We start from the raw sequence: 105,777 nt of genomic DNA, 5'->3' as shown, positions 1-105,777 counted from the left end.
AACAACAAATATATATGGTTACAATAATAAATCTGAAAATGATAAATTACTTGACTCCTTAGAAGAAATAAAGAATAACTCCTTACTAAAAGATAAAATGGTTAGAACGCAGATTAATAAATTAATGGCTCATTATGGAATAAAGCTAACACAGAGAAGTCCTTTTGTACCAATTGGGAACTTTTTAAATTTGAAGCATGCAAATTCTTGAGAAGATATGGGAGTCAAATTATTAAATCAAGGAAAGCTGAAGAGGAAGAAGTGATCAGCAAAATTGCCTCTTATTACCAGAAATCCCCAGAAGAAATCTCAGAGGAAGATAAATTAACTTTACTAGACCTTCAAAATAAATTGGACGGTTTATATCGATGCGAGGCTGAGGGTGCTTTTGTAAGATCCAGGAAGATTCACCAACGAGCTGAATCGGTTCTACGCCCGTTTCGAGGTTAGCCAGGCGGCTAATGCTATCTACCGCCTGACTACCGAGGACAGTGACGGCATCAGCGTGAGACCGGTGACCAGCATCGCGGAGCATGACGTCCGAGCGGCACTGAGGAGAGTGAACACAAGGAAAGCGGCGGGGCCAGACGGCATCACCGGCCGTCTGCTGCGCTGCTGTGCTGACCAGCTAGCAGGTGTGTTCACTTACATCTTCAACGAGTCCCTGGCGAAGTCTGTGGTCCCCACATGCTTCAAAAGATCCACCATCATCCCTGTGCCCAAGAACAGCAAACCCTCATCCCTGAACGATTACCGGCCAGTTGCACTGACCTCGGTAGTAATGAAGGTGTTTGAGAGGCTGCTGAAGAACATCATCTCCTCCTCCATCCCAGACACCACAGATCCGCTGCAGTTCGCCTACAGATCCAACAGATCCACAGAGGATGCCATCGCCCACGTCCTACACACCACTCTCAGCCACGTGGACAAGAAACAGGGTAACTATGTGCGAATGCTGTTTGTTGATTACAGTTCAGCGTTTAACACAATAGTGCCCTGCAGACTGTTCACAAAGCTGAGGGATCTGGGACTTAACAGCCGTCTGTGTGCATGGGTGTTGGACTTCCTCACTGGCAGAACTCAGGTGGTGAGGGTGGGCAGGTGCTTCTCCAACAGCATCACCATCAACACAGGAGCACCTCAGGGATGTGTCCTCTCGCCACTGCTCTACTCCCTCTACACTTCAGACTGTGTGGCCACCCACGGCTCCAACACCATTGTGAAGTTTGCTGACGACACAGTGGTGTTGGGTGCCATCTCCAACAACGATGAGGCGGCCTACATGGATGAAGTGAAGAATCTGGCATCGTGGTGCCAGGACAACCACCTCCAGCTGAACGTCAGCAAGACCAAGGAGCTGGTGGTGGACTTCAGAAGGGGTCAGCACAGAGACTACAAGCCCATCATCATCAATGGAGCTCCAGTGGAGAGGGTGCAGTCCTTCAAGTATCTCGGTGTTCACATCTCCTCAGACCTGACATGGGCTGCCCACATTCAGGTCCAGACCAAAAAGGCTAGGCAGCGCCTGTATCACCTACGACAACTGAGGAAGTTCAGGGTCTCTCCAAAGATCCTCAGGATTTTCTATACAGGCGCTGTGGAGAGCATCCTCACACAGGACATGACATCGTGTTTCGGGAACAGCTGTGTGAAGGACCAAAAAGCTCTCCAGAGAGTGATCCGTACAGCAGAACGCTGCTGCAGGATTGCTCTCCCCCCGCTTCAGGACACCTACACCAGGAGATGCCAGACTAGAGTAGCGCAGATACTGAAGGACCCGTCCCATCCAGGCAACAAACTGTTCCAACTTCTGCAATCTGGTAGAAGGTTCCGCATCTTCCGGGCAAGGACAGAGAGACTCAAGAGGAGCTTCTATCCCCAAGCCATCCGTGCCCTAAACACACACACCCGCCCTCTCACATCATCTATAATTGACTGAGACAGGACTCTTCCAGACACTCTAAACCAAGGCACAATGTAAAATAGTCAGATGTCTATTCATATTAATGTACAGAATTCCCCTGCTTGCTGCTACTACTGCACATTCACCCAGTGTATATACTATATGTGTGTATATATATATATATATATATATATATATATATATATATATATAATGTTCTTCCTCTACACCCCCCCCCCCCCCCCCCCCCATTTTTGCACACGTCGAGGAGCGTGTCAGACTACATTTCACTGTGTGTTATACTTGTATAACTATGCATGTGACAAATAATAAAGAACCTTGAACCTTGAACCTTGAAGAGGTGGCTGGAGGAGGGAGAACAAAATTCTGCTTTTTCAGGCTTGACAAATACAGATCCAAAACCAACTAAATATTAATGGCACTGTTTCTGACAATCCTAGAGAAATTTCACATTTCTGTGCCAAATTCTATACTAAACTGTACAACTCAAACTATAATGAGGATGTCTCAACACTGTTTCTCAATAATATTAAAAACCTAAAAACTATTGTTGTGGAAGATAGAAGTCTCTGTGACAGCCCTCTGACTGTGGAGGGAGTTTGTAATTCTATTTCTGCACTTAAGGCCAACAAATCTCCTGGCACAGATGGTTTAACTGCAGAGTTTTATAAATCATTTTCTAATCTCCTGGCTGCGTTCTTACTGCAGGTTTTCATAGAAAGTATAGAGAATAACACCCTCCCTCCTACTCTTACTCAGGGTCTCATAACACTTATTCCAAAGCCAAACAAAGACTTACTTCTTATTGATAATTGGAGACCCGTCTGTCTGCTCAATAATGACTATGAGATTATGGCTTTAGTACTTACTAACAGAATTAAAGAGTTCTTGGACACAATTATCGATGAGACACAATCAGGCTTTATGAGAAATAGACACATTTCTAATAACATTAGACTGGTTTTGGATCTACTTGATTACTCTGATTTGGTATCTGACAATAGCTTCATTCTCTTCCTGGAGTTTTAAAAGGCTTTTGATACAATTGAACATCCATTTATTTTCCAGTCTTTGGAAAAATTCAGCATTTTTCTGTAAAGCTTCAAAACCTTGCACACAAATGGCAATAGCTCAATTAAAATGACTAACGGCTCCACCCCGAGATTTGACCTGTTATACAAGGAATCACCATAGCTGATAAGGAGCTCATCATCAGCCAGCAAGCTGATGACACCACTCTTCTTGAAGAATGCAAATCAAATCCGTCCAGCCCATGGTGATCGATGCAGCAATTCTGTTCTGTACAGGAGAGACGTCACGGAGGAGATCGTCTGCAGTGATCAGGACACAGGACACAATGTGACGTAAAAAAACGTGCAAACTTGCACTAAAAAAATCTGTGAAACAGCGAGGTGGAAGATGAACCGCGTTATAGCGAGGGACCACTGTAATTTTGAAGGTCAGTCACAACATACCCTTCGTAAATACTTATGTACAGAAACCCTTACCGGCAATCATTCGTTTTTTGTGTGGCTTTTTTTCACGGTTTGTTAACATGCTGTGTAGGTGTGTACTTGACTAGCTGATATCAACATAACGTGGGAAACATCTGGCTTTGACTATTGTTCACCTGTAGTTTGAATGCTGAACATTTGCCTGTTTAAATCATAAGACCAGTCACTATACAGAGATGTGATTCTGAATGTGGACGATGTGTCTTCTGCTGTAGTGATCCAGTTCTTCTTGTGTTGAGTGATGTAAACAACTGATCGATCTAAACTCTTTAAACGTCAAAATTGATCATTAGATTTTTTTATGACACAACAGTGGCGAGTGTTCCCACTTTCTGCTCTTTGTAACTTAATGTGATCTTTCCGTTTTCGAGCTTTGGACATGATTTTGGAGTATATCTTCGCAGTAGCGATTGACCACAAGGTAAAGCTACCGGAAATGTACAACCCCACATCCGGTCTCAAACCAGGAAGTTAGCATTTTCTCGTGCACAGGGTCAATTGGTGGCTCAGCTGGTTAATAAAGAGGGAGTACGACTTACTTACAATGAATTCCTTACACCATATAATTTCCCATCAGTGTTTGGGAATTCTCAATGGTGCTTGGTGCCATACCCTCAGGTACTTTAATGTTATATAAAAACATTGACAGTTCAATATCTACCTCAGTCACTCTCCCTGATCCAGCTGAGTCAGCAGTGGGAAAAATCTGCTTTTCACAGGAACTTGGTAACAGCAATAAGAGAATACGTAGTTTATTCCAAGAAGATATCGTGTCTCTCCCATATATATAATATCTTACTGGAACCAACATGTTCCAGATATCACCTGAAAGACAGTCTGGATGATTCCATAAATATCTAATTGTAAACAAGGTGAAGGAAATCTCATATAAAATTCTTCATAAATGTTACCCAGCCAGTCACTATATGGTAACATTTAAAAGAGACATAAATACTAATTGAACTTTCTGTGGGGATCATCTAGAAACTGTGGCACATCTTTTTTGGTACTGTTCCTCTACACAGAGATTCTGGAAGAATTTAGCAGTTTTGTTATTGTCCATATTTTAAGGGAGTTTTCTTAATGATGGGAAAATGTTTTTATTCTGTTTCTTTAAGTTCACCAGGAAGAATGATAAATGTTTTTTATTATACATTTCTTAATACGTTTAGCTAAATGTTCTATCCATAAATGTAAGTTTATTAATAAAACACCACATTTCTGCTTTTTTATAAGGATATGGAATAGTACATACAATCAATATCAGACTCAACCAACAAAAAGGAGCAATATTTATATATGTTGATTTTTGCGCGTACTCATATAATTATTTTTTTTACCCCTGGTTTTGTATGTTCATGTTCTGTTCTTTCTTAAACTTCATCTGTTTGTATGTTGTATACTTATTGTGTTTCAATAAAGTTCAGTAAAAAAGTACGTTCTAAATGAAGCTTCAGACGTCACTAATCACGTGACTCTGGCCAAACGAATCAAGCCTCGACACAGTGCTTCTGAAGCAGTATGTTGATCTTTTTCACACACGCACCGGAGCGTCAGCTTCAAGCGGACCATCGCTACCTCTCACATCTAAAGGTAAGTGTCAAGGTAACTTTGAACTGAGTTCAGTCAATCTCGAGTTTTTCGAAGTTTTCTGTTGCTCTCTGTGAGAGGAGACCGTTAAAAGCGAGGCTCTCCAGAGTGTAGCAAAACAGGAAACCACAGCTGTGTGTGTGTAAGTGTGCAAACGAATATATTAGAAGTGCAAGTGAGCCACGAGTAAAGAAAGGTCAAGTTTCGTGAGTTGTTTTTCTCAACACTGATCACGCGCTCAACACTCTACACATACTTGCATCACACGCGCGCTCTCAAGCATCAGTATGTACAATTCTGGGCGTCACGTGAGTTGCAGGCTTTACCATATAACGGAAACCTCCATTGTTCTGTAGCTGAAGGCTTTTCAGTGAGTTTTTTGGACATCCTGATAATAATGAATTACAGTAGTGCAGCCTGGAAGTAATAAATGCATGAACTAGTTTTTCAGCGTCACTCTGAGACAGGATATTTCTAATTTTAGAGATGTTGCGCAAATGGAAGAAAGCAGTCTTACATATTTGTTTAATATGTGCGTTGAAGGACATGTCCTGGTCAAAAATGACTCCAAGGTTCCTCACAGCGTTACTGGAGGCCAAGGTAATGCCATCCAGAGTAAGAATCTGGTTAGATACCATATTTCTAAGCTTTTCAGGGCCGAGTACAATAACCTCAGTTTTATCTGAATTAAGAAGCAGAAAGTTAGCGGCCATCCAGGTCTTTATGTCTTTAAGACATTCCTGCAGTTAATCGACCTCTGTTGGGGGTAGCGTTCAGATAGCTGCTCTGCTCTATGTTGGTACAGGGCATTGAAGATGATAACAGTGGGTGGATTATATTCTTAAACTTAGTTACAGCGCTTTCAGAAAGACATCTACTTTGATAAAGTCTACTCTCCACCGCTGTGTAATCAATTATTGTAAATGTAAATGTTATCAGGAAATGATCAGACAGGAGAGGGTTTTCAGGAAACACTGTTAAATGTTCAGTTTCTATGCCATATGTTAAAACAAGATCTAGAGTGTGATTAAAGTGGTGGGTGGCTTCTTTTACATTTTGAGAGAAGCCAATTGAGTCTAATAACAGATTAAATGCCATGCTGAGGCTGTAATTTTTAGCATCTACATGGATGTTAAAATCACCCACAATAAATATTTTTATCTGAACTCAGAACTAAATTAGATGTAAAGTCTGAGAAATCAGACAAACTCTGTGTAAGGCCCAGGTGGACGATAGATGATAACAAGTAAGACTGGTTTCTGAGTTTCACAGCTGGGGTGGACAATGTTAAGCATCAGGCTTTCAAATGAATTAAAAGTCTGTCTTGGTCTTTCATTAATTAATAGGCTAGTGTGAAAAATTGCTGCCACACCGCCCCCTCGGCCTGTGCTTCGAGATTTCTGGTAGTTAGAATGACTCGGGGGTGTTGATTCATTTAAACTAACATAATCATCCTGCTGCAACCAGGTTTCTGTAAGGCAGAGTAAATCAATTTGTTGATCAATTATTAAGTCATGTACTAACAGAGACTTGGAGGAGAGAGACCTAATATTTAATAATCCACATTTCACTGTTTTACTCTTTGGTTCAGAGGTGGATACTGTATTGTTCTTTCTTTGTAATTGTTTATGTTTAAGTTGTTTGTTGCTGGTTTTTAGTTTGTTTTTTGTCTTTTTGGAAGCTGACACAGTCTCTATGGAGATAGGTTTTGGGGGGGGTAGCAGGAGGAGAGAAGCTGCAGAGAGGCGTGTAAGACTGCAACTCTGCTTCCTGGTCCCAACTCTGGATAGTCATATTTTGGGGGGTTTAATAAATTTGTCCATATTTCTAGAAATGAGAGCTGCTCCATCCAAAGTGGGATGGATGCCGTCTCTCCTAACAAGACCAGGTTTCCTCCAGAAGGTTTGCCAATTATCTATGAAGCCCACATCATTTCTGGGACACCACTCAGACAGCCAGCAATTTAAGGAGAACATGCGGCTAAACATGTCACTCCTGGTCTGATTGGGGAGGGGACCAGAGAAAACGACAGAGTCCGACATTGTTTTGGCAAAGTTGCACACCAATTCAATATTGATTGTAGTGACCTCCAATTGGTGTAACCGGGTGTCATTACTGCCGATGTGAATTATGATCTTACTGAATTTATGTTTACCCTTAGCCAGCAGTTTTAAATTTCCTTCAATGTCGCCTGCTCTGGCCCCTGGAAGACAATTGACTATGGTTGCCGGTGTCTCTAGCTTCACATGTCTGAGAACAGAATCACCAATTACCAGAGTTCGACCCCCGGCGGGTGTGTCGCCGAGTGGGGGAAAACGGTTAGTTTAGGACTATGCTTCCTCCTCACCGTGACCCAGCCGCCCTCTTTCCCCAGCTGCTTGGGGTCTGCCGGGGAACAGCTAGCGGGGCCTACGCTATCTTCGGCTGCACCAGCTACAGGGGCCTGGCTAGCTATGGGTGAATGAAGGGTGCGAAGCCTCCTGAGTCTCCAATTCAGTAATCCTGGCCTCCAGCGCTGCAAATATGCTACATTTGTTACAGATATCATTACTGCTAAAGGAGGCCGAGGAGTAACTAAACATCTGACATAATGAGCAAGAAAGTGCAGGAGGGACAGGTGAAGTAGCCATGGTGCTAACGAGTCGGCTACGAGCTAAGCTAGCGAAACAGTACAGAGAAAGTGAGTGAATACTTTGGCTATGAATTAGGTAGTGAGTACACAGAAAGTGTGCTTCGCATGAAGCACGTGAAGATTATACTATGAAAAAGAATGTATTTAAAAGTTGTTAATTAAATTGCTAAGCAAATAAGCTACTCAGAAACACCACTGTGTTTGAGCAGGAACAGGAAGTGATACTCTACCGCAGAGCGAGCGAACACCAAGTGACAGCGCCACCAAGAGTCTTATCGTTGCAAATCAGTGTGTCGGCCCACTGGGCATTTGATTCCAATAACAGGCCTCAGTCTCTCCTGCTACTGGTCTGCCATACTGCTAAATTTGGTATCGGTGCTCAAACCTTTTGTGTCTGTTTGCCCACTTGGGGAAGCAAAATTCTTTTGTTTTTTGTGGTCAGATGAACATATGAGACACTTTGACTCTTCAGTGCAGTGTGGAGCCTAACAAAGATCTGTTTTGTGTCCCAGCTGATCAGCAGGAGGAGAAGAGTCTGACGGAGCAGCAGAGGAACATTTTCAGCTACTTGGACTCAGCTCAGCCACTACAGAGGAAACAATGAGCTCAACACAGAAGGTGACAGACAGAGCTGGGCGATATGACCAAAAATATTTATCACGATATACATTTGAAAATTTGCGATAACAATATAACTGACGATATAATTGATGCAAGACAAAATACTTTACAACTCCACAACTTTATTAGTGCAAAAAAAACCCCATCAATGTATTTGCACTTAAACAAGTATGGGCTGAAAATGTGGTCATAAATATTTTGTACTTGTAAAAAAGATTTGTATGTGTAAAAAGAATTTGTGTGTGCGTAAAAAAGATTTGTGTGCGGACTTAGAAAAAAAAACCCTGCAAGTTACAAATGCGGATTTTGACCCTATTTTTCTTCCTTTCATCTGATTGGTCAATCAGATTTCCTTCGTGGTGATGAAGGAAAACGCTGGGTTGGCATGTAAAAGGGCATTTATTCCCTTCAAAGACCTGCAGTTCAAAAAAAGCGCCCCTCCGACAGCCAAACCCATCTGTTCTCTGATTGGATTGTTACATTTGTGATTGACCAATCAGATGAAAGGAAGAAAAATAGGGTCAAAATCCGCACTTGTAACTTGCAGGGTTTTTTTTTTCTAAGTCCGCACACAAATCTTTTTTTACGCACGCACAAATCTTTTTTACGCACACACAATTTCTTTTTTACAAGTACAAAATATTTATGACCACATTTTGAGCCCGTAAACAAGCAGCTTTTTTTTTTTAATGTGTATTAAAATTTAACAGTGCAAATGCAAATGTCAGCCAATTTCCTCTGGAAAATCCTTTTGGTTAAACTGTCAGCAAGCAATTTGCATTTGCACTGTTAAATTTTTATATAACTTTAATGCACATAAAAAACAGCTGCTTGTTTAAGTGAAAATATATTGATGGATTTTTTTGCACTAATAAAGTTGTGGAGTTGTAAAGTATTTTGTCTCGCCTCAATTATATCGTCAGTTATATTGTTATCGCAAATTTTCAAATGTATATCGTGATAAATATTTTTGGTTATATCGCCCTGCTCTACTTTCATGTGTTACTGTTTAGGCTTAAATTGGTTTGATGTTTGGTGCCTTTTTCTTAATGTAAAAAAAACCCCTTAGGTTACAATCAGACATTTTTCTTGCATTTGATTTGATAAATTTTGATCTTTTGATTGATAAACTAAAATGTTATGGATTTTCACCAGCTGCTTTGTGCTGGAAAAAAATTATTTGGACAGAAGATAGCAGAAGGTTTATTGTAATGGTTGATAGGTTTGTAGCTTGAACCTATCCGCTGGAACGTTGAGGACAATATAATTACACTGCAAAGCAAGACACAAGTAGGCAAAGTTCTTCATGGTACTCGTGCACGGGAGAGACCGGACAAACGCCGTTCCTTCGCTTGACCCCAGTTGCTCTCGCCCGCTCTCCCGTACCACTGTTCTTTTATTGAGGTTACATGAATATGCATCGGTTCATTAACATATGACGTCTACATACACACAAAGAGTACCGTGTGTGTGTGTGTGTGTGTGTGTGTGTGTGAGAGATCCAGATGTGACCCTGTGAAGACTCCCCAAAGCTGGTGCCAGGAGTCTAGCGGTCCATCTGAACAAAAGGCTCTTATACTTAAACAGATATACGTGTGCTTGCTATACCATAAATCAATAAGAAAAGATACGACCTCTCCTAGGAGGTGTGATCTACGCCGGAACACTCTGTAGAGGGAGTGAACGCACTCCCCCTTCATGCTACACAGAGCTGTTACAGACCTCCTAGGATGAGACATTCTTTCAATCTACAAATGATTATACACCTCTAAGCATATATGGTTAAATATTTCTAAGCATAAATGACAATCAACAATACAAATCTAACAATGGTTATTTCTCAGTTATGAACTGCGGTTTACCCCAAGGCAGCTGGCTCGCTCCACTTCTCTATTCAGTTTTCACTGATGATCTGCAATATGTCTTGGCTTAATCTTGGGTATGCCAATGATTCCACCTTGTTTTATTCAGCCAGTGACAATTCTGAATTGACCAACGTGTCACAACAAAATTTGCTGAATGTGTTTGACTGGATAAGTGAAAACAACATGATTTTAAATGTATCTAAATCCAAATCTGTTAATTAGAAGCAGATTAGTCAACAGCCCACAACTGAGTCTTTCCATAGCCAGTGTTAGAACACGTCACCCAGATGAAACTACTCGGCGTTACCATAAATCACCACCTTTCATGGTCTCAGCACATCGATTGTTTTTAAGAAAATGGGACAAGGCATAGCTATGGCTATGAAATGCTCTTTCTGTATCACTTCTTCAATTATGAAAGTTGTCATTAATGCACTAGTAATGTCTCATCTGGAGTATTGTTCAATCATTTGGTCAGCAGCTAATAAGACAGATCTTAACAGACTTCAGTTAGTCCAGAATAAAGCGTCCAGATTAGTGTTAAGATGTTCATACTATAATAATATTGATAAAATGTATTATCAACTTTCTTGGCTTCCTGTACAGACTAAAATATTCTATGGCTTACTTGTATTTATAAAGAAAGCAATTCTCTTAAACACACCACATTTATTTCTGCTCAGCTGCAGTATCCAGATGAAATACATAATCATATTACACAGTTTTCAACAAACTGCAATTTAGTAAATGCTTGAGTTAAAAGTAACTTTTTGTAAAACTGTTACATTTAGAGCAACTTTTAAGTGGAATAAATTGCCTTATAAAATTAGAGAATTATTCAAACTATTCAAAACTTCAATGAACATTTAAAAGCTGATTTACAGAACTTTTAGTTGTTGTAAATATTGTAAGAGATGGTTTGTTTTTTAAAATTGTGTAATGTGCCTCAATGTTATTGATATTATTATTATTATTGATTGCTTATATTTTAACAATTGTGAAACTTCACTGTGGATGTAAGACCCAAATCATGTTGATATTTTGAATCCACTTTATTGTATAATATTTTATGTGATTGTATTTGACGGAAGACGAGCAACATGGAAGCTAATGGGGTTCTTTTTGAATAAACAAACATAAGATTTATTATCGCTGAATAATTATGTATAAATCTATACAAATTATAGAAATATGTAATAGGAAACAACACTATAAAATAAATTATAAAATAATATAAAAGTTTGCGTGTGTGTGTGTGTGTGTGTGTGTGTGTGTGTGTACAATCAGGAGGGATGGGCATGATTTTAGTGTTTGAACAGTCATGAATTATTTTTAACAGCAGGTTGGATGTAATGTGTTAGAACTACCAGCAGGTGGGGATAAGAGACCTTTAAGGTGTTTGGTGCCACACTCCACCTTCAGGTTTAAAACTAGTGTTAATGGAGGGAGTTTGAAGGTTGAGTTTGTTCCACGACTGCATTTCACTCACTGCCTCTGTTTGTATCTCTGTCACTGCAGGACCAACATGGAGCGAGAAGTCAGCGCTCTCAGGAGGCCGACAAACCTCACAGAAGAAAGGGAGAGAAAAAACACACCTGTGACGAGTGTGGGAAGGATTTTACTTTGAAGGCTAATCTAAAACGTCATCAGGTCATCCACACTGGAGAGAGACCGTTCAGCTGTGATCAGTGTGGCAGAGCTTTTACTCACAGTTGGAACTTACAGAAGCATCTACTTACCCACTCTGGAATTAAGCCATACAGCTGTGACGAGTGTGGGAAGGAGTTTGCTAGGAAGGGTCATCTAAAACAGCATCAGGTCATCCACACTGGAGAGAGACCGTTCAGCTGTGACTTGTGTGGAAAGTCTTTTTCCTTGAAGCGTTACCTAAAAAGACACCAACTCATCCACAGTGGAGTTAAAGCGTACAGCTGTGATCAGTGTGGCAGAGCTTTTAATTGCAGTAGCAGCTTACAGAGGCATCTAGTTACCCACTCTGGAATTAAGGCATACAGCTGTGACATCTGTGGAAAAACTTTCAGCCAGAGAGGGTTCCTAAATAGACACCTACGCATTCACACCAGACATGATGTGTACTGCTGTGAACAGTGTGGCAAATACTTTGCTACAGACACACAGTTAAAACGACACATGTTTATCCACACTGAGGGACGACCTTATAAATGTGACCTGTGTGAGAAGACTTTTAAAGCTCCACATTACCTGAGACTACACCAACAGATCCACACCAGAAAGAGACTCAACAAGTGCAGTTACTGTGAGGTATGTATTTATATTGTTATCTTGTCATTTTAGCCTGACTGTTTGGAACAACTCTGCTCATTAAACTGTGTTAGCATGTTAGCAATTCTACTGCATGGAAAAGCAGCTCTGAGTGATTATTCAGATTTTCATGTCAGTTATGATTTTAGTATTACTGTAGTATTATGGTGGTAGTATTGTAGTTATTGCAGCCCAGTAAACTGAGTGTGTTAACTGAAACAGTCAAATGTAATTGGACGTCTGCAGAGATGCTCTTTATTTCAGGCGACGTTCAGGATAAAAGTGTTGAAGGACTGACTTACACTGTCTTTGTGTCTTTGTTTAGAAGCAGAGCGACACAGATGGATCCAGTTCTCAACCCTGTCATCACTGTGGTGGTGGGAAAGACTTTCATTGTGACCTCTGTGGAAAAACTTTCAGTTGCCAAGCTGACCTAAAAACACATCAACGTAGACACACTGGAGACAAACTGAAATACTGCAAAGAATGTGGGAGAAGCTTCCCCACATCAGGTGGATTAAAAACACATGAACTGATTCACAGTGGGGTTAAAAAGCACCTCTGTGATCAGTGTGGGTCATCCTTCACCTCTCCATGTAAGCTTAAAAGACACAAACGAGTCCACACAGGAGAGAAACCATACAAGTGCAGACACTGTGACAGAAGCTTCTCAGATTCAGGTAATCGTAACAATCATGAACGTACACACGTGGAAGGAAACTACAGCTGTGACCAGTGTGACAAGAGCTTCAGGAATCTCAGTTCATACTCCGAACACAAACGATCCCACGTTACTAATAAACTGTTTCACTGTTACCAATGTGCCAAAACATTCACTAAATTATCTGCTCTGTGCAAACATCAGCGTGATCACTCAGGGCTGAAATCACTCCCATCACTGGATCACAGTGAATCTGAAGAGACAGAAAGATCCTCTGGTTTCAGTGTCAGACTCAAAAAGCTTGAGATCAGGCTCCACAGAGTTCAGATAGAATCATTTAAACTTGTGTTGAACTGAACTGGTTGCTGGGCTGAACTTCTACATAATACAGATTTACATGGGATCTTATTTTCTGTCGTTTTACTGAGTCAGTTTTGTCCTTTTTTCTCTGTCCTGGTTTTGCTCGTCTGTAAATAATTGAAACTCAGTCAAATAGTTCATTGTTCTCCAGCAAAACGTTTTGGAAACTCATGTTTAACCTTTAAACTCTGACATGTTTTAGCACACAAGGCTTCATCGGGGAGTTCACTCATGATTGGACCATGAGAATAAAGGTTTTTAGTTCTTTCAAAGAGAGTCTTGGAGGTGTTTGATGTTTCTGTTTTTTCTGAAACCACCTGAAAGAAAAACTATTTTTCTTGCTTTATGTAGTGTGGAAGTTTTTAATGTTTCTTTCATCTGTGATGTTCTTGAATGTGTTGACATGAAGATGGTACAAATAAACTGTCCTTTTAGCTTCAGCTCCTAATTTATTCATTATTTATGGATGTAGCACAGCAGCAGTGTCTTGATTAACACATGGAGGGCTCGGGATCTGATGGTGTCATCTCCCTAATTTGCCCACTGCGTAAATCTCACTCTTTGCCCAAGAAATTGAAATAAATCTTGTTTCCCTGCTGGATAGTGATCCACTGTAACTCTGCTCCTCCTTCCTATTTAGGATTTCTGTGACTGAAGTAAAATTCCCTCCATCCATCACTCATCCCATCTAACCCAAAGTAAAATAAAGTTTTGCTCATCTTAAAAAAGTAACATACAAACAATAACTATAATACAGAAAAGGGCCATTAGATTAATAAATAATGTAGGGTACAGGGACCATACAAATGCACTCTTTGTCAAAATGCAAGCTATCAAATTCCAAGACTTGGTGAAGCTTAAAACAGCGCAGATAATGTATAAAGTAAGAAATAAATTGCTTCCCAAAGAAATCTGTAAATTGTTCATAGAAAGAGAAGGTGGGTATAACTTAAGAGGGAAATGGAATTTAAGAATACAAAGTGCTAGAACAACTTTAAGAACTATGTCTATCTCAATTGCAGGAGTTAAATTATGGAACAGTCTAACAGAAGAAATAAAAGACAGTCAAAACATAAAACAGTTTAAAGTAAAATATAAAAACCTAATTTTAAATAAGTATAAGAATGAAGAAAACGGGGTTAACCCAGGACGGTAATGTTGCTGGTAATGGTGTTGCGGTTCTTTTTTGTTATTTTGTTTTGTTTTCGTTTGTTGTTTTTCCATAACTTGTGTATCTGCAAATATACACATTCTGTATTTTTCATATGAAAGAAACTATACTGTGGTGGGGCTTGCTAATTTCTTGTTTTGATTTATGTATGTTATGTTTTGTTTTACTTCATATGTTTCATATGTTGTTTGTTTAATTTAAGACAAAAAAAATTAAATGAATGAATGGTAAAACTTGAGGGGGTAGGGACAAATAAGTAAATACTTCAGCCTACTCCTTTTCAAACAAATAATGGAATGATATTTTGTAATGATTGTGAAGGCACATGTTTGAAATGTTTGAAATAAAAATGAACTGAACTGAACTGAACTGAATATTGTTTGGAAAGGTAAAACCTACAGCTTCAGAATCAGCGCAAAAAGGGCGTAAAACACAAGGCCCGCCGACAGATCAGAACCAGCGAGCTGTCGGATTTCGGCCCTAACCGTGTCCGTGCCGTCGGGTGAGAAAGGCCACATCTCACTGATTCTGATGTGTCGGCGGGTCCGCGCTTTGTGTTTACGTCTTTGTGCATAATAGCCTACGTGTATCTGCTGTCATTTACTGTTTTAGCTGTTTGGTGGTTGTTGAAATTTAGTGAGGTTTAACCTGAGATTCTGGCGTTTGGGGCAAAATAAATTTATATTAAAAATCGATTCAGGATTTTAATGAATCAATATCACGTTATCCAAGCTAGAATCGATTTTAATCGATAATCAAAACCCACCCCTAGTAACTGTGTAATCATGCTTATGTACATCTGGATAATGACACAAACTGTGTGGCGCTCCACTTTTTAATAAACTAAAAGACATTATAGGATCTGTAGTGTTGTTTATTTATATTATGGTACTTATCAGTTGTGATATTTATTACTGTGTGCATACTTTATTAGAAGAGAAAAAAAAATCTCTTCCTTGCTGGTTCCATCGAAGAAGAAATGCTCAAGTGACTGTGTAGCACGTAGGTAATCCAATTCCACAACACAGCGTGATGAGGGAATCAGCTGTGTTTTGCTGCCCATTTTATTTCGAATCTGGCGCGAACCGGCGAGCCAGTTCCTGAATCAGTCACGTGGTACGGACTGCCCACGAGGCCTCGAACGTCACTGCATACGTAATCAAAGCGAGCCTCGATACGCGCTTCACAAAAATTCCCCCGAGATTACTCGACACGCTTCGAAGCTTCGACACATCACTACCTCTCACATCTAAAGGTAAGTGTCAAGGTAACTTTGAACTGTTCAGTCAATCTTGAGTTTATCGAAGTTTTCTGAAGGACGCTTTCTGTTGCTCTCTGTGAGAGAAGACCGTTAAAGGCGAGGCTCTCCAGAGTGTAGCAAAACAGGAAACCACAGCTGGGTGTGTGTAATGCTGGGCTTATGCTGGGCTTACACTGTGCGATTTTTGGCCCATTTTGAGCCGATTTTTGAGTCGTGCGACCGTTTTGGCGATCGGCCCGATTTTGGCCTTCATCGTGCGTCGTGCATCGCGTAGTATACGTGGGCTAATGCTGGGCAGACACTGCGATTTTTTTCAGTCGCGCGATTCAGCTCCTACTCAAACTGTACGTTGACTCGCAGGGGTTAGAAGTTCATAGGTCACGGTGCAGGGTCTCACACTATACGGCCCGATGCTCTGATGCGACCTGAGTGCTCACACTGTGCGTCCATAAAATGAAGGTTATAACGGAAATTCTGTCGCTCGCTCTCCCTCTCTGTCTTTCACTCACACAGACACACCACCACCATCAACTTTGCTAAATTGCTAATGAAAAACATTGATCAGGCAGCTGTGATTGAGCAGCAGTGTAGATCCAACTATTTTCACGGTTGTTGTGGTCGTGATAATTTTGTGAGGCCACATCGAAAAGGCTCGGATGAGCTTTCCAAAGTTCTACAAGTTGTGCTCCCATCGCTTGTGTCCAGATCACACATGTGCTGTGCCGTCTTTTTCGCTGACATTTGTGTTTGCGCGTGCGCAGTGTGACAAACTGCAGTGACACCCTGGTCAGTTCTTCTTTCATTGACTACCCTTCAGAAGGGTACCAACAATTTTGTCCACGTCTACGGCGCTACTCCCTCGGACCGAGAAACTCCTCTCTTTCGGGCCTGGGTGACGGTATTGCTCTTGAGCTCATGTAGAGCACACTGTCCTTGCTAGAGACAGATGAAGGCGGATTCCTCTTCACTCAAGTCTTCCTCCGACAGCTGGCTTTACCAATTCACTGTTGCTGGCTGCAAAGGGTTACTACTCACTTGCAGGAGTGGCCGCAACCACTGGCAATAAGCTGCTCTTTATAGAGGACTCATGCTCGGGGAGACGTTTTCTGGTCCACCCTCTCTCCCAGAAGAGCCCCAGGAACGCTTGTGTCATCTTTGCATACCTCCACAATTACATATTGTTTAGTCTTTAAAAAAGAAATTGAGGTTTTCCGTGTACCACCAGAGAGAGACTAAGTACTACTAGTGGTATGTGTACCACAGTTTGAGAACCACTGTTCTAAACCATGCTGTGAAACTCCTGGGGACCACCCCTTAAGGGTGAGATTAAAAGTATATGTGTATGACTGAGGGGCTGCTCCTCAGATCTGCTCTGGGAGAAACATAAGAATGTAGAAGAGGTGAAGGGAGTGTGTTTTTAAAAAAACAAATACGTTCGATAAAGTGCTTTCGGTTCGGTATGCATATGTATCGAACAATACAAAATCTTTTATTTGTTTTATCAACTTTTCTTCCAACGATGCTGTCTGTGTTGAGTGCTCAGTAGATCTGTGTTCGATTACCCCGCCTAGGCTGCACTGTCGAGTGCAGATCCACTGAGCGCAGCGCAAGCTAGCAAGACAGAAGCCAAGCTCGTTGCAATATGGCAACTGCCTCAACGCTACCCGAAATTGAACCTCCCCCACCTTCATTCAGATCTGGCGTTTGAAACTATCGTGATGTTCATGTGAAGCATGACCCTGATGGTAAGCGCGTCATGGACAAAAGTAAAACAGTATGTCCGATGTGCCACGCAATGCTCAATTGGTGGGAACTAGTGCGTTAGCGCAGTTAGCTCGTTAACGTGTTGATGCCGTCCAGCCCCACGCACACGATCCATGGTAACTCGTTAAGGGAGATTTGCAGCGTTATGGCGTTAACGTCATTTTAACGAGTTTAACGCTGACAGCACTAGTGGGAACACAACGAATATGACTCCACATTTATGCCGACATCATCCTAGTGCAAAGACAAGTGGAAGCAGACAAAAACAACAAGCACACATGCCACAAACGTTACCAGAGTCATTTAGGCAGCCGTTAGCACATGATTCTCCTTATGGGGACCTGATATGTTTAATATGCTGCTGAGAGTATAGCCCAGAAGAAGCGTATAGAATAGCTTTTATTTTGGAAAGAGCCATTTCTCTGTAATAAACTCTCTTTTCCAAAGATGAGCGATTCCTCAATCAGATTTATTTATTTATTTATTTTTGTTGTTTCAACATTAAATTTAAAAACTGTACTTTTGAGTTAAAATATATATTTATAATGTTAATAAATGACAAATTAAAAAGGCATGAACTTTTTTTTTTTGTATCGAAAAAATATCGAACCGTGACACCAAAGTATCGAACTGAACTGTGAATTTTGTGTATCGTTGCACCCCTAGTTGGAGGTAAAAGTGCTATAATGAAAAACATTTCAAGAAAATGTAAAATAAATGTATTCCAGGATAAAACACAGCTGTCTTTGTCTTAACGCTGCAAATCGGTGTGTCGGCCCACTGGGCATTTGATTCTAATAACAGGCCTCAGTCTCTCCTGCTACTGGTCTGCATACTGCTAAATTTGGTATCGGTGCTCAAACCTTTTGTGTCTGTTTGCACACCTCGGGAAGCAAAAATTTGTTGAACATATGAGACACTTTGACTCTTCAGTGCAGTGTGGAGCCTAACAAAGATCTGTTTTGTGTCCCAGCTGATCAGCAGGAGAAGAGTCTGACGGAGCAGCAGAGGAACATTTTCAGCTACTTGGACTCAGCTTAGCCACTACAGAGGAAACAATGAGCTCAACACAGAAGGTGACAGACAGAGCAGGGCGATATGACCAAAAATATTTATCACGATATACATTTGAAAATTTGCGATAACAATATAGCTGACGATAAAATTGACACTAGACAAAATACTTTACAACTCCACGACTTTATCAGTGCAAAAAAACCCCATCAATGTATTTTCACTTAAACAAGCAGCTGTTTTTTATGTGCATTAAAGTTATATAAAAATTTAACAGTGCAAATACAAATGCCTTGGAGCAAATGTCGGCCAATTTCCTCTGGAAAATCCTTTTGGTTAAACTCTCAGCAAGCAATTTGCATTTGCACTGTTAAAAATTTATATAACTTTAATACACATAAAAAACAGCTGCTTGTTTAAGTGAAAATATATTGATGGGTGTTTTGCACTAATAAAGTTGTGGAGTTGTAAAGTATTTTGTCTCGCGTCAATTACATCGTCAGTTATATTATTATCACAAATTTTCAAATGTATATCGTGATAAATATTTTTGGTCATATCGCCCTGCTCTACTTTCATGTGTTACTGTTTAGGCTTAAATAGGTTTGATGTTTGGTGCCTTTTTCTTAATGTAAAATAAAACAGTATTGTTCAATCATTTTGTCAGCAGCTAATAAGACAAACATAGGATTTATTATCACTGAATGGTTATGTATAAATCTAGAAAAAGTGTGTGTGTGTGTGTGTGTGTGTGTGTGTGTGTGTGTGTGTGTGTGTGTGTGTGTGTGTGTGTGTGTGTGTGTGTGTGTGTACACAATCAGGAGGGATGGGCATGATTTTAGTGTTTGAACAGTCATGAATTATTTTTAACAGCAGGTTGGATGTAATGTGTTAGAACTACCAGCAGGTGGGGATAAGAGACCTTTAAGGTGTTTGGTGCCACACTCCACCTTCAGGTTTAAAACTAGTGTTAATGGAGGGAGTTTGAAGGTTGAGTTTGTTCCACGACTGCATTTCACTCACTGCCTCTGTTTGTATCTCTGTCACTGCAGGACCAACATGGAGCGAGAAGTCAGCGCTCTCAGGAGGCCGACAAACCTCACAGAAGAAAGAGAGAGAAAAAACACACCTGTGACGAGTGTGGGAAGGATTTTACTTTGAAGGCTAATCTAAAACAGCATCAGGTCATCCACACTGGAGAGAGACCGTTCAGCTGCGACTTGTGTGGAAAGTCTTTTTCCTTGAAGAGTTCCCTAAAACAACACCATCTCATCCACAGTGGAGTTAAAGCGTACAGCTGTGACGATTGTGGGAAGGAGTTTACTGAGAAGGCTGAACTAAAACGTCATCAGGTCATCCACACTGGAGAGAGACCGTTCAGCTGTGACTTGTGTGGAAAGTCTTTTTCCAGGAAGGATTCCCTAAAACAACACCAACTTATCCACAGTGGAGTTAAAGCGTACAGCTGTGATCAGTGTGGCAGAGCTTTTAATTGCAGTAGCAGCTTACAGAGGCATCTAGTTACCCATTCTGGAATTAAGGCGTACAGCTGTGACATCTGTGGAAAAACTTTCAGCCGGCAAGAGCACAGAAATACACACCTACGCATTCACACCAGACATGATGTGTACTGCTGTGAACAGTGTGGCAAAGAGTTTACAACAGATGCACAGTTACAACAACACATGTTTACCCACACTGAGGGACGACCTTATAAATGTGACCTGTGTGAGAAGACTTTTAAAGCTCCACGTTACCTGAGAGGACACCAACAGATCCACACCAGAAAGAGACTCAACAAGTGCAGTTACTGTGAGGTATGTATTTATATTGTTGTCTTGTCATTTTAGCCTGACTGTTTGGAACAACTCTGCTCATTAAACTGTGTTAGCATGTTAGCAATTCTACTGCATGGAAAAGCAGCTCTGAGTGATTATTCAGATTTTCATGTCAGTTATGATTTTAGTATTACTGTAGTATTATGGTGGTAGTATTGTAGTTATTGCAGCCCAGTAAACTGAGTGTGTTAACTGAAACAGTCAAATGTAATTGGACGTCTGCAGAGATGCTCTTTATTTCAGGCGACGTTCAGGATAAAAATGTTGAAGGACTGACTTACACTGTCTTTGTGTCTTTGTTTAGAAGCAGAGCGACACAGATGGATCCAGTTCTCAACCCTGTCATCACTGTGGTGGTGGGAAAGACTTTCGTTGTGACCTTTGTGGAAAAACTTTCAGTCAGCAAGCCACCCTTAAAACACATCAACGTAGACACACTGGAGACAAACTGCAATACTGCAAAGAATGTGGGAGAAGCTTCACCACACCAAGTGAGTTAAAAAAACATGAACTGATTCACAGTGGGGTTAAAAAGCACCTCTGTGATCAGTGTGGGTCATCCTTCACCACTGCAGGTCAGCTTAAAACACACAAACGAGTCCACACAGGAGAGAAACCATACAAGTGCAGACACTGTGACAAAAGCTTCTCACATTCATGTAGTCGTAACAGGCACGAACGTACACACATGGAAGGAAACTACAGCTGTGACCAGTGTGACAAGAGCTTCAGGAATCTCAGTTCATACTCCGAACACAAACGATCCCACGTTACTAATAAACTGTTTCACTGTTATCAATGTGCCCAAACATTCACCTCATTGTCTGCTCTGTGCAAACATCAGCGTGATCACTCAGGGCTGAAATCACTCCCATCACTGGATCACAGTGAATCTGAAGAGACAGAAAGATCCTCTGGTTTCAGTGTCAGACTCAAAAAGCTTGAGATCAGGCTCCACAGAGTTCAGATAGAATCATTTGAACTTGTGTTGAACTGAACTGGTTGCTGGGCTGAACTTCTACATAATACAGATTTACATGGGATCTTATTTTCTGTTGTTTTACTGAGTCAGTTTTGTCCTTTTTTCTCTGTCCAGGGGCCCGTTCTTCGTAGGTTTTTAGTTCTTTCAAAGAGAGTCTTGGGGGTGTTCGATGTTTCTGTTTTTTCTACATATAGGAAGAAACTATTTTTCTAGCTTTGTGTAGTGTGGAAGTTTTTAATGTTTCTTTCATCTGTGATGTTCTTGAATGTGTTGACATGAAGATGGTACAAATAAACTGTCCTTTTAGCTTCTGCTCCTAATTTATTCATTATTTATGGATGTAGCACAGCAGCAGTGTCTTGATTAACACACGGAGGGCTCGGGATCTGATGGTGTCATCGCTCTAATTTGCCCACTGCGTAAATCTCACTCTTTGCCAAGAAATTGAAATAAATCTTGTTTCCCTGCTGGATAGTGATCCACTGTAACTCTGCTCCTCCTTCCTGTTTAGGATTTCTGTGGCTGAAGTAAAATTCCCTCCATCCATCACTTATCCCAGCTAACCCAAAGTAAAATAAAGTTTTGCTCATCGTAAAAAAGCATTACAATAATGGGCATTACCAATGCAAACTGAATAATACAGAAGATGAAAGAAGAGACTTGGATCAGTTAATAAAGCTCATGATCTCGATTCATTGTGGCTGCTACACAGATACTTCTGGGTCACTTCTCTCAGTTAGGAACCTTCCTCACCAGTGGCGTCGTTAGGCCTATTTTAGGGGTGCTGAAGCCTCCCTAAAATATTCTTAAGCCCCCCTAAATAATTTGGCGGGGTTTTTTTTGTTTTTTTTTTAAACTTATTCGATTTTTGTTTTTTTACAGAACTTGCAGACAAATTCAATATAAAGATGCAGGAATATGAGTCTAAAGAAATAATAATATAAACCTGTCGCTATTCACACAAATATGATCATAACTCGGTTGGTCCCTTTCGCTTTACATTGTTAAGGTAGCGTCAGTGCTTCGTTATCCAATCCGTTCCAGTTGTTCACAGGGGACATCCACATGACTGAAAATCCAGTCCTCGTTTTCACTGCTACTTTACACTCCGCTCGTATACACCTGCGGACACACTAGCGTACATGTGGCAAACGGCAAGAAATCATGGATATACGCAAGTTTTTCAAGAAAGTAAGTCTTCATCACTGGCTGGTAGTAACAATTAGTTAGCTCCAGCTAACAGCGGAGTCCCATGTAAATAATGAACCAGGTGCTCCCCATTTTGATAAATAAAAACCTGGCTAGCGCACTAAGTTAAATTCTTAGCATAATGTTAATTTCTGTCACTCGTTTTAGCTCTGAAAAATCGAGCTGTGGTATGGTTATCATCAGTGGAAATAATAATAATCACTCCATCCCCATTAACCTGTAGGAGTCAGGGCAGAGGAGCACAGAGGCAGAGGGGAGAGACGTCTGCTGGAGAGGTGAGTCAAAGGATGGAGTCATTTGTGATGCAGACAGTCTGATTAGAATTTTATGGGACTCAATATGGATATGAAATATGAAACATTTCAGTCACGGTACAACATATAAGACCTGTTTAACTTGAGCTTTTATTTAGGAGAGTCAAGGTTAGAAAGTGGAGAGAGCAAAGAGAGATATATATATATAAGTCAAATTAGCCTGACTCACATATTTTTGAGGGTTCTATTTTAATATTACTTCAATTCAAGTAATTTAGTAATATTTTTCAGGGCTTTAAATTGCAACCATTTTAGTCACATGCGTGCTCAAAATATAATGTTTGTAACTTCAAAATATTTGGGAGCAACAAATTACTGTGGAGCGGGAGCAGAAGTCATGATATTAGCAATTTACATTACAATTCAGTATGTTTTAATGTATCTTGAAGGGTGAGGCAGAAGGAGTGGCTGAGGGAGAAAAAGGTCAACAGGCAAGTTCAAGTCAGAGAGAGCAAGGAGAGACAGAGGAGCTGCAGCAAATGGATCGAGAGGCAGAGGAAGATCAAGTTATTACAGAGAGAGGAGAGCAAACAGGCCAAGAGAGGGAAAATGATGAAGCAGCTGCAGCAACTCATTCTACTACAGGGTTTGATTTAGGTGACAAAGACACAAGGCCCAGACAGGTGAAGCTGAAGAGCTATCCAGCTGATACTTTTGGTACACAGAAGCGGGCATTTAACCACAGCTGGTTTGAAAAGCACAACTGGTTAGAATATTCAGTCAACCAGAATGCAGCTTTCTGCTTCCCATGTAGAGTGTTTGGCAAAAACATCAAACATGATAGTTTGGTCAGTAGCGGTTGCAAGAACTGGAAGAAAGCTTTAGTCATCTTTGGCAAGCATGAGATGGCACAAACACATAAGGACAGTGTTGTTACATGGAAAAGCTACCAGGGAACTAGCAAACAGGGAAACGTTGCACAGGTGATAGCAACTGCAAATGTGAGTGAGATAGTCGAAAGAAGAGAGTATCTCAGACGAATTGTTGCAGTCACCTCTATGTTAGGGAGACAGGGACTCCCTTTTCGTGGCCATGATGAAGGTGAAGACAGCCCAAACAGAGGGAATTTTCTTGCGTGCATGGAGCTTTTGAAGGAGTTTGATGCTTTTCTTCAAAAACATAATCCCCCATCAAATGCACAGTATATCTCACCAACATCCCAGAATGACATGATTGGAGGTGTACAAGCACATTTTAGAAGGCTTCATCCTGAGGCTATCTATGTGCATTGTTATGCTCATCAACTCAACCTGGTTTTGTGCAATACTTGCAAGGCTGTCCCAGAGGCTGTGGAGCTTTTCAGCTTGTTGGAGTGTGTGTATTCTTTCTTCAGCACCTCCCTAGTCAATCATCATAAGTTCATGGAGACTCAGGCAAAGCTTGGATTGACAAAAACTGAGCTTGTGCAACTTTCAAACACTCGCTGGGCATGTCAGTTGCGATCAATCAGTGCAGTTCTTGAGACATTGCCTGCCATTTTGGAGTGCCTATCTGCAATTGGATCCCCCATAGCTGTTGGTCTCAGAGCAAAGCTCTACAAGTTCTCAGCAGTCTATGCACTACTGATGTTTCAGTCGATTCTGTCTGTAACCGAAGGACTCCACAAATTCCTGCAGAAAGAGACTTTAGACCTGGCAGAAGCTTTTATCTGCAAACAAGCTGTGTGTGACACAATTAAGGGAAAACACTCAGATGCATTTGCTACAGAGCTGTATGAGAAAACCAAGGCCCTGTGTAACACCCACAGTATCCCTGAACCAGGTGCCAAGACAAGGCACAAACAGAGGAAAATGGAGGATTTTGTCCTGGAGGCAACTGTGGGTTCACGCACTGAATTGAACAACTCAGACACATTGAAAAGAGAGTTACTTTTCCCTTGTGTGGATCGGATGGTTGGCGAGCTTGATCAAAGATTTTGCAGTGTAGATGCAGGGCTGCTAAAAGGTGTCCAGGCATGTAGTCCTGAATCTGAGAACTTCTTGAGTGAACCACACTTGAATGAACTTGCAAAGCACTACAGACTTGACCTGAAAAAAGAGGAGGTTCTGGTGGCCAGAAACTTTCTTACCCGGAAAACAGAGGCTGGATGTCCACCCAAAAATATGTTGTCTGTGTACAACCTCCTTGATTCAGACATGTTTCCCTCTCTGAAGGCAACCATCCAAGTTGCCCTAACAGTGCCTGTCAGCAGCTGCTCGTGCGAACGGTCCTTTAGTGCACTGCGTCGGCTGCACTCCTGGCTGCGTCAAACAATGGGTCAGAAAAGACTTCACAGTCTTGCAGTCATGTCTATTGAAAAAGACACGATTCAGCATCTGAGTCACAACAGAGTGATTGACCGATTTGCCACTCTTAAAAACAGACGTCATTCTTTGATGCTTCCACCCACCAAGTAACTGGTGATTGCAGCCAGAAAAATGTACTTTTTTATTTTCAGTTTTTTTTCTTGTTATTGATGCGGCAAACACATTTCCTCTGTTTTTTTGTTGTACTGTATTATAAAGCAGACTGAAATAAAACAATAGATCTATTGGTGGCCTAGGATGTTTAATCTGTCCAAAAAAGTAGGAAAACAATTTCTCAGTCTTTGTTTTCTGTTTGTGAAATTTTGTGCTCATTCACTACGTTCGTTCATGTCGTGTACATCTCTTGGGGGTTAAGCCCCCCCTGTCCTTAAAACCTAGTGACGCCCCTGTTCCTCACCAAAACTGACTGTTGGACCACACCCCTGGTTTCATGAGAAGTTGTTTCAGCCATGATTTCTCTTCCTGTATTTCAGAGTAAAGACTGAAGTGACAAATGGAAACATGTTTAAAAAACGCAATGTGAGAGAGACGTTGAGGTCCTTGGAAGTTACCCTGGGTTTTTCTGTCACCCTGCTAGATGTTACACACCTTGTCATTGGACTGATTTCTACTGCTGGACTACTCCTGGGGAGAGTAACAATATTCTTACTAATTAGCTCCCTTTCACACCTTTGGGGATATTTATTTTTGTGCTTGCAGCGCTGTGAGCCAGAACAGCGAGAGAAAAACCTGCAACAGCGACGAGCCGAATGCTTAAGTGAATCCCAGCAGCTGCACATGTGCTACGCTGATTTAGAGGATATCTTTGCTCTTCATAATTCATAACTTCATAATTACACAGGGTGTAATTATGAAGTTATTGAGCAGCACATACTTTACGACCTGCTTAAGTTCGAGGTCACAGCGTCTGTAGAGCAGCTGGAACATAATGAAGTCTACAAGGTTAAAGTTTTATCTTCACTTGTTGTTCTCTCTGCTGCTTGGTTTGATGGATCTGAGAGCTTTTGTTTTTATTACTGTTATTATAATTATCATTAATATTTTACTCTTTAAAAGCTTTAAAATAGTGTTTGTGTTTTGAAAAGTTGATTTAAGAATTGAACAGAAACATCTGTCATAAAAATCGCCCAAAGGCACGGAGACAAACTCAAAGGATGCAACCTGTAACTTTCTCTTCCTTCATGTCAGCACCATCATCGAGCCAACAGGTCTGTAGATGACGCCATCAACATGGCCCTACACTTCATCCTGCAGCATCTGGACTCCCCAGGAACCTACGCCAGGATCCTGTTTGTGGACTTCAGCTCTGCCTTCAACACCATCCTTCCAGACCATCTCCGAGGCAAGCTTTCCCAGATGAATGTGCCTGATCCCATCTGCCGGTGGATCACCGACTTCCTGACGGACAGGAAGCAGCATGTGAGGCTGGGGAAGAATGTCTCGGACTCCCGGACCATCAGCACCGGCTCCCCTCAGGGCTGTGTTCTTTCTCCTCTGCTCTTCTCCCTGTATACTAACTGCTGCACCTCCACCCACCAGTCTGTCAAGCTAATCAAGTTTGCAGATGACACCACCGTTATTGGACTCATCTCTGACGGGGATGAGTCTGCCTACAGGAGGGAGGTTGAACGTCTGGTGTCCTGGTGCAGCCACAACAACCTGGTGCTGAATGCCCAGAAGACAGTGGAGATTATTGTGGACTTCAGGAAGCACACAGCCCCACTCCCCCCCCTCATCCTGACTGACACCCCCATCACCTCTGTGGACTCGTTCCGCTTCCTGGGTACCACCATCACCCAGGACCTGAAGTGGGAGCCCACCATCACTTCCGTCATCAAGAAAGCCCAGCAGAGGATGTACTTCCTGAGGCAGCTGAAGAAATTCAACCTGCCAACACGGACGATGATGCAGTTCTACACTGCAATCATCGAGTCCATCCTCACCTCCTCCATCACCGTGTGGTACGCTGGAGCCACTATCAGGGACAAACAGAGACTGCAGCGTGTTGTGCGCTCTGCTGAGAAGGTGATTGGCTGCAGACTCCCATCTCTGCAGGACCTGTACACCTCCAGGACACTGCGGCGTGCAGCTCGGATCTCAGCTGACCCTTCTCACCCTGGACACAGTCTGTTTGACCTGCTCCCCTCAGGCAGGAGGCTCCGGTCCATTCGCACCAGAACCTCTCGCCATAAGAACAGTTTCTTCCCCTTTGCTGTCGGACACATGAACAATAAACGTACGACTGTTCCCACCACTAACACATGACCCTACGCTGTGTTCACTGCATCATTCCATGTTTGGCACTGATCACCACCTGCACTCATGTATATATCATGTATATATCTATCCACTTAGCACTTTTAATTCTTATTCTTATTTTTATATTTTTATGACAGTATGTTTGCACTGAAGCACCGCAGCAATTTCCTAATGTTGTAAACCTGCTCAACATTTGGCAATAAAACCCTTTCTGATTCTGATTCTGATTCTGATTATTTATAGTAAATGCATATAGCAACAGTAACACTTTAGTTTGGATTTCATAATTTCTGTAACTGGAAAATATTATTTTGTTTAAAGACAGAAGTGAGTGCGTAGTTGCAACATTAAAGTGAAATATTTAATAGTCTAATAACAGATTATGTGTTGAAGCTGTCGTTTCAGGAGGAGAGAAGCTGCAGAGAGGCGTGTAAGACTGCAACTCTGCTTCCTGGTCCCAGCTCTGGATAGTCATATTTTAGGGGGTTTAATAAATGTGTCCATATTTCTAGAAATGAGAGCTGCTCCATCCAAAGTGGGATGGATGCCGTCTCTCCTAACAAGACCAGGTTTCCTCCAGAAGATTTGCCAATTATCTATGAAGCCCACATCGTTTCTTGGACACCACTCAGACAGCCAGCAACTTAAGGAGAACATGTGGCTAAACATGTCACTCCTGGTCTGTATCCCAATTCAGGGTCTGCAGCCTTAAAGGCCGCGTTTTAAGGCCGATTACGTCACAGCAACGCGACGAAGGCTGTCCCAATTCGAAGGCTGCTCGAAATGCGGCCCTCAAATGTGTCCTTCATTTCCCTGAATTCTAAGGATGTGTCGGTGTAGACTTCGTGGCCCAACATATCCCAGATTGCATAGCACGGCGGTGGGTGTGGATAATTTTGCCGAAAAAAACGGTGGAAGCGGAGCAGCCAAAGTGTAAACGTTTAAAAGTAAGTACTGTTATGATGTCTCAACAGGACCTGGAAAAACTAGTCCATGCATTCATCTTTAGTAGGCTTGATTATTGTAACAGCATCTTTACAGGTCTACCTAAAAAAATCAGTCAGACAACTGCAGCTCATTCAGAACTCTGCTGCTCGAGTCCTCACTAAGACCAAACAAGTGGACCACCCCAGTCCAGCTCTGAGGTCTTTACTCTGGCTGCCTGTCCGTCAGAGGATAGACTTTGAAGTTCTGATGCTGGTCTATAAAGCTCTGAATGGTTTAGGACCAAGATACATCAGTGACCTCCTGACCCAGTATGAACCTTCCAGATCCCTCAGGTCACCTGAATCCGTTTTTTTTATCAGTTCCCAGAGTCAGAACCAGACACGGAGAAGCTGCATTCAGATTTTATGCTCCATATATCTGGAACAAACTCCCAGAAACCTCAGATCAGCTGAAACACTCAGTTTATTTAAATCCAGGTTGAAGACTCACCTGTTCTCAGCTGCATTTGAATTACATTTTGAATTGCATTTGAATTGCATTTGAACTACACCTCTTATAAGGTGTAGTTACACACCTTATAAGAGAAGCACATGAGAAGAGAGGCGACCTAGCTGTATTGTGGCTGGACCTAACTAATGCGTATGGGTCGATCCCACACAAACTGGTTGAGCATGCTTTGCACCTCCACCATGTCCCCAGCAAGATCAAGGACCTAATCCTGGACTATTACGCCAATTTCAGGCTTAGGGTCACTTCTAGGGCAGTTACTTCAGACTGGCACCGACTCCAAAAAGGTATAATAACAGGCTGTACCATCTCAGTTACGCTCTTTGCCCTGGCAATGAACATGGTGGTAAAGGCTGCGGAGGTGGAGTGCAGAGGGCCGTTAACAAGGTCAGATGTTCGTCAGCCCCCTATCAGAGCCTATATGGATGACCTCACCATTACAACATCATCAGTTCCCGGGTGTAGGTGGATCTTGCAAGGTCTTGAGAGACTCATCTCATGGGCAAGGATGAGTTTTAAACCTTCCAAGTCAAGATCGATGGTACTGAAGAAGGGCAAGGTGACGGACAAGTTCCGGTTCTCAATTTCAGGAACCATTATTCCATCCATAACGGAACAACCAGTTAAGAGCTTGGGGAAACGCTTTGACTCCAGCCTGAAAGACTCTACTGCTATTCAGAAGGCAAATGAGGAGCTGGGAGCGTGGCTTATTAAGGTGGATAAGTCCGGCTTGCCTGGAAGATTTAAAGCCTGGATCTACCAGCATTCCATCCTGCCCCGAATCCTGTGGCCCTTGCTTGTCTATACAGTTCCAATAACTACTGTGGAATCCCTTGAAAGAAAGATCAGTGGCTTTCTTCGTAAGTGGCTGGGACTTCCCCGCAGTCTCACCAGCGCTGCCTTGTATGGGACAAGCAACAGCGTGCAGTTACCCTTCAGTGGTCTCACAGAAGAGTTCAAGGTGGCTCGCACACGAGAAGCCCTACAGTACAGAGATTCTAAAGACTGCAAGGTGGCATCAGCAGGCATTGAGGTAAGGACAGGAAGAAAGTGGAAGGCTGAGAAGGCAGTTGAGGTGGCGGAGTCACGCCTAAGGCAGAAAACACTAATGGGGGTCTTAGCAACAGGGGGAGCAGGCTTGGGGTACGTCCCAAAGGCCCAGGTCAGCAGGGCACAGGGAAAGGAGAGACACCAGCTACTCCAGGAAGAGGTCCGAGCAGGTGTGGAGGAGGAGCGAGTAAGCAGAGCTGTAGGCCTTGAGCGGCAGGGAGCATGGACAAGGTGGGAGGGCACCTTGCAGCGCAAGGTCACCTGGGCAAACATCATGCAGGCAGACTTCCACCGGATCCGATTCCTAGTGCAGGCAGTATACGACACTCTGCCAAGCCCAGCAAACCTCCATCTGTGGGGAAAGCGCGAGACACCTGCCTGTCCCCTGTGCTCTGGAAGAGGGACCCTAGAACACCTCCTTAGCAGCTGCCCAAGGGCCCTGGCCGATGGTCGGTATCGTTGGCGGCACGACCAGGTGCTCAGAGTAGTTGCTGAAAAGATTGCCTCAGCAATCAGCACCAGCAAGCATCATCATGCTCCGAGGAAGGCAATCTCTTTTATTAAGGCTGGAGAGAAACCCCAGGTGCGCCCACATTTGACAACTGGCCTTCTCAACACAGCCTCTGATTGGCAGCTACAGGCTGACCTGGGTAAACAACTAAAGTTCCCTCAGAACATTGCAAAAACATCACTCCGGCCAGACTTGATAATTATTTCTGAGGCCTCAAAACAGCTGATCATGCTGGAACTCACAGTGCCCTGGGAAGAGCGGATTGAGGAGGCTAATGAAAGGAAACGAGGAAAGTACCAGGAACTAGTGCAAGAGTGCAGGGGAAGGGGCTGGAAGACTTTCTATGAGCCCATAGAAGTGGGTTGTAGGGGCTTTGCAGGACGATCACTCTGCAAAGTTCTAGGCCGGCTGGGCGTGGCTGGGGCAGCCAAGAAGAGGGCCATCCAGGCTGTGAGTGAAGCGGCAGAGAAAGCCACAAGGTGGCTGTGGATTAAGAGGGCTGATCCGTGGGTAGCTACTGGTACGCAAGTCGGGGCCTGATCACCCCCGGCTGGGTCGCCTGGGCGAGGGTGTATGATGTTGTGAGACCCGAAACACCTGATGACCCTAGGATACATCACTGAAGATGCATACCAGTGCATCCAGGAGATGTGTCTTTATAGTTAAACTCTGGCTGAGCCAGTGACGCCTAGGAAGAGTCTAGGTGACAACCAAGAAAGTTTGGTGACGACTGGAGAGACAGATGACAGCTCGGAAAGACGGCTCCAGGGGCAGGGTGGGCTAGCATCCCGGTCTGCAGTTTTCGCGAGAAAGCACCCAAAAAGCTATGGAAAGCCCTAAAGAAAGATACCCCCAGGAGACCCCGAGAGGGGGGGAGGATGAGGTCTCCAATCGGACGGACTTAAGGTTAACGACTAATGCAATGGAAAGGACTACGAGTAAGACATGTATCTGCGGCAAGCTGTGCAAGAACCAGCGTGGCCTAAATGTCCATCAGGCTAGAATGAAATGTTTGGAGCGGGAGAGTGAGGTGCAACGCACAGGTCCTGAACCTGGTGAGACGCAGGAGGAGCCCGGCCAGGAGGCACCCCACAGAGCCCAGTCCCTCCATGCACAGGACTCTTCCAATCCAAGCAGTGTAATTCCACAACAGCGGATTAAGTGGCCCCCAGCCAGCAGCCAGAGCGAGTGGCAGAAGTTTGATGAGGATGTCTCCAACATCATACAAGCTGTGGCCAAAAGAGAGAGACCCGAAACACCTGATGACCCTAGGATACATCACTGAAGATGCGTACCAGTGCATCCAGGAGATGTGTCTTTATAGAATAAAGCACCAAATCCACACTTTTAAGCTTAAATTCTTTTTAATCAATTTTAAATCATGCTTTTTATTTTTGTTTTTTAATGTCTCTGTAAAGCACTTTGAATGACCTTGTTGTTGAATTGTGCTATATAAATAAACTCGCCTTACTGAATACTATGTCACTTATTTATGTGCAAATGTTTAATAATGAAGAACATTAAAGCATTACTGTTGGCCACATGTCGGCAAAGTTATGTGACATTAGTGATGTTTGTACTAACTTGGTTTTAAAGCCTTTAAAATATTCGCTGTTCAATAGTCGACCTTAATCTTACAGAGAATGTGATGATTTTATGGATAATTAAAGTCAGTCATATATCCACAAACACAACAAGCTGAAAGTCAGTGATGCTGCTCGGTTTGCAGTCCTGAATATCACGGCACAAGCAGGATTCACTGCACTGTTAATGTTAGCTATGTTATATTGCTGCTTCTGTTCGGTGGTGTCGAGCCAAACGGACTTTAACGTGTGTTTGAACGAGCTGACGGTTCACTCGTTAAGCTGAAAGAAAGATGCCTCCGTGCAAGCTTGAACATGTTGCGTGTGCCGTCGGAACTGGATTTCAGTCTAAACTGGTGTCCGTGTTGGTCCTGCAGAGAATCAGAGTTGGAAAAGTTGTTAATGTAGCAAAAAACAAAATGTAATGCATTTTGTTCATAATCTCTTTAAAGTCATGATCTTTTTTTTTATCGCTGTCACTGGAGTGGGTAAATGAGTCTGCAAAGTTAAAAAAACAGATTTACATTTATTGTTTATTACTTTTATCGTCATCATCCCATTTATACACATTTAAGAAATAACGTGTAAAATAACCTTTTGTTTGCATTTGGAGACTCGGCGTTTGAACCATCCCAGATATCTGCACCAGGGAACCAACTTCTCAAGCCGGTAAAAAGGTCAAGGACACAGTTACACGATCGCTAAACTAACCTGTTTTTGAATAAAAGAAAACCATATAAGCATGATCCCTGGAATCTCGGTTTAAAAAAAGAGAAGCACTACAAATTACTTTTCTTATGTTTAGTATACAGGAGTTGCTGCTCACACTCTGAGTTGCACTAGTGTGTCTGTCAGACGCCCGCACGCGCAGTCACGCCGGACACTTCCTGACCTTATTTCCACGAGCCCTCGACTCAGCTGCAAAGTTCTTACGGGGTCAGTTTCATCAGAATTATCTGCCATCATTCAGACATAAGTTGAGCAATGGTTTAACCAATTTTTTCCATCAAGCCATGAAGGGATGCCGGAATTAAACAGAACATAGGATGTAAGTTAAGGAAATATAAGTTTGACCTTGGAGCACATCTCCTTCAGCGTTCACAATAATGGATTGCATTTCTCTCAGTCAACTGACTGTTTAGGGGGGAAAGCGGCTAATAGTTAGTGGGCTCTGTGTTTGTTGTTTTTTAATCACACTAGGAGTGAACAAAAGCAGAAAACAACCCTGTAAAGATGCAGACTGTGATAGTCTGGTATATACCACAAATCTTACCAGCTGTAACTGAGTTTTTTGTGGTTTAAGTTATAAGTACGTGTCAAGACTTCTGTCTCGCAGCAACATTGCCGATGTGATCCTTCTTTTTTGTTCCCTATTAATGATCTACGGTAATATGTGATATTGCCCCCATAAAATAATAAGGCTTTAATGAAATCATTGTGATACAGAGATTTGGATTCTTGTGCGTGCAATGTGCATGAAGTAGATAAACAAGAAATTTAGTCAAGATTGGATGTACTTCTGTGTTTACCAACTGCTCCAAACTGACTTTATGCTTCATACGTGTCAACTCAGGGAACTCCTGTTGTGACCTCCCCTCTGTGAGCACACACGCACACACGCACGCACGCACGCACACACACACATGCACACACACACACATGCACACACACACATGCACACACAGAAAGAGAGAAACAGAGATCATTAATGCAGAGGATTGCAGCAGCTCTTGTATTTTCACTCTCTGCTGGATTTTAGATGAACAGTCACATAAATCTCGCTCCAAATTATTTGAAAAAAACATCAAAGTATCACAGTATCGTGTTTTTTTGTTAGGGTCAAACTTCTCTTTGGGTAAAAATTAAGCCAACATCCAAGTGTCAAAGGTCGGTTCCAGGATGAAGGTCAAAGGGAAAGTCCCTGGGACGCTTCCGGTTATGTTTCCATCCGGCGTAGTCATCTGACGGGTCCGTGCTATATCGCCCTTCCTGACCCGGACTGGTATAACGTTTTGTAGAAAAGTTTGATCGATTCGCATGTCTGTCTGTGCTGTGCTTTACAAACACTCTTAAAGAAAAACAAACATCAGCCAAACACACGGTTCATCCTGATTGTCAGGTGTCGGCCATCCAGATTCCAGAGGTGCTGTGAAAGGTCATAAAGTTAACACTGTGCTGTAAAAAGAAGGCTGGAGTGCACCGAAACTGGTAGAGATGCAGGTATCTGGTCGTCCTGGGTTCCACAGACTATAAGCTAAAAAGAATAAACACATTAAATTGCTGCACATTTGTAGAATAACATTTAAGATTACTTTAAAAATATTTTTTTATTACATTAAATGTAAACAGTCAAATGGAAGTCTTTGTAAAGTTATATCATGATATTTATATTATGAAAAGCAGAGTTTTGACAATTTAAGGTTTTTACATTTTTAGATAAAATAAACACAAAAAAACAAATAACAAGAACACAAAACTGGCAAACCCAACCAAAACTGACCAAAATCTACTGAAAATACTCCCACACGACAGAACCTCTCCTCTGCCTCTCTGGCTCCATATCTCTCAATAGAACGATCTGTGGTTTGCTATCTCTCACCATCAGAACGCTCCACAAATCCTGCGAATGACTCACTTCCTTATAAACAGTGTTGGCAAGTTATTTTGAAAAAGTAATTAATTATAGTTACTAGATACTTCTTCAAATAAGTCACTTAGTTAGTAACTGAGTTACAAGATTCTGAAAGTAATGAATTACTTGAAAAGTAACTATTGTGTTACTTTAAAATACGTTTAACCCTCTGGGCTCCAGGGGATAATTGGCCAATTTTAACTACTTTTGATTTTACCTCCATATTTCACCTTTACAAATGATTTACTTTGCCTTGTTTGGCATCATTCTTTTCAGCACAACCTCACATGTCTGAATTTACAGTCATGTTCTCATTTTGACATACTGTACTGACACAATTGATCTAAAATCAGACAAAAACATAAAATCCGAGTAGAAAAAGTTATATATTTTACTGTAACAACCACAAACATGTTTAATGAATCACATTTCATAATTTTACATGCAAATATTAATTGACAATTTTAAAATCATATGCAAAAGTTTTGCAAACAACAAAGTTTTTGCAGCCATTTACCTTTTACCCCTTTTTTATAACCATTTCAAACAATTTACAGAACAATCAGCTGTTCTGCATTCAATAAGATGCCACACAAATTATTTGTGCCACTCCAAATATTTCTGTCCACTATAAAGGAAAACATCACAGCCTGATACCTGCAGGTCTGACAGCAGCAGGTGTATCACTGCTGTTTCTACCTGGAGACAGCAGTCGCTACTACTAGACACTACCTTTGTTCAATAATTAGACACAATAACAGTACTTTCATTACAGCAAATATATATGGTTACAATAATAAATCTGAAAATGATAAATTACTTGACTCCTTAGAAGAAATAATGAATAACTCCTTACTAAAAGATAAAATGGTTAGAATGCAGATTAATAAATTAATGGCTCATTATGGAATAAAGCTAACACAGAGAAGTCCTTTTGTACCAATTGGGAACTTTTTAAATTTGAAGCATGCAAATTCTTGAGAAGATATGGGAGTCAAATTATTAAATCAAGGAAAGCTGAAGAGGAAGAAGTGATCAGCAAAATTGCCTCTTATTACCAGAAATCCCCAGAAGAAATCTCAGAGGAAGATAAATTAACTTTACTAGACCTTCAAAATAAATTGGACGGTTTATATCAGAATCAGAATCAGAATCAGAATCAGAATACTTTATTGATCCCTGGGGGAAATTATTTTTTGTTACAGTGCTCCATTTTAAACCAATATTAAAACAATATATACGCTAATATATATCGATGCAAGGCTGAGGGTGCTTTTGTAAGATCCAGGAAGAGGTGGCTGGAGGAGGGAGAACAAAATTCTGCTTTTTCAGGCTTGAAAAATACAGATCCAAAACCAACTAAATATTAATGGCACTGTCTCTGACAATCCTAGAGAAATTTCACATTTCTGTGCCAAATTCTATACTAAACTGTACAACTCAAACTATGATGAGGATGTCTCAACACTGTTTCTCAATAATATTAAAAACCTAAAAACTATTGTTGTGGAAGATAGAAGTCTCTGTGACAGCCCTCTGACTGTGGAGGAAGTTTGTAATTCTATTTCTGCACTTAAGGCCAACAAATCTCCTGGCACAGATGGTTTAACTGCAGAGTTTTATAAATCATTTTCTAATCTCCTGGCTGCGTTCTTACTGCAGGTTTTCATAGAAAGTATGGAGAATAACACCCTCCCTCCTACTCTTACTCAGGGTCTCATAACACTTATTTCAAAGCCAAACAAAGACTTACTTCTTATTGATAGTTGGAGACCCATCTGTCTGCTCAATAATGACTATGAGATTATGGCTTTAGTACTTGCTAACAGAATTAAAGAGTTTTTGGATACAATTATCGATGAGACACAATCAGGCTTTATGAGAAACAGACACATTTCTAATAACATTAGACTGGTTTTGGATCTACACTCAACAAAAATATAAACGCAACACCTTTGTTACTGCTCCCATTCCCCATGGGATGGACGTAGAGACCTAAAATTCATTCCAGATACACAATATAACCATCCCTCCCAAACAGTGGTCACAAATCAGTCCAAATGTGTGGTAGTGGGCACATCTGCTATATTGAGATAATCCATCCCACCTCACAGGTGTGCCACATCAGGATGCTGATCTGACATCATGAGTAGTGCACAGGTGTACCTCAGACTGCCCACAACAAAAGGCCACCCTGGAATGTGCAGTTTTTTGCGCTATTGGGGGTCTGGGGACCCAGAACCGGTCAGTATCTGGTGTGACCACCATTTGCCTCATGCAGTGCAACATATCGTCGCATGGAGTCTATCAGATTGTCAATTGTGGCCTGTGGAATGTTGGTCCACTCCACTTCAATGGCTGTGCGAGGTTGTTGGATATTCGTGGGAACTGGTACACGCTGTCGTGAAAATTAGTGAAGACATCGACCGCATGCTCTTTAATTTTATATGGAAAAACCATAAGCAGGTCCTCTTAGCGTGGACCCTCATTTATAAACACAACTTCTCACCACACATATAACTCATCTGGAACAACAGAGATATTTTATTTCAAAACAAATCACTTTTCCTGGAAACTTGGGTCCAAAATGGGATCCTATTGGTGGCTCAGCTGGTTAATAAAGAGGGAGTACGACTTACTTACAATGAATTCCTTACACTATATAATTTTCCCATCAGTGTTTGGGAATTCTCAATGGTGCTTGGTGCCATACCCTCAGGTACTTTAATGTTATATAAAAACACTGACAGTTCAATATCTACCTCAGTCACTCTCTCTGATCCAGCTGAGTCAGCAGTGGGAAAAATCTGCTTTTCACAGGAACTTGGTAACAGCAATAAGAGAATACGTAGTTTATTCCAAGAATATATCGTGTCTCTCCCATATATATAATATCTTACTGGAACCAACATGTTCCAGATATCACCTGGAAGACAGTCTGGATGATCCTATAAATATCTAATTGTAAACAAGGTGAAGGAGATCTCATGTAAAATTCTTCATAAATGTTACCCAGCCAGTCACTATATGGTAACATTTAAAAGAGACTCACGTACTCATATAATTATTTTTTTTACCCCCGGTTTTGTATGTTCATGTTCTGTTCTTTCTTAAACTTCATCTATTTGTATGTTGTATACTTATTGTGTGTTCAATAAAGTTCAGTAAAAAAGTACGTTCTAAATGACGCTTCAGACGTCACTAATCACGTGACTCTGGCCAAACGAATCAAGCCTCGACACAGTGCTTCTGAAGCAGTATGTTGATCTTTTTCACACACGCACCGGAGCGTCAGCTTCAAGCGGACCATCGCTACCTCTCACATCTAAAGGTAAGTGTCAAGGTAACTTTGAACTGAGTTCAGTCAATCTCGAGTTTTTCGAAGTTTTCTGAATGAAGTTTTCTGTTGCTCTCTGTGAGAGGAGACCGTTAAAGGCGGGGCTCTCCAGAGTGTAGCAAAACAGGAAACCACAGCTGTGTGTGTGTAAGTGTGCAAACGAATAGATTAGAAGTGCAAGTGAGCCACGAGTAAAGAAAGGTCACGTTTCGTGATTTGTTTTTCTCACCACTGATCACGCGCTCAACACTCTACACATACTTGCATCACACGCGCGCTCTCAAGCATCGGTATAGGGCTTTGAAGCTGACGTCACGCCGCAATGCATTGTGGGAGCGGATCTAGAAGGGTGGCAAGTGCCACCCTAAAATGATCCCTTGCCACCCCAAGTGCCACCCCAGTTTTGCATATGAAAGTGTTGTTTATTAAAATAAGATAGCATTAACAGTTTGAGCGTAGTTACAGTCAGCTGTGAATATAAATGTTAAAACTGAATATATTGCATAGCGTCCCCCCCCCCCCCCCCCGCCCCCCTCCATCAGTAACAAATGGTTCAGCCCATAGCAGGACCATACTCCAGGATGCGGATGGATGATGTGTGTCCTGCGCCACCCATACGATCTGGGGCGTATCGGAGCCATTTTTGGACTGCTTGTGCAAAGACAAACTCGGACATAGAGTTTGCCCCTAACTGCTGCGTCAGGCCATCTAGGACAAAAATACACACACAAACAAAAAAAGTGAATTAGAGCACATGAATAAGCTCTTGTTAACTGTCTTCAGCGGGGAGAAAGTATGTAAACTCCTAGGCTGATAAACATGAAAGTTACCAGGCGTAAATCTGCAAACTGCCGCATTTGATTCCCAAAGAGCTATGAGCGGAAAAAGTGATAAGTCTTAGCATGGTGTGTCGTGTATCCTTTAAAACAAAATAAACATGGGGGTCCTCGGGCTGTACAAACTACAACCTGAGGACTAAACAAGCTGAAGACCAAAGACTCCATCTCCAGATTAACCGGACATGAAAGTCTTGTTATTAAGAAAGACAAAGTAATATAGCAAAAACTGGACAGGAAATGTGAAACACACCCAGCAGATCAATTGATCCCTTTATTGTTCACTTTAGGCTCATAAAACTACAATAAACGGTAAAACTTACAGCGCTGTGCAGATGCATGTTTGGTATCTTTAAATGCCCTTTTTTGCTTTGTCTGGTCCTTGGTTTTTTTCCCTGCCCAGTTGAGTACCGAGGCTCGTTTGTAATGGCATAAGCCATTACACAGCGGACTCGCACCTCCAGTGTGGTCCCTCCAATCAAGGCAAAGCGTCTCACCTATAGACACATTTTAAGAGATGTAATTAGCGTGTCTCGTGTCTTAAATGTGTATGCAAGTGCTTGTGTGTATAATCAACATGCCGTCGTTATGTATTTAAATCACATCTGACAGCTATTACACTTTATAGTTACAAAGTGTACATAACCTTTATATACTTACCATTGCCTTATTTGCCTCTTGTGATCTAAGAGCTGCCTCTGCATTGTTTAGCTCCTCAATGTTGTGCAAGGGCAAATCCAGAGGCAGTACCCCAGCATCTACCGATTCATTGCAGCAGGGATGGCGGATGGCTCTGACCTCCTCACGGAGTTCATTAACTGCTCTGGTCCGGTCTGACAGCATAGTTAACATCTTTTGTGAGGTCGCATCTGTTTCAAAGAACAATTCTAGAAAGATTAATGGCTTAAGCAGTGAGAGGCGAAAAACTAATATATCCATAAATGATGGTGTAACATTCTGCATTCAAGTATAAGTTGTTCTAACTGCTAAAAGTGTTTGCTAGTTTTTGCCTGTCACATATATTTGTATATGTAGCTGCCATCACCAGTGTGTGAATTGTGTGTGAATGGGTGGATGACTGAATGTGTAAAGCGCTTTGGGGTCCTTAGGGACTAGTTAAAGCGCTGTACAAATACAGGCCATTTACCATTTATACCATGTAAAATCTGAAATTCCAAGATTTTCAAACTTGCCTTGTAATAGTGGCCTCACAGAGTCTCTGGACTCTACAGAAAAAAATCACAACAAGATGACATTCAGGAGTATAAATTTGTGCTTTGAAGATAAGAGCACAATGACATTGTGATTCAGCTTTAAAACAATTTGAAAAGCATACCATCTATAGGGAAGTCCTCGACATCAGACTCTGCATGCTGGGGAGATCGCAAAGCTGTGTCATTTTGTGTGTCCTGCCAGAGTGGCGAAAGGTGCCGGAAGCTGGGCGGGGCATTATGATGCTCGCTGTCAGTGGGCTGGGGGGAAGACTGCGGAGTGGTGAGGGCTGTTTAGAAAAAGTTAATTTTTGTTAAGTGGATGGTAGTTACCAAATCAGCTCTGAAAAAAAGAGGAAAAATAGGGCACAATGTCAATAAGGAGGGAAAACTAGATACAAAGACGGCTCATAGAAGCTGAACCGAGTCCTATGTGTGAAGGGACAGTAACTGCGTGTGCATATGTAAGCATTTAAACACTGAAGATAGTAAAATTAACAGTATTTTGTCTAAGTCTGCCATTGTAGGAATTCATGGCACCAAGACAAAAACGTGGCGCACAGTGTGACGTCAAAATAGGCGCACACCTTTGACGCTGCGTTTTCTCCGTTTTCCTCGTCCACACGTAAATGCTAAAACGGAGTTTTCGAAAATATCCACCCTAGCAGGCTTCTGTGGAGATCAGGGAAATTATTTTACTGCTATTGTTAAATAATCATCATCATTACCATTGCATTAATAATATAATTTACAGTATTGATATTGCATTCAGATGTTTAAACAGTGTGTGTGTCTTTCAGAAAGACTAAGTTGCAGGCTGACAGGAAGTTGCAGGCTTTGCAGAAATGAAACAAGTTATTCTGAGGAGCTGGTTAGACGAGGCTATTTGAATTACTAGGTTATTCAAATTGTCTGGTATACTTTTATATTCTTTTATTAAGCTTTTAGTAGAGGTTCTTGATTAGAACATTTATTCAATATAGTACATATAGTTTCAGTTAGGTTGTTACACATAGAGTTGGATGTCTCGAGACCACTTTTACATGGTCTTGGTCTCGTCTTGGTCTCGGCGGACTTTTGTCTTGGTCTTGGTCTCGCTGTTTCGGTCTTGCGTTCTCAAATCGACATAGTGTTCGGAAGATTTGGAGTCAACCATCAGCGGAGTGGGGGGGGGTGGCTTACTGGGCTTAAGCCCGTGTCAAGCATGGGGTCTTTTGGAGTGTAATTTTTTAGTTAGATGCCTGACTGACAACTGTATAAAACAAAAACAACACACGAAGCACAGAGCGCACCGTCGTAAATTCCCCCTAATTTTGGTATGATCCGAGCTCAGGCGCTAGGCGACTGAGCACAGCACCCATGTGAGCGAGGGGGGAGAAGCTGCTGCCTGCGAGTTTGCTGCAGACAGATGAGAGCTTAAGTTTGACCAGGTACCAAAGCAAATCATTCGTACTGAACTAATAATGTAAATATGACGGTGTATCACAAAAGATTGATATCAAACTGATCACTTGGTTGCGTTACTTGCTCTTCGAGTGAATCAACAAATGGATAAATAAAAAGCCGAACAGCAATGCTGATTTTTTAGAGAGTCTTAGCTTACATTTCATATTTTCAGTTGTTTCCCTCCACGGCTAAACAAACTCTCTAAATCGGTTTCAATTGTGTACTGATGAACACAACAATGGACATAAGGAGCTTCTTTCAAAGAAAAAACTCAGGTAGATGTTATTTTATATATTGTGCTTTGGATGTTGTTCAGTATATCTATGCAAAACAAGAGGAATTTCAATACACAGCAGTATATTCACAGTTGAAACCAGATATTTACATACACTTTATGGAGAAAACATAAAAACTTTTTTTACTGTTAAACATCAATTTAGAGTAAACTTTTGTTTTAGATAAATAAATGTTGAAATATCTTTTGAATTAGTTAAATGTCAGAATAAAAAGAGGGAGCTGTCTATTTTAATCACTTTCATGAAATTTAGGAGTACATATACACTAAGTTTATTGTTAATTAATAAGAAAACTCCAGACGATTCGATTCTGAGCTGAAGAAGCTTCTGATAGGTTAGTAGAGTCCATGTGAGTAAATTGGTGGCACAGCTGTGGATGCATATAAGGCAAAACACAGAGCCTGTTTCTGTGACATGGGAAAATCAAGAGATGTCAACCAAAACACCAGGAAAAGAATTGTGGAGCTCCATAAGTGTGGCTCAATTTTGAATACAATTTGGTGCCATTTGCAATTAAGAAATACAGATAGTTTCTCTCTTTACTCTTAAAGTTAACAAATATGTTTTTTATATTTATCAATCTAAAAAAATAAACATTTAGTCTGATTTGATGTTACAATTAAAAAAGTGTTTGTGTTTTTATCTGAAGAGTACATAAATATGTGGTTTCAACTGTATATTTGATGATGTTGGTGTTTGGCTTGTCAGCACAAAGAGGGAGAGAGAGGAACAGAGAGGGAGAGAGAGGAACAGAGAGGGAGAGAGAGGAACAGAGAGGGAGAGAGAGGAGCAGAGAGGGAGAGAGAGGAGCAGAGAGGGAGAGAGAGGAGCAGAGAGGGAGAGAGAGAATGACGACAGAACAGAGATGGAACAAGAGCAGGTGAGACACACATGTTAGTCAAATGGTTGTTTGCCAAAACTCATCAGAACATGTATCTAGTACCTAGTGTTTCTTTTTAGATACCATTTGTTACTTTTCAAATTCTATATTTATTAAGTTATGCAGGCTTGTTTGCACAACAAGGCTAAATAATTATATAAACTTTTCTCAATCTAAATATTGTACTTTGGTAGAATTAAAAAATAAGTGTAGTGCAGGTCTATGATGATTTTTAGTGCTACTATCATCTAGTTCTGATTCTGGTTCTGTCTTGGTTAAGTCCTCAGTAGTCCTGGGCCCTATTTCAGGAAGCCGGTTTAGTGCAAACTCTGAGTAAGTATACCCTGAGTTAACGAAAACTCTGGGTTATCGGTTTCACAAAGCGAGTTTAGATTAATCCTGAGTGAGTTACTATGACGACACACTCCGTGAAGCTAACCTGCCCCCTAGCAGGTTTACTTCAACTAACCCTGACGTTCTCCGCCTCTGTGTCGGAAACCTGACTGTAGGAAGTGTCAGACATGGCGTGCTCCTTCCTTGAAGAGCCAGTAGATGTTGAAGCCCAAATTCTCCGCAGAGCTCTCCGCTGGGAGAGAGTGATTAGAGCGCGTTTGGACATTTTATCATTTCCTGATGATTTTCTGTGTGAACGTCACCGTTTGTCAGCACAATCTATAATTCATTTGAATAACATCCTCAGGCCTAATATTGCTCATGTGACACATCGCGGACATTCTCTCAGTTCTGTACATATTATTTGTATCGCACTTCGGTTTTTTGCAAACGGGAGCTTTCTGTATAATATTGGTGACGCTGAGCACGTTTCCAAGGCTACCGTCTGTCGGGCAGTCAGGAATGTTACAGTTGCACTGAAACGTCTCCTGTACTTGTTTGTGGTGTTCCCATTATCACAAATGTGGAAGCCAACTGCTCAGCCTCTGAGTGGTGGTGGTGGAGGACCCCCACCTGTTTTTCGGGCCTCCGCTTTTTTTCTGTTGGCTATAACGGGTCACATTTGAGCATACAGAGTAATCAAATATGTACTTGTAATGTGCTCAGATAATTTCAATAAGTGCTTACAGAAAGAAAATTAATGTAGCCTCTAACTGCAATTGATTTACATCAGACAAACAGACCAAGCACTATGGCTCATAATACAATTACACCTTACCTGTTTGGACTATATTTTTATATTTCATTTTTACTTGCTGCCAGGCACGTTTGGGGCCTGTTGGGTTGCACCTGCGCTCACATCACAAAATAAAATGTATGAGATAAAAAATAAAATAAAATATAATAAAATAACGTGTTATTAGATCAATGTTTAAATTAACACTCACGCATTGACTCTGTCGGCTATGTTTTGCCATGCATGCTCCCTTTGTTTTGCAGCTGAGGCTGTGTTACTTTTTTCCTGCAAAATTTGCATGTTATCGGCATATGCTGCCATCAGAATTTCGGCCTCAAGCGCTGTAAGGTACGTTGACCGCGCCTTCTTTCCCTCCGTCTCCATGGTGACTCGCTTAATCTGTGCTCCACTAATCAGGGCTTTATGTATCCTCGTGCGCGCGCTTAACTCGAGGTTAAAGCAACTCCGCGTTGATTGAACTAATTGTTATCAGCCTTCCTGAAACCGAATATTCCGAGTTGGACAGTTCGGGGTTACTCAACCCTGAGTATCGTTTTTCACTCTGAGTTTTCTAAACCGGCTTCCTGAAATAGGGCCCTGATTTTGAACTGTTGTAGTCCTGTTTTAATTCCGGATCAGTTCTGGGTCTGGTTGAATTGGGGTTTAGTCCCTGTGTCTTGATACAGGCCCGACTTTGTTCTGCCTTGCTGCTTAATTAAAAAAACTAGTTTAAGGTGTCCTGCATAGAATAGCATCTGGCTGCAGTTTAAAGACTTTTTTTGTCTCGGTCTCGGTCTTGGTCTTGGTCTCGTCTTGACTCGGTCTCGGTCTTGGTCTCGTCTCAACTTGTTCTTGGTCTTGTCTTGGTCTCGATACCCTCTGGTCTTGGTCTTGTCTTGGTCTCGATACCCCCCTGGTCTTGGTCTTGTCTTGGTCTCGGATTAGGCGGTCTTGACTACAAGTCTAGTTACACATAAGGATGAGCCTCTGTTCTGGTGAAAGGTCAGAAGTGCAACGGGTGAGATGAGAGAGCATTTAAGGGCGAGACACACATACAGTTAGTGAGCGTTAGTAGGCAAGAGGTGACATACACATATACGCACACACATTAGTTAGACTCATTTATAGGTGAGAAGTTGGTCATGTTTGTCTCTGGAAAGAGGAACAGTTTCTTGTTGTCTCTGCAAGAAAGAGGAACAGCGTCTGGCAGGATGTGGGGCTCGTGTTCCAGACGAGATAGAAGACAACGTTCTTTTAAACCGTGTTAAAAGTCATTGTGCTTTTGATTTGACGTATGTATATATTCTGTCTGTGACGTATGAAGGGGCGTCATTAATTCAAACCCTGATGCTATAAAAATCTGTGTATGCTTTGATTAAGTCGGAGAACCGTTCCTGTCTGCGAACAGGCACTGGTCTTCCCACGCGTGTATTCATTAAAATCAATTGTTTTGACCAAGATCTTCTGGACCATGGTTGTTTGTACTCTCCTTCATCAATATTTGAACCTTAACACTTCTTTAAAAATCTCAGTTTTCAGTTAACGAAAACGCAGTTTACGTGTGGACAAAAGGTGCAAACACAAGTTAGGTGAGCGTGCAACGTAAAGTTTGAATTGAGTGCGAATTGAAGCGGGTGCTCTCCAATCATTAAAAGTAACAAAGTCATTGAACACATTTATACAGTTACCTTTACGTTTATCAATTATATATCACAGATTTAATTTTTTTGTAGTACTATGCTAAAAAGCAACTACAGAGCGAAAGTCTGGGTCAAGCGCCGAGGCGATGGCAAGAACAAAGGAATCCTCGACGCGTTAAAGCTAGCTTTGTAAGGGATTATAACAGCAAAGTATGAAACGAAAATGTTTTCTTTGTTGATAGACTTTGTTTGCAGTGCAATTTATTTGTTGCCAGATTGTAAGATGAAAGTAGACACAGTTTCAGGCTCCCACATTTTGTCCGAAACTGTACATTAACGAGTTTTTTTTTCCTTTTTTTTCTTTCTTTTTTTTGCTGTTATTCAAATGCAACCGTGGAAATAACGAATAGAAAAAAATTCATTCATTCTTACCTTATACTAATCGTGGTGCAGGCCAGTGCAGTGCATGAACTGATGCCTTCTCCGGTCAATTCCGCTGAGAGTAAATCTAATGTCCTCCTCTACTGTACAAGACAATGGTTACCTGGAGGGATGTACCAATGTGATAGGGGTGCTGCAGAATAGTCCAAGTGATCGCTGCTTTAATTTCCCGGTCAACTATACATAAATTGCATGTCGACACGATTTTTTAAAGCTGGTGCACTAGACCAAAAGTCATTGATAACAAAAGAACAATAAATCTACTTTCTCCGGTACTTTATACGCGCTCAGTTGCAATGCAATTTAACGCTCAACTACAGATCGATGGCTTTTTGATGGTGGCCAGCGCCGAATGATGGTCAACTATAAATAGATGTTTTCTCGACGTTGTTGTTGTCACCTGGTCGACTACAAATAGATCAAATATCAATGACAAAAAAACAACGGTAAATCAACTTCATTACAAGGGCAAACCTGGTAGGGTCCGTCAGACCGGTGACAGCCATCCAGGGAACCTGTTTCAGTTGCCGAAGATTCCGCGAATTCGCTCCACCGCAGCGAAGATGAGGTAAGAGAAGGCGGGAATGCTGAATCTCTTCAGCCAAGCCGACAACAGGTACCAGCCAGGTGCCAATAGGTTCCAGGAAGCGACAGGAGACAAAACGCCAGTGCAAAGGTCTGAATTCAGTCAGAGTGCATTCGGAAACTAATCTGTTACTGCCAGATGAAAGAGCCAAATATGATTTCAGTTTCACGAGTAGCCCGCTACGTTTTCCCCGACGTTTAAAGCGCTTCCTCTTATGAGATGTGGTAGGGGTGTAATCCAGGTGATGCGGTACTCCAGATAGTAGCAGAGGTAGAAAAAAGTCCTGTCCATCAGCGTTAGTCCTTCCCAAATTCTCTGTGGCAAATCGAATATTTAACAGAGCTTCACGATCGTAGGTCAATAGAGAGTCAGCGTTGTTCAATAAAAGTGACGAAAACAATAGAAACACGCAGAGCAAAAGTGGATCCGACAACCGTGGACGGCGAGCCATGCACACCGGCACCATCTTACACGGAAGAATATATATATTTCGAGATGATGGCAGCAGCAGCAGCCGTTCTTCTCAGCATGAGTAGCTTAATGTTGTTCGTGTGTAATTCACGTTGAGTAGGCTAACCACGTTATTACATTAATGCATGTAAGGTGAACTAGCAAACATCATCATAGCTACATGCGGCTGTCTTCTTGTTTGATGGCAGATACTCCCTTCACCCTGGCCAAAAAGGCTAAAATGACCAAAGAAAAAATGGAAAACAGTTAAACATGAGAGGTTTTTGGACAAAGTTTGTGTGTTTGTTTTTTTTTGTTTTTTTGTTTTTTTTCCTTCATTGTTTAAGCACTGCTTCCAGCCAAGAGTGATACCATATATGCCTCATAGCTGTAGAAAAGGCTAAAATTGTTATCTTTTTACAAAAAACAGCTGAACATGAGAGGTTTTTGGACCAATTTTGTGTTCTCCATTCTTTAAGCACCGGTTTGAGCACCGTTTAAGCACCGGCACGGTTTCAAAAGTACCGGTTTGGCACCGGTATCGGATAAAACCTAAACGATACCCATCCCTAGTGTTGAGCGCTCAGTGCATCTGCGTTCGACTACTACGCCTAGGCTGCACTGTCGAGTGCAGATCCACTGAGCGTAGCGCAAGCTAGCAAGACAGAAGCTAAGCTCGTTGCAACATGGCAACTGCCTCAATGCTACCCGAAATTGAAGCTCCCCCACCCTCATTCAGATCTGGTGTTTGGAACTGTCTTGATTTTCATGTGAAGCATGACCCTGATGGTAAGCGCGTCATGGACAAAAGTAAAACAGTATGTCGGCTGTGCCACGGAATGCTCAATTGGTGGGAACTAGTGTGTTAGCGCAGTTAGCTTGTTAATGTGTTGACGCCGTCCAGCCCCACGCACGGGGCGATCCATGGTAACTCGTTAAGGGAGATTTGTGGCGTTAACGTCATTTTAACGAGATTAACGCTGACAGCACTAGTGGGAACACAACGAATATGACTGCACATTTATGCCGACATCATCCTAGTGCAAAGACAAGTGGAAGCAGACAAAAACAACAAGCACGCATGCCACAAACTTTACAGAGTGATTTAGACAGCTGTTAGCACATGATTCTCCTTATAGGGACCTGATATGTTTAATATGCTGCTGAGAATATAGCCAGAAGAAGAGTATAGTATAGCTTTTATTTTGGAAAGAGCCATTTCTCTGTAATAAACTCTCTTTCCAAAGATGAGTGATTCCTCAATCAGATTTATTTATTTATTTTTTGTTGTTTCAGCAACATTAAATTTAAAAACTGTACTTTTGAGTTAAAATATATATTTATAATTTTAATAAATGACAAATTAAAAAGGCATGAAAATTTTTGTCTCTAAAAAAATATTGAACCGTGACACCAAAGTATCGAACCGACTGAACTGTGAATTTTGTGTATCGTTGCACTCCTAGTGTGAGGTAAAAGTGCTACAATGAAAAACATTTCAAGAAAATGTAAAATAAATGTATTCCAGGATAAAACACAGCTGTCTTTGTCTTGTGCAAATCGTTGTGTCGGCTCACTGGGCATTTGATTCCAATAACAGGCCTCAGTCTCTCCTGCTACTGGTCTGCCATACTGCTAAATTTGGTATCGGTGCTCAAACCTTTTGTGTCTGTTTGCCCACCTCGGGAAGCAAAAATTTGTTTTTTTGTCAGATGAACATATGAGACACTTTGACTCTTCAGTGCAGTGTGGAGCCTAACAAAGATCTGTTTTGTGTCCCAGCTGATCAGCAGGAGGAGAAGAGTCTGACGGAGCAGCAGAGGAACATTTTCAGCTACTTGGACTCAGCTCAGCCACTACAGAGGAAACAATGAGCTCAACACAGAAGGTGACAGACAGAGCAGGGCGATATGACCAAAAATATTTATCACGATATACATTTGAAAATTTGCGATAACAATACAACTGACGATATAATTGACACTAGACAAAATACTTTACAACTGCACAACTTTATTAGTGCAAAAAAACCCATCAATGTATTTTTACTTAAACAAGCAGCTGTTTTTTATGTGTATTAAAGTTATATAAAAATGTAACAGTGCAAATACAAATGCCTTGGAGCAAATGTCAGCCAATTTCCTCTGGAAAATCCTTTTGGTTAAACTCTCAGCAAGCAATTTGCATTTACACTGTTAAATTTCGAGTTAGCGCTGCCAATCAGTAATCTATGTGAATGACGTCATTTCCTCGTTACCCGGAAGCTGAAGCCCTCAGCTACAAATGCTACAACTAAGCTAACGGTAGTACATCCAGTCGTGAATGCACAGATTGCTGAGTGTTTTCAGCCTGGCTTCACAAATGATGAAATCCCTGTGTTATTAGCTGAATCACATGGTGTTACTATCAGCAAACGTACTCGCGAAAGCGCCAATTTGTTGGGATCCGTTTTTGAGTGCACGTTCCTCTGCCATGTGCTTCCAGGTAACAAGAAAGCGACCTCATTCACCTATATTTTTGATTGGCAGAGCTAACTCGAAGTTTCGAGTTATATTTCTCAAAATTTCAACTTATGGATACTAGCTGTTTTGTTTTTATTTAGTGGCGGAAACGGGCTTCCATACTTAAAAGCCGATTCACAGAGCTTTTAGTTGTTGTAAATATTGTAAGAGATGATTTGTTTTTGAAATTTGTGTAATGTGCCTGAATGTTATTGATATTATTATTATTATTATTATTATTATTATTATTATTGATTGCTTATATTTTAACAATTGTGAAACCTCACTGTGGATGTAAGAGCCAAATTATGCGGATATCTTGAATCCACTTTATTGTATAATATTTTATGTGATAGTATTTGACGGAAGATGAGCAACATCTGTTGTGGAAGCTAATGGGGTTCTTTTTAAATAAACAAAAATACGATTTAATATCACTGAATAATTATGTATAAATCTATAAAAATTAAAGAAATATGTAATAGGAAACTACACTATAATATAAATTATAAAATAATATAAAAGTGTGTGTGCATGTGCGCGTGCAATCAGGAGGGATGGGCATGATTTTAGTGTTTGAACAGTCATGAATTATTTTTAACAGCAGGTTGGATGTAATGTGTTAGAACTACCAGCAGGTGGGGATAAGAGACCTTTAAGGTGTTTGGTGCCACACTCCACCTTCAGGTTTAAAACTAGTGTTAATGGAGGGAGTTTGAAGGTTGAGTTTGTTCCACGACTGCATTTCACTCACTGCCTCTGTTTGTATCTCTGTCACTGCAGGACCAACATGGAGCGAGAAGTCAGCGCTCTCAGGAGGCCGACAAACCTCACAGAAGAAAGGGAGAGAAAAAACACACCTGTGACGAGTGTGGGATGGGTTTTACTGAGAAGGGTAATCTAAAACAGCATCAGCTCATCCACACTGGAGAGAGACCGTTCAGCTGTGACTTGTGTGGAAAGTCTTTTTCCTGGAAGGAATCCCTAAAACAACACCATCTCATCCACAGTGGAGTTAAAGCGTACAGCTGTGATCAGTGTGGCAGAGCTTTTACTCACAGTAGCCACTTACAGAGGCATCTAGTTACCCACTCTGGAATTAAGGCATACAGCTGTGACATCTGTGGAAAAACTTTCAGCCACATAGAGACCCGAAATACACACATACGCATTCACACCAGACATGATGTGTACTGCTGTGAACAGTGTGGCAAAGAGTTTACAACAGGCTCACAGTTACAACAACACCTGTTTATCCACACTGAGGAGAGACGTTATAAATGTGACCTGTGTGAGAAGACTTTTAAAGCTCCACATTACCTGAGACGACACCAACAGATCCACACCAGAAAGAGACTCTACAAGTGCAGTTACTGTGAGGTATGTATTTATATTGTTATCTTGTCATTTTAGCCTGACTGTTTGGAACAACTCTGCTCATTAAACTGTGTTAGCATGTTAGCAATTCTACTGCATGGAAAAGCAGCTCTGAGTGATTATTCAGATTTTCATGTCAGTTATGATTTTAGTATTACTGTAGTATTATGGTGGTAGTATTGTAGTTATTGCAGCCCAGTAAACTGAGTGTGTTAACTGAAACAGTCAAATGTAATTGGACGTCTGCAGAGATGCTCTTTATTTCAGGCGACGTTCAGGATAAAAGTGTTGAAGGACTGACTTACACTGTCTTTGTGTCTTTGTTTAGAAGCAGAGCGACACAGATGGATCCAGTTCTCAACCCTGTCATCACTGTGGTGGTGGGAAAGATTTTCGTTGTGACCTTTGTGGAAAAACTTTCAGTCAGCAAGCCACCCTAAAAAGACATCAACGTAGACACACTGGAGACAAACTGCAATACTGCAAAGAATGTGGGAGAAGCTTCACCACACCAAGTGAGTTAAAACAACATGAACTGATTCACAGTGGGGTTAAAAAGCACCTCTGTGATCAGTGTGGGTCATCCTTCACCACTGCATGGGAGCTTAAATCACACAAACGAGTCCACACAGGAGAGAAACCATACAAGTGCAGACACTGTGACAAAAGCTTCTCACAGTCAAATGGTCGTAACAATCATGAACGTACACACATGGAAGGAAACTACAGCTGTGACCAGTGTGACAAGAGCTTCAGGAATCTCAGTTCATACTCCAAACACAAACGATCCCACGTTACTAATAAACTGTTTCACTGTTACCAATGTGCCCAAACATTCACCTCATTGTCTGCTCTGTGCAAACATCAGCGTGATCACTCAGGGCTGAAATCACTCCCATCACTGGATCACAGTGAATCTGAAGAGACAGAAAGATCCTCTGGTTTCAGTGTCAGACTCAAAAAGCTTGAGATCAGGCTCCACAGAGTTCAGATAGAATCATTTGAACTTGTGTTGAACTGAACTGGTTGCTGGGCTGAACTTCTACATAATACAGATTTACATGAGATCTTATTTTCTGTCGTTTTACTGAGTCAGTTTTGTCCTTTTTTCTCTGTCCAGGGGCCCGTTCTTCGTACGTCGCTCACTACATCCAAGATCAAATGACACATCCAAGACCAAACCATCGCGCTAACCGTGAGCTCGCTAATCCGGTTCCCCGAACACACCTGCCGTTGACGATTAGTACAGCTGGACGCAGTAATGTGACATCACTGGGTGTCGTAAAAGGGGCTACGCATCGATAGTAGAAACATTGATCGGCAACCCCCTGATTGGTCAGCGAAAATGTCGAAGGAGCGCGCTCAGTATTGTTCGGCAGCAGAGCAAGAACTCTTGATTGAGGGATTTCAGGAGTTTCAGAGTTTAATTAAAACGCAAGGGAACACTGCAAAGGCTGCAAAAGCAAGGAGAGAGGGCTGGCAGAAGGTTGCTGACAAATTAAACTCGTAGGTGATTTAATAATAATAATAATAATAGATTGGATTTATATAGCGCTTTCCAAGGCACCCAAAGCGCTTTACAATGCCACTATTCAGTCACTCTCACATTCACACACTGGTGGAGCAGCTACGGTTGTAGCCACAGCTGCCCTGGGGCAGACTGACAGAAGCCAGGCTGCCATATCGCGCCATCGGCCCCTCCGGCCAACACCAGTAGGCGGTAGGGTAGATCTATCATATGACACTATATTATCCAATATTATATGGCATTATATTGTATTATAATATGTTATATTATATCCCCTTACACATTAGAGCCACAACAGGACCCACTAGAACATGGGAACAAATAAAAGTGAAATACAGGAGTATTCTACAGAATGGTAATATTTATCTCTTATATTGCTTTTCGTCTCTTGGAAAGAGACCCTGTAATAGTCTGTTAGTTTGTTCATAACAGCAACCAAGAAAAGGGCAGAGCAAAAAAAGACAGGTGGTGGTCCTGCACCCCCTTGTCAACAAGTTGGTTAGGTAAATAATACCCTCACGGGAATATCGATATCTCTCAATGAGCACAGTGTCACGCTGAGCTGAAGGATCCTGTCTGTCCCGCAATATACGCTGAATTCTGAGGACTCTCCTTATCAATCTTGCACCTTCCTCAATGGGTTGGTTGCGTATACGGACAGGACATGGCTGCGACAGGCTTCCCAAATCCACCTTCGCTTTTATAGCCGTGGTCTCTCATCTTGATTACACGGAGTGATTTACAATTACTACTCTGAAATATGAATTACATCTGTAATAATCACATACACGTAATAGAATGTTAATAGTACATTTCCCTTTTTTAGGAAATGACCTGTATGTATCTGTGTGAAATCAATAAAAGGATCAAGTGCTGCATTGTCTTTAGTTACATTGATGTTATTTATTTATGGTGAAACAGTGGTGGAATATCGCTGTTGCTTTCGTATAAATGAAGCGGACATACCTGCATGGCCGCGATCTAATCCTGTTTACATAAAGTAAACCTGCTCCCGAGCAGGTTTATGCTTACGGCCCTGCTGCTATGACAGCAAGTCCCGGATGAGCTTCGGGGAACCGAACGATCCAGGATCACGTGAAATCGTCAACAATCAAATCCAGCTAACTTACTTAGCGAGGTACGAAGAACGGACCCCTGGTTTTGCTCGTCTGTAAATAATTGAAACTCAGTCAAATAGTTCATTGTTCTCCAGCAAAACGTTTTGGAAACTCATGTTTAACCTTTCAAACTCTGACATGTTTTAGCACACAAGGCTTCATCGGGGAGTTCACTCATGATTGGACCATGAGAATAAAGGTTTTTAGTTCTTTCAAAGAGAGTCTTGGAGGTGTTCGATGTTTCTGTTTTTTCTACATATAGGAAGAAACTATTTTTCTAGCTTTGTGTAGTGTGGAAGTTTTTAATGTTTCTTTCATCTGTGATGTTCTTGAATGTGTTGACATGAAGATGGTACAAATAAACTGTCCTTTTAGCTTCAGCTCCTAATTTATTCATTATTTATGGATGTAGCACAGCAGCAGTGTCTTGATTAACACATGGAGGGCTCGGGATCTGATGGTGTCATCTCTCTAATTTGCCCACTGCGTAAATCTCACTCTTTGCCAAGAAATTGAAATAAATCTTGTTTCCCTGCTGGATAGTGATCCACTGTAACTCTGCTCCTCCTTCCTGTTTAGGATTTCTGTGGCTGAAGTAAAATTCCCTCCATCCATCACTTATCCCAGCTAACCCAAAGTAAAAGAAAGTTTTGCTCATCGTAAAAAAGCATTACAATAATGGGCATTACCAATGCAAACTGAATAATACAGAAGATGAAAGAAGAGACTTGGATCAGTTAATAAAGCTCATGATCTCGATTCATTGTGGCTGCTACACAGATACTTCTGGGTCACTTCTCTCAGTTAGGAACCTTCCTCACCAGTGGCGTCGTTAGGCCTATTTTAGGGGTGCTGAAGCCTCCCTAAAATATTCTTAAGCCCCCCTAAATAATTTGGCGGGGTTTTTTTGTTTTTTTTTTAAACTTATTCGATTTTTGTTTTTTTACAGAACTTGCAGACAAATTCAATATAAAGATGCAGGAATATGAGTCTAAAGAAATAATAATATAAACCTGTCGCTATTCACACAAATATGATCATAACTCGGTTGGTCCCTTTCGCTTTACATTGTTAAGGTAGCGTCAGTGCTTCGTTATCCAATCCGTTCCAGTTGTTCACAGGGGACATCCACATGACTGAAAATCCAGTCCTCGTTTTCACTGCTACTTTACACTCCGCTCGTATACACCTGCGGACACACTAGCGTACATGTGGCAAACGGCAAGAAATCATGGATATACGCAAGTTTTTCAAGAAAGTAAGTCTTCATCACTGGCTGGTAGTAACAATTAGTTAGCTCCAGCTAACAGCGGAGTCCCATGTAAATAATGAACCAGGTGCTCCCCATTTTGATAAATAAAAACCTGGCTAGCGCACTAAGTTAAATTCTTAGCATAATGTTAATTTCTGTCACTCGTTTTAGCTCTGAAAAATCGAGCTGTGGTATGGTTATCATCAGTGGAAATAATAATAATCACTCCATCCCCATTAACCTGTAGGAGTCAGGGCAGAGGAGCGCAGAGGGGAGAGACGTCTGCTGGAGAGGTGAGTCAAAGGATGGAGTCATTTGTGATGCAGACAGTCTGATTAGAATTTTATGGGACTCAATATGGATATGAAATATGAAACATTTCAGTCACGGTACAACATATAAGACCTGTTTAACTTGAGCTTTTATTTAGGAGAGTCAAGGTTAGAAAGTGGAGAGAGCAAAGAGAGAGAGATATATATAAGTCAAATTAGCCTGACTCACATATTTTTGAGGGTTCTATTTTAATATTACTTCAATTCAAGTAATTTAGTAATATTTTTCAGGGCTTTAAATTGCAACCATTTTAGTCACATGCGTGCTCAAAATATAATGTTTGTAACTTCAAAATATTTGGGAGCAACAAATTACTGTGGAGCGGGAGCAGAAGTCATGATATTAGCAATTTACATTACAATTCAGTATGTTTTAATGTATCTTGAAGGGTGAGGCAGAAGGGGAGGCTGAGGGAGAAAAAGGTCAACAGGCAAGTTCAAGTCAGAGAGAGCAAGGAGAGACAGAGGAGCTGCAGCAAATGGATCGAGAGGCAGAGGAAGATCAAGTTATTACAGAGAGAGGAGAGCAAACAGGCCAAGAGAGGGAAAATGATGAAGCAGCTGCAGCAACTCATTCTACTACAGGGTTTGATTTAGGTGACAAAGACACAAGGCCCAGACAGGTGAAGCTGAAGAGCTATCCACATGATACGTTTGGTACACAGAAGCGGGCATTTAACCACAGCTGGTTTGAAAAGCACAACTGGTTAGAATATTCAGTCAACCAGAATGCAGCTTTCTGCTTCCCATGTAGAGTGTTTGGCAAAAACATCAAACATGATAGTTTGGTCAGTAGCGGTTGCAAGAACTGGAAGAAAGCTTTAGTCATCTTTGGCAAGCATGAGATGGCACAAACACATAAGGACAGTGTTGTTACATGGAAAAGCTACCAGGGAACTAGCAAACAGGGAAACGTTGCACAGGTGATAGCAACTGCAAATGTGAGTGAGATAGTCGAAAGAAGAGAGTATCTCAGACGAATTGTTGCAGTCACCTCTATGTTAGGGAGACAGGGACTCCCTTTTCGTGGCCATGATGAAGGTGAAGACAGCCCAAACAGAGGGAATTTTCTTGCGTGCATGGAGCTTTTGAAGGAGTTTGATGCTTTTCTTCAAAAACATAATCCCCCATCAAATGCACAGTATATCTCACCAACATCCCAGAATGACATGATTGGAGGTGTACAAGCACATTTTAGAAGGCTTCATCCTGAGGCTATCTATGTGCATTGTTATGCTCATCAACTCAACCTGGTTTTGTGCAATACTTGCAAGGCTGTCCCAGAGGCTGTGGAGCTTTTCAGCTTGTTGGAGTGTGTGTATTCTTTCTTCAGCACCTCCCTAGTCAATCATCATAAGTTCATGGAGACTCAGGCAAAGCTTGGATTGACAAAAACTGAGCTTGTGCAACTTTCAAACACTCGCTGGGCATGTCAGTTGCGATCAATCAGTGCAGTTCTTGAGACATTGCCTGCCATTTTGGAGTGCCTATCTGCAATTGGATCCCCCATAGCTGTTGGTCTCAGAGCAAAGCTCTACAAGTTCTCAGCAGTCTATGCACTACTGATGTTTCAGTCGATTCTGTCTGTAACCGAAGGACTCCACAAATTCCTGCAGAAAGAGACTTTAGACCTGGCAGAAGCTTTTATCTGCAAACAAGCTGTGTGTGACACAATTAAGGGAAAACACTCAGATGCATTTGCTACAGAGCTGTATGAGAAAACCAAGGCCCTGTGTAACACCCACAGTATCCCTGAACCAGGTGCCAAGACAAGGCACAAACAGAGGAAAATGGAGGATTTTGTCCTGGAGGCAACTGTGGGTTCACGCACTGAATTGAACAACTCAGACACATTGAAAAGAGAGTTACTTTTCCCTTGTGTGGATCGGATGGTTGGCGAGCTTGATCAAAGATTTTGCAGTGTAGATGCAGGGCTGCTAAAAGGTGTCCAGGCATGTAGTCCTGAATCTGAGAACTTCTTGAGTGAACCACACTTGAATGAACTTGCAAAGCACTACAGACTTGACCTGAAAAAAGAGGAGGTTCTGGTGGCCAGAAACTTTCTTACCCGGAAAACAGAGGCTGGATGTCCACCCAAAAATATGTTGTCTGTGTACAACCTCCTTGATTCAGACATGTTTCCCTCTCTGAAGGCAACCATCCAAGTTGCCCTAACAGTGCCTGTCAGCAGCTGCTCGTGCGAACGGTCCTTTAGTGCACTGCGTCGGCTGCACTCCTGGCTGCGTCAAACAATGGGTCAGAAAAGACTTCACAGTCTTGCAGTCATGTCTATTGAAAAAGACACGATTCAGCATCTGAGTCACAACAGAGTGATTGACCGATTTGCCACTCTTAAAAACAGACGTCATTCTTTGATGCTTCCACCCACCAAGTAACTGGTGATTGCAGCCAGAAAAATGTACTTTTTTATTTTCAGTTTTTTTTCTTGTTATTGATGCGGCAAACACATTTCCTCTGTTTTTTTGTTGTACTGTATTATAAAGCAGACTGAAATAAAACAATAGATCTATTGGTGGCCTAGGATGTTTAATCTGTCCAAAAAAGTAGGAAAACAATTTCTCAGTCTTTGTTTTCTGTTTGTGAAATTTTGTGCTCATTCACTACGTTCGTTCATGTCGTGTACATCTCTTGGGGGTTAAGCCCCCCCTGTCCTTAAAACCTAGTGACGCCCCTGTTCCTCACCAAAACTGACTGTTGGACCACACCCCTGGTTTCATGAGAAGTTGTTTCAGCCATGATTTCTCTTCCTGTATTTCAGAGTAAAGACTGAAGTGACAAATGGAAACATGTTTAAAAAACGCAATGTGAGAGAGACGTTGAGGTCCTTGGAAGTTACCCTGGGTTTTTCTGTCACCCTGCTAGATGTTACACACCTTGTCATTGGACTGATTTCTACTGCTGGACTACTCCTGGGGAGAGTAACAATATTCTTACTAATTAGCTCCCTTTCACACCTTTGGGGATATTTATTTTTGTGCTTGCAGCGCTGTGAGCCAGAACAGCGAGAGAAAAACCTGCAACAGCGACGAGCCGAATGCTTAAGTGAATCCCAGCAGCTGCACATGTGCTACGCTGATTTAGAGGATATCTTTGCTCTTCATAATTCATAACTTCATAATTACACAGGGTGTAATTATGAAGTTATTGAGCAGCACATACTTTACGACCTGCTTAAGTTCGAGGTCACAGCGTCTGTAGAGCAGCTGGAACATAATGAAGTCTACAAGGTTAAAGTTTTATCTTCACTTGTTGTTCTCTCTGCTGCTTGGTTTGATGGATCTGAGAGCTTTTGTTTTTATTACTGTTATTATAATTATCATTAATATTTTACTCTTTAAAAGCTTTAAAATAGTGTTTGTGTTTTGAAAAGTTGATTTAAGAATTGAACAGAAACATCTGTCATAAAAATCGCCCAAAGGCACGGAGACAAACTCAAAGGATGCAACCTGTAACTTTCTCTTCCTTCATGTCAGCACCATCATCGAGCCAACAGGTCTGTAGATGACGCCATCAACATGGCCCTACACTTCATCCTGCAGCATCTGGACTCCCCAGGAACCTACGCCAGGATCCTGTTTGTGGACTTCAGCTCTGCCTTCAACACCATCCTTCCAGACCATCTCCGAGACAAGCTTTCCCAGATGAATGTGCCTGATCCCATCTGCCGGTGGATCACTGACTTCCTGACGGACAGGAAGCAGCATGTGAGGCTGGGGAAGAATGTCTCGGACTCCCGGACCATCAGCACCGGCTCCCCTCAGGGCTGTGTTCTTTCTCCTCTGCTCTTCTCCCTGTATACTAACTGCTGCACCTCCACCCACCAGTCTGTCAAGCTAATCAAGTTTGCAGATGACACCACCGTTATTGGACTCATCTCTGACGGGGATGAGTCTGCCTACAGGAGGGAGGTTGAACGTCTGGTGTCCTGGTGCAGCCACAACAACCTGGTGCTGAATGCCCAGAAGACAGTGGAGATTATTGTGGACTTCAGGAAGCACACAGCCCCACTCCCCCCCCTCATCCTGACTGACACCCCCATCACCTCTGTGGACTCGTTCCGCTTCCTGGGTACCACCATCACCCAGGACCTGAAGTGGGAGCCCACCATCACTTCCGTCATCAAGAAAGCCCAGCAGAGGATGTACTTCCTGAGGCAGCTGAAGAAATTCAACCTGCCAACACGGACGATGATGCAGTTCTACACTGCAATCATCGAGTCCATCCTCACCTCCTCCATCACCGTGTGGTACGCTGGAGCCACTATCAGGGACAAACAGAGACTGCAGCGTGTTGTGCGCTCTGCTGAGAAGGTGATTGGCTGCAGACTCCCATCTCTGCAGGACCTGTACACCTCCAGGACACTGCGGCGTGCAGCTCGGATCTCAGCTGACCCTTCTCACCCTGGACACAGTCTGTTTGACCTGCTCCCCTCAGGCAGGAGGCTCCGGTCCATTCGCACCAGAACCTCTCGCCATAAGAACAGTTTCTTCCCCTTTGCTGTCGGACACATGAACAATAAACGTACGACTGTTCCCACCACTAACACATGACCCTACGCTGTGTTCACTGCATCATTCCATGTTTGGCACTGATCACCACCTGCACTCATGTATATATCATGTATATATCTATCCACTTAGCACTTTTAATTCTTATTCTTATTTTTATATTTTTATGACAGTATGTTTGCACTGAAGCACCGCAGCAATTTCCTAATGTTGTAAACCTGCTCAACATTTGGCAATAAAACCCTTTCTGATTCTGATTCTGATTCTGATTATTTATAGTAAATGCATATAGCAACAGTAACACTTTAGTTTGGATTTCATAATTTCTGTAACTGGAAAATATTATTTTGTTTAAAGACAGAAGTGAGTGCGTAGTTGCAACATTAAAGTGAAATATTTAATAGTCTAATAACAGATTATGTGTTGAAGCTGTCGTTTCAGGAGGAGAGAAGCTGCAGAGAGGCGTGTAAGACTGCAACTCTGCTTCCTGGTCCCAGCTCTGGATAGTCATATTTTAGGGGGTTTAATAAATGTGTCCATATTTCTAGAAATGAGAGCTGCTCCATCCAAAGTGGGATGGATGCCGTCTCTCCTAACAAGACCAGGTTTCCTCCAGAAGATTTGCCAATTATCTATGAAGCCCACATCGTTTCTTGGACACCACTCAGACAGCCAGCAACTTAAGGAGAACATGTGGCTAAACATGTCACTCCTGGTCTGTATCCCAATTCAGGGTCTGCAGCCTTAAAGGCCGCGTTTTAAGGCCGATTACGTCACAGCAACGCGACGAAGGCTGTCCCAATTCGAAGGCTGCTCGAAATGCGGCCCTCAAATGTGTCCTTCATTTCCCTGAATTCTAAGGATGTGTCGGTGTAGACTTCGTGGCCCAACATATCCCAGATTGCATAGCACGGCGGTGGGTGTGGATAATTTTGCCGAAAAAAACGGTGGAAGCGGAGCAGCCAAAGTGTAAACGTTTAAAAGTAAGTACTGTTATGATGTCTCAACAGGACCTGGAAAAACTAGTCCATGCATTCATCTTTAGTAGGCTTGATTATTGTAACAGCATCTTTACAGGTCTACCTAAAAAAATCAGTCAGACAACTGCAGCTCATTCAGAACTCTGCTGCTCGAGTCCTCACTAAGACCAAACAAGTGGACCACCCCAGTCCAGCTCTGAGGTCTTTACTCTGGCTGCCTGTCCGTCAGAGGATAGACTTTGAAGTTCTGATGCTGGTCTATAAAGCTCTGAATGGTTTAGGACCAAGATACATCAGTGACCTCCTGACCCAGTATGAACCTTCCAGATCCCTCAGGTCACCTGAATCCGTTTTTTTTATCAGTTCCCAGAGTCAGAACCAGACACGGAGAAGCTGCATTCAGATTTTATGCTCCATATATCTGGAACAAACTCCCAGAAACCTCAGATCAGCTGAAACACTCAGTTTATTTAAATCCAGGTTGAAGACTCACCTGTTCTCAGCTGCATTTGAATTACATTTTGAATTGCATTTGAATTGCATTTGAACTACACCTCTTATAAGGTGTAGTTACACACCTTATAAGAGAAGCACATGAGAAGAGAGGCGACCTAGCTGTATTGTGGCTGGACCTAACTAATGCGTATGGGTCGATCCCACACAAACTGGTTGAGCATGCTTTGCACCTCCACCATGTCCCCAGCAAGATCAAGGACCTAATCCTGGACTATTACGCCAATTTCAGGCTTAGGGTCACTTCTAGGGCAGTTACTTCAGACTGGCACCGACTCCAAAAAGGTATAATAACAGGCTGTACCATCTCAGTTACGCTCTTTGCCCTGGCAATGAACATGGTGGTAAAGGCTGCGGAGGTGGAGTGCAGAGGGCCGTTAACAAGGTCAGATGTTCGTCAGCCCCCTATCAGAGCCTATATGGATGACCTCACCATTACAACATCATCAGTTCCCGGGTGTAGGTGGATCTTGCAAGGTCTTGAGAGACTCATCTCATGGGCAAGGATGAGTTTTAAACCTTCCAAGTCAAGATCGATGGTACTGAAGAAGGGCAAGGTGACGGACAAGTTCCGGTTCTCAATTTCAGGAACCATTATTCCATCCATAACGGAACAACCAGTTAAGAGCTTGGGGAAACGCTTTGACTCCAGCCTGAAAGACTCTACTGCTATTCAGAAGGCAAATGAGGAGCTGGGAGCGTGGCTTATTAAGGTGGATAAGTCCGGCTTGCCTGGAAGATTTAAAGCCTGGATCTACCAGCATTCCATCCTGCCCCGAATCCTGTGGCCCTTGCTTGTCTATACAGTTCCAATAACTACTGTGGAATCCCTTGAAAGAAAGATCAGTGGCTTTCTTCGTAAGTGGCTGGGACTTCCCCGCAGTCTCACCAGCGCTGCCTTGTATGGGACAAGCAACAGCGTGCAGTTACCCTTCAGTGGTCTCACAGAAGAGTTCAAGGTGGCTCGCACACGAGAAGCCCTACAGTACAGAGATTCTAAAGACTGCAAGGTGGCATCAGCAGGCATTGAGGTAAGGACAGGAAGAAAGTGGAAGGCTGAGAAGGCAGTTGAGGTGGCGGAGTCACGCCTAAGGCAGAAAACACTAATGGGGGTCTTAGCAACAGGGGGAGCAGGCTTGGGGTACGTCCCAAAGGCCCAGGTCAGCAGGGCACAGGGAAAGGAGAGACACCAGCTACTCCAGGAAGAGGTCCGAGCAGGTGTGGAGGAGGAGCGAGTAAGCAGAGCTGTAGGCCTTGAGCGGCAGGGAGCATGGACAAGGTGGGAGGGCACCTTGCAGCGCAAGGTCACCTGGGCAAACATCATGCAGGCAGACTTCCACCGGATCCGATTCCTAGTGCAGGCAGTATACGACACTCTGCCAAGCCCAGCAAACCTCCATCTGTGGGGAAAGCGCGAGACACCTGCCTGTCCCCTGTGCTCTGGAAGAGGGACCCTAGAACACCTCCTTAGCAGCTGCCCAAGGGCCCTGGCCGATGGTCGGTATCGTTGGCGGCACGACCAGGTGCTCAGAGTAGTTGCTGAAAAGATTGCCTCAGCAATCAGCACCAGCAAGCATCATCATGCTCCGAGGAAGGCAATCTCTTTTATTAAGGCTGGAGAGAAACCCCAGGTGCGCCCACATTTGACAACTGGCCTTCTCAACACAGCCTCTGATTGGCAGCTACAGGCTGACCTGGGTAAACAACTAAAGTTCCCTCAGAACATTGCAAAAACATCACTCCGGCCAGACTTGATAATTATTTCTGAGGCCTCAAAACAGCTGATCATGCTGGAACTCACAGTGCCCTGGGAAGAGCGGATTGAGGAGGCTAATGAAAGGAAACGAGGAAAGTACCAGGAACTAGTGCAAGAGTGCAGGGGAAGGGGCTGGAAGACTTTCTATGAGCCCATAGAAGTGGGTTGTAGGGGCTTTGCAGGACGATCACTCTGCAAAGTCCTAGGCCGGCTGGGCGTGGCTGGGGCAGCCAAGAAGAGGGCCATCCAGGCTGTGAGTGAAGCGGCAGAGAAAGCCACAAGGTGGCTGTGGATTAAGAGGGCTGATCCGTGGGTAGCTACTGGTACGCAAGTCGGGGCCTGATCACCCCCGGCTGGGTCGCCTGGGCGAGGGTGTATGATGTTGTGAGACCCGAAACACCTGATGACCCTAGGATACATCACTGAAGATGCGTACCAGTGCATCCAGGAGATGTGTCTTTATAGTTAAACTCTGGCTGAGCCAGTGACGCCTAGGAAGAGTCTAGGTGACAACCAAGAAAGTTTGGTGACGGCTGGAGAGACAGATGACAGCTCGGAAAGACGGCTCCAGGGGCAGGGTGGGCTAGCATCCCGGTCTGCAGTTTTCGCGAGAAAGCACCCAAAAAGCTATGGAAAGCCCTAAAGAAAGATACCCCCAGGAGACCCCGAGAGGGGGGGAGGATGAGGTCTCCAATCGGACGGACTTAAGGTTAACGACTAATGCAATGGAAAGGACTACGAGTAAGACATGTATCTGCGGCAAGCTGTGCAAGAACCAGCGTGGCCTAAATGTCCATCAGGCTAGAATGAAATGTTTGGAGCGGGAGAGTGAGGTGCAACGCACAGGTCCTGAACCTGGTGAGACGCAGGAGGAGCCCGGCCAGGAGGCACCCCACAGAGCCCAGTCCCTCCATGCACAGGACTCTTCCAATCCAAGCAGTGTAGTTCCACAACAGCGGATTAAGTGGCCCCCAGCCAGCAGCCAGAGCGAGTGGCAGAAGTTTGATGAGGATGTCTCCAACATCATACAAGCTGTGGCCAAAAGAGAGAGACCCGAAACACCTGATGACCCTAGGATACATCACTGAAGATGCGTACCAGTGCATCCAGGAGATGTGTCTTTATAGAATAAAGCACCAAATCCACACTTTTAAGCTTAAATTCTTTTTAATCAATTTTAAATCATGCTTTTTATTTTTGTTTTTTAATGTCTCTGTAAAGCACTTTGAATGACCTTGTTGTTGAATTGTGCTATATAAATAAACTCGCCTTACTGAATACTATGTCACTTATTTATGTGCAAATGTTTAATAATGAAGAACATTAAAGCATTACTGTTGGCCACATGTCGGCAGAGTTATGTGACATTAGTGATGTTTGTACTGACTTGGTTTTAAAGCCTTTAAAATATTCGCTGTTCAATAGTCGACCTTAATCTTACAGAGAATGTGATGATTTTATGGATAATTAAAGTCAGTCATATATCCACAAACACAACAAGCTGAAAGTCAGTGATGCTGCTCGGTTTGCAGTCCTGAATATCACGGCACAAGCAGGATTCACTGCACTGTTAATGTTAGCTATGTTATATTGCTGCCTCTGTTCGGTGGTGTCGAGCCAAACGGACTTTAACGTGTGTTTGAACGAGCTGACGGTTCACTCGTTAAGCTGAAAGAAAGATGCCTCCGTGCAAGCTTGAACATGTTGCGTGTGCCGTCGGAACTGGATTTCAGTCTAAACTGGTGTCCGTGTTGGTCCTGCAGAGAATCAGAGTTGGAAAAGTTGTTAATGTAGCAAAAACCAAAATGTAATGCATTTTGTTCATAATCTCTTTAAAGTCATGATCTTTTTTTTTATCGCTGTCACTGGAGTGGGTAAATGAGTCTGAAAAGTTAAAAAAACAGATTTACATTTATTGTTTATTACTTTTATCGTCATCATCCCATTTATACTATTTAAGAAATAACGTGTAAAATAACCTTTTGTTTGCCTTTGGAGACTCGGCGTTTGAACCATCCCAGATATCTGCACCAGGGAACCAACTTCTCAAGCCGGTAAAAAGGTCAAGGACACAGTTACACGATCGCTAAACTAACCTGTTTTTGAATAAAAGAAAACCATATAAGCATGATCCCTGGAATCTCGGTTTAAAAAAAGAGAAGCACTACAAATTACTTTTCTTATGTTTAGTATACAGGAGTTGCTGCTCACACTCTGAGTTGCACTAGTGTGTCTGTCAGACGCCCGCACGCGCAGTCACACCGGACACTTCCTGACCTTATTTCCACGAGCCCTCGACTCAGCTGCAAAGTTCTTACGGGGTCAGTTTCATCAGAATTATCTGCCATCATTCAGACATAAGTTGAGCAATGGTTTAACCAATTTTTTCCATCAAGCCATGAAGGGATGCCGGAATTAAACAGAACATAGGATGTAAGTTAAGGAAATATAAGTTTGACCTTGGAGCACATCTCCTTCAGCGTTCACAATAATGGATTGCATTTCTCTCAGTCAACTGACTGTTTAGGGGGGAAAGCGGCTAATAGTTAGTGGGCTCTGTGTTTGTTGTTTTTTAATCACACTAGGAGTGAACAAAAGCAGAAAACAACCCTGTAAAGATGCAGACTGTGATAGTCTGGTTTATACCACAAATCTTACCAGCTGTAACTGAGTTTTTTGTGGTTTAAGTTATAAGTACGTGTCAAGACTTCTGTCTCCCAGCAACATTGCCGATGTGATCCTTCTTTTTTGTTCCCTATTAATGATCTACGGTAATATGTGATATTGCCCCCATAAAATAATAAGGCTTTAATGAAATCATTGTGATACAGAGATTTGGATTCTTGTGCGTGCAATGTGCATGAAGTAGATAAACAAGAAATTTAGTCAAGATTGGATGTACTTCTGTGTTTACCAACTGCTCCAAACTGACTTTATGCTTCATACGTGTCAACTCAGGGAACTCCTGTTGTGACCTCCCCTCTGTGAGCACACACGCACACACACACACACGCACGCACGCACGCACGCACACACACACATGCACACACACACATGCACACACAGAAAGAGAGAAACAGAGATCATTAATGCAGAGGATTGCAGCAGCTCTTGTATTTTCACTCTCTGCTGGATTTTAGATGAACAGTCACATAAATCTCGCTCCAAATTATTTGAAAAAAACATCAAAGTATCACAGTATCGTGTTTTTTTGTTAGGGTCAAACTTCTCTTTGGGTAAAAATTAAGCCAACATCCAAGTGTCAAAGGTCGGTTCCAGGATGAAGGTCAAAGGGAAAGTCCCTGGGACGCTTCCGGTTATGTTTCCATCCGGCGTAGTCATCTGACGGGTCCGTGCTATATCGCCCTTCCTGACCCGGACTGGTATAACGTTTTGTAGAAAAGTTTGATCGATTCGCATGTCTGTCTGTGCTGTGCTTTACAAACACTCTTAAAGAAAAACAAACATCAGCCAAACACACGGTTCATCCTGATTGTCAGGTGTCGGCCATCCAGATTCCAGAGGTGCTGTGAAAGGTCATAAAGTTAACACTGTGCTGTAAAAAGAAGGCTGGAGTGCACAGAAACTGGTAGAGATGCAGGTATCTGGTCGTCCTGGGTTCCACAGACTATAAGCTAAAAAGAATAAACACATTAAGTTGCTGCACATTTGTAGAATAACATTTGAGATTACTTTAAAAATATTTTTTTATTACATTAAATGTAAACAGTCAAATGGAAGTCTTTCTAAAGTTATTTCATGATATTTATATTATGAAAAGCAGATTTTTGACAATTTAAGGTTTTTACATTTTTAGATAAAATAAACACAAAAAAACAAATAACAAGAACACAAAGCTGGCAAACCCAACCAAAACTGACCAAAATCTACTGAAAATACTCCCACATGACAGAACCTCTCCTCTGCCTCTCTGGCTACATATCTCTCAATAGAACGATCTGTGGTTTGCTATCTCTCACCATCAGAACGCTCCACAAATCCTGCGAATGACTCACTTCCTTATAAACAGTGTTGGCAAGTTATTTTGAAAAAGTAATTAATTATACTTCTTCAAATAAGTCACTTAGTTAGTAACTGAGTTACAAGATTCTGAAAGTAATGAATTACTTGAAAAGTAACTATAGCGTTACTTTAAAAAAAAGTTTAACCCTCTGGGCTCCAGGGGATAATTGGCCAATTTTAACTACTTTTGATTTTACCTCCATATTTCACCTTTACAAACGATTTACTTTGCCTTGTTTGGCATCATTCTTTTCAGCACAACCTCACATGTCTGAATTTACAGTCATGTTCTCATTTTGACATACTGTACTGACACAATTGATCTAAAATCAGACAAAAACATAAAATCCGAGTAGAAAAAGTTATATATTTTACTGTAACAACCACAAACATGTTTAATGAATCACATTTCATAATTTTACATGCAAATATTAATTGACAATTTTAAAATCATATGCAAAAGTTTTGCAAACAACAAAGTTTTTGCAGCCATTTACCTTTTACCCCTTTTTTATAACCATTTCAAACAATTTACAGAACAATCAGCTGTTCTGCATTCAATAAGATGCCACACAAATTATTTGTGCCACTCCAAATATTTCTGTCCACTATAAAGGAAAACATCACAGCCTGATACCTGCAGGTCTGACAGCAGCAGGTGTATCACTGCTGTTTCTACCTGGAGACAGCAGTCGCTACTACTAGACACTACCTTTGTTCAATAATTAGACACAATAACAGTACTTTCATTACAGCAAATATATATGGTTACAATAATAAATCTGAAAATGATAAATTACTTGACTCCTTAGAAGAAATAATGAATAACTCCTTACTAAAAGATAAAATGGTTAGAATGCAGATTAATAAATTAATGGCTCATTATGGAATAAAGCTAACAGAGAGAAGTCCTTTTGTACCAATTGGGAACTTTTTAAATTTGAAGCATGCAAATTCTTGAGAAGATATGGGAGTCAAATTATTAAATCAAGGAAAGCTGAAGAGGAAGAAGTGATCAGCAAAATTGCCTCTTATTACCAGAAATCCCCAGAAGAAATCTCAGAGGAAGATAAATTAACTTTACTAGACCTTCAAAATAAATTGGACGGTTTATATCAGAATCAGAATCAGAATCAGAATACTTTATTGATCCCTGGGGGAAATTATTTTTTGTTACAGTGCTCCATTTTAAACCAATATTAAAACAAGACAGACAATACGCTAATATATATCGATGCAAGGCTGAGGGTGCTTTTGTAAGATCCAGGAAGAGGTGGCTGGAGGAGAGAGAACAAAATTCTGCTTTTTCAGGCTTGAAAAATACAGATCCAAAACCAACTAAATATTAATGGCATTGTCTCTGACAATCCTAGAGAAATTTCACATTTCTGTGCCAAATTCTATACTAAACTGTACAACTCAAACTATGATGAGGATGTCTCAACACTGTTTCTCAATAATATTAAAAACCTAAAAACTATTGTTGTGGAAGATAGAAGTCTCTGTGACAGCCCTCTGACTGTGGAGGGAGTTTGTAATTCTATTTCTGCACTTAAGGCCAACAAATCTCCTGGCACAGATGGTTCAACTGCAGAGTTTTATACATCATTTTCTAATCTCCTGGCTGCGTTCTTACTGCAGGTTTTCATAGAAAGTATGGAGAATAACACCCTCCCTCCTACTCTTACTCAGGGTCTCATAACACTTATTCCAAAGCCAAACAAAGACTTACTTCTTATTGATAATTGGAGACCCGTCTGTCTGCTCAATAATGACTATGAGATTATGGCTTTAGTACTTGCTAACAGAATTAAAGAGTTCTTGGATACAATTATCGATGAGACACAATCAGGCTTTATGAGAAACAGACACATTTCTAATAACATTAGACTGGTTTTGGATCTACACTCAACAAAAATATAAACGCAACACCTTTGTTACTGCTCCCATTCCCCATGGGATGGATGTAGAGACCTAAAATTCATTCCAGATACACAATATAACCATCCCTCCCAAACAGTGGTCACAAATCAGTCCAAATGTGTGGTAGTGGGCACATCTGCCATATTGAGATAATCCATCCCACCTCACAGGTGTGCCACATCAGGATGCTGATCTGACATCATGAGTAGTGCACAGGTGTACCTCAGACTGCCCACAACAAAAGGCCACCCTGGAATGTGCAGTTTTTTGCGCTATTGGGGGTCTGGGGACCCAGAACCGGTCAGTATCTGGTGTGACCACCATTTGCCTCATGCAGTGCAACACATCGTCGCATGGAGTCTATCAGATTGTCAATTGTGGCCTGTGGAATGTTGGTCCACTCCACTTCAATGGCTGTGCGAGGTTGTTGGATATTCGTGGGAACTGGTACACGCTGTCGTGAAAATTAGTAAAGACATCGACCGCATGCTCTTTAATTTTATATGGAAAAACCATAAGCAGGTCCTCTTAGCATGGACCCTCATTTATAAACACAACTTCTCACCACACATATAACTCATCTGGAACAACAGAGATATTTTATTTCAAAACAAATCACTTTTCCTGGAAACTTGGGTCCAAAATGGGATCCTATTGGTGGCTCAGCTGGTTAATAAAGAGGGAGCACTACTTACTTACAATGAATTCCTTACACTATATAATTTTCCCATCAGTGTTTGGGAATTCTCAATGGTGCTTGGTGCCATACCCTCAGGTACTTTAATGTTATATAAAAACACTGACAGTTCAATATCTACCTCAGTCACTCTCTCTGATCCAGCTGAGTCAGCAGTGGGAAAAATCTGCTTTTCACAGGAACTTGGTAACAGCAATAAGAGAATACGTAGTTTATTCCAAGAATATATCGTGTCTCTCCCATATATATAATATCTTACTGGAACCGACATGTTCCAGATATCACCTGGAAGACCGTCTGGATGATCCCATAAATATCTAATTGTAAACAAGGTGAAGGAAATCTCATATAAAATTCTTCATAAATGTTACCCAGCCAGTCACTATATGGTAACATTTAAAAGAGACTCACGTACTCATATAATTATTTTTTTTACCCCTGGTTTTGTATGTTCATGTTCTGTTCTTTCTTAAACTTCATCTATTTGTATGTTGTATACTTATTGTGTGTTCAATAAAGTTCAGTAAAAAAGTACGTTCTAAATGACGCTTCAGACGTCACTAATCACGTGACTCTGGCCAAACGAATCAAGCCTCGACACAGTGCTTCTGAAGCAGCGTGTTGATCTTTTTCACACACGCACCGGAGCGTCAGCTTCAAGCGGACCATCGCTACCTCTCACATCTAAAGGTAAGTGTCAAGGTAACTTTGAACTGAGTTCAGTCAATCTCGAGTTTTTCGAAGTTTTCTGAATGAAGTTTTCTGTTGCTCTCTGTGAGAGGAGACCGTTAAAGGCGAGGCTCTCCAGAGTGTAGCAAAACAGGAGACCACAGCTGTGTGTGTGTAAGTGTGCAAACGAACAGATTAGAAGTGCAAGTGAGCCACGAGTAAAGAAAGGTCACGTTTCGTGATTTGTTTTTCTCACCACTGATCACGCGCTCAACACTCTACACATACTTGCATCACACGCGCGCTCTCAAGCATCGGTATAGGGCTTTGAAGCTGACGTCACGCCGCAATGCATTGTGGGAGCGGATCTAGAAGGGTGGCAAGTGCCACCCTAAAATGATCCCTTGCCACCCCAAGTGCCACCCCAGTTTTGCATATGAAAGTGTTGTTTATTAAAATAAGATAGCATTAACAGTTTGAGCGTAGTTACAGTCAGCTGTGAATATAAATGTTAAAACTGAATATATTGCATAGTGTCCCCCCCCCCCCCCCCCCCCCCCCTCCATCAGTAACAAATGGTTCAGCCCATAGCAGGACCGGCTTTTTTCTTTTTTTCAGTAGTTTCACATAAGTTTGTAATTTTTACTCCAGGATGCGGATGGATGATGTGCGTCCTGCGCCACCCATACGATCTGGGGCGTATCGGAGCCATTTTTGGACTGCTTGTGCAAAGACAAACTCGGACATAGAGTTTGCCCCTAACTGCTGCGTCAGGCCATCTAGGACAAAAATACACACACAAACAAAAAAAGTGAATTAGAGCACATGAATAAGCTCTTGTTAACTGTCTTCAGCGGGGAGAAAGTATGTAAACTCCTAGGCTGATAAACATGAAAGTTACCAGGCGTAAATCTGCAAACTGCCGCATTTGATTCCCAAAGAGCTATGAGCGGAAAAAGTGATAAGTCTTAGCATGGTGTGTCGTGTATCCTTTAAAACAAAATAAACATGGGGGTCTTCGGGCTGTACAAACTACAACCTGAGGACTAAACAAGCTGAAGACCAAAGACTCCATCTCCAGATTAACCGGACATGAAAGTCTTGTTATTAAGAAAGACAAAGTAATATAGCAAAAACTGGACAGGAAATGTGAAACACACCCAGCAGATCAATTGATCCCTTTATTGTTCACTTTAGGCTCATAAAACTACAATAAACGGTAAAACTTACAGCGCTGTGCAGATGCATGTTTGGTATCTTTAAATGCCCTTTTTTGCTTTGTCTGGTCCTTGGTTTTTTTCCCTGCCCAGTTGAGTACCGAGGCTCGTTTGTAATGGCATAAGCCATTACACAGCGGACTCGCACCTCCAGTGTGGTCCCTCCAATCAAGGCAAAGCGTCTCACCTATAGACACATTTTAAGAGATGTAATTAGCGTGTCTCGTGTCTTAAATGTGTATGCAAGTGCTTGTGTGTATAATCAACATGCCGTCGTTATGTATTTAAATCACATCTGACAGCTATTACACTTTATAGTTACAAAGTGTACATAACCTTTATATACTTACCATTGCCTTATTTGCCTCTTGTGATCTAAGAGCTGCCTCTGCATTGTTTAGCTCCTCAATGTTGTGCAAGGGCAAATCCAGAGGCAGTACCCCAGCATCTACCGATTCATTGCAGCAGGGATGGCGGATGGCTCTGACCTCCTCACGGAGTTCATTAACTGCTCTGGTCCGGTCTGACAGCATAGTTAACATCTTTTGTGAGGTCGCATCTGTTTCAAAGAACAATTCTAGAAAGATTAATGGCTTAAGCAGTGAGAGGCGAAAAACTAATATATCCATAAATGATGGTGTAACATTCTGCATTCAAGTATAAGTTGTTCTAACTGCTAAAAGTGTTTGCTAGTTTTTGCCTGTCACATATATTTGATATTTGTATATGTAGCTGCCATCACCAGTGTGTGAATTGTGTGTGAATGGGTGGATGACTGAATGTGTAAAGCGCTTTGGGGTCCTTAGGGACTAGTTAAAGCGCTGTACAAATACAGGCCATTTACCATTTATACCATGTAAAATCTGAAATTCCAAGATTTTCAAACTTGCCTTGTAATAGTGGCCTCACAGAGTCTCTGGACTCTACAGAAAAAAATCACAACAAGATGACATTCAGGAGTATAAATTTGTGCTTTGAAGATAAGAGCACAATGACATTGTGATTCAGCTTTAAAACAATTTGAAAAGCATACCATCTATAGGGAAGTCCTCGACATCAGACTCTGCATGCTGGGGAGATCGCAAAGCTGTGTCATTTTGTGTGTTCTGCCAGAGTGGCGAAAGGTGCCGGAAGCTGGGCGGGGCATTATGATGCTCGCTGTCAGTGGGCTGGGGGGAAGACTGCGGAGTGGTGAGGGCTGTTTAGAAAAAGTTAATTTTTGTTAAGTGGATGGTAGTTACCAAATCAGATCTGAAAAAAAGAGGAAAAATAGGGCACAATGTCAATAAGGAGGGAAAACTAGATACAAAGACGGCTCATAGAAGCTGAACCGAGTCCTATGTGTGAAGGGACAGTAACTGCGTGTGCATATGTAAGCATTTAAACACTGAAGATAGTAAAATTAACAGTATTTTGTCTAAGTCTGCCATTGTAGGAATTCATGGCACCAAGACAAAAACGTGGCGCACAGTGTGACGTCAAAATAGGCGCACACCTTTGACGCTGCGTTTTCTCCGTTTTCCTCGTCCACACGTAAATGCTAAAACGGAGTTTTCGAAAATATCCACCCTAGCAGGCTTCTGTGGAGATCAGGGAAATTATTTTACTACTATTGTTAAATAATCATCATCATTACCATTGCATTAATAATATAATTTACAGTATTGATATTGCATTCAGATGTTTAAACAGTGTGTGTGTCTTTCAGAAAGACTAAGTTGCAGGCTGACAGGAAGTTGCAGGCTTTGCAGAAATGAAACAAGTTATTCTGAGGAGCTGGTTAGACGAGGCTATTTGAATTACTAGGTTATTCAAATTGTCTGGTATACTTTTATATTCTTTTATTAAGCTTTTAGTAGAGGTTCTTGATTAGAACATTTATTCAATATAGTACATATAGTTTCAGTTAGGTTGTTACACATAGAGTTGGATGTCTCGAGACCACTTTTACGTGGTCTTGGTCTCGTCTTGGTCTCGACGGACTTTTGTCTTGGTCTTGGTCTCGCTGTTTCGGTCTTGCGTTCTCAAATCGACATAGTGTTCGGAAGATTTGGAGTCAACCATCAGCGGAGTGGGGGGGGTGGCTTACTGGGCTTAAGCCCGTGTCATTTTTTCAGAAGCATGGGGTCTTTTGGAGTGTAATTTTTTTAGTTAGATGCCTGACTGACAACTGTATAAAACAAAAACAACACACGAAGCACAGAGCGCACCGTCGTAAATTCCCCCTAATTTTGGTATGATCCGAGCTCAGGCACTAGGCGACTGAGCACAGCACCCATGTGAGCGAGGGGGGAGAAGCTGCTGCCTGCGAGTTTGCTGCAGACAGAGGAGAGCTTAAGTTTGACCAGGTACCAAAGCAAATCATTCGTACTGAACTAATAATGTAAATATGACGGTGTATCACAAAAGATTGATATCAAACTGATCACTTGGTTGCGTTACTTGCTCTTCGAGTGAATCAACAAATGGATAAATAAAAAGCCGAACAGCAATGCTGATTTTTTAGAGAGTCTTAGCTTACATTTCATATTTTCAGTTGTTTCCCTCCACGGCTAAACAAACTCTCTAAATCGGTTTCAATTGTGTACTGATGAACACAACAATGGACATAAGGAGCTTCTTTCAAAGAAAAAACTCAGGTAGATGTTATTTTATATATTGTGCTTTGGATGTTGTTCAGTATATCTATGCAAAACAAGAGGAATTTCAATACACAGCAGTATATTCACAGTTGAAACCAGATATTTACATACACTTTATGGAGAAAACATAAAAACTTTTTTTGCTGTTAAACATCAATTTAGAGTAAACTTTTGTTTTAGATAAATAAATGTTGAAATATCTTTTGAATTAGTTAAATGTCAGAATAAAAAGAGGGAGCTGTCTATTTTAATCACTTTCATGAAATTTAGGAGTACATATACACTAAGTTTATTGTTAATTAATAAGAAAACTCCAGACGATTCGATTCTGAGCTGAAGAAGCTTCTGATAGGTTAGTAGAGTCCATGTGAGTAAATTGGTGGCACAGCTGTGGATGCATATAAGGCAAAACACAGAGCCTGTTTCTGTGACATGGGAAAATCAAGAGATGTCAACCAAAACACCAGGAAAAGAACTGTGGAGCTCCATAAGTGTGGCTCAATTTTGAATACAATTTGGTGCCATTTGCAATTAAGAAATACAGATAGTTTCTCTCTTTACTCTTAAAGTTAACAAATATGTTTTTTATATTTATCAATCTAAAAAAATAAACATTTAGTCTGATTTGATGTTACAATTAAAAAAGTGTTTGTGTTTTTATCTGAAGAGTACATAAATATGTGGTTTCAACTGTATATTTGATGATGTTGGTGTTTGGCTTGTCAGCACAAAGAGGGAGAGAGAGGAGCAGAGAGGGAGAGAGAGGAGCAGAGAGGGAGAGAGAGGAGCAGAGAGGGAGAGAGAGGAGCAGAGAGGGAGAGAGAGGAACAGAGAGGGAGAGAGAGGAGCAGAGAGGGAGAGAGAGAATGACGACAGAACAGAGATGGAACAAGAGCAGGTGAGACACACATGTTAGTCAAATGGTTGTTTGCCAAAACTCATCAGAACATGTATCTAGTACCTAGTGTTTCTTTTTAGATACCATTTGTTACTTTTCAAATTCTATATTTATTAAGTTATGCAGCTTGTTTGCACAACAAGGCTAAATAATTATATAAACTTTTCTCAATCTAAATATTGTACTTTGGTAGAATTAAAAAATAAGTGTAGTGCAGGTCTATGATGATTTTTAGTGCTACTATCATCTAGTTCTGATTCTGGTTCTGTCTTGGTTAAGTCCTCAGTAGTCCTGGGCCCTATTTCAGGAAGCCGGTTTAGTGCAAACTCTGAGTAAGTATACCCTGAGTTAACGAAAACTCTGGGTTTTCGGTTTCACAAAGCGAGTTTAGATTAATCCTGAGTGAGTTACTATGACGACACACTCCGTGAAGCTAACTTGCCCCCTAGCAGGTTTACTTCAACTAACCCTGACGTTCTCCGCCTCTGTGTCGGAAACCTGACTGTAGGAAGTGTCAGACATGGCGTGCTCCTTCCTTGAAGAGCCAGTAGATGTTGAAGCCCAAATTCTCCGCAGAGCTCTCCGCTGGGAGAGAGTGATTAGAGCGCGTTTGGACATTTTATCATTTCCTGATGATTTTCTGTGTGAACGTCACCGTTTCTCAGCACAATCTATAATTCATTTGAATAACATCCTCAGGCCTAATATTGCTCATGTGACACATCGCGGACATTCTCTCAGTTCTGTACATATTATTTGTATCGCACTTCGGTTTTTTGCAAACGGGAGCTTTCTGTATAATATTGGTGATGCTGAGCACGTTTCCAAGGCTACCGTCTGTCGGGCAGTCAGGAATGTTACAGTTGCACTGAAACGTCTCCTGTACTTGTTTGTGGTGTTCCCATTATCACAAATGTGGAAGCCAACTGCTCAGCCTCTGTGAGTGGTGGTGGTGGAGGACCCCCACCTGTTTTTCGGGCCTCTGCTTTTTTTCTGTTGGCTATAACGGGTCACATTTGAGCATACAGAGTAATCAAATATGTACTTGTAATGTGCTCAGATAATTTCAATAAGTGCTTACAGAAAGAAAATTAATGTAGCCTCTAACTGCAATTGATTTACATCGGACAAACAGACCAAGCACTATGGCTCATAATACAATTACACCTTACCTGTTTGGACTATATTTTTATATTTCATTTTTACTTGCTGCCAGGCACGTTTGGGGCCTGTTGGGTTGCACCTGCGCTCACATCACATCACAAAATAAAATGTATGAGATAAAAAATAAAATAAAATATAATAAAATAACGTGTTAAATGGGTGGAAATCCCTAGATCAATGTTTAAATTAACACTCACGCATTGACTCTGTCAGCTATGTTTTGCCATGCATGCTCCCTTTGTTTTGCAGCTGAGGCTGTGTTACTTTTTTCCTGCAAAATTTGCATGTTATCGGCATATGCTGCCATCAGAATTTCGGCCTCAAGCGCTGTAAGGTACGTTGACCGCGCCTTCTTTCCCTCCGTCTCCATGGTGACTCGCTTAATCTGTGCTCCACTAATCAGGGCTTTATGTATCCTCGTGCGCGCGCTTAACTCGAGGTTAAAGCAACTCCGCGTTGATTGAACTAATTGTTATCAGCCTTTCTGAAACCGAATATTCCGAGTTGGACAGTTCGGGGTTACTCAACCCTGAGTATCGTTTTTCACTCTGAGTTTTCTAAACCGGCTTCCTGAAATAGGGCCCTGATTTTGAACTGTTGTAGTCCTGTTTTAATTCCGGATCAGTTCTGGGTCTGGTTGAATTGGGGTTTAGTCCCTGTGTCTTGATACAGGCCCGACTTTGTTCTGCCTTGCTGCTTAATTAAAAAAACTAGTTTAAGGTGTCCTGCATAGAATAGCATCTGGCTGCAGTTTAAAGACTTTTTTTGTCTCGGTCTCGGTCTTGGTCTTGGTCTCGTCTTGACTCGGTCTCGGTCTTGGTCTCGTCTCAACTTGTTCTTGGTCTTGTCTTGGTCTCGATACCCTCTGGTCTTGGTCTTGTCTTGGTCTCGATACCCCCCTGGTCTTGGTCTTGTCTTGGTCTCGATACCCTCTGGTCTTGGTCTTGTCTTGGTCTCGGATTAGGCGGTCTTGACTACAAGTCTAGTTACACATAAGGATGAGCCTCTGTTCTGGTGAAAGGTCAGAAGTGCAACGGGTGAGATGAGAGAGCATTTAAGGGCGAGACACACATACAGTTAGTGAGCGTTAGTAGGCAAGAGGTGACATACACATATACGCACACACATTAGTTAGACTCATTTATAGGTGAGAAGTTGGTCATGTTTGTCTCTGGAAAGAGGAACAGTTTCTTGTTGTCTCTGCAAGAAAGAGGAACAGCGTCTGGCAGGATGTGGGGCTCGTGTTCCAGACGAGATAGAAGACAACGTTCTTTTAAACCGTGTTAAAAGTCATTGTGCTTTTGATTTGACGTATGTATATATTCTGTCTGTGACGTATGAAGGGGCGTCATTAATTCAAACCCTGATGCTATAAAAATCTGTGTATGCTTTGATTAAGTCAGAGAACCGTTCCTGTCTGCGAACAGGCACTGGTCTTCCCACGCGTGTATTCATTAAAATCAATTGTTTTGACCAAGATCTTCTGGACCATGGTTGTTTGTACTCTCCTTCATCAATATTTGAACCTTAACACTTCTTTAAAAATCTCAGTTTTCAGTTAACGAAAACGCAGTTTACGTGTGGACAAAAGGTGCAAACACAAGTTAGGTGAGCGTGCAACGTAAAGTTTGAATTGAGTGCGAATTGAAGCGGGTGCTCTCCAATCATTAAAAGTAACAAAGTCATTGAACACATTTATACAGTTACCTTTACGTTTATCAATTATATATCACAGATTTAATTTTTTTGTAGTACTATGCTAAAAAGCAACTACAGAGCGAAAGTCTGGGTCAAGCGCCGAGGCGATGGCAAGAACAAAGGAATCCTCGACGCGTTAAAGCTAGCTTTGTAAGGGATTATAACAGCAAAGTATGAAACGAAAATGTTTTCTTTGTTGATAGACTTTGTTTGCAGTGCAATTTATTTGTTGCCAGATTGTAAGATGAAAGTAGACACAGTTTCAGGCTCCCACATTTTGTCCGAAACTGTACATTAACGAGTTTTTTTTTCCTTTTTTTTCTTTCTTTTTTTTGCTGTTATTCAAATGCAACCGTGGAAATAACGAATAGAAAAAAATTCATTCATTCTTACCTTATACTAATCGTGGTGCAGGCCAGTGCAGTACATGAACTGATGCCTTCTCCGGTCAATTCCGCTGAGAGTAAATCTAATGTCCTCCTCTACTGTACAAGACAATGGTTACCTGGAGGGATGTACCAATGTGATAGGGGTGCTGCAGAATAGTCCAAGTGATCGCTGCTTTAATTTCCCGGTCAACTATACATAAATTGCATGTCGACACGATTTTTTAAAGCTGGTGCACTAGACCAAAAGTCATTGATAACAAAAGAACAATAAATCTACTTTCTCCGGTACTTTATACGCGCTCAGTTGCAATGCAATTTAACGCTCAACTACAGATCGATGGCTTTTTGATGGTGGCCAGCGCCGAATGATGGTCAACTATAAATAGATGTTTTCTCGACGTTGTTGTTGTCACCTGGTCGACTACAAATAGATCAAATATCAATGACAAAAAAACAACGGTAAATCAACTTCATTACAAGGGCAAACCTGGTAGGGTCCGTCAGACCGGTGACAGCCATCCAGGGAACCTGTTTCAGTTGCCGAAGATTCCGCGAATTCGCTCCACCGCAGCGAAGATGAGGTAAGAGAAGGCGGGAATGCTGAATCTCTTCAGCCAAGCCGACAACAGGTACCAGCCAGGTGCCAATAGGTTCCAGGAAGCGACAGGAGACAAAACGCCAGTGCAAAGGTCTGAATTCAGTCAGAGTGCATTCGGAAACTAATCTGTTACTGCCAGATGAAAGAGCCAAATATGATTTCAGTTTCACGAGTAGCCCGCTACGTTTTCCCCGACGTTTAAAGCGCTTCCTCTTATGAGATGTGGTAGGGGTGTAATCCAGGTGATGCGGTACTCCAGATAGTAGCAGAGGTAGAAAAAAGTCCTGTCCATCAGCGTTAGTCCTTCCCAAATTCTCTGTGGCAAATCGAATATTTAACAGAGCTTCACGATCGTAGGTCAATAGAGAGTCAGCGTTGTTCAATAAAAGTGACGAAAACAATAGAAACACGCAGAGCAAAAGTGGATCCGACAACCGTGGACGGCGAGCCATGCACACCGGCACCATCTTACACGGAAGAATATATATATTTCGAGATGATGGCAGCAGCAGCAGCCGTTCTTCTCAGCATGAGTAGCTTAATGTTGTTCGTGTGTAATTCACGTTGAGTAGGCTAACCACGTTATTACATTAATGCATGTAAGGTGAACTAGCAAACATCATCATAGCTACATGCGGCTGTCTTCTTGTTTGATGGCAGATACTCCCTTCACCCTGGCCAAAAAGGCTAAAATGACCAAAGAAAAAGTGGAAAACAGTTAAACATGAGAGGTTTTTGGACAAAGTTTGTGTGTTTGTTTTTTTTTTTGTTTTTTGTTTTTTTGTTTTTTTTCCTTCATTGTTTAAGCACTGCTTCCAGCCAAGAGTGATACCATATATGCCTCATAGCTGTAGAAAAGGCTAAAATTGTTATCTTTTTACAAAAAACAGCTGAACATGAGGTTTTTGGACCAATTTTGTGTTCTCCATTCTTTAAGCACCGGTTTGAGCACCGTTTAAGCACCGGCACGGTTTCAAAAGTACCGGTTTGGCACCGGTATCGGATAAAACCTAAACGATACCCATCCCTAGTGTTGAGCGCTCAGTGCATCTGCGTTCGACTACTACGCCTAGGCTGCACTGTCGAGTGCAGATCCACTGAGCGTAGCGCAAGCTAGCAAGACAGAAGCTAAGCTCGTTGCAACATGGCAACTGCCTCAATGCTACCCGAAATTGAAGCTCCCCCACCCTCATTCAGATCTGGTGTTTGGAACTGTCTTGATTTTCATGTGAAGCATGACCCTGATGGTAAGCGCGTCATGGACAAAAGTAAAACAGTATGTCGGCTGTGCCACGCAATGCTCAATTGGTGGGAACTAGTGTGTTAGCGCAGTTAGCTTGTTAATGTGTTGACGCCGTCCAGCCCCACACACGGGGCGATCCATGGTAACTCGTTAAGGGAGATTTGTGGCGTTAACGTCATTTTAACGAGATTAACGCTGACAGCACTAGTGGGAACACAACGAATATGACTGCACATTTATGCCGACATCATCCTAGTGCAAAGACAAGTGGAAGCAGACAAAAACAACAAGCACGCATGCCACAAACTTTACAGACTGATTTAGACAGCTGTTAGCACATGATTCTCCTTATAGGGACCTGATATGTTTAATATGCTGCTGAGAATATAGCCAGAAGAAGAGTATAGTATAGCTTTTATTTTGGAAAGAGCCATTTCTCTGTAATAAACTCTCTTTTCCAAAGATGAGTGATTCCTCAATCAGATTTATTTATTTATTTATTTTTGTTGTTTCATCAACATTAAATTTAAAAACTGTACTTTTGAGTTAAAATATATATTTATAATTTTAATAAATGACAAATTAAAAAGGCATGAAAATTTTTGTCTCTAAAAAAATATTGAACCGTGACACCAAAGTATCGAACCGACTGAACTGTGAATTTTGTGTATCGTTGCACTCCTAGTGTGAGGTAAAAGTGCTACAATGAAAAACATTTCAAGAAAATGTAAAATAAATGTATTCCAGGATAAAACTCAGCTGTCTTTGTCTTAACGCTGCAAATCGTTGTGTCGGCTCACTGGGCATTTGATTCCAATAACAGGCCTCAGTCTCTCCTGCTACTGGTCTGCATACTGCTAAATTTGGTATCGGTGCTCAAACCTTTTGTGTCTGTTTGCCCACCTCGGGAAGCAAAAATTTGTTTTTTTGTCAGATGAACATATGAGACACTTTGACTCTTCAGTGCAGTGTGGAGCCTAACAAAGATCTGTTTTGTGTCCCAGCTGATCAGCAGGAGAAGAGTCTGACGGAGCAGCAGAGGAACATTTTCAGCTACTTGGACTCAGCTCAGCCACTACAGAGGAAACAATGAGCTCAACACAGAAGGTGACAGACAGAGCTGGGCGATATGACCAAAAATATTTATCACGATATACATTTGAAAATTTGCGATAACAATATAACTGATGATATAATTGATGCAAGACAAAATACTTTACAACTCCACAACTTTATTAGTGCAAAAAAAAACCCCATCAATGTATTTGCACTTAAAGAACTATGGGCTCAAAATGTGGTCATAAATATTTTGTACTTGTAAAAAAGATTTGTATGTGTAAAAAGAATTTGTGTGTGCGTAAAAAAGATTTGTGTGTGCGTAAAAAAGATTTGTGTGTGCGTAAAAAAGATTTGTGTGCGGACTTAGAAAAAAAACCCCTGCAAGTTACAAATGCGGATTTTGACCCTATTTTTCTTCCTTTCATCTGATTGGTCAATCAGATTTCTTTCGTGGTGATGAAGGAAAACGCTGGGTTGGCATGTAAAAGGGCATTTATTCCCTTCAAAGACCTGCAGTTCAAAAAAAGCGCCCCTCCGACAGCCAAACCCATCTGTTCTCTGATTGGATTGTTACATTTGTGATTGACCAATCAGATGAAAGGAAGAAAAATAGGGTCAAAATCCGCACTTGTAACTTGCAGGGGTTTTTTTTCTAAGTCCGCACACAAATCTTTTTTACGCACGCACAAATCTTTTTTACAAGTACAAAATATTTATGACCACATTTTGAGCCCGTAAACAAGCAGCTTTTTTTTTTTTTTTATGTGTATTAAAATTTAACAGTGCAAATGCAAATGTCAGCCAATTTCCTCTGGAAAATCCTTTTGGTTAAACTCTCAGCAAGCAATTTGCATTTGCACTGTTACATTTTTATATAACTTTAATACACATAAAAAACAGCTGCTTGTTTAAGTGAAAATATATTGATGGATTTTTTTGCACTAATAAAGTTGTGGAGTTGTAAAGTATTTTGTCTCGCCTCAATTATATCGTCAGTTATATTGTTATCGCAAATTTTCAAATGTATATCGTGATAAATATTTTTGGTTATATCGCCCTGCTCTACTTTCATGTGTTACTGTTTAGGCTTAAATTGGTTTGATGTTTGGTGCCTTTTCCTTAATGTAAAAAAAACCCCTTAGGTTACAATCAGACATTTTTCTTGCATTTGATTTGATAAATTTTGATCTTTTGATTGATAAACTAAAATGTTATGGATTTTCACCAGCTGCTTTGTGCTGGAAAAAAATTATTTGGACAGAAGATAGCAGAAGGTTTATTGTAATGGTTGATAGGTTTGTAGCTTGAACCTATCCGCTGGAACGTTGAGGACAATATAATTACACTGCAAAGCAAGACACAAGTAGGCAAAGTTCTTCATGGTACTCGTGCACGGGAGAGACCGGACAAACGCCGTTCCTTCGCTTGACCCCAGTTGCTCTCGCCCGCTCTCCCGTACCACTGTTCTTTTATTGAGGTTACATGAATATGCATCGGTTCATTAACATATGACGTCTACATACACACAAAGAGTACCTTGCCTGTGTATGTGGGTGTATGTGTGTGTGTGTGTATGTGTGTGTGTGTGTGTGTGTGTGTGTGTGAGATCCAGATGTGACCCTGTGAAGACTCCCCAAAGCTGGTGCCAGGAGTCTAGCGGTCCATCTGAACAAAAGGCTCTTATACTTAAACAGATATACGTGTGCTTGCTATACCATAAATCAATAAGAAAAGATATGACCTCTCCTAGGAGGTGTGATCTACGCCGGAACACTCTGTAGAGGGAGTGAACGCACTCCCCCTTCATGCTACACAGAGCTGTTACAGACCTCCTAGGATGAGACATTCTTTCAATCTACAAATGATTATACACCTCTAAGCATATATGGTTAAATATTTCTAAGCATAAATGACAATCAACAATACAAATCTAACAATGGTTATTTCTCAGTTATGAACTGCGGTTTACCCCAAGGCAGCTGGCTCGCTCCACTTCTCTATTCAGTTTTCACTGATGATCTGCAATATGTCTTGGCTTAATCTTGGGTATGCCAATGATTCCACCATGTTTTATTCAGCCAGTGACAACTCTGAATTGACCAACGTGTCACAACAAAATTTGCTGAATGTGTTTGACTGGATAAGTAAAAACAACATGATTTTAAATGTATCTAAATCCAAATCTGTTAATTAGAAGCAGATTAGTCAACAGCCCACAACTGAGTCTTTCCATAGCCAGTGTTAGAACACGTCACCCAGATGAAACTACTCGGCGTTACCATAAATCACCACCTTTCATGGTCTCAGCACATCAATTGTTTTTAAGAAAATGGGACAAGGCATAGCTATGGCTATGAAATGCTCTTTCTGTATCACTTCAATTATGAAAGATGTCATTAATGCACTAGTAATGTCTCATCTGGAGTATTGTTCAATCATTTGGTCAGCAGCTAATAAGACAGATCTTAACAGACTTCAGTTAGTCCAGAATAAAGCGTCCAGATTAGTGTTAAGATGTTCATACTATAATAATATTGATAAAATGTATTATCAACTTTCTTGGCTTCCTGTACAGACTAAAATATTCTATGGCTTACTTGTATTTATAAAGAAAGCAATTCTCTTAAACACACCACATTTATTTCTGCTCAGCTGCAGTATCCAGATGAAATACATAATCATATTACACAGTTTTCAACAAACTGCAATTTAGTAAATGCTCGAGTTAAAAGTAACTTTTTGTAAAACTGTTACATTTAGAGCAACTTTTAAGTGGAATAAATTGCCTTATAAAATTAGAGAATTATTCAAACTATTCAAAGCTTCAATGAACACTTAACTATGGAAAAAAAAAAAAAAAAAGGATCCATAACTCAAAATTTCAAGTTACTTTTCTCAAAATTTTGAGTTATTAACTCGAAATTTCGAGTTAGCGCTGCCAATCAGTAATATATGTGAATGACGTCATTTCCTCGTTACCCGGAAGCTGAAGCCCTCAGCTACAAATGCTACAACTAAGCTTACATCCAGTCGTGAATGCACAGATTGCTGAGTGTTTTCAGCCTGGCTTCACAAATGATGAAATCCCTGTGTTATTAGCTGAATCACATGGTGTTACTATCAGCAAACGTACTCGCGAAAGCGCCAATTTGTTGGGATCCGTTTTTGAGTGCACGTTCCTCTGCCATGTGCTTCCGGGTAACAAGAAAGCGACCTCATTCACCTATATTTTTGATTGGCAGAGCTAACTCGAAGTTTCGAGTTATATTTCTCAAAATTTCAACTTATGGATACTAGCTGTTTTGTTTTTATTTAGTGGCGGAAACGGGCTTCCATACTTAAAAGCCGATTCACAGAGCTTTTAGTTGTTGTAAATATTGTAAGAGATGATTTGTTTTTGAAATTTGTGTAATGTGCCTGAATGTTATTGATATTATTATTATATTGTTATTATTGATTGCTTATATTTTAACAATTGTGAAACCTCATTGTGGATGTAAGAGCCAAATCATGTGGATATCTTGAATCCACTTTATTGTATAATATTTTATGTGATAGTATTTGACGGAAGATGAGCAACATCTGTTGTGGAAGCTAATGGGGTTCTTTTTAAATAAACAAAAATACGATTTAATATCACTGAATAATTATGTATAAATCTATAAAAATTAAAGAAATATGTAATAGGAAACTACACTATAATATAAATTATAAAATAATATAAAAGTGTGTGTGCATGTGTGCGTGCAATCACGAGGGATGGGCATGATTTTAGTGTTTGAACAGTCATGAATTATTTTTAACAGCAGGTTGGATGTAATGTGTTAGAACTACCAGCAGGTGGGGATAAGAGACCTTTAAGGTGTTTGGTGCCACACTCCACCTTCAGGTTTAAAACTAGTGTTAATGGAGGGAGTTTGAAGGTTGAGTTTGTTCCACGACTGCATTTCACTCACTGCCTCTGTTTGTATCTCTGTCACTGCAGGACCAACATGGAGCGAGAAGTCAGCGCTCTCAGGAGGCCGACAAACCTCACAGAAGAAAGGGAGAGAAAAAACACACCTGTGACGAGTGTGGGAAGGGTTTTACTGAGAAGGCTAATCTAAAACAGCATCAGGTCATCCACACTGGAGAGAGACCGTTCAGCTGTGACTTGTGTGGAAAGTCTTTTTCCTGGAAGGAATCCCTAAAACAACACCATCTCATCCACAGTGGAGTTAAAGCGTACAGCTGTGATCAGTGTGGCAGAGCTTTTACTCACAGCAGGAGCTTACAGAATCATCTAGTTACCCACTCTGGAATTAAGGCATACAGCTGTGATCAGTGTGGCAGAGCTTTTACTCACAGCAGGAGCTTACAGAATCATCTAGTTACCCACTCTGGAATTAAGGCATACAGCTGTGATCAGTGTGGCAGAGCTTTTACTCACAGCAGGAGCTTACAGAATCATCTAGTTACCCACTCTGGAATTAAGGCATACAGCTGTGACATCTGTGGAAAAACTTTCAGCCGGCAAGAGCACCGAAATAGACACCTACGCATTCACACCAGACATGATGTGTACTGCTGTGAACAGTGTGGCAAAGAGTTTATAACTCACACACAGTTACAACAACACATGTTTAGCCACACGGATGAGAGACCTTATAAATGTGACCTGTGTGAGAAGACTTTTAAAGCTCCACGTTACCTGAGAGAACACCAACAGATCCACACCAGAAAGAGACTCTACAAGTGCAGTTACTGTGAGGTATGTATTTATATTGTTATCTTGTCATTTTAGCCTGACTGTTTGGAACAACTCTGCTCATTAAACTGTGTTAGCATGTTAGCAATTCTACTGCATGGAAAAGCAGCTCTGAGTGATTATTCAGATTTTCATGTCAGTTATGATTTTAGTATTACTGTAGTATTATGGTGGTAGTATTGTAGTTATTGCAGCCCAGTAAACTGAGTGTGTTAACTGAAACAGTCAACTGTAATTGGACGTCTGCAGAGATGCTCTTTATTTCAGGCGACGTTCAGGGTAAAAATGTTGAAGGACTGACTTACACTGTCTTTGTGTCTTTGTTTAGAAGCAGAGCGACACAGATGGATCCAGTTCTCAACCCTGTCATCACCGTGGTGGTGGGAAAGACTTTCGTTGTGACCTCTGTGGAAAAACTTTCATTCAGCAAAAGACCCTAAAAAGACATCAACGTAGACACACTGGAGACAAACTGAAATACTGCAAAGAATGTGGGAGAAGCTTCCCCACATCAGGTGACTTAAAACGGCATGAACTGATTCACAGTGGGGTTAAAAAGCACCTCTGTGATCAGTGTGGGTCATCCTTCACCACTACAAATAAGCTTAAAAGACACAAACGAGTCCACACAGGAGAGAAACCATACAAGTGCAGACACTGTGACAGAAGCTTCTCAGATTCAGGTCATCGTAACAGGCATGAACGTACACACATGGAAGGAAACTACAGCTGTGACCAGTGTGACAAGAGCTTCAGGAATCTCAGTTCATACTCCGAACACAAACGATCCCACGTTACTAATAAACTGTTTCACTGTTACCAATGTGCCCAAACATTCACCTCATTGTCTGCTCTGTGCAAACATCAGCGTGATCACTCAGGGCTGAAATCACTCCCATAACTGGATCACAGTGAATCTGAAGAGACAGAAAGATCCTCTGGTTTCAGTGTCAGACTCAAAAAGCTTGAGATCAGGCTCCACAGAGTTCAGATAGAATCATTTAAACTTGTGTTGAACTGAACTGGTTGCTGGGCTGAACTTCTACATAATACAGATTTACATGGGATCTTATTTTCTGTCGTTTTACTGAGTCAGTTTTGTCCTTTTTTCTCTGTCCTGGTTTTGCTCGTCTATAAATAATTGAAACTCAGTCAAATAGTTCATTGTTCTCCAGCAAAACGTTTTGGAAACTCATGTTTAACCTTTAAAACTCTGACATGTTTTAGCACACAAGGCTTCATCGGGGAGTTCACTCATGATTGGACCATGAGAATAAAGGTTTTCAGTTCTTTCAAAGAGAGTCTTGGAGGTGTTTGATGTTTCTGTTTTTCTACAGAAAGGAAGAAACTATTTTTCTTGCTTTATGTAGTGTGGAAGTTTTTAATGTTTCTTTCATCTGTGATGTTCTTGAATGTGTTGACATGAAGATGGTACAAATAAACTGTCCTTTTAGCTTTAGCTCCTAATTTATTCATTATTTATGGATGTAGCACAGCAGCAGTTTCTTGATTAACACATGGAGGGCTCGGGATCTGATGGTAAATAATGTTTTGTGTCCTTGTACACATCATACAGCTCAGCTGTTCCACAGATGTCAGGTTTACACAGTGGGATGGTTTGTAAGAACGCAGCTCTCCTGTGGATAAATCCTTACTCTTAGCCTCAGGACCTCACACAGTCCCAGCAGGTTCGGTCAGAAGATTTATCCCTTATACCAAAACGTCACTGGTTGAACTGGCTGCGTGCATCTCTGAATGTAAATTGGTGCACTATTAATAGATCACTCTTGAACGGTATCGTCACCCTAATTTGCCCACTTAGTAAATCTCACTCATGGCCAAGAAATTGAAATAAATCTTGTTTCCCTGCTGGATAGTGATCCACTGTAACTCTGCTCCTCCTTCCTGTTTAGGATTTCTGTGGCTGAAGTAAAATTCCCTCCATCCATCACTTATCCCAGCTAACCCAAAGTAAAAGAAAGTTTTGCTCATCTTAAAAAAGCATTACAATAATGGGCATTACCAATGCAAACTGAATAATACAGAAGATGAAAGAAGAGACTTTGATCAGTTAATAAAGCTCATGATCTTGATTCATTGTGGCTGCTACACAGATACTTCTGGGTCACTTCTCTCAGTTAGGAGCCTTCCTCACCAAAACTGACTGTTGGACCACACCCCTGGTTTCATGAGAAATTGTTTCAGTCACGATTTCTCTTCCTGTATTTCAGAGTAAAGACTGAAGTGACAAATGGAAACATGTTTAAAAAACGCAATGTGAGAGAGACGTTGAGGTCCTTAGAAGTTACCCTGGGTTTTTCTGTCACCCTGCTAGATGTTACACACCTTGTCATTGGACTGATTTCTAAATTAAATGCGACGTAATATTTGCTCTTGGTTTGTTTCTCCTGTACAGAACCTTGCAGTACAACAGAAACCTAAAAACATTATTTGTAGTTGTTATTCTTAGTTGTTCTGCTGCCTAAATACCACAGGGTGTAATTATGAAGTTATTGAGCTGCATATACTTTACGACCTGCTTAAGTTCGAGGTCACAGCGTCTGTAGAGCAGCTGGAACATAATGAAGTCTACAAGGTTAAAGTTTTATCTTCACTTGTTGTTCTCTCTGCTGCTTGGTTTGATGGATCTGAGAGCTTTTGTTTTTATTACTGTTATTATAATTATCATTAATATTTTACTCTTTAAAAGCTTTAAAATAGTGTTTGTGTTTGAAAAAGTTGATTTAAGAATTGAACAGAAACATCTGTCATAAAAATCGCCCAAAGGCACAGAGACAAACTCAAAGGATGCAACCTGTAACTTTCTCTTCCTTCATGTCAGCACCATCATCGATTATTTATAGTAAATGCATATAGCAACAGTAACACTTTAGTTTGGATTTCATAATTTCTGTAATTGGAAAATATTATTTTGTTTAAAGACAGAAGTGAGTGCGTAGTTACAACATTAAAGTGAAATATTTAATAGTCTAATAACAGATTATGTGTTGAAGCTGTCGTTTCAGGAGGAGAGAAGCTGCAGAGAGGCGTGTAAGACTGCAACTCTGCTTCCTGGTCCCAGCTCTGGATAGTCATATTTTAGGGGGTTTAATAAATGTGTCCATATTTCTAGAAATGAGAGCTGCTCCATCCAAAGTGGGATGGATGCCGTCTCTCCTAACAAGACCAGGTTTCCTCCAGAAGATTTGCCAATTATCTATGAAGCCCACATCGTTTCTTGGACACCACTCAGACAACCAGCAACTTAAGGAGAACATGTGGCTAAACATGTCACTCCTGGGCTGTATCCCAAAGGCTGCTCGAAATGCGGCCCTCAAATGTTTCCTTCATTTCCCCGAATTTTAAGGATGTGTCGGTGTAGACTTCGTGGCCCAACATATCCCAGATTGCATAGCGCGGCGGTGGATGTGGATAATTTTGCCGAAAAAAACGGTGGAAGCGGAGCGGCCAAAGAGTAAACTTTTAAAAGTAAGTACTGTTATGATGTCTCAACAGGACCTGGAAAAACTAGTCCATGCATTCATCTTTAGTAGGCTTGATTACTGTAACAGCATCTTTACAGGTCTACCTAAAAAATCAGTCAGACAACTGCAGCTCATTCAGAACTCTGCTGCTCGAGTCCTCACTAAGACCAAAAAAGTGGACCACACCAGTCCAGCTCTGAGGTCTTTACTCTGGCTGCCTGTCCGTCAGAGGATAGACTTTGAAGTTCTGATGCTGGTCTATAAAGCTCTGAATGGTTTAGGACCAAAATACTAGTGATGGTGATATAAAGCCTCGTGATGAACTGAAGCTTTCCATCCAACTGGTCGACTCATGGTTCGAAGCATTGTGATGATTCATTTGCTCTACTTCGCCATCAAGTGGACGATTCAAGTGAAACAAGCTCTGTGATTATAATGATGTGACGTGTAAACCGCTAAACTGAATAAATAAATTGTTTTCATGATTATTTATCCCGAATATTGTCTCAGTATGTCTGATACAAAAGAGAAAGTGGAACCTATCAGGACAGAGTTTTGGTATGATTGTGTAACTGTTAGAGCTGGGTATCGTCACTGATTTCTAGAATCGATTCGATCCGATCTGGGTAAATTTTTCCTCAGACAGTCAGAAATGTTATAATTCAGATCACGGATCAGTACATTTCCATAATTTTATATCTATAAAAAGAAAGATGAGATTTGCGAGACTTTATCAAAGGTGTAAGCATCACAGCAGTTGCCTTTGTATCAAAGTAGCTGAGGCTAAAACAGAAAAACGATTTTATAAAAATATTCTGCAGTAGATCAAAAACGAAAGAAAACCATTAATCAACATATGAACATTACCTGATGCTGCTGAAGTGAAGCAGAGAAAAGTTACAGAGGTTTAGAGACACGGCTAAGCGTTTTGCATTTTGCATAATTTTAAAAAGTTTACATTTGCTCAGTAGCCTACTGAACAGCAGAAATTAGGTTTTCTTTTTGGAAGTAAGTAAAAGGGAAAAAAAACAGCGACCGACAGCGCTGTAAACAACGGTAGACTTGTGCATAACAAGCAAGCGAATAATGCAGAAAACTGATTTTTAGACGGGAAACTGTTCTTGGAGTACAGAGAGAGACCACGAGCTGTGCATGAAGTGTGATTTTATCGTGGTGGAAGCAAAATAGCAAAAGTCAGAGGGAATTCATGGCTATGTTTATGTGAAGCGTAGTTTGGATCTTCTTTTGCTGCTGGTTCAGTCAATATTGTTTGGAGAGGTAAAACCTACAGCTTCAGAATCAGCGCAAAAAGGGCGTAAAACACAAGGCCCGCCGACAGATCAGAACCAGCGAGCTGTCGGATTTCGGCCCTAACCGTGTCCGTGCCGTCGGGTGAGAAAGGCCACATCTCACTGATTCTGATGTGTCGGCGGGTCCGCGCTTTGTGTTTACGTCTTTGTCCATAATAGCCTACGTGTATCTGCTGTCATTTACTGTTTTAGCTGTTTGGTGGTTGTTGAAATTTAGTGAGGTTTAACCTGAGATTCTGGCGTTTGGGGCAAAATAAATTTATATTAAAAATCGATTCAGGATTTTAATGAATCAATATCACGTTATCCAAGCTAGAATCGATTTTAATCGATAATCAAAACCCACCCCTAGTAACTGTGTAATCATGCTTATGTACATCTGGATAATGACACAAACTGTGTGGCGCTCCACTTTTTAATAAACTAAAAGACATTATACGATCTGTAGTGTTGTTTATTTATATTATGGTACTTATCAGTTGTGATATTTATTACTGTGTGCATACTTTATTAGAAGAGAAAAAAAATCTCTTCCTTGCTGGTTCCATCGAAGAAGAAATGCTCAAGTAACTGTGTAGCACGTAGGTAATCCAGTTCCACAACACAGCGTGATGAGGGAATCAGCTGTGTTTTGCTGCCCATTTTATTTCGAATCTGGCGCGAACCGGCGAGCCAGTTCCTGAATCAGTCACGTGGTACGGACTGCCCACGAGGCCTCGAACGTCACTGCATACGTAATCAAAGCGAGCCTCGATACGCGCTTCACAAAAATTCCCCCGAGATTACTCGACACGCTTCGAAGCTTCGACACATCACTACCTCTCACATCTAAAGGTAAGTGTCAAGGTAACTTTGAACTGTTCAGTAGTGATGGGCAGATGAAGCCCCATGAAGCACTGGAGCTTTTCATCCAATTGGTTCACCCCAACGCGAAGCTTCATGAAGCTTCATTTGCTCTAGCAGGACACCTACTGGACGTAAAAATAATAGCTGGCATGAATTTGAAGAGTGTGGCATTTTGCACACAGCCTGTAAATGTCAACAACAAAAGGAGTGTGTAAAACATGTATATTGTAGTGATGGCAGTATACTGTGTATATTTATGCTGGCAGTATGGAAAATGATTATTTGCGGCAAAGTTCGAACCGCTTCATGAACCAGTCACGTGGTACAGCCGGGCAGCGAGGCTTCGGACGTCATCATTTTCAGCTCCTCCCATAAATGAAGCAAGCCTCGATACGCGCTTCGCGGAAACGCCCCCTCCATTACTCGACACACGCTCCGAAGCCTCGATACAGAACGTCCCATCACTACTGTTCAGTCAATCTTGAGTTTATCGAAGTTTTCTGAAGGACGCTTTCTGTTGCTCTCTGTGAGAGATGACCGTTAAAGGCGAGGCTCTCCAGAGTGTAGCAAAACAGGAAACCACAGCTGGGTGTGTGTAATGCTGGGCTTACACTGTGCGATTTTTGGCCCATTTTGAGCCGATTTTTGAGTCGTGCGACCGTTTTGGCGATCGGCCCGATTTTGGCCTTCATCGTGCGTCGTGCATCGCGTAGTATACGTGGGCTAATGCTGGGCAGACACTGCGATTTTTTTCAGTCGCGCGATTCAGCTCCTACTCAAACTGTACGTTGACTCGCAGGGGTTAGAAGTTCATAGGTCACGGTGCAGGGTCTCACACTATACGGCCCGATGCTCTGATGCGACCTGAGTGCTCACACTGTGCGTCCATAAAATGAAGGTTATAACGGAAATTCTGTCGCTCGCTCTCCCTCTCTGTCTTTCACTCACACAGACACACCACCACCATCAACTTTGCTAAATTGCTAATGAAAAACATTGATCAGGCAGCTGTGATTGAGCAGCAGTGTAGATCCAACTATTTTCACGGTTGTTGTGGTCGTGATAATTTTGTGAGGCCACATCGAAAAGGCTCGAATGAGCTTTCCAAAGTTCTACAAGTTGTGCTCCCATCGCTTGTGTCCAGATCACACATGTGCTGTGCCGTCTTTTTCGCTGACATTTGTGTTTGCGCGTGCGCAGTGTGACAAACTGCAGTGACACCCTGGTCAGTTCTTCTTTCATTGACTGAAGGGTACCAACAATTTTGTCCACGTCTACGGCGCTACTCCCTCGGACCGAGAAACCCCTCTCTCTCGGGTCTGGGTGACGGTATTGCTCTTGAGCTCATGTAGAGCACACTGTCCTTGCTAGAGACAGATGAAGGCGGATTCCTCTTCACTCAAGTCTTCCTCCGACAGCTGGCTTCACCAATTCACTGTTGCTGGCTGCAAAGGGTTACTACTCACTTGCAGGAGTGGCCGCAACCACTGGCAATAAGCTGCTCTTTATAGAGGACTCATGCTCGGGGAGACGTTTTCTGGTCCACCCTCTCTCCCAGAAGAGCCCCAGGAACGCTTGTGTCATCTTTGCATACCTCCACAATTACATATTGTTTAGTCTTTAAAAAAAAAATTGAGGTTTTCCGTGTACCACCAGAGAGAGACTAAGTACTACTAGTGGTATGTGTACCACAGTTTGAGAACCACTGTTCTAAACCATGCTGTGAAACTCCTGGGGACCACCCCTTAAGGGTGAGATTAAAAGTATATGTGTATGACTGAGGGGCTGCCCCTCAGATCTGCTCTGGGAGAAACATAAGAATGTAGAAGAGGTGAAGGGAGTGTGTTTTTAAAAAAACAAAACAAACAAATACGTTCGATAAAGTGCTTTCGGTTCGGTATGCATATGTATCGAACAATACAAAATCTTTTATTTGTTTTATCAACTTTTCTTCCGACGATGCTGTCTGTGTTGAGCGCTCAGTAGATCTGTGTTCGACTACCCCGCCTAGGCTGCACTGTCGAGTGCAGATCCACTGAGCGCAGCGCAAGCTAGCAAGACAGAAGCCAAGCTCGTTGCAATATGGCAACTGCCTCAACGCTACCCGAAATTGAACCTCCCCCACCTTCATTCAGATCTGGCGTTTGAAACTATCGTGATGTTCATGTGAAGCATGACCCTGATGGTAAGCGCGTCATGGACAAAAGTAAAACAGTATGTCCGATGTGCCACGCAATGCTCAATTGGTGGGAACTAGTGCGTTATCGCAGTTAGCTCGTTAACATGTTGATGCCGTCCAGCCCCACGCACACGATCCATGGTAACTCGTTAAGGGAGATTTGCAGCGTTATGGCGTTAACGTCATTTTAACGAGTTTAACGCTGACAGCACTAGTGGGAACACAATGAATATGACTACACATTTATGCCGACATCATCCTAGTGCAAAGACAAGTGGAAGCAGACAAAAACAACAAGCACACATGCCACAAACGTTACCAGAGTCATTTAGGCAGCCGTTAGCACATGATTCTCCTTATGGGGACCTGATATGTTTAATATGCTGCTGAGAGTATAGCCCAGAAGAAGCGTATAGAATAGCTTTTATTTTGGAAAGAGCCATTTCTCTGTAATAAACTCTCTTTTCCAAAGATGAGTGATTCCTCAATCAGATTTATTTATTTATTTATTTTTGTTGTTTCATCAACATTAAATTTAAAAACTGTACTTTTGAGTTAAAATATATATTTATAATGTTAATAAATGACTAATTAAAAAGGCATGAACTTTTTATTTTTTTATCGAAAAAATATCGAACCGTGACACCAAAGTATCGAACAGAACTGAACTGTGAATTTTGTGTATCGTTGCACCCCTAGTTGGAGGTAAAAGTGCTATAATGAAAAACATTTCAAGAAAATGTAAAATAAATGTATTCCAGGATAAAACACAGCTGTCTTTGTCTTAACGCTGCAAATCGGTGTGTCGGCCCACTGGGCATTTGATTCTAATAACAGGCCTCAGTCTCTCCTGCTACTGGTCTGCATACTGCTAAATTTGGTATCGGTGCTCAAACCTTTTGTGTCTGTTTGCACACCTCGGGAAGCAAAAATTTGTTGAACATATGAGACACTTTGACTCTTCAGTGCAGTGTGGAGCCTAACAAAGATCTGTTTTGTGTCCCAGCTGATCAGCAGGAGGAGAAGAGTCTGACGGAGCAGCAGAGGAACATTTTCAGCTACTTGGACTCAGCTCAGCCACTACAGAGGAAACAATGAGCTCAACACAGAAGGTGACAGACAGAGCAGGGCGATATGACCAAAAATGTTTATCACGATATACATTTGAAAATTTGTGATAACAATATAGCTGACGATAAAATTGACACTAGACAAAATACTTTACAACTCCACGACTTTATCAGTGCAAAAAAACCCCATCAATGTATTTTCACTTAAACAAGCAGCTGTTTTTTATGTGCATTAAAGTTTATATAAAAATTTAACAGTGCAAATACAAATGCCTTGGAGCAAATGTCGGCCAATTTCCTCTGGAAAATCCTTTTGGTTAAACTGTCAGCAAGCAATTTGCATTTGCACTGTTAAATTTTTATATAACTTTAATGCACATAAAAAAAACAGCTGCTTGTTTAAGTGAAAATATATTGATGGGTGTTTTGCACTAATAAAGTTGTGGAGTTGTAAAGTATTTTGTCTAGTGTCAATTTTATCGTCAGCTATATTGTTATCACAAATTTTCAAATGTATATCGTGATAAATATTTTTGGTCATATCGCCCTGCTCTACTTTCATGTGTTACTGTTTAGGCTTAAATAGGTTTGATGTTTGGTGCCTTTTTCTTAATGTAAAAAAACCCCAGTATTGTTCAATCATTTTGTCAGCAGCTAATAAGACAAACATAGGATTTATTATCACTGAATGGTTATGTATAAATCTAGAAAAAGTGTGTGTGTGTGTGTGTGTGTGTGTGTGTGTGTGTGTGTGTGTGTGTGTGTACGATCAGGAGGAATGGGCATGATTTTAGTGTTTGAACAGTCATGAATTATTTTTAACAGCAGGTTGGATGTAATGTGTTAGAACTACCAGCAGGTGGGGATAAGAGACCTTTAAGGTGTTTGGTGCCACACTCCACCTTCAGGTTTAAAACTAGTGTTAATGGAGGGAGTTTGAAGGTTGAGTTTGTTCCACGACTGCATTTCACTCACTGCCTCTGTTTGTATCTCTGTCACTGCAGGACCAACATGGAGCGAGAAGTCAGCGCTCTCAGGAGGCCGACAAACCTCACAGAAGAAAGGGAGAGAAAACATACACCTGTGACGAGTGTGGGAAGGATTTTACTTTGAAGGCTAATCTAAAACAGCATCAGGTCATCCACACTGGAGAGAGACCGTTCAGCTGTGACTTGTGTGGAAAGTCTTTTTCCTGGAAGGAATCCCTAAAACAACACCATCTCATCCACAGTGGAGTTAAAGCGTACAGCTGTGATCAGTGTGGCAGAGCTTTTACTCACAGCAGGAGCTTACAGAATCATCTAGTTACCCACTCTGGAATTAAGGCATACAGCTGTGATCAGTGTGGCAGAGCTTTTACTCACAGCAGGAGCTTACAGAATCATCTAGTTACCCACTCTGGAATTAAGGCATACAGCTGTGATCAGTGTGGCAGAGCTTTTACTCACAGCAGGAGCTTACAGAATCATCTAGTTACCCACTCTGGAATTAAGGCATACAGCTGTGACATCTGTGGAAAAACTTTCAGCCGGCAAGAGCACCGAAATAGACACCTACGCATTCACACCAGACATGATGTGTACTGCTGTGAACAGTGTGGCAAAGAGTTTATAACTCACACACAGTTACAACAACACATGTTTACCCACACTGAGGGACGACCTTATAAATGTGACCTGTGTGAGAAGACTTTTAAAGCTCCACATTACCTGAGACAACACCAACAGATCCACACCAGAAAGAGACTCTACAAGTGCAGTTACTGTGAGGTATGTATTTATATTGTTATCTTGTCATTTTAGCCTGACTGTTTGGAACAACTCTGCTCATTAAACTGTGTTAGCATGTTAGCAATTCTACTGCATGGAAAAGCAGCTCTGAGTGATTATTCAGATTTTCATGTCAGTTATGATTTTAGTATTACTGTAGTATTATGGTGGTAGTATTGTAGTTATTGCAGCCCAGTAAACTGAGTGTGTTAACTGAAACAGTCAAATGTAATTGGACGTCTGCAGAGATGCTCTTTATTTCAGGCGACGTTCAGGATAAAAATGTTGAAGGACTGACTTACACTGTCTTTGTGTCTTTGTTTAGAAGCAGAGCGACACAGATGGATCCAGTTCTCAACCCTGTCATCACTGTGGTGGTGGGAAAGACTTTCGTTGTGACCTTTGTGGAAAAACTTTCAGTCAGCAAAAGACCCTAAAAACACATCAACGTAGACACACTGGAGACAAACTGAAATACTGCAAAGAATGTGGGAGAAGCTTCACCACATCACATCACTTAAAACAACATGAACTGATTCACAGTGGAGTTAAAAAGCACCTCTGTGATCAGTGTGGGTCATCCTTCACCACTGCAAGGGAGCTTAAATCACACAAACGAGTCCACACAGGAGAGAAACCATACAAGTGCAGACACTGTGACAAAAGCTTCTCACAGTCAAATGGTCGTAACTCTCATGAACGTACACACATGGAAGGAAACTACAGCTGTGACCAGTGTGACAAGAGCTTCAGGAATCTCAGTTCATACTCCGAACACAAACGATCCCACGTTACTAATAAACTGTTTCACTGTTACCAATGTGCCCAAACATTCACCTCATTGTCTGCTCTGTGCAAACATCAGCGTGATCACTCAGGACTGAAATCACTCCCATCACTGGATCACAGTGAATCTGAAGAGACAGAAAGATCCTCTGGTTTCAGTGTCAGACTCAAAAAGCTTGAGATCAGGCTCCACAGAGTTCAGATAGAATCATTTAAACTTGTGTTGAACTGAACTGGTTGCTGGGCTGAACTTCTACATAATACAGATTTACATGGGATCTTATTTTCTGTCGTTTTACTGAGTCAGTTTTGTCCTTTTTTCTCTGTCCAGGGGCCCGTTCTTCGTACGTCGCTCACTACATCCAAGATCAAATGACACATCCAAGACCAAACCATCGCGCTAACCGTGAGCTCGCTAATCCGGTTCTCCGAACACACCTGCCGTTGACGATTAGTACAGCTGGACGCAGTAATGTGACATCACTGGGTGTCGTAAAAGGGGCTACGCATCGATAGTAGAAACATTGATCGGCAACCCGCTGATTGGTCAGCGAAAATGTCGAAGGAGCGCGCTCAGTATTGTTCGGCAGCAGAGCAAGAACTCTTGATTGAGGGATTTCAGGAGTTTCAGAGTTTAATTAAAACGCAAGGGAACACTGCAAAGGCTGCAAAAGCAAGGAGAGAGGGCTGGCAGAAAGTTGCTGACAAATTAAACTCGTAGGTGATTTAATAATAATAATAATAATAATAATAGATTGGATTTATATAGCGCTTTCCAAGGCACCCAAAGCGCTTTACAATGCCACTATTCAGTCACTCTCACATTCACACACTGGTGGAAGCAGCTACGGTTGTAGCCACAGCTGCTCTGGGACAGACTGACAGAAGCCAGGCTGCCATATCGCGCCATCGGCCCCTCCGGCCAACACCAGTAGGCGGTAGGGTAGATCTATCATATGACACGATATTATCCAATATTATATGGCATTATATTATATTATAATATGTTATATTATATCCCCTTACACATTAGAGCCAGAACAGGACCCACTAGAACATGGGAACAAATAAAAGTGAAATACAGGAGTATTCTACAGAATGGTAATATTTATCTCTTATATTGCTTTTCGTCTCTTGGAAAGAGACCCTGTAATAGTCTGTTAGTTTGTTCATAACAGCAACCAAGAAAAGGGCAGAGCAAAAAAAGACAGGTGGTGGTCCTGCACCCCCTCGTCAACAAGTTGGTTAGGTAAATAATACCCTCACGGGAATATCGATATCTCTCAATGAGCACACTGTCGCGCTGAGCTGAAGGATCCTGTCTGTCCCGCAATATACGCTGGATTCTGAGGACTCTCCTTATCAATCTTGCACCTTCCTCAATGGGTTGGTTGCGTATACGGACAGGACATGGCTGCGACAGGCTTCCCAAATCCACCTTCGCTTTTATAGCCGTGGTCTCTCATCTTGATTACACGGAGTGATTTACAATTACTACTCTGAAATATGAATGACATCTGTAATAATCACATACACGTAATAGAATGTTAATAGTACATTTCCCTTTTTTAGGAAATGACCTGTATGTATCTGTGTGAAATCAATAAAAGGATCAAGTGCTGCATTATCTTTAGTTACATTGATGTTATTTATTTATGGTGAAACAGTGGTGGAATATCGCTGTTGCTTTCGTATAAATGAAGCGGACATACCTGCATGGCCGCGATCTAATCCTGTTTACATAAAGTAAGCCTGCTCCCGAGCAGGTTTATGCTTACGGCCCTGCTGCTATGACAGCAAGTCCCGGATGAGCTTCGGGGAACCGAACGATCCAGGATCACGTGAAATCGTCAACAATCAAATCCAGCTAACTAACTTAGCGAGGTACGAAGAACGGACCCCTGGTTTTGCTCGTCTGTAAATAATTGAAACTCAGTCAAATAGTTCATTGTTCTCCAGCAAAACGTTTTGGAAACTCATGTTTAACCTTTCAAACTCTGACATGTTTTAGCACACAAGGCTTCATCGGGGAGTTCACTCATGATTGGACCATGAGAATAAAGGTTTTTAGTTCTCTCAAAGAGAGTCTTGGAGGTGTTCGATGTTTCTGTTTTTTCTACATATAGGAAGAAACTATTTTTCTAGCTTTGTGTAGTGTGGAAGTTTTTAATGTTTCTTTCATCTGTGATGTTCTTGAATGTGTTCACATGAAGATGGTACAAATAAACTGTCCTTTTAGCTTTAGCTCCTAATTTATTCATTATTTATGGATGTAGCACAGCAGCAGTGTCTTGATTAACACATGGAGGGCTCGGGATCTGATGGTGTCATCTCTCTAATTTGCCCACTGCGTAAATCTCACTCTTTGCCAAGAAATTGAAATAAATCTTGTTTCCCTGCTGGATAGTGATCCACTGTAACTCTGCTCCTCCTTCCTGTTTAGGATTTCTGTGGCTGAAGTAAAATTCCCTCCATCCATCACTTATCCCAGCTAACCCAAAGTAAAATAAAGTTTTGCTCATCGTAAAAAAGCATTACAATAATGGGCATTACCAATGCAAACTGAATAATACAGAAGATGAAAGAAGAGACTTGGATCAGTTAATAAAGCTCATGATCTCGATTCATTGTGGCTGCTACACAGATACTTCTGGGTCACTTCTCTCAGTTAGGAACCTTCCTCACCAGTGGCGTCGTTAGGCCTATTTTAGGGGTGCTGAAGCCTCCCTAAAATATTCTTAAGCCCCCCTAAATAATTTGGCGGGGTTTTTTTGTTTTTTTTTTAAACTTATTCGATTTTTGTTTTTTTACAGAACTTGCAGACAAATTCAATATAAAGATGCAGGAATATGAGTCTAAAGAAATAATAATATAAACCTGTCGCTATTCACACAAATATGATCATAACTCGGTTGGTCCCTTTCGCTTTACATTGTTAAGGTAGCGTCAGTGCTTCGTTATCCAATCCGTTCCAGTTGTTCACAGGGGACATCCACATGACTGAAAATCCAGTCCTCGTTTTCACTGCTACTTTACACTCCGCTCGTATACACCTGCGGACACACTAGCGTACATGTGGCAAACGGCAAGAAATCATGGATATACGCAAGTTTTTCAAGAAAGTAAGTCTTCATCACTGGCTGGTAGTAACAATTAGTTAGCTCCAGCTAACAGCGGAGTCCCATGTAAATAATGAACCAGGTGCTCCCCATTTTGTAAATAAAAACCTGGCTAGCGCACTAAGTTAAATTCTTAGCATAATGTTAATTTCTGTCACTCGTTTTAGCTCTGAAAAATCGAGCTGTGGTATGGTTATCATCAGTGGAAATAATAATAATCACTCCATCCCCATTAACCTGTAGGAGTCAGGGCAGAGGAGCACAGAGAGGCAGAGGGGAGAGACGTCTGCTGGAGAGGTGAGTCAAAGGATGGAGTCATTTGTGATGCAGACAGTCTGATTAGAATTTTATGGGACTCAATATGGATATGAAATATGAAACATTTCAGTCACGGTACAACATATAAGACCTGTTTAACTTGAGCTTTTATTTAGGAGAGTCAAGGTTAGAAAGTGGAGAGAGCAAAGAGAGAGATATATATATAAGTCAAATTAGCCTGACTCACATATTTTTGAGAGTTCTATTTTAATATTACTTCAATTCAAGTAATTTAGTAATATTTTTCAGGGCTTTAAATTGCAACCATTTTAGTCACATGCGTGCTCAAAATATAATGTTTGTAACTTCAAAATATTTGGAAGCAACAGAAGTCATGATATTAGCAATTTACATTACAATTCAGTATGTTTTAATGTATCTTGAAGGGTGAGGCAGAAGGGGAGGCTGAGGGAGAAAAAGGTTAACAGGCAAGTTCAAGTCAGAGAGAGCAAGGAGAGACAGAGGAGCTGCAGCAAATGGATCGAGAGGCAGAGGAAGATCAAGTTATTACAGAGAGAGGAGAGCAAACAGGCCAAGAGAGGGAAAATGATGAAGCAGCTGCAGCAACTCATTCTACTACAGGGTTTGATTTAGGTGACAAAGACACAAGGCCCAGACAGGTGAAGCTGAAGAGCTATCCACATGATACGTTTGGTACACAGAAGCGGGCATTTAACCACAGCTGGTTTGAAAAGCACAACTGGTTAGAATATTCAGTCAACCAGAATGCAGCTTTCTGCTTCCCATGTAGAGTGTTTGGCAAAAACCTCAAACATGATAGTTTGGTCAGTAGCGGTTGCAAGAACTGGAAGAAAGCTTTAGTCATCTTTGGCAAGCATGAGATGGCACAAACACATAAGGACAGTGTTGTTACATGGAAAAGCTACCAGGGAACTAGCAAACAGGGAAACGTTGCACAGGTGATAGCAACTGCAAATGTGAGTGAGATAGTCGAAAGAAGAGAGTATATCAGACGAATTGTTGCAGTCACCTCTATGTTAGGGAGACAGGGACTCCCTTTTCGTGGCCATGATGAAGGTGAAGACAGCCTAAACAGAGGGAATTTTCTTGCGTGCATGGAGCTTTTGAAGGAGTTTGATGCTTTTCTTCAAAAACATAATCCCCCATCAAATGCACAGTATATCTCACCAACATCCCAGAATGACATGATTGGAGGTGTACAAGCACATTTTAGAAGGCTTCATCCTGAGGCTATCTATGTGCATTGTTATGCTCATCAACTCAACCTGGTTTTGTGCAATACTTGCAAGGCTGTCCCAGAGGCTGTGGAGCTTTTCAGCTTGTTGGAGTGTGTGTATTCTTTCTTCAGCACCTCCCTAGTCAATCATCATAAGTTCATGGAGACTCAGGCAAAGCTTGGATTGACAAAAACTGAGCTTGTGCAACTTTCAAACACTCGCTGGGCATGTCAGTTGCGATCAATCAGTGCAGTTCTTGAGACATTGCCTGCCATTTTGGAGTGCCTATCTGCAATTGGATCCCCCATAGCTGTTGGTCTCAGAGCAAAGCTCTACAAGTTCTCAGCAGTCTATGCACTACTGATGTTTCAGTCGATTCTGTCTGTAACCGAAGGACTCCACAAATTCCTGCAGAAAGAGACTTTAGACCTGGCAGAAGCGTTTATCTGCAAACAAGCTGTGTGTGACACAATTAAGGGAAAACACTCAGATGCATTTGCTACAGAGCTGTATGAGAAAACCAAGGCCCTGTGTAACACCCACAGTATCCCTGAACCAGGTGCCAAGACAAGGCACAAACAGAGGAAAATGGAGGATTTTGTCCTGGAGGCAACTGTGGGTTCACGCACTGAATTGAACAACTCAGACACATTGAAAAGAGAGTTACTTTTCCCTTGTGTGGATCGGATGGTTGGCGAGCTTGATCAAAGATTTTGCAGTGTAGATGCAGGGCTGCTAAAAGGTGTCCAGGCATGTAGTCCTGAATCTGAGAACTTCTTGAGTGAACCACACTTGAATGAACTTGCAAAGCACTACAGACTTGACCTGAAAAAAGAGGAGGTTCTGGTGGCCAGAAACTTTCTTACCCGGAAAACAGAGACTGGATGTCCACCCAAAAATATGTTGTCTGTGTACAACCTCCTTGATTCAGACATGTTTCCCTCTCTGAAGGCAACCATCCAAGTTGCCCTAACAGTGCCTGTCAGCAGCTGCTCGTGCGAACGGTCCTTTAGTGCACTGCGTCGGCTGCACTCCTGGCTGCGTCAAACAATGGGTCAGAAAAGACTTCACAGTCTTGCAGTCATGTCTATTGAAAAAGACACGATTCAGCATCTGAGTCACAACAGAGTGATTGACCGATTTGCCACTCTTAAAAACAGACGTCATTCTTTGATGCTTCCACCCACCAAGTAACTGGTGATTGGAGCCAGAAAAATTTACTTTTTTATTTTCAGTTTTTTTTCTTGTTATTGATGCGGCAAACACATTTCCTCTGTTTTTTTGTTGTACTGTATTATAAAGCAGACTGAAATAAAACAATAGATCTATTGGTGGCCTAGGATGTTTAATCTGTCCAAAAAAGTAGGAAAACAATTTCTCAGTCTTTGTTTTCTGTTTGTGAAATTTTGTGCTCATTCACTACGTTCGTTCATGTCGTGTACATCTCTTGGGGGTTAAGCCCCCCCTGTCCTTAAAACCTAGTGACGCCCCTGTTCCTCACCAAAACTGACTGTTGGACCACACCCCTGGTTTCATGAGAAGTTGTTTCAGCCATGATTTCTCTTCCTGTATTTCAGAGTAAAGACTGAAGTGACAAATGGAAACATGTTTAAAAAACGCAATGTGAGAGAGACGTTGAGGTCCTTGGAAGTTACCCTGGGTTTTTCTGTCACCCTGCTAGATGTTACACACCTTGTCATTGGACTGATTTCTACTGCTGGACTACTCCTGGGGAGAGTAACAATACTCTTACTAATTAGCTCCCTTTCACACCTTTGGGGATATTTATTTTTGTGCTTGCAGCGCTGTGAGCCAGAACAGCGAGAGAAAAACCTGCAACAGCGACGAGCCGAATGCTTAAGTGAATCCCAGCAGCTGCACATGTGCTACGCTGATTTAGAGGATATCTTTGCTCTTCATAATTCATAACTTCATAATTACACAGGGTGTAATTATGAAGTTATTGAGCTGCACATACTTTACGACCTGCTTAAGTTCGAGGTCACAGCGTCTGTAGAGCAGCTGGAACATAATGAAGTCTACAAGGTTAAAGTTTTATCTTCACTTGTTGTTCTCTCTGCTGCTTGGTTTGATGGATCTGAGAGCTTTTGTTTTTATTACTGTTATTATAATTATCATTAATATTTTACTCTTTAAAAGCTTTAAAATAGTGTTTGTGTTTTGAAAAGTTGATTTAAGAATTGAACAGAAACATCTGTCATAAAAATCGCCCAAAGGCACAGAGACAAACTCAAAGGATGCAACCTGTAACTTTCTCTTCCTTCATGTCAGCACCATCATCGATTATTTATAGTAAATGCATATAGCAACAGTAACACTTTAGTTTGGATTTCATAATTTCTGTAACTGGAAAATATTATTTTGTTTAAAGACAGAAGTGAGTGCGTAGTTGCAACATTAAAGTGAAATATTTAATAGTCTAATAACAGATTATGTGTTGAAGCTGTCGTTTCAGGAGGAGAGAAGCTGCAGAGAGGCGTGTAAGACTGCAACTCTGCTTCCTGGTCCCAGCTCTGGATAGTCATATTTTAGGGGGTTTAATAAATGTGTCCATATTTCTAGAAATGAGAGCTGCTCCATCCAAAGTGGGATGGATGCCGTCTCTCCTAACAAGACCAGGTTTCCTCCAGAAGATTTGCCAATTATCTATGAAGCCCACATCGTTTCTTGGACACCACTCAGACAACCAGCAACTTAAGGAGAACATGTGGCTAAACATGTCACTCCTGGTCTGTATCCCAATTCAGGGTCTGCAGCCTTAAAGGCCGCGTTTTAAGGCCGATTACGTCACAGCAACGCGACGAAGGCTGTCCCAATTTGAAGGCTGCTCGAAATGCGGCCCTCAAATGTGTCCTTCATTTCCCTGAATTCTAAGGATGTGTCGGTGTAGACTTCGTGGCCCAACATATCCCAGATTGCATAGCACGGCGGTGGGTGTGGATAATTTTGCCGAAAAAAACGGTGGAAGCGGAGCAGCCAAAGTGTAAACGTTTAAAAGTAAGTACTGTTATGATGTCTCAACAGGACCTGGAAAAACTAGTCCATGCATTCATTTTTAGTAGGCTTGATTATTGTAACAGCATCTTTACAGGTCTACCTAAAAAAATCAGTCAGACAACTGCAGCTCATTCAGAACTCTGCTGCTCGAGTCCTCACTAAGACCAAACAAGTGGACCACACCAGTCCAGCTCTGAGGTCTTTACTCTGGCTGCCTGTCCGTCAGAGGATAGACTTTGAAGTTCTGATGCTGGTCTATAAAGCTCTGAATGGTTTAGGACCAAGATACATCAGTGACCTCCTGACCCAGTATGAACCTTCCAGATCCCTCAGGTCACCTGAATCCGTTTTTTTTTATCAGTTCCCAGAGTCAGAACCAGACACGGAGAAGCTGCATTCAGATTTTATGCTCCATATATCTGGAACAAACTCCCAGAAACCTCAGATCAGCTGAAACACTCAGTTTATTTAAATCCAGGTTGAAGACTCACCTGTTCTCAGCTGCATTTGAATTACATTTTGAATTGCATTTGAATTGCATTTGAACTACACCTCTTATAAGGTGTAGTTACACACCTTATAAGAGAAGCACATGAGAAGAGAGGCGACCTAGCTGTATTGTGGCTGGACCTAACTAATGCGTATGGGTCGATCCCACACAAACTGGTTGAGCATGCTTTGCACCTCCACCATGTCCCCAGCAAGATCAAGGACCTAATCCTGGACTATTACGCCAATTTCAGGCTTAGGGTCACTTCTAGGGCAGTTACTTCA

At 41.6% G+C, this 105,777-nt stretch overlaps 6 protein-coding genes and 3 long non-coding RNA genes across 11 annotated transcripts; all 9 read left to right on the top strand.

Annotated features, from left to right (window-relative positions):
- Positions 1–4,907: 4,907 nt before the first annotated feature.
- On the top strand, positions 4,908–21,791 carry LOC146701615 (uncharacterized). Of its 3 annotated transcripts, XM_085467914.1 has the most exons (4): positions 4,908–5,031; positions 8,173–8,278; positions 11,665–12,429; positions 12,755–13,890. In XM_085467914.1, the coding sequence occupies exons 2-4, from the start codon at positions 8,261–8,263 to the stop codon at positions 13,445–13,447; spliced, it is 1,476 nt and encodes a 491-aa protein (XP_085324040.1). In that variant the 5' UTR covers positions 4,908–5,031; positions 8,173–8,260; the 3' UTR covers positions 13,448–13,890. The 3 variants fall into 3 exon arrangements, with proteins under 3 accessions (XP_085324040.1, XP_085324041.1, XP_085324039.1); XM_085467915.1 differs by lacking the exons at positions 4,908–5,031; positions 12,755–13,890 and adding an exon at positions 20,803–21,791 and having other exon boundaries at positions 5,088–8,278; XM_085467913.1 differs by lacking the exon at positions 4,908–5,031 and having other exon boundaries at positions 5,100–8,278.
- LOC146701616 (uncharacterized) lies at positions 15,720–20,510 on the top strand. Its single transcript, XM_085469260.1, has 3 exons — positions 15,720–15,876; positions 18,620–18,722; positions 19,713–20,510. Exons 2-3 carry the CDS (start codon positions 18,705–18,707, stop codon positions 20,508–20,510), a joined length of 816 nt encoding a protein of 271 aa, XP_085325386.1. The 5' UTR covers positions 15,720–15,876; positions 18,620–18,704.
- A 2,573-nt stretch (positions 21,792–24,364) lies between the features above and the next one.
- LOC146701614 (zinc finger MYM-type protein 1-like) lies at positions 24,365–25,399 on the top strand. Its single transcript, XM_085468885.1, has one exon. It carries the CDS (start codon positions 24,365–24,367, stop codon positions 25,397–25,399), a length of 1,035 nt encoding a protein of 344 aa, XP_085325011.1.
- A 3,910-nt stretch (positions 25,400–29,309) lies between these two features.
- On the top strand, positions 29,310–32,150 carry LOC146701613 (uncharacterized). The gene has a single exon (XM_085467902.1). It carries the CDS (start codon positions 29,358–29,360, stop codon positions 31,122–31,124), a length of 1,767 nt encoding a protein of 588 aa, XP_085324028.1. The 5' UTR covers positions 29,310–29,357; the 3' UTR covers positions 31,125–32,150.
- Positions 32,151–50,813: 18,663 nt separating this feature from the next.
- On the top strand, positions 50,814–53,955 carry LOC146701612 (uncharacterized). Its single transcript, XR_014922208.1, has 3 exons — positions 50,814–50,932; positions 51,258–51,444; positions 52,050–53,955. It is a non-coding gene; the product is annotated as an uncharacterized LOC146701612 (long non-coding RNA).
- A 7,510-nt stretch (positions 53,956–61,465) lies between these two features.
- Positions 61,466–64,388, top strand: LOC146701611 (uncharacterized). Its single transcript, XM_085467901.1, has one exon. The coding sequence runs from the start codon at positions 61,514–61,516 to the stop codon at positions 63,278–63,280; it is 1,767 nt and encodes a 588-aa protein (XP_085324027.1). The 5' UTR covers positions 61,466–61,513; the 3' UTR covers positions 63,281–64,388.
- Positions 64,389–69,971: 5,583 nt separating this feature from the next.
- On the top strand, positions 69,972–85,741 carry LOC146701610 (uncharacterized). Its single transcript, XR_014922209.1, has 3 exons — positions 69,972–70,270; positions 81,103–81,205; positions 85,143–85,741. It is a non-coding gene; the product is annotated as an uncharacterized LOC146701610 (long non-coding RNA).
- A 40-nt stretch (positions 85,742–85,781) lies between these two features.
- LOC146701609 (uncharacterized) lies at positions 85,782–87,361 on the top strand. The gene is made up of 2 exons (XR_014922210.1): positions 85,782–85,907; positions 86,233–87,361. It is a non-coding gene; the product is annotated as an uncharacterized LOC146701609 (long non-coding RNA).
- Positions 87,362–91,421: 4,060 nt separating this feature from the next.
- On the top strand, positions 91,422–99,593 carry LOC146701608 (uncharacterized). Its single transcript, XM_085467906.1, has 4 exons — positions 91,422–91,533; positions 94,731–94,836; positions 95,799–96,563; positions 96,889–99,593. The coding sequence occupies exons 2-4, from the start codon at positions 94,819–94,821 to the stop codon at positions 97,579–97,581; spliced, it is 1,476 nt and encodes a 491-aa protein (XP_085324032.1). The 5' UTR covers positions 91,422–91,533; positions 94,731–94,818; the 3' UTR covers positions 97,582–99,593.
- The last annotated feature ends 6,184 nt before the right edge of the window (positions 99,594–105,777 follow it).

This window comes from Copadichromis virginalis, linkage group LG9 (genome assembly GCF_057382275.1).
Source record: "Copadichromis virginalis isolate Kocher_CV1m ecotype Utaka linkage group LG9, C_Virginalis_male_GT1.1, whole genome shotgun sequence".
NCBI lineage: Eukaryota > Metazoa > Chordata > Actinopteri > Cichliformes > Cichlidae > Copadichromis > Copadichromis virginalis.
This window is presented reverse-complemented; position numbering and strand designations above follow the sequence as displayed.

Coding starts and splice junctions, on each gene's coding strand:
- LOC146701615 (XM_085467915.1), top strand. Junction 12,430..20,802: donor ACAAGTGCAGTTACTGTGAG/GTATGTATTTAT, acceptor GTCTTTGTTTAG/AAGCAGAGCGACACAGATGG.
- LOC146701613 (XM_085467902.1), top strand. CDS start 29,358: ATGAACATGGTGGTAAAGGCTGCGGAGGTGGAGTGCAGAGGGCCGTTA.
- LOC146701614 (XM_085468885.1), top strand. CDS start 24,365: ATGGAGACTCAGGCAAAGCTTGGATTGACAAAAACTGAGCTTGTGCAA.
- LOC146701608 (XM_085467906.1), top strand. Junction 96,564..96,888: donor ACAAGTGCAGTTACTGTGAG/GTATGTATTTAT, acceptor GTCTTTGTTTAG/AAGCAGAGCGACACAGATGG.
- LOC146701611 (XM_085467901.1), top strand. CDS start 61,514: ATGAACATGGTGGTAAAGGCTGCGGAGGTGGAGTGCAGAGGGCCGTTA.